The sequence below is a fragment of the Rhinolophus ferrumequinum genome, chromosome 5 (assembly GCF_004115265.2).
Source record: "Rhinolophus ferrumequinum isolate MPI-CBG mRhiFer1 chromosome 5, mRhiFer1_v1.p, whole genome shotgun sequence".
In the NCBI taxonomy this organism is placed as follows: domain Eukaryota; kingdom Metazoa; phylum Chordata; class Mammalia; order Chiroptera; family Rhinolophidae; genus Rhinolophus; species Rhinolophus ferrumequinum.
In genome coordinates, this window is record NC_046288.1 from 23,028,323 (window position 1) to 23,172,501 (window position 144,179).

A 144,179-nucleotide genomic window follows, 5' to 3' on the forward strand; every position below is an offset into this window, starting at 1 on the left:
GTTAGAGCATGACGCTAATAACTCTAAGGTTGCCAGTTTGGCCAGTTCGATCCCCGCATGGGCCCCTGTGAGCTGAGCCCTCCTTAAAAAAAAAAAAAAAAAGGATATTGTCAAGCACATTTTAACAATTCAATCAAATTTACAGTTGTAGCTCAACCTTGAAAGATATCTGCTAAATAATCTGAATTTGTGAGTAACTTGTTAGGTAAACAATGAATACTTTCACCTTAGTGTCATGCTTACCCTTTGCCAGGATATTGTTATTATTATTATTACTTAATGAAGAAAAGCAGCAAACACATTTTGACTAATGCATTCTACATGCCAAGTAAGGATTTATTTCTGAATATGAAGAAAGCTTATAAATCTCTTCAAATTCCGTTATAAATATAGCCAAATTCCATTATAAATATTTATATAAACATTCCATTATAAATATTACCACCAAAATATGGTGGTAATTTATCATTATACCAACCAATTGAAGGTACTGAGAAAACCAGAATGCAGATGATTTAAAGCTCAGGAATATTAGTGAACAATATCTTGCTGTTGCTGACTTCAGGATACAGAATGGGCACACTGTGAACCCCCACTCTTGCATTTTGCCTGTTATAGTTTTAGTCCCACATAAGTATATATCTATCTTAACCCAGTTGAAAAAATATATATAAATATTTGAAAAATTATTTACAAGTAACTTCACAATTAAGTCTGTTTTCATAGATATAAATTATTTTATATGTGGGGTAATAGAACAAAACAAAACAACAAAATGACCAAAATGCTTCCTGTTTATTTATACAAGTTGTTAAAGAACAAAACCAAGTAAATTTGAAGATATAATTGATTTTATAAGTGAGTCAAGATTTGGGCAGCATCCCATCTAGCAACTAGTATATTCTAGGTGTTGCACAAAGTAGAAGATTTTTATAGGAAGAAGGGTGGGGCACGGGAGTTATTAACAACAACAAAAAAAATGATTATATGTAGACCAAAACATGTTTTGGGAGGAGGAAGGGAAAGGCAAGGGTTTTTATCATGTAAATTGCCTCTGTTTTCTATGGGGGATGGAGTGGGACTTCTCCACAGATTACTTTACTGGTGCTTGACTGGAAAATTCCAGACTGCTTGATTAAGATTATATTTCTGGGAGAGGTTGAAACAGCAGTTAGATCAGGTTTGTTATCACAGGCTTTAGCACACGTGGCCATTTTGGACCTGTGGTTTTTCTCTTTAACAAAGTTCAAAGTAACATTTTTATTTTATTATTTCAGTCTTTCAACCAGTTATTCAAAATATTATTTGAGCACTTTAAAATAAGGACACTTTTTTCCCCAACTTGGCTTAGATTTTTATTTTGTCCAAAAATGGATTCGTTCATGTCTTCAATGCAGTGCTTCATAAAATTTTCTATTGCAAAATCCCATTCTTTTGACATGAGTTTAAGCCTCGTCTTGTAAGAATATACAACTGTTTTTATTCGTCCAGGCAGAAATTTCATTTTACTAATTCAGATGCGTAATAAATAGAAATTTACTTTTTCTAAAACTATGTGTATTTATTTTCTATTTGAGTCCTATTCCATCAGAGTGAAAACTTGTTATCTAGTTTACTTCACAGTCTCCCATCTCCTATTTTAAGTACTGTGTCAGTGTTCCACGGGAGGTTAGGCTGAGTATGGAAGTGTGCTCCGTCCACACTGACTACTAATGAGTCGTGCATTGTCTTATGTTTCTTAATGGTCAATCTATACACATTCCTATTAAATTATTCCTGGTTCTCATCTGGTCCATTAAGTTCAACAAATCTCTTTTCTTCTGCGATACCATACTCAAGCAGAGAGAAATCCTGTTTGTTGTTCTCACAACTTTTTGCTTGAGGAACTTTTTGAGCCCAACTAAGCCCCAATCTGCCTAGAAATTGCATGCAACTCTTTTTTATTTTTTGCCCCATTCTGTGTTGCATAAACATTATTCTGTTGTTCTTATGCACCCTGGGACCTAACACACAATTCAGTCATTTTTCTTTGGAGACTCACTACCTTGCTAAGGTGTTACTGGGAGATAAGGTACAATTACACTCTGGTCTCAGTTGCCTTAAATACATCCAGATGAATGGGATGTATTAAAAAAAAAAAAAAAAAAAAAAAAAAAAGTAACACAAAATAAATTGAACTGACCGTTTATCTGCTTCTACATGCATGTTTTCTTCCTTTTCTTCTTTTAATAGGAAGATGTTTTTTCTTCTTTCAGTTGAAGGCTTTTCCTGTTACCTGCGCTTTGTGTTCCATCTCTTACTTTCTGAGGAATTGATTCTACATTTAATTAATTCCTAGTTACAGACTCATTCTGAAGGCAATGATGGTGCTGCTGATGATGACAGCCATGGTGATGACAGCTGTATTCGGGCAAAGTCAGGAAGAGAGAGCCCGTGCCAGGTAGTTTAATAGAGGAAATATAACATAAGAAACTAGTTGTAGAAGTGATAGAAGATATGAAAAAAGCAAATAGGTGACAGTGTGGCTCTCAGAACTTAACAACAGGTGAAAGCTGCTTTCATTCCTATAGCTGGAAGTACAATGGGACAAGATGGTGCTACTGGAGTCCAGGGACTGACTGTCCCCAGGTGGGCTCACACAATGAAAGAGAGGTGGTCCCTGCTGAGAAGGATAAATATCTCAACTTCTTTTCTCTCCTCTGGTATTATACTAGTGGGCATCCAGGATCTTCAAACTAATTAGAAAACAACAGACAAAGGAGCCCAGGGAACAGGAGGCAGACATCTGTGGTGTAGAGCAGAGCAGGGGACATCAGGGAATGAATTTCAAAACAAACCAATTACAGGTCCAACAGCCAAGGAATAATAGCACATGTAATCTTTACCAGCCTTTAATGTCAGCACTAACATTATCTACACTTTACAGGAGAGAAAATTAAAACAACATCATGTTTCAAAAATGGTAATAAGAGTGAAGAACAGTTTGTTTAGGGAGTTGGGAAACCAAGAGAGGGTGGAGAGAATATTAATCCTTTCCTTTAGTCACGTTTAGATGAATTAATTTGTTAAAATCAACATCTATTCTTTCAGTAAATAAAAAGTAATGTGATAATAATCACACACCTCCTATTTTAAAAATTCTTTAATGTCCAATTCTTCTTAGATTGACTTCTCCATCTCTCTCAACCTTTTTATAATCAAACTTCTGGAATTATTTATAAATCAGCTGCCTTTAATTCCTACATTTTCACTCTGTCCCTTTCAACGCCTTCTAATTTTCCCATTCTATTGAAACAATCCTTGACGAGGACCTAAAATGAAAAGGTCTTTTATCATGACATGTAGTAAGTATTTTTCATCTATCTTACCTGACTCATTTCTTTTTTTCCTTGAAAACGTTTCTGGCTGTTAGCATAAAAGTCACCACATTTTTTTTTTTTTCTAGGCAGTAAGTTGGAGGAAGTAGGAAAAAAGTCCACTTCCATACCTTCCAGTGAACTTTGTGAAGATACTATACATTCCTATTTACACCTCCTTGACTAGAACTAAGTCAAACCTAGCTTTATGAAAGGCTCAGAAATAACATCTTTTAGAAGGATGGCAATATGCTTATCTAAAGAATGAAGTTGTTATTTAAAAAAATAATAATAATAAAAGATTGAATGGATATTGTGAGACTCCTAGCATTTTCTGCCAAAGAGGTCATGTTTGATGTCTTCAATTGTCTCAATAAAATATTAAGTAGATTATTAAGACTTAACACAATGGAGTTGAGTATGTGGAGAGAGACATGATAAGTTATCTCTGAACACTGGGAAACAATACACTAAGAAGACTTCATAGGAGTTCTAGGAGTTATTTTGTGCTCATTTGAGGAATTTGATTAACTTTATTGTGAAATATGCCCAGCTGATGTTTTCCTTTCCCTTGTAAATATTCAGGTGTTCAATTACAGGCAGCAAAATGGTGTAGTAGAATACAACAAGAGTTTTCCTGTAGTGAAAAATGGAGGAAAAAGAGGGCAAAATTGTTGAGAGTGTTTGCAAAGGAGTTATTAGAATGTCATATTGTGTAATAAAACTGGACAAAAAGAAAAAAAATACTGAAGAGGGCTAATAAAAAGACAGTTATAGCAAAAGGGCTAGAGAAGGGTTAGGAATTGCAATGTCTGAAGCCTACATTTTAGATCTAGTTGGATTTCTAATGAAATCAAAGCTAAATGCAGGAATGGGTTTTTAATGTAGAGTTGAGATGTGAGTTCCAGGACCAAAGAGATTGCATTGTGGCTAATTCATCTGTGTCAGTGTTGAAGTAGCTGAGAATGATAACAAGATAGGGAGGAATTTTTTGCTCTGAGAGATATCTTCAGTAAATGATAAGAAATAGTCCAGTAGATGGTATCGAGACACAAGAGAGTGTAGGATAGGAGGATGACATCAGCTTTAGATAACATTGATTCCTCCAAAAGAATTTTATGTGTAGGGAGGAAATTAATGACATGAATGTAAGTATTACTCACCTCTTGGTCCAGTGGTTTGTTGACTGAGAAAGAAAAAGCACACACACACACACACACACACACACACACACACACACAACTATCTGTTAAGATCAATGTAGTGAAAGATATCCACAAGGTGAAGCCAGGTTTTGATGAAGGTCAGCCAGTCATGAGAACACGTAGAGAAGAGATGAAAGCTCTAGGGGAGTTTGCTGATCACAAACTAGTAGGTTGAAATGCTTGGAGGAGAACAGAACATGAGAAGGCAGATAAGAGTGTGTAGGCAGCAAAATGGGAACTGGTGATCAATGTCATATACAGGAACATGAGATATGGCCTAAGATCCCACAGTCTGTAACGAGGGTGTGCCAAAACACCTATTTCCTTGAACTTTTGTGCTTTCCCAATGATTTACTGCAAGGCAGCTCCTTGTAGTTTCCATTTTTCTGTTGGTTCAAGAGGGAGCTTCACTGTGATTGCTTGTTTAACTTTATTAGAATTCTTATTAGTTTTTTCCCTGCTAGATTATAAACTCTTTGATCTCAATAACCCACTCAATATTTCTAATAATGCACTATGCACTTGCATAGTGCCTGGCATTGCATACCTGCGGCTTCTGGTGCAAAAGTTTGCAGGGGCCAAGATGATAGATAATGTGAACAATTGAATTGGACTGGGTTTTGTCTTTTTTGTTGGAGACTGTGGAAATAGTTTTATTTCCACAAGTGAAAATAACTTTTTCCTTTTTCTTTTTTTAAATTAATATTTACTGGGGTGACAATAATTAGTAAAATTACATAAGTTTCAAATATACAATTCAGCACTACATCATTTATATATCACAATGTTTTTACCACCCAGAGTCAGTTCTCCTTCCATCACCGTGTATTTGACTCCATTTACCCTTTTCTATCACCTCTGTCACCCTCATGCCTTTTGGTAACCTCTGAACTGTTGTCTGTGTCTATGAGTTTTTGTTTCTTTATTTGTTTGCTTTGTTCCTTTGTTGCTTTCAGTTTTATATCTCAAATATCATTGGAGTCATATGGTTCTCAACTTTTTCTGTCTGACTTATTTCACTCAGCATAATAATCTCAAGATCCATCCATGTTGTCACAAATGGTACTATTTCATCCTTTCTTTCCATTGTATATACATTACCACATCTTTTTTGTCCAATCATCTATCGAAGAACACTTTGGTTGTTTCCATGTCTTGGCCACCATAAATAATGCTGCAATGATCATCAGGAGCACATATATTCTTACGGATATATGTTTTCAGATTTTTTTGGGTAAATACCCAGGAGAGGGATTGCTGGGTCATATGGTAATTCTATTCTTAATTTTTTGAGGAGCCTCCACACTGCCTTCCATAGCAGCTGCACCAACCTGCATTCCCACTAATAGTGTATGAGGGTTCCTTTTTCTCCACAACCTCACCAACACTTATTATTTGTCTTGTTGATAATAGCCATTCTAACTGTGTGAAGTGGTTTCTCATTGTGGTTTTTATTTGCATTTCTCTGATGATTCTTTATGTTGAGCATCTTTCCATGTCTCTTTGCCATTTGTATGTCCTCTTTGGAGAAATGTCTCTTCAGGTCCTCAGCCCAGTTTTTAATTGGATCATTTGTCTTTTTGTTGTTGAGTTGTATGAGTTCCTTAATTATATTTGGATATTAGCCCCTTATTAGAGGCATTGTTTGCAAATTTGGTTGGTTGCCTCTTTGTTTTGTCTATGGTTTCTTTTGCTGTGCAGAAACTTTTTAGTTTGATATAGTCTCATTCATTTATTTTAGCTTTCACTTCCATTGACTTTGAGTTCAAATTCATAAAATCCTCTTTGAACCCAAGGTCCATAAGTTTAGTACCTATGTTTTCTTCTATGCAGTTTATTGTTTCAGGTCTTATGTTTAGGTCCTTGATCCATTTTGAATTAATTTTGGTACATGGTGACAGATAGCAATCTAGTTTTCATTCTTTTGCATGTGGCTTTCTAATTCTCCCAACACCATTTATTGAATAAGGCTTTCTTTTCTCCATTGTATATTTTTGGCTTTGTCAAAAATTATCTGTTCATATTTATGTGGGCTTATTTCTGGGTTTTCAATTCTATTCCATTGGTCTATGTGTCTGTTTTTCTGCCAATACCATGCTGTTTTGATTATTGTTGCCCCATAGTACAAGCTGAAGTCAAGGAGTGTGACACCTCCAGCATTGTTCTTTTTTCTTAGGATTGCTTTGGCTATTCGGGGTCTTTTGTGGTTCCAAACAAATCTGATGATTTTTTGTTCTATTTCTTTAAAAAATGCCATTGGGATTTTGATGGAGATTGCATTAAATATTTATATATATATATATATATACATAATATATATACATTATATATTATATAAATATACATTATATATACATTATATATATATATAAATATAATTTTTTTTTCTTTGAGTAATACGGCCATTTTAACTATGTTGATTCTTCCAATCCATGAACACAGAATGTCTTTCCATTTCTTTGTGTCTTCTTCAATTTCTTTTAAAAATGTCTTATAGTTTTCAGTGTATAGGTCCTTCACATCCTTGGTTAAGTTTACTTATAGGTATTTTATTCTTTTTGTTGCAATTGCAAAAGGGATTGCTGTTTTATTTCTTTTTCTGAGATTGCATTGTTAGTATATAGGAATGCAATGGATTTTTGTAGGAATGCATTGATTTTGTAGCCAGCAACTTTATTCATTTATTGTTTCATACAGCTTTTTGATAGTCTTTAGGGTTTTCTATATATAACATCATGTCATCTGCAAAAAGTGACAATTTAGCTTCTTCATTCCCGATTCGGATGCCTTTTATTTCTTTCTCTTGCCTGATTGCTCTGGCTAGGACTTCCAGTAGTATGTTGAATAGCAGTAGTGATAGGGAACAACCCTGTCTTTTTCCTAAATGTGGAGTGAAGGGCTTCAGTTCTTCACCATTAATTATGATGTCAGCTGAGGGTTTGTCATATATATGGCCTTATTAAGGTATTTTCCTTCTATATCCCTTTTCTTAAAATGTGATACTTTATTAGTCTATTTCATTCTTTTCAATTATTTATATAGGCACAGATATAAATACATATTTCTTTAAGGATAATAATGGTGGTAGGACTCTGATAAAAGACAATTGAGAAAAGCAGGGTTTCATTGGGAAATGGTAAGAATTGTGGTAAAGGTCACATACCACATCTAAAGGAGGCAGCCTCTTCTCTGTTCCTGGTTGTTCAAGAGAAAACAGAAATCTAAATTTGTATATGAAATGTCCTGATTTTTAAATGTTGGCTCAACTTTTTTAAACAGTGCAAGCAAAACATGTTATGTCAGATGGCCATATTTGAGCTCTAATTCTCAGTCTCAGCTTCAATGTATTCAAAAGTATGTGCTTAAGAAGAGTGAATGAATGCATGATTTGAAGAAGATAATTTTCTTTAAGTATATTAAATATTTGGTTTTATTTAAAGGAAAGTCCTTTTTAAATCAAGCAATTTAATACTACAAACTTTTCTAGTATAATTTTCTTATTCATAATTTCTTTTTTTCCCAAGTTCTTAAAGGTAACTTGCTGCTCTAGTCAACAGTTTTGTTTTACCCAGAATAAAGCAAATGACCAGATTGCGTAATCACTTCTTTATTGTGAAATTATTTTTATACATTATGATTTGTTGTGATCTCTACCTAAGTAGAGCAATAATTTATTTATGTAACAAAATTGTTTTTGAAGACCTTGTACAGTTAATAAATGATTTTATATATCAAATTTAATTATTTCTGGTTAAAAAAAGCAATTTCACAGTAAGATTTCTCTTTTTCGTAATCAATGAATGAAGAATACTGATAGTAGGTTATCATAATCTGTTACCTATGGTAGTCTGTAAAGAATTTCCACCTTGATTTTCAAAAATATCCTTAAAATATCTCCAATCAAAGTAACCAAATTAAGATTTCTCCCAAAACAAACAAAAAAGTAAGTCAAAGAAAATATATCTATTTTAAGTAGATATCTATACACAAATGTTTTCAAAAGCATAATTTATTTCCAGTGTAGAAACATATTTATCAAGTTTATAACTATATTATGAAATTTCCATAAGCATATTTCAGCATAAAATCAAGCTTTTAGTATGTCGAGGGGTTCGCTATCTATGTCAGTAAGGGAGTGAGAGACTGAATATGCAGTGCAAAATGGCCAGACCATATATATAAATCAAACTCTAATTTACAAAATTTGCAGCCACTAGCCCAGAAGCCAACCCACAACCTCTTTACTACTTAGCTCCAAATGGTAATGACTGGATCAGTAAATGACAGCTCTGCTAATTTTTCCCCAGCTTCCAACTTAGGACAAGCCAGAGTAAGACAATCGTGTTCCCCTAACCCATCTTAACACAGGAAGCTTTGCTTCTAGTTAGTCCAACTCCGGCTTTCCAATGCCAACAGCTTCCAGTCGGAACCATTCCCTTTTATCACTATAGAGCTCTCTCACTTTCTGTTCTGTCTTTGAGTCTTGGTTAAAGGCAACAGATGGTGTCTGACTCCTTGCTTTATAGCAAGCTCTGAATAGCTTTTGCTTGTTCTCATTTGGCTGGTCTTCATTAATTTCCATAGGAGTTATATGAAATGCTTGTTTGTTTCAAATAAATACAAGTAAGCAAATGGATAGTGACTATTTACTCTGCACCAGAAGATCTATGAGATGAAATATGGTCATATTTTATAAATGGTAATATGTTAATATTCGTTAAGATGCTAAAAGGAGAAGAATCTCTGCCTCTTCCTAGACAGATAGGGAAGAAATACCTTCTAAACGGGTAAGTACTTTGACTGCATACCTTAATATTAATAGTAATTTTAAGGCACAGTGAAAGGCTTAGATTTCAGGGACAAAAAATGATTTCCATTAGCAGTACCAGAGGATAGGAGGAAAATGTTATGGTTTTAAGAGGGAAAATAATTAACATTTGTCTGTTTAAAATTCACACATGACTACAGCACCTTTAATCTTCCATTTGCCAGAGTTTAAGGAGAAATTTACCTCCAGAAACAACATTGACTGTGATAGAGTGTGAATTCCATGAGGGCTTATATTGATGATAATGATGAGGAGGATATTAAAAACGAAACAATAGTAGCTATTATTTACTGATTGCCCACTATGTATTAGCCTGCTTTTAAATACTTCTCATTTAAGTCTCACAAAAGTCCTGTGCAGTACAATTTATCTTTGTTTTAAGGATGAGGAAACTGAAGTTTAGAATATATAATGACTCCCAAATTTACATGACTAATGACAAAACAGAAATTCAAACCCAGCTCTCAACGGCTTATAACATACATCCTTTGCTTAGTTGTATAAGATTTTTCAGTTTCTTTTTGAAAAATCATCACAACAAATACTTTTAAAGAGTTAAGTTTGAAATAGTTTCTCTAACAAGTCTTTACTTTTTTATATTGCTATTTATTTGCTTTTGTTTTTAGTTTTGCTTTAAAGCAGTAAGAGTAAGAATTTTAATATTTTTATCACTTCATTCAATACATATTAAGCATTTTATTTTCAGTGAAGCACTCTCCTAGGTTTAGGAGATAAGAGATGAAAAATCCCTTGCATACTAATTACTTGCAATCCAGTAGAAGATGTATCCACAAAGAAAATAATAGAACTTTACATGCCTGATGAAGTGTGCGTGTGTGTGCATGTGTAGAGAAGATTTCAGAGAAAAGGTAATGATCCTCCCTTTTTTTCTTTCCTTTAAGAGGTGTTTGCTAAACACTATTTACTAAAAAACTATTCTAATTGCTTGAGATATAAGGGTGAATAATGAATAGTTTCTGAGCTTAAATTGCTTATATTCTAAAGGAGGAGATTCATGTGTATACAAGTAATAGCAGTTTTAAAATTTATAATAGAAGTGCTTAAAAGTTCCCAGGGGTTGCAGAGAAAGTGTCCTTTATTCTGCATAGAGTGCCAAGGAAACCTAAGATGTAAAAAGTAATTTTAGTTCATCAGGTGACGGAGTTGGGGAAGGTAAGTTCTGTGAATAGGGGAAACACATTCTGGATATTTTTGATTGTTGTACTTGTTCATTTATTATCAAAATTGGGGAGATAATTATTAAGATAGGTCCTGTTGAGCACTCACTTGGGTGCTCAACATATGTATTTTTGTTTTATATAAATAACACTATATTCCTCTTGATGATCAGTATCAATAACACCTGCCAAATTGGTGATTCCTTTCCTTGACTTCAGGAGCCTAGTCATTGCATAGCATCTATAGTCTGCATTTTACTGAGACTATTGATAGGGGACATCTTGGAAAGATTCCTGCTCTGGGAACTAATTCTAAAATCTAAGGTTGAAGAATTAGAGGCATGAATTCTTTAAGTGGATCACTAGGATAGATGAGGAGCGTGGTCACTCTTAACTTGACCCTTTGCTCCCAGACCAGTGTGGGCATGTGTGCGTGTGTTCTGTTTTAACTTATTATGTTTTTTGTACCATTTAATGGTTATTAATTTACTGTGAAAACCACATCCTAGAGTTTGGTATCCCATCCTTTCAGGGTCACATCTCCAAGTGAGCACTTTAACTGTGTATTCTAAATGCTGTCCCAATGCTCCATTAGACCAGTAGTCACAAGGAGGTACATACAATATGTGATTAGAACAGTAGATTCTGTGTTCATTTGCCCACTGTCACGTGTCCTTTGCTATAGAGTGTCTCCTTTGGTTTGAGATGATGTTATGTATGATGGTGTCCAACTAGATAAAACATTTTGTAATTTTATCAAGACTTTTGGGTAGAAAAGACAAACCTGTACCAAAAAATCTGTGGTGATTTCAGTCATGGCCATTTCCAGGATCAAAGGGGTGCAACGTAGTAGACTAGCCACCAGTTGGCTGTTTGGTTTACTCAAGGGATGTTTTGTCTAGAATTGTCCTGGGTTTATCACTGAATATCTTGTGTCCTGGACAACTCTTCAGTCTTGGGCAAACTGCGATTGTTGATCACCCTAAGTGGCACGTTATAAGGGATTCTGTTTCATTCCCTATTGATGGTAGTTTGGACATCGACAGCAGCAATGGCTACACCACACTTGGTGAATAGTATCCCAGGCTGTTGGACCCATGCATACCCTTTCTTTGTCATCAAGTCTTGTCCATTCATAAGCCTAGTGTGCCATGATTGGGCTTATGTCTGAAGTTGGGTGATGTCAGAAGTTGGATGATGTCAACTGGCTAAGTCATTATTTCTACTTTTTTGTTTTAAGCTGCTTCTGTGATGGATGTTCACTCATGGACCTCAACATGCAATACAATGACTGTACATTATTAGTCTCATAGTCGTGCTTTACTCCCTTAGATCTGCCCATATGCCCACCATAGACTTCCTTATTACTTATCTTTTTCTTAGCCCCGGGTCCCAGTTAATAAGCTCAGGCGTTTGTCAATGCTCATGATTCTATGTATACTCTTTTCAGATACCCATGTCTAAAGTTCTGTTCTCTTTAGCTTTACTTCTTTTACTGTATAAATTATTTATTTCTGCCTACAAAATTTCCCCCCAAATTCTATGCTTAAAACAACAAGAACTTATTTTATTTATTTATTTATTTGCGTGTGTGTGTGTGTGTGTGTGTGTGTGTGTGTGTGGTTGATGGCTGTTCTGATGGTCTACACCAGGCTCAGCCGATCTCATGCAGACTCCTTTATGCATCTGCAGTCAGTTGCTAGTCCACAGGGCTCTGACTTGTCTTGGATGATCTTGGCTGGAATTACTTCATTCTCTTCCACATTCTCCTTCAGCAGGCTAGCCTAGACATGTTACCATAGGAATAGGAAGGCCCCATGAGAAAAAAGTAGAACTATTCAAAACTTCTTCAAGCCTCTGCTTCATCAGAATTGTTTCTGTGCTTTAGTCCTAGCAAGTCCTAAACTAACCAAGTGTCGGTGTGGGAATGTTCTATGAAACAAATACATACAGTAGAACAGGAAAAATTGGAACCACGAATAAAGCTAGTCCCCCTCAGTTACCAGTGTGTTTGTCAAGAGTTCAATTAAGAAAAAAAAAATTACAAAGAGTTATTTTGGAAGTAAGAAATTTAATACAGGGATTAAAGTTGTACAAACATGGGAAGACCTACAGAAACAAAGGTCTGAAAGGACAAAGCTGAAGGGATCAGAGAATAATCACTAACCACATCAGCCTGAATTACTTGTGTGGGTAGACAAATGGACAATCAAAGCATGTAGAAATGGTTGCGAAGTTAAAGCCTTCTGGCCATGAAAATGAGACCATGAAAATGAAACCATGAAAAAGATGGTCATGGTCATGTCTGTGGAAACCATGACTTCTATGGAAGGTACTCCCAAATGTATTGGTGGGTTTGAAATTTTGATTGGTGAAGTTAGCAGCTAGGGAGACTGGTTGAACGCAAAGTAAGAAGGGACAGAAGACAAAATGAGAGTCACCATTTCTCTCACTTCAGTATGCAAAAGAATAGAAAAGAGTCTACCATTCCTTTGTTTTCTACATTGTGTGTTTCTACACAGCAGTTACATTGGAATGAACATTTCTTTCTAGATTTACTATGTTAATTACTTTTTATTTGTTAAATAAATATGACATTGTCTCTTCCATTCTCTGCAATTCACCTCTGTCCATCTTTCCTTTACCTCCTCCTCATAATATTTTTATTCTACTGTCTTAGATGCTGTACCCTGAACATTTGAATAGCTCTGTTTCCCTGAATTTTATCATTATTTTCTTTCAAATAAATCTTTACTTGACCTGTAGCCAATCCTATTAGGCTTCTTTTCTCTATAAATTAGAATGATAATCAATTACTAAATTGATACTGCCCTCAATTGAGTGGATTTATGGAGATGCTATGTCCTACAACATAGAATTGATTCTAGTTGGAAGTATAGACCCTACTGAATTCCAGAGAAGATGTTTTGGTGGAAGACAGACACTTGCATTTGTTAAGTAATGTGATATGTATAACCACTGGCCTCAAAATGTACAAATTTTCTAAGAAAACTACACGTTGTAATTTTTAAAATATTAAATAGCTGCTATGTCAATTTCTGGTCAAGATGGAAGAGTAAGTTTAATGCTGTGTTTGCATCCTCTCACAACTACATGTAAATTACAACTAAACTAGAGAACAGATGTCATGGAGAATCACCTGAAGTTTAGCTGAACAGAAGTCCTATAACTAAGGTTATACAGCAGAAGCCACATCAAAACTGGTAGGATGGGTGGAGACACAGAATGGGTTGGTACCACATCCATGTATGGCAGTTGAAAACCAAAAAGGATATCTTGGCTGCAGAGGTTCCCCCTGAGGATTGAATCCCAGCCCCACACCAGGCTCTTCAGCCCAGGGTTCCAGTGTTTAGAAGAGAAGTCCCCACAACTTCTGGGTGTGAAAAACGGTGGAGATTGTAGCTGAGTGAGACGAAGGGCAGCTAGAGTCCCAGGCATTTCTCTTAAAGGGTCTGTGCATAGACTTATTCACTGACGGACTCACTCTGTCTGAACTCTAGTGCCAGAAGAGCAGTTTGAAATGTGCCAGGGACACATGGGGAGGAACTGAGGTGTCTGGTTTCAAGGTGAAGGCTGGAGGGTCACCTTTCTCCCAGGCAGAAGTTCTGACAGAAGCCATTGTTCCTTTTTGAGCCCTTCCAGTATGAAGACGCAGGCAAGCACCATATGTGAGTGTCTATCCACCTGGCTAACATCATTTACCTAGCCCTGATATTCCTTGAGATCTCACCACACCCAACTTGTGGGCCCACACAAGGTGCTTCCAGTTTTTTGCTTCCAGTTTTTTGTTTTTTTTTCCATACAAATGGCTTGTCTTGCCTGATGCTTCAGAGTTTTCTAAAATTCTCCCAAACTTCAAATAGCGGCATCTGGCCTCAGCATACATCTTGCTTAGCAGCCCCAAACCTGGCCTTGAAGTCAGTAGGCCCTGAGGCTTAGCCTCCCCCAGGCACCTCCAAGCCTAGCACAGGTGGCAGCCATCTGCAGATTGCTTTATGGCTCATTCCAATGGCCCCAGGCAGGACACAGGCTGTGGTTGAACTTGGCATATGACAGGGACCCTCCCAAAAGGCCCATAGGATAAGCATCCCCTGAGCCCAAGTATCACCTAGCTACCTCCATGAATGACACACCAAAAGCGCATACTGGGCATCCACCAGAGCCCTGCTAAAGCAAATCCTACTCTGTTGGATCAGCCCCGACAATTCAGGTCCTCCACTGTAGTCATGGCCAGTCTTCAAAACCGGTCTGAGAGTCAATCCCTCCCACTGACATGTAAACAGCAACCAAGGCTCAACTACAATAGGAGGACACACATAACACACAAAAGGGGTACACCTGTAGCAACCGGCTTAGGTGACCAAGGAAACTGCACCACAGATACCTACTATATAAGACCACTCTATTAAGATAGGGAGACATAGCAGCTCTATCTAATATATAGGAACAAATATGATGATGTAGCCAAAATGGGGAGACAATGAAATCAAAGAACATCTCTCCCAAATGAAAGAACAGAACAAAGCTGCAGGAAAAGAACTAAACAAAATAAGACAAGCAATCTATTAGATGCAGTGCTCAAAACACTGGTTATAAAGATGCACTTCAACAGAGATAGGACACATAAAAACAGAGATAGAAAACATAAGAAAGAACCAGTCAGAAGTGAAAAGTACAATATCTGAAACAAAGAAGACATTATAGAGAATCAACAATAAATTAGATGAAAGAGAGGATCAAATCAGTCAGTTAGAAAATAAAGTAACAGAAAACACCCAATCAGACCAGCAAAAAGAAAAAAGAATTTAAAAAAATGAGGATACTTTAAGGGGCCACTGGGACAACATCAAGCATGCATTATAGGGGTACCAGAAGGAGGAGAGAGAGAGCAAGGAATTGCGAAACTATTTGAAGAAATAATGACAGAAACCTTCCCTAACCTGGTATAGGAAATACACACACAGACCAGGAAGTACAGAGTCCCAAAGAAAATGAACCCACAGAGGACCACAACCAAGATACATCATAATTAAAATGCAAAGGTTAAAGGCAAAGAGAGAATCTTAAAAACAAAAAGAGAAAAGCAGTTACTATATTTTGCCATGCATAATGCACACTTTTTTGCCCAAATCTGTGAGGGAAATATAAGGATGTGCATTATACATGGGTAGTATTAACTCAGTATCTATATAAATGTTTTTGATTCTTTTATTTATGCTAATGAGTTAAAAGTATAACTCTAGATAACAATAACAATATCTGTATGCAAAATAATACCCTGGAATACAATAATTGGTTTTATTGAATTTATGATGAACTTGCAAAGATGAAGAGTTCTTGGCCTTCTACTATGCGTAAACATCGTAAATTTGTTACTGGTACATAAAATTTCTTGTACTTTGTATCTGTTCTTGTGTTTTGTAATTATTTGTTACATAACATTTCTTGTATCATAATAATGTTAAAAAAATAAATGCTAAAATTCCTTTATAATACAAAAAAGCAAGTACCTAAATGTAAACAAATAAAAATTTAAATTAAAAACTTTAAATGAAAGATTTTTTTCCCCCTGAAAGTTTGGGCCAAAAATGCAGGTGCACGTTATACATGGCAAATATGGTAGTTACTTACACGGGAGCTCCCATACAAAAATCAGCTGATTTTATAACAGAAACTTTGCAGGCCAGAAGGGATTGGCATGAAATATTCAAAGTGATGAAAAGCAAGGACCTACAACCAATATTACTCTACCTAACAAAGCTATTATGTAGAATTAAAGGTGGGACAAAGAGCTTCCCAGATAAGTAAGAGCTAAAGAAGTTCATCACCACCAAATCTGAATCAGAAGAAATGTTAAAGGGTCTTCTTTAAGAAAGAAAAGAAAAAATCTATGAATAATAAAATAGCAATAACTATTTATATATATCAACAATTACTTTCAATGTAAATGGATTAAATGCTCCAATCAAAAGACATAGGGTGGCTGAATGGGTAAGGAAAAGAAACCCTTACATATGCTGCCTACTTCAGATTGAAAGATGCACACAAACTAAAAGTAAAAGGATGGAAAAGATATTTGATGGAAATACATAAAAATAAGCTGGACTTTTTTCAGCAATACTTATACCAGACAAAATACATTTTAAAACAAAGGCCATATTAAGAGACAACGAAGTACCCAGTAAACCCACATCTGGGTATTATCCAAAGAAACCCAAAACACCACTTCAAAGGGATATGTGCATCCATATGTTTATTGCAGCATTGTTTTCAATAGCCAAGATACAGAGGCAGCCTAGGTATCCATCAATGGATGAGTGGATAAAAAAGAGATGGTACATATATACAACAGAATATTACTCAATCATAAAAAAGAATAAAATCTTGTCATCTGCAACAACATGAATGAACCTAAAGGGAATTGTACTGAGTAGAGTAAGTCAGTCAGAAAAATACAAATGCCATATGCTTTTACCTATACGTGGAACCTAAAAAACAAAATATGCAAATGAACAAAACAGAAACAAACTCATAGATACTGAGAACACTTTGAGGGTTGATAGCTGGGAAGGGTTAGGGGGTTGGGTGAAAAAGGGGAAGGGAGTAAGAAGTACAAGTTAATTGTTACAAAATAGCCATAGGGTCATAAAATACAAGTATAGCATGAGAAATATAGTCAATAATCATGTAGTAAGTACCTCTGGTTTCAGATGGGTACTAGATTTATTAGGATAAACACCGCATAAGTTGTATAAATATCTATTCATTATGTTGTACATTTAAATCTAATATAACATTGTATGTCAACTGTAATTGAAAAATAAAAAGAAATTTTAAAAAATTAAGTTCTCAAATAAAAAAAAAAAAAAAAGCTTCTATGTTAGGGGCTGACATCCAAGGGATAACTTCTTGGAATGAAATGATGCATGCTTCCAGCTTCGAATTTTGTAAAGTCATGGATGAGGCTGGGTGTTACAGCAAAGGAGGGAAATATAAAATAAGTCTCCTTTTTGATATATCCCTTTAGAATTTTAAAAAATTTATTGTCAGTGATGCAAGACACAAAATGATGCATTTCATTTGTGACATACATTGTTCACGTTGTGACTATATAATGTGAATTTATATAACAAACTTCTCTGTGATGAAGCTTAATGCATTTATTAATGGTTGATATATGCTATTACATTATTATAAAGCACTCACATTTGTTTTGCATTTTGTACTTACCAAAGTAATATTTAAATATATGTAATAATATTATGTGCTTAAGCTACAAAATTTGTTATACATCAGTAAATTGCATTAGGAGTATGCATTTGAAGATATGAATAATAAAGGATCCAGAGGTATCAATGATATCCCAAATAGTGGAGCAGAGCCAAAACAAATACAAATTTCCCCTTGACAAGTATTTTTATCCTTGTGTTTTAAGACTCAATCACTTTGGTGAACTTGAACACATATAGTACTAGGACTCAAAATCATTAGATTTCTTTACTTTTCGCACTTCATACTTGAACATTTGGGTCTTCTGAAAGGACATACATCTCCAAAAAACCTGTAAAGAATATGTTGCTTGTATAGGAATACATTTTAAAATGCTATCGTTTTAGGAGCAACAGAAAATTTTACCAGAAGCCAGAAAGTCAATTATTCTTCAGTCTTTATTTGTTCCAAATGACAAGGAAACCTTAGAATAAATTGTATATTTTCAAGGAACTTTATTCATGCATAAAACTATTGAAAAAATCAGAAGATCTAATAGTAGAACATTAGAACACTGCTTTTGTTAGAGTTCACAGTGCAGGAGGGAGTGGCATAAGAGCAAATTGCTGAATAATTTTTATGTAGAAAGGCAGCTGAAAGGCATAATATAGAAAATGTTCTAAAAAATCTTAACTATACAATATAAATCATGCTGAGTCAGTCACTGATTTTACAAAGGCAGGGCTACTTTTTGAATGAGACTGAAATAAACCAAAAAGTCACAAATCTATTGTACTGAATACTTTTTTTCAGATACTAGCCAACAACTATTATGTAACATCCTTAAAAATGCAAATATTAATTTTGTTCCCAGAAATATTTTTGAAACAACACAGATAAACTTTAAAAATTAAAACAAAAATGTTCTTTTTTGTCTGTGTACATACTTCCCCACATATACATATACACATAAAACTTCAGTATGATTCTAATGATTAATGACATGAATAATGTCCAACAAGAGAAGCAAATTATTAGCATTCACAGATTCATATTATTCACCATAGTTCAGACAAATGAATTTATCATTATTTTTACACGTGAGTGTCTTTCTGTAATCAAATTATTGTATTCAAAGCAATGTCATCTCTTCTTTTCTTGTCCCATTCCTTACTTTTCTTCTCTTTGCTTTCCAACAGGAGAGAGCCACTGTTCTGCTCATTTTGTCATTTGTTTTATAGTAATGGCCTGTCAGCATATCTGGTTCCATCAGCAACACTGAGAAATTATGTGTACTAGCATTGTTTTTGCGACAAATATTTTTATGACAGCACTAGATAGACATCTTCTGACTGACTTTTAAACACAAAATAAATGAGTATTTATTTTTTCTTATTGGGGACTTTCTGTTAATATACATCTTTTAGTTGTCCTAAATACCATTTTCAATCTATCTTTGTCTATATTAGACAATCCACAGATAGTCACTTTCTATTCTTGTTTTGTTAGTTTACAGTTGAAATAAACACGTATAGTGTTAGCTGAGTATATTTATTTTCTTTATATATCCAGTGTAGCTCACAAAATCCAATTAATATTAATGAAGATGAAACATTACCAGGATGACTGTCTATAAGAATCAGTAGTAAAATCTCAAATAGAATTTTTTCTCATGTTGCTTTTAAAGAAAATGCTTAATTTTTCATTTCAGACTTTCCTAAATCTGAATAATTTTATAATAGCTCCCATTCTCCAAGGAAAATAAATTTTAGAATACAAAATTGATTTATTTCATATAAGTGAGTACTAGGTAGTTTACTCACTTAAAGGAAAAGAGGCAAAAGATGGATTTGAAGAGGTAAAAGGTAAATGTAAAATTAGAGAAAAAACAAATATAATGCAGAAAAAAAAAATCGTTGGACAGCAATGCAAGGATGGAAATGACACAACTATAATTCACTTCATGTATTTTGAGCCCTGGCATACTCAAAAGGGTACACTTTTGTACTATGAACCTATAAATGTCCTAGATCCGATCCTGTGTCTAGATTACAATTATGCTTTTAATACCAAAGGCACAGACTGTCACTTCACCATCTGGTAAGGACCAGTGTATTTTGGTTCTGAAAAACAATGACTCTACCGGTTGCTGGTAATTAATTTCACCCTGTTTGCCTTATTTATTTGGTGATTTTTTAAAGAAATAGCTTTGCTTGTAATTAAAGGTCTCTGGTGAGGTGATTTTGCGACTTATCAACTGTCTGATCTTTTTGTATAGGCTAAGAAGGAAAGAAGAAACTATTCTATGATAACCATTCTGAGATATTGTAGGCCAGAGGCTTTAGCCCTAGGCAAGTTACATCAGCATATTTATTGCCAGAAAAGAAGTTTGTGGTTTCTGCATCTCACTAAATTTGGCAACAGATTAACATTTGATGATCTGTGTTAACATTTTATATTCCTGGGTTAAGGTGTACTTACCTATGGTTTATTACTTTGCAAAGGTAATTTACAAAGTGTAATAATTAATTTTTACCTAAAATTAAAGCAAAAAAAAAAAGATAGAATCCTGATTTTCAAACTGATTGATATTAAAATAATACTGTAAAGTTATGAAAATGAACACTTAAATGTAGCTATTATATTTTGACTTTTGGTTCCCTTTTCCTCTGGAGCTCTAGGCCAAAAAAACCCTTTTGGCTTACTGAACAGGGTAGGAAAATCAATCCAAGAAACAAACTGCTACAATATCTACAATATCCAGCCAAAATACACAGAGAGATGACTTCGATTCTTCAATCCAAAATCCCACTGTGTAGACAATGCCAATAGTTTGAACAGGTCATGCAGAGTGGACGTGCAACTATTGGGTTTATTCAAACAGTTTGCAACTAAAACAGTAGGAGCTACCCCAGGCGTGGTCCAGGAACTTGAGTACACACAGCCTTCTTAAACCACTTTATTCAAAACACAAGTTCTTTCCTTACTGATATCAACAGATATCTGAAGATTAGCCAGAGCGCACTTGGTCTGTTGGGAAAGGGTTAGAGGTGCTTCATGAGATGCTGATCTCTTCAGCCCACAGAGAACCTGTGCAAGGCCTGGGGAACCATTGAGTCTGGGCCCATTGCCCAGCCTTGTCTAGTTATCCCAACGTGCCATGCAAAAATTATTTTCAATGTGTGAATGTGTGCCATGACACACACACACACACACACACACACACACACACACACACAAATGTCTCAAAGCCCTTTTCTACTAGACAGGATTTCTTTCAAGGTGGAAGTAGCTAGACACATCTTTCACATGAGTAATAATTACTTAATATGCATGTAATATTTCTCATTATAATATAATTCTCATAAGATGAGGAGGGGTGGGAGGTAAAGGAGGTCTGTTATCAATTCACAAAGGAGCCATGATTGTGCCGTTTCCCTTTATGGAAATCTTAGGTCTTCTTTTTTATACCAGAGTTGTGCTCTTGATTCTCCACACCCTTCTGCATTTTAAGGAATGTAAAATGTGATGCAATGATGTTTCTTTCCCTATGTTTCTTCTTTCTTCACAAAGGTTAAATTGATGCAAATACTCTTTTAAATTTGCTAACCTAAACCGCTTTTATCTACTCACTGAACTTGATGTCTTTCTCTTCTGCAACACAATGAGTTACCTTCTCACCAATACTGCTCATTCAATACTATGCTATTTGTTTTTATCCATAGATCAATGAAAACACATTTTTTTCTTCATATCTCTGGTAAATGCAAGAGGCTTTTAAATAACAGAATGACATTTTGGGTTTTCTATTCTTATATTTCAAGGAAAATGGATGCGGTTAGTTGTTGGGTGCTTGTCATATGGCAGGTATTTTGGGCATCATCTGTATTAGCTGTAAAAATTGGCTACTTTCTGTTGCTTCTAAAAAACACATATCAGCAACAACAAAGTCCAGCTAATAGACAAAAGCACAAGGTTGGCTGATTTTTCAAATTGTGTTTTCTCTACCCAAATAGATCTTAGAGTATATAGCCATAAGTATAGTTTTCATAAACATGAAAAATGGTCCTCTATTGATTGATTGCTTGTAGTCACGTCCCTGCCTGTTTTATGTTAGCTTCCATCCTAAGAGCCTTGAAATTTTTCTTAGCCAGCCATGAAACCCTTTTCCTCTTTGAAGCATGAGAAAGACCCAGGAAAGTTTCTATCAGAATTATCATTAAAACATCATTTTTGGCAGAAAATGTGAACTTTGTTTAACACTAGTTCGAAACATTAGCTGAACATGATAAAGAGAGTGAAAGACTTGTTCAGTGTGATCAAGCAATGCTTCAGGGATTCTGAACTATCCCCAGAAATCCCAAATCTTCAGGGTGGCTACTTTCAGGTGAGAGAAGGAAGAAAATTAATATGTGCTGTATGCATACTTTCTGAAGTATTAATGGTTCACAGTTAAACTGTAATAGAAGCACTGAGGTCAGGAAACACAGCATACCTACAAAGTGTAAGTCTCAATATAAATACCACTATAACATATATTTTTCAAAGCAATGTGATTCCATATTGCTATAAGAAGTGTTATATTTTACCCAAGGGAATGGTCATAAAGAAGCAGGATTGAAGAAAAACATGTATTGCTAGGTACTCTCCATATGTAATTTAAGAGTTTTGAATTCTTCAGGACCTATATCACCTATGAAACTATTAGACCTCCAACTATGCCACCTATGAAACTTAGTCTTTGATCAACACTTTCAGATTATTATAGAAAAGTAAAAGGAAATCACTGGTAAAAATATTCACACAAAGGTGAAAAATATTCACACACACAGCATGAACTATGGATCTTGAAAAAAACACATATAGAGTCTGACGTAAATCATAAACAGTTATGATACGTTGGGTCTTGAGAATTACCAGTACAAATAGAAATTTCTACCAAGGAGACTGTGATTGCACTGCATCATATTTGTTATTATTGATTTATAGTTTGCGCTTTTATGCTCCTGCTTTTAATAAGCATTGCCTGTGAACCTGCTCTGTGCTGTGGACCGAGGTGGGGACCAGGATGATAGGATGATCGTGACCTAGTTCTGCCCTTTACGGCACCTACCTCCAGTGAGGAAGGATTGTAGTACAGGCTTAAACCCCAAAACAGAAAGTCGTGGTTGTTTTTGTTGAAGGTCAAATGGTACCTACAGACTATCAGAGCTTTATGAATTCAGAGATGTCAGAAAAAGTAATTGTAGTTGGGGAAATTTAGGAAATGACAAAACTTGACTGGATCCTTAAAGAATAGAGAAAATATTCCAAAATTGAGAGGAGGTGGAGAGAGCATTGCAGGAGATGGGCAGCCTTCCAGGAACAACAAAGAGCTTGAGATTTGTGGTGAATAATGCAGTTTGGCTTAAACAACTGGTTTCCAATGGCAAACAGCTGGTGAGAAGATGGGAAAGTCAGGCTGGAGCCAAAAGGGAAAGTGCAGCCCTCACCCCCAGGTGGGAGAGGCTCTCTCCCCTGCATTGCAAATCTGAGGGAAAACACGGAATGAGGAAGGGCTGTGTGAAAATTTATTATTGTTAATGTTTTTTTTTTCATTTTTGTATTCATTTGATGGGATTTAAGTTCTATGGAGGACTTATGTGTACTTTTTCTTTTATAAGAACTCCATTAAAACTGTCTGAAACCTTATTTCCATGAGAATCTTCTTGATCTATGTGAAATATGGGTATCTCTTCCTCTAACACAGACCCAGAAAAAACTGAAGCCCCAATCTATTTTTATTGTACTTTTGTGTATAGGAAGGCAGTTCTTAAACCTTCTTCAAAAGAGGAAATAGCTTTCTCAATTCCTGGGAACCTAAAGTGTTTTTATGACAACCAACTTTTCACTATCTAAGAATCCTCTCAATGGTTCTGTAGTCTCAAAGATATCACCAGGTATTGGCATGTATTTTCTAACAACAACAGATCACTTGGTCTGTGGCCAATAGGATTAAATTGTAACAAAGTTTGTTATGTATGCATTGAGATTGACTGAGATTTCCAACTTTAGAACCATTGATTATTTGCCAAACATCATGTAGGCGTGGCTGGATGAAATATAGTCTGGAAACACCCTCACACAGTTATCTGGTTTGCCCTGGAGGCAATGTGAAATCAAATGATATGACACTCCATTATAATCAGGTGCTAATGGTATGTTAGAAGGCTGAAAATCTGTATGCCTTGGTTTAAGGGATCAAGCAAGTTACATTTATCAAACCCTACTGGTGGAGATGGCACAGAAATTAAGTGGAAAGTTAGAATAGCAGAAGAATGAGGAGAAGGTAGTATCATGGAAATGTAGAAAAAAATAGATTTCAAGAAGGAAATGATCAATGCCACAAGTAGAAGATCACACACACACACACACACACACACAGATTTTCGGTTACAGTCAGCAGTAAGGTTATCATCGGTGATGTCTTTGCAGAGAAATTTTAGTGACGCGTTAGAAGAGCAAAGACAATTAACAACTGGTCAATAAATGAATGTGATGTAAGAAAAAGAAGACCTAATAATCTTTCAAGGGCCTTGGTAGTGAGAAAAAAAAAAAGACATTGTAAAGCTATAGGGTAAATAAAGCCAATAGAATATTGTTTTGGTTTGTTTTTCAAGGTGAAACAGTAGTGTTTTTGTTTTAAAAGTGAAAACAAGAGCCAATACAGTAGTCTCTCCTTATCCATAGGGCATGTGTCCCCAAACCCCCAGTTGATGCCTGAAACTGTGAATAGTACCAAACCCTATATACACTGTTTTTTCTTATACATACATACATGTGATAAAATTTAATTTATAAATTAGGCACAATATGAGGTTAGCAACAATAACTAGTAATAAAATGGAACAATTATAACAACATACTGTAATAAAAGTTATGTGAATATAGTCTCTCTCAAAATATCTCATTGTACTGTACTCAGCCTTCTTGTGATAATGTGAGATAGTACAATGCCTACATGTGCTAAAGTGAGATGAATGATGTAAGCATTGGAACGCAGCATTAGGCTACTAAAGGATTACTTGAATACAAGCACTGTGATCCGATGACAATACATCTCGTAAGTCTAGAGGGCTACTAAGTGACTAATGAATAGGTAGCACATATAATGTGGATACTTTGGGAAAAGAGACGATTAGTGTCTCTGCAGGATGGAGTGGGACTATGAGAGATTCCATTCTGTTACTCAGAATGGTACACAATTTAAAACTTATGAGTTGTTTATTTTTGGAGTTTTGCATTTAATATTTTTGGACCACAGTTGACTGTGCTTAACTGAAACTGGAAAGTGAAACCATGATTAAGGGGGAAATACGGTACAGTGAGAGAAACTGAATAAAGTGTAAAATGGGCTAATTCATAGAGTGATGATTTGAAGAAATAGGAAGAAAGGTGGAGGTGTTGTCATTGAGCAGAGATAGGGTATCCAAAAAGGCATGATATCTTTTTCTAAGGGTGGAGATAAGAGGTAAAATAGGTCCAGGAAAAAAAAGGAAGGCAGAAAAAGAGAAAGCAGGTAAGTATGTTGATAGCTGAAAACAGATAAAGGTCGAAATTGTAAAAAAAAAAAAAAAAAAAAAGCAAAAAAAAAAGGTTTATTTTGATGTAAAATATATTTTCACATAATAGTACTTTATTTTAGTCTCAGCAAGATTTCCAGTCCACTGATTCTGCCATATTCTAATCATCCATCAGCATTCTCCTTGCTTCAGTTCTTTCTTATCATGTCATAGCATGGTATTCTAATCACTTACTGAAAACTGTTCTCAACTCTCTAGGCTCCTTATGCTTCACTCACATGTTCCTGGTTGAAAACAAACATAAGTTCAATGCGAGGATCTCCTTTATTTATGATTTTTTCATGCTGCTGAATGCTGTAGGAGAACACCAAAGGGCTAGGTTGCATGATTTCATTTTAAATTTGTGAACATAAATTCAATTGGTAACTTAATACTTACTGGACTACCAATTATTTTATCTAGAAAATTTCTCTGTTCATCTTCTAAGACTGTAATTTTTCTTGCTTCTTAACTTATTCATGTCTCCCTTTCCTTTCTTCCTTCCCAAACAATGACTTCACCTCACACTTCACTAAGAAAATTGAAGCATCAAATATGACTCATTCATCTTTCCATCACCAAATTTATAAATCAACCTGCAGCTGCAGCCATATTTTCATTGTTCATTTTTCTTGAAATGGTGAAAGTGTCTGACTTCCTTAAAGCCCAATTCTTCCATATGTGCAATCAATCCTATTCTTTGTTCTTTTTGTAAAGACATATCTCTTCTATTTTCCATATATCTGTGATATATTTTAACTTTGTTCATTCCCTCTCTGCTTGCAACCTAGCTAATTCTTGCCGGTGTTCATTAGTCTTTTTCAGGATCTTTCTAAAGGTCGCAAGTTGAAGTCACACAGTGAAGCAACACTTACCTTTTCAGAGCAACCTATAGGTTTGGAAAGCATGTGGTTTGCCTTCCACACTACTGCAGCTGAGTGACCAATGTTTTGTCATGACATAATAAGGATTATCAGCTTTTGAAGTTAAATTTTTTATGTCATTGATGTTCACAGCCCACCTGAGAAGCCAATACTTCATTTGAGATTATTTTATGGCAGCAGGACATTGCTAAGTTCCAAATTATATATTAATTATGTATTAAGTAATATATAGCATAATTTACTATAACAATTAACAACCCCCCCCCAATATGGTCAATCAAACAAGAGGGAATTTAATGTATCTTTCATGTAAGAATCCAGAGTAATATGAAGGTTATAGGGTGGTTAGGTGACTGATTCAAAATGTGATCCAGAGATCTCGGCTGGTGGAGTGGCTCTGCTAGCCTTAACAGGGTGTTTCCATCTCTGATATGCTATTGGTTTTCTTCTCTCAGAAACCCAGACAAGAAAGAAATAGAAAGTTGATGATAACATAATCTCTTTTTAAGGATACAGCTAGGAATTTATTCATATCACTTTATTTATTGTTTAATCTGAGTCATACCAGAAACAGGGAAGGCCGAACAATTTGGTGTCTAGTTAGACATCCATTTGCCCTGCTAAAATTCGGTGGGGGTAGGTACAATTCCAAAGTTATGAAGGGAGCACAATTAATACTGGAACACAGTTAATAGCTTCTGCCACTTCTACCTAGAGGATAAGTATATTCTTCTACTGTTTATATTCTCTATGTAGAAAATATGTTGGGTTTGAGGCCCAAAATCTGTTTTTTAAAGACCCCTGAGAGCCAAGTTTTCTAAATCTTGACTCGAAAGGATTGAAAGCTGAGGCAGCCATTTTTTTTCTTTTCTTCTTGCACATGGACGGATAAATGAATTCTATTCTGTAGATCCAATCTACTTTGTAGATGTATCCCATGCTTTGTAAGAAAAGGAAAATATAAGGCCGTGTTTATTGGCCACAAGTCCTGCAGTCTCCACTTCAGATTTGTTATCTTGATCTCAATATCTTTTACTCCTGTGTCTATGATTTGATTCTGAATTTGGCAGGGGAGAAAGGGGTGTAATTTGTTAATTGTCTCAAACTTCAAAATCTATTCATTCTTGTTTTTTTAAAATTTTTCAATTATAATTTATGTGCAATATTATATTAGCTTTAGGTGTAAAACATAGTGCTTAGACATTTGTATAGTTTACAAAATGATCCTTCTAATAAGTCTAGTACTCACCTGACACCATACGCAGTTATTATTATTGATTACATTCCCTATGCTGTACTTTACATTCCATGACTGCTTTTATATCCAGTGATTTGCATATCTGTAATGTACCTTCCTAATCTGGTGGTAGGTCCTCTGCTCTACTGAAATTTTTCATATGTAGTTCACCAGTGGGCTTCATGTTCTCTCAGTTCACGGACATCTATCAGGTCTCATTTTACTCAGCCTCTCAGTGGTTCTTGACAGTTAACTTTTTGTTTTTTATTTAACTACTTGTTTTCACTGGTTAAAATTCATTTTTTTCTCTTTTTGGCTCTTTTGTTTATTCAAACTCACAGTCCCTGAGGACTTGGTTCTGAGAGTTGTTCTGCTGTTCCCTCTATCATAAATTGTATTACTGTTCACAAATATTAATTTTCCCTCTCTCCTTCACTACTATTTCCCAATGAATAATTATATTTTTTCATCCTATTGGCCAAGTGACTTTCATTGGCCAACTTAATGTGAGCAGATCTGCCATACACCAAATCTGAGCAGGAGCTATAAATACAATGACAAGATTTGGCCTAGCTTCTCTTATTTAACCTCTCTGGTATGGGAAAGGTGAGGCCCTAGATCAGAGCTGGCTTTTCATCTTGGCCTATAGAAATAAAGGACAAATATAGAAGACAAAATTCTGCCCCATCACACAGAATCCATGTAAAAGGAGTGAGAAATAAATGTGTGCTGTTGTTGGCCATTGACATCTTGGGGTTGTTTGTTACACAACGTAGACTATCAAAAGCTGACTAATATGAAAATTGACACCTAGAAGTGTTTACTCCTAAAAGAAAACTTTAATATATATGTAGCACTTGGTTTAGGACCAATTGAAGGAAGAAAATAAAACTGAAACCTTGTTATTAGAAGCTGGAAAAATGATTACCCATATTATGCAGTGAGGAAAAAAAAAGTAAAACCATCAACTGTGAAAATTTGAAAGGCAGATAATGTGTCTAATGAAATTGTAGCTTAGACCTATAAGGTTTGGAAGCAAACTGTTATTATAAGGGTTAGCTATTAAGCTGCATTTAATAAAATGCTACAAGCAGGAGATAAACTCAGGGGGAAAACTGCCCGTTTTTAAGAAAGAATGAAAAGAAAATTAGGCAGTAAAAAATGTGAAGGAATTAAGAAGTACAAATTGCTAGTTATAAAAATGGTCATGGGGATGTAAAGTACAGCATAGGGAATATAGTCAATAATATTGTAATAACTATTTATGGTGTCAAATGGGTACTAGAATTATCGGGGTGGGGAGGTCACTTTGGAGGTTATATAAATGTCTAATCACTGTTATACACCTGAAACTAATATAATATTTTGTGTCAACTGCAGTTGAAAACAAATATGAACTGATTACAAAAAAAGCAAAAAAGATAAAAGAAAATTAGGGTTTTGAGTATTTGACAATTGCAGGACTTAGAAATATAATAGCTTCTCTTTTCTAAGCAGTAAACATAACCTTGAGAAATGTTTTGAGACCCAAAGCATCATTAAGATGCATCCTAAGTCAAAGGCCAAATTATGATATAGCCATTAAGACACATGCTCAAGGGAAAGCATAAGTCATAAACATAGTTTAGTTATTTATTAAAACCTCTGAACAGATTATTTCATGTATTTATTTGTTATTTCATGGCCTTTGATAAATCTTTTTAGGTTTGGTAAAATAGCTCAGAAAAAAATAAGCTAAGAGTGTAATCGAATGAAAGCCAGACACAGTGAAAATATACATAATTAAGTTAGAAAAGCATGTCTCAAAAATAATTATTTGTGTGCCTATTAGAATATTTACCTGACTAGCATCAAAGAGGTTAACAAAAGAAACCCAACTGCATTTTTGAAAGATTGTACTTTTACCATCACTTCTAGTCTGTATTAAAAGAGTCTGTGAGTATTCAATAGGTTAAATTAACTTTTGGCCTTCAATTTCTGTTGTGAAGACAAAGACAGAAAACTTTCATCACATGTTGTCAATTGAGACTAATCAAAAGGAAGCTCTTCCTGGAAAGCAAGGTTGAAACCCATGGAGAACAATGAACCAAGGAATTCCTCCCAGTGGGCAGAACCAGAGACTAACTAATGAGCGTGCTCTGTTACTAAGAAAAGGGATCTGCAATGTGTTTCTAGCTGAATTTCAGATGTCTATGGACCAGTGATGATAGCAGTGTGTTCCTCATTATTCTCAAACAGTCATCTTTTTAGTTGATATTTCAAAATTTAATGGTGGCTATATGAGCCAGAGGAGTGCCGTCGCCTAGGTCTAAAGTAGAGATTATCACAAAATAATTGACTTACAGTATGATGTCATGATTGGATAAGATATTTAGGATGTCTTCCTTGAGGTATGTTTTCTGTGCAGAAGGAAGGGAAATAAGTATATGTGACTAGGACAGTATATTGTGTTAATAGATTATTGTTCACAAATTTTTATACCTTATTACCTCTGCCTACCCCCCATGCTATTGGAAATGTCTGTTTCCTTTTTCCATTTTTTTTCCAAACGAGCCATGAGACTTAATTTGGCTAAAAGAATATGAGTAGCCATGATGTTTAGCAAACTAAAGCATTAAATGTAATTTCATGGAATAACATAGCTCTTGATTGTGCTTCTACTACAAGAAAGGCATGACTGGTATAATGGTTGTATCTTCAATCTAAATCACAGAATGAGAAGACATAGAGAAGAGATTCAGAGAACCCATAGTTTACATATATAGCATGAGCAAGAAATGAACTTTTGTTGTAAGCTTTTGAGATCTTGGGGTTGTATGTTTCACAGCATATCATATCAAAGTATCTAGCTGCCGAGCACATTTCTTATGTTTGGGGAATTTCTCATTAGTTGAGTTCCTCAAGTCTAAGGTAGATGCCAGATGTTCACTTTTCTAGGCTCCTTTGCACCAAAGGAATAGACATATAAACTAGTGTCTGTTAAGTTACCTAAGTATGTCTACAATGAACTTCAATTCATAACAGATCAACATGAGGAAACAGGTAACACATGGGACTTGTATTTAGTTGAGGATGATGGTAGAGGCTTCGAGGGACATTAGTGAGAGAGAATCAGGCAGCCAATGCTCACAATCACTGATGCCAAGAAAAGATTCTGATCCCAGAAGCAGTAACAAGGGTTCCTTACTGGAATAGTGTAGTTTGGGAATAGTACCTTTTGTGTGTCCTCCAAGCCTCCCTCTGCTCTTCTAAGAAGTTTGTGACTATCTAATAAGCTATAATAAGATATTTTACTGCTTTAATTTGCTAGAGTGTGTTCTAAGTTGTTTTGTTTATCTATTTCCTTCTCGCTTCCTTCCTACATTGACATGGCATCTTCTTTATATCCATAGTTATCAGACTTTTGTTCAGCTAGTCTTCAGATGGTTCTTCTTGTTGAATATTCCATAATTTAATTGTAATTTTAATGCAGTCATGGGAGGGGGCAAACACAATATTTACCTACTCCATCATCTTGACCATAACCCATCGGCTTCAGAATGAATTTCACTTCCCATTCCAAATCTTCATCACACTTCTCAATCCTCTAACCCATAGGTAACTAGAAAGAAAATTTTGAGAGAATTACAAATTTGGGTGGTGAAAGGGTGATAGAGGTAGTATTCTTATATGTTAATCAGAGTAGAACACCTTATGGAAGACATATTTAAATTAGAACTTAGAAGATGAAAAGACAGTCTAAGAAGAGCTATGAGAAAATGCCCAGGCAAATAGCATAGCATGAGCGAAGGCCTTTGAGTTTGCAAAAATACAGTGCTCTAGAACGTTTCAGAACTTCCGTGTTCCCAGAGAATGAAGAAATGTACCTATGACACAAAATTGTGTGATTCATGTCAAGGTGGGAGGGACACAGATGCAAAATGGGTTGGTCCCACAACTACATGTGGCAGTTGAAAATTCGGATGGATATTTTGGCTGTGGAAGTCCCTGCTCTGGAGCAAGGAGTCCCAGCCCCACACTGGACACCCTATAGCCAGGAGCACCAGTGCCAGGAAGAGCCCCCACAATATTTGGCTGTGAAAATCAGCAGGGACTCTGTTTGTCTGGGTGAGACTGAGAGAATTGGCAGTCCTAACCACAGCAATCAGACAAGAAAAATAAATAAAAGATGCATAAATTGGAAAGGAAGAAGAAAAACTGTCATTATTTACTGATGACATGATATATAGGAAACCCTAAAGATTCCACCATAAACTATTAGAACTGATAAATGAATTCAGTAAAGTAGTAGGGTAGAAAATTAATATTGAGAAGCTGGTTGTATTTTTATACACCAATTATGAACTGTGTGTAAGAGAAATTGAGAAAACAATCCCAATTATAATTGCATCAGTCAATAAATAACTAAAATACCTAGGAGTAAATTTAACCAAGGAGGTAAAAGATCTGTACTCAGAAAATCGTAAGACATTCAAGAAAGAAACTGAAGATGATATAGATAAATGGAAGCATATCCTGTGCTCATGGATAGAAAGAATTCACATCATTAAAATGTTCATACTGGGGCAGCTGATGGTTCAGTTTGTTTGAGCGCAAGCTCTGAACAACAGGGATGCCGGTTCAATTCCCACATGAGCCAGTGAGCTGCGCCCTCCACAACTAGATTGAAGACAGTGAGCTGCTGCTGAACTTCTGGAGGGCAGCTAGATGGCTCAGTTGGTTAGAGCATGAGCTCTCAACAACAAGCTTGTGGTTCAATTCCCACATGGGATGGTGAGCTGCACCCCTTGCAAATAGATTGAAAATGGCAGCTGGACTTGGAGCTGAACTGCGCCCTCCATAACTAGATTGAAGGACGACAACTTGGAGCTGATGGGCCCTGGAGAAACACACTGTTCCCCAATATTACCTAAATAGAAAAAAAAAATGTTCATACTACCCGAGGCAATCCATAGATTCAATGCAATCCTATCAAAATACCAATGGTGTGTTACACAGAATTAGAACAAATAATCCTAAAATTTATATGGAACCATAAGAGACCCCAAATAGCCACAGGGGTTTTGAGAAAGAACAAAATTGGAGATATCATGTTTCCTGATATCAAATTATATTACAAGCATATAATAATGAAAACAGCATGGTACTGGCATAAAAACAGACACATATATCAATGGAACATAATACAGAGCTAAGAAATAAACCCACACCTATATGGTCAACTCATCTATGACAAAGGAGGCAAGAATATACACTAGGGTAAAGACAGTCCATTCAATAAGTGGAGTAGGGAAAACTGAACAGATACATGCAAAAACCTGAAACTGAATCACATTTTTACACCATATACAAGAATAAACTCAAAATAGATTAAAAACTTAAATAATATAAGACTCAAAGCCAGAAAAGTCCTAGAAAGAAAACATAAATAGTAAACTCTCTGACATTGTTCTTAGTAATATCTTTTTTCCTGATATATTTCCTCAGGCAAAGGAAACAAAAGGAAAAATAAACAAATGGCACTACATGAATATAAAGAGTTTTTTCACAGCAAAAGAAACAATTAACAAAAGACAGACTACTGAATGAGAGACGATATTCATCAATGATATATCTGATAAGAGGTTAATATCCAAAATTCATAAAGAACTCATACAACTCAATGTCTAAACAAAAAAAAAACAACAATCTAATTAAAAAAATGGGCAGAGGACCTGAATAGACATTACTCCAAAGAAGACAAACAGATGGCCAATAGATAGACATGTGAAAAGATGTTTAGTGTCACTAATCATCAGAGAAATGTAAATTAAAACCAAAATGAGATATCACATAACACCTGTCAGAATGGCTATTATCAAATTGACAAACAAGTGTTGGCAAAAATGTGGAGAAGAGGGAACCTTCATGCACTGTTGGTGGGATTACAAATTTCCGCAGCCACTATGGAAAACAGTGTGGAAGTTCCTCAGAAAATTAAAAGTAGAACTACCTCATGACCCAGCACTTCCATTTCAGATATTTAACTGAAAAAAATCCAAAACATTAATTTTAAAAGACATATGCACCCTTATGTTCATTGCAGTATTGTTTACATTAATCAAGATATGGATGTAACCTAAGTGCCCATTAAGAGATGACTGGATAAGGAAGAGGTGGTACAGCTATACAATGGAGTATTATTTGCCCATGAGAAAGAATGAAATCTTATATTTGCAGCAGTATGGATGGACATGGAAGGTATTACGCTCAGTGAAATAAGTCAGTGAGAGAAAGACAAATACCATATAATCTCACTTATATATGGAATCTAAAGAACAAAATAAAAGAACAGACAAAACAGAAACAAACTCATAGATACCGAGATGAAACTGATGGTTGCCAGATGGGAGGGGAATTAGGGGGCTTGGTGAAAAAGGTGAAGGTCGTAAGAAGTACATATTGGTAGTTACAAAATAGTCGTGAGAATATAAATCACAACATAGAGATTATAGGTAATAATATTGTAATAACTATGTATAGTGACACGTAGGTACTAGACTAATTGGGGGAATCACTTCATAAATTATATAAATGTCTAGCCACTACACTGTACACCTGAGACTAATATAAAATAATATTGAGCGTCAATTGTAATTGGAGAAAAAAAAGTATCTGGAATGATTATTTGGAGGAAAGGCAGAGAAAAATGGCCAAGGATTTCCAAACAGTGTTAGATTTTAATTCTAGCTGTAGCTGGAGAATATTAATGTGTAAAACATCTGCGTTTTTATGCATTTTTTTCTAGTATCACTTGGCAATAAAGGATAGGAGCAAAAAAAGGCTTGGTCATCATCTAGCATTAGAGTGTTTTTTGTTGTTGTTGTTACTCAGATGAGGTAAATGGAAGGAATACAAGAGAACTGACAGTATTTATGAGCAAGTCGTTTAGGTACTTTGCAATACAATCCAGACTGGGTAGAGAAGTGAATGTTACAAGAGGCTACTGAAACACTGGAGAAAATGGAGAAATCAAAAGACGTAAAATACAAATGTAGCATAATTAAGGATGTCAGTCAGTAGAGGATTACAGTTATAATCAAATTACAGTGTATTATATTTTAAGTTTTCTGAGGCTGAAAAATGACAAATGATAATAATTTCCTGAACGTAACCATGTATATAAGTACTGATAAGTACTGAAATGAATAGATGTGAAATTTACTAGAGACCAAGGAAAGGTGAAGATGGGTTTTAGATTACACTTTCTTTTATTTTTTACTTTTTTTTCAATTAGAAAACATTTTAATTAATATTGTGCATAGAGCAATGTGTGAGGGGGGAATTGGAGATGTTAAAATGTAGACATGGGCAAAATTATAACAAAATACTCTGTATGATAAATGCTAAATCTTGAGACAAAACAAGAAGTTTGAAGAACTCTGAGAAGTACCGTTCCAGTCAAGATGGCGGCGTAGGTAAACACAGTGTTTGCCTCTTCCCAGGATCACCTCAAAATTGCAACTGAACTACAAAAAATCCATCATTGAAAATTGCCTGAAGCCTAGCTCTAGCTGAACAGAAGTCCTATAACTAAGGACATACAGAAGAAGCCACTTTGAGACACGAAGTAGGGGCAGAGACGTAATGTGTTTCCCCAAAAATAAGACCTAGCCAGACAATCAGCTCTAATGAGTCTTTTGGAGCAAAACTTAATATAAGACCCAGTATTATATTATATTATATTATATTATATTATATTATATTATATTATATTATATTGTATTGTATTATATTATACCTAGTCTTATATTATAGTAAAATAAAACCAGGTTTTATATTAATTTTTGCTCCAAAAGACTCATTAGAGCTGATTGCCCGGCTAGGTCTTATTTTTGGGGAAACACGGTAGAACTGGCTGGTCTCACACCCACATGTGGCAGTTAAAAATGGGGAGGGATATCTCAGCTACAGATGTACCTCCTGAGAAGCGAGGGGTCCCAATCCCACCTCAGGCTCCCCACCCAGGATTTCAGTGCCAGGAAGAGAGGTCTCCATAACTTCTAGCTGTGAAAATCAGCAGAGATTGTGGCTGAGTGAGAGGGAGGGGGGCTGGGGTCCCAGGCACTCCTCTTAAAGAGCCAGCACACAGACTTACTCGCTGATGGACTTGCTTGCTATGAGCTCCAGCGCTGTGGCAGCAGGTCAAAAGCTGCCAAAGACATATGGGGAGGAACTAAGTTGTCTGGCTAAAGGTGAGGGCTGAAGGGGCTCTTTCTGTAAGACAGAAGTGCTAGCAGAAGCCATTGTTCCTTTGTTGAGCCCTTCCCTCACCCAGCCTGCATGCACAGGCAGGTACCATATCTTGGATCACTCTTTCTTTTAGACTTTAAACACAATAAAAATAATGTTTACTATTTTATTTTTAAAAACTCAAACTTTTAATTACTGAATAATTTAATTTCATTCAAATCCACAGAAATTGGTTAAACATACAATCACACGGACAGTTATCTCTGTGTGAATTAGGTAAAGGCACCCCTTCCTGTGGGTAGAGAAAATCCTAAACCTGGGTACACAGTTGGGAAATAGAGCTTGGACTATGTTATAGGTCCCACAGCTTCTTTAGGCTTGATGCTTTTGTGCTTGGCATATCTTGCACTGTGTCCTCAAATATACTGTATGAAAGAAATGGTCAGGGGAGAGGAGAGGCAAAGAATGTTACTGCATCTCTAATACAGTGGTACCTCTGTTTTCTAACATAATCCGTTCAGGAAGTCCGTTCGAGTTTTGAAACATTCGAAAACCGTGGTGCGGTTTCCCCATAGAAAGTAATGCAAAATGGATTATTCCATTCCAGACTTTTAAAATCAACCTCTAAAACTGCAAATTTAGCATGAATTTTACTATCCCTAAAATTTATGGTGTTCATAAACAGAAATGTTTGTCAACGGAGATGTTCGAAAACCGAGGTACCACTGTATGTATAAGCCCTTGTGCTAATGGTTTTATCTTTTGCTTTTCTGTGTTTTTGTGCTAAGCATTTTAATAATGTGATCTTTTTAAATTCTTATAACAACCATGGACAGAGTTACATCTCCAAGTAAGGTAATTCAGTTTTAATAAGATCAGTAAACTGTCCAAATTTATTAGATGTCCAAATTTATTAGAGCTTTATTCGATGGTAGCACTACAGTATAAGCCCTTTCAGTTAGTTTTTTTCTGTTCAGCAAATGGACACTAAAGTTCATGGCTTAAAGCAATACATTTTAATTTTTTTCTCATAGTTCTGTGGTTTGCCTGGGCAGTTCTTCCAGTCTGGATAAGTTTGGCTAGAAAGAGATTGAGAGTCTAGGAGGCGTCACTTGCGTATTTGAGACAGGCATAGTTTCTGGGAAGGCTTGGGACTTCTCCTCGTATTGTTTTTCATTATTCAGGATGCTAGCCCCAGCTTGTTCACATGGTGGAGGGTTTTTCACAGCAATATACAGCAACCACCCAGTATACAAACACTTTTTAAAACTCTACATTTTCTAATGTCCCGTTCAGCAGAAAAGTCATATGGCCAAGATGAAATGGAAAACCTTTCTCCACCTCTTAATAGGAGGAGAGGCACATAATTACAGGGAAGGGAGAAATGTGTGGCCATTTTGAAATCTACCATAAGAACTTAATTTCAAACTCATGCTCTTTTTATCGTATCACATTGGTCACTGGCTGTTCTTACTTCTAAAATAAAAACAATATTGTACAGACCCTTGTAGAACTGTGTAAATACAGGAAACTAAATATATATGTATATTTATACATATATACAGAGGGTTCCAAAAATATGTATACACATTTTAAGATAACATCATTAAAATGTGTATACATTTTTTTGGCACCCCCCAATATATTTAGCACTTATTACGTATTTAGCACCATCCTAGGGACTTCTCATTATCTCATAATCATATTAGGGAGCTGTAGTATTGGGAATAATGCCCCTCTTCAGGGGCAGAATAAAGTTTTAGAAATGCAAATAAAGCACTAAAGAGTGCAATTATAAATCACCATAGAGTTATCATAGACCTTAACTTTGATCAAAAATTTCTTTTAGGTCATCTTTTTGGATGATGAGATTTTCCTCCTAAAGATTCTATTACACAATAAAATAGATTTAATTTAAGACTGTAAAATATGGCCACCTTATAACGACAAAATATTGTGAGAAAAAATATACATGAATACATATCTAGTACATAGCATTTAACCAATTACCTATTGGCACATCAAATATGTATGGATGGGTGGACACCATATAATTTCAAAAATTCTGTCAGGATGTCCTTGATAGACTTGGTAAACACAATTGATTTGACATAATCATCATTGTCATTAGTACTTTTTATACCAAGTGCCAATCATTCAGTTAGATGTCTTCCACAGATTTCCTCCTTTAATCCTCACAATGTGAGGCAGGTAGTGTTATCATTCTCACTATATATGTAGAAAATTTCTGAGGAACATGGAGTTTACACAACTTGTTTGCAGTACTCTAGTTAGCTGACTGATGGAGCTAAGATTTTAGTATAATGGTCTTACTCCAGAGTTTGAACATTTAACTAATAAAAGTATCCTGCTTCAGTTTACATCAGATCTTTTTATGATTAGTTACTTCAGAGTCACATTCACTCCATCAACATCCACTAAATCTTTAAAATAGCCCAATTCTTTGCTGATGTACTATGTGGCCAAGAATAAAGATTACTAACTAAGAGATAACTGTTCATCTTTGTACTCCATTTGCAGAAGAAATTTCAGAAATATATTGGGGAGCATTCTTTAGATTGTCTCAAATTTCGTTCTGCTGTCCTTCTTTAGTGGGACAATTAAAAGCCATTCATCTGAATACAAATTCGGTTCCATAATAAGATACACTTACGTGAGTTTTGAAAGGTGACAATAAGGCAGAACCGTCCTCCCCCATCCCCTCATGTTTTTTTTTTAGGTCCTTGGTTATTTGAAAAAAGGTTTGCAAGTGTGCATATGTCTGTTACCAGCATTCTTGTGTCCATTTTCCTGGGTCCAGGTTGAAGCTGTGGCTGTGGTGGATGCTTGATCAGATATATGAAGCCACAAATGACAGATTTGGTTACCGATTCTCCTACCTCCTGTGTTTGAGAAGCAGCTGTGGTGGCAGTAGAGGGTAGCAGCCTCTTTCTTCTTGACTGCTTCCAGCAGTCACCTCACAGGTGACAATTTCCATAATAATAAAGCAACTACATAAATGTACATGAAAAACAAAATTCCAAACTAAATGTGTAATCTCATGTGTGGGGAAAATGTATAATATATGCAAATGTGGGAGAATCCACTCTTCAAAATATAGAAAAGTGCAGTCACTCAGAATGTTGCTTTAAGAATTAATTTTTCTATTTGGACATATAGTATATTATATACCATTTCATTTTTTTCCAGCTGTGTCCAGAATATATTATAGTTTGAAATATCATTACACAATTATTGTGTGATGGTTGTTCTACATTTTAGAGTAGAATCTGTTCTGTGATCTGTAGTTTACATTTTTGTTTTCATAATATTTATATCTGATTAGAATGGGCCAACTAATATGCTCACCAAGAATCTGTTTTCTATGGTTATTTTATCAGATTATATGTTGAAGATTAATGTTGGAAAGACTGTTCAATCCAATTTTACAGGTGATTAAACTGAGGCTTGGAGTTTAAGGGATTTTGTCCAGTAAACACATTTATTTAGTGTTGAACTGGGAGCTAGAAACTCTTACCAAATAGTTGAGTTTAATTTTCCTTATACTACCTAATATTGCTAAAGATAGGGAGAAAAATCACAGAGCGGAAAAAGGAAACAGAAAATGAGATTGGAGAAATAGCTGTTAATTAGGGATGCATTCCAGGATGTCTCAGGTAAATTTCTTTTCCACATTATATATATATTTCTTTTCCACTATATCTATATCTATATCTATATCTATATCTATATCTATATCTATATCTATATATCTATATATCTATATCTCTATCTATCTATCTATCTATCTATCTATCTATCTATCTATCTATCTATCTATCTATCTATTCTGGCATTCTCCAGAATGACTGAATCATAATCTCTGGAAGTTGAGACTCTCTAGGTGATGCAGATGCACACAACTTCATAAGAAAGATACTGTGTAGTGAAGGTTCATATGTAAAACTCACTCCTGAAATGCTCTGATTAAACTCCATTCTCAGAGCTTATCTTTATTACTGAACACAGCATGGGACACCACTGACTGGATTCCTTCTTGAAATTCTTCCCTTTTGGATTCTCAGACCTTCTCCTGTTTCTCCTTCCACCTCTTGACTGCTCTGTGAGTCTCCTGTGTGGACTCTTTCCTCGAACTTCCTTCTACATTGTCAGTGTGTCCCCTTCTACAATTAGAGCTTCCCATCCAGGGCAATTTGGCAATGTCTGGACACATTGTTCATTGTCACACCTGGGAGTGTACTTCTACTGAAGACTGAGGGTGCCGTGATTAAATGTCCTACAATGCACAGGACAGCACCTACAACAAAGGATTCTCTGGCCCAAAACGTCAATAGTGACAAAGATGGGACACTTAGAATTAGAAGACTATAATGTTTGTATGCTCAGTACTGCTTTTGACTAATACAAAACAAGTCACAAAGGTAAGCTCTTGTGTGAAGTGACCTTCAAATAGTTTTTATCTTTTACTAAATAGAGCACTAACTGTAAATGCTTTTGGCACTGGTGGGGCTCACTTGAGGACAGGAACTTCTCATTCATCTTCATAACCACAGAATTTAGGGTAACAAGCAATGGAAAAATTTGTTCAACTTTTAAAATAGCCTGAAGACACAGAATTTGGAGAGAGTTAATTTAACAAAATGACTACGGTTCTATCGGTTCTATGAAATATGTTAACTTAAAAGATAAAGAACGAAAAGGAACTGGTATCAACTTCATGTTTTGTAAACTTCTGATAGAGGATAGTATTACTAAAAGAATCAAGTTAAGTATTTATAAAATAAACTTGTTGCAGAAATCAATAAATCACATCACATCTTCCGGAGATATGACTGATTTTTGATTCCCTTTTCCATGCTCATGGGGAGGAGAAAAAGCAGAGAATGCCCTTAGTAACAAGCTGCTTTCAAGCATACTTCAGCCTTGGGTTTTACCTCATGTAGGAAGAGAAAAGGGTATATTCTTATCAACCTTACGTTAGATGATGAAAGCAGGGTGATTACGTTATGATTGACCTGAATGCAGTAATGCTGTTTATCAAGTCCAACAGTAAGAGAACAGAGCACTTTTAATTGAAATGGATTTTATTTCAATTTCATACTGCCTAACATAGAATGAGAGGGGTGAGAACAGTGAGAAGAAATTCCATTTCTCATTATCTCAGTGATTACCAGCTGCTAATGTTTTATTTTTACTAAATTAGAAACTTTATTAAATAGATAAGAAAAACCAAAGAAAAAGTAACATGGTGAAAATGTAGAATTATATACAATGCCTATTATTTCTGTAAAATGTGTTGATTTGGCTTCAGATTAAAAGCAGGTTTAATGCTTGGACCTTTCTAAAATCTAAAAGACCTTATCTCATGCTTAGCTAATTATTTTGACAGGGGTCTAACTGATGTGTGCTTTTCCATGCAAATGAGTTTGTGGAAAACAAGATGACCACCATCTACATAAACGCTCCATAACTAATTTCTTTCTCCACAGAGAGATTAAGTAGTGAAAGTTAGCCATTGGAATTCAGTAACAATGTTTTAATTCTGCAATTGATTACTGTATAGAATGTCCATCTAGTAGAAAGGCTATAAACAGTTCCACCAATTATTTCCCTTTTGGAAACCCAACTACTCTGTGTTCTATGTGTGTGTAAGTCTGTTTTTTTGTGTGTTTGTTTGTTTGTTTGTTTTTTGTTTGTTTATGTTTGTTTTTTTCTTTTGAACATCTCTTTTTGACACATTCTCCCCTTTAGACCTCCAGGTAAATTTGCCAATTTGATCCTCTCTTCCTTATGATTCTTTTTCCTTTTCTTCCTTTTCTTGTTTTTATGTGTTCTCATACATCCTTAACTGAGAGTGTTGAGAAAGCCTCAGTCCCTGGTTTTCAGTTTCTATTAGACATACCTCTTTCCCCAAGCCATCTTGTCTTACAATCTTGATATATCGTTCAATTTTTTCCTTCTTTTCAAAGTAGTTATTTATTTTTAGTTTTCCTTAGTAATGTTTTCTTCCTTCTGCAGCTACCCTGTTATAGCATTCATAAATGTGGCCAAGAATTCTGAATTTTCGTTTATTTTCCTTTTTATCTTTATGACTTTATTTTGAATCCATTTCATTCATCACCTCAAGCAAATTTTTCAGAAACCCAACTACTTTTATCATTATCTTTTGGCTCAAAATCATCAGTTGCACTCATGTTTCTCTGGATCAAATCCTGACTATTTGTGGAATTTGGTAATATCCATAATCCTCCTAATTTATCACTCTTAGTTGATCCTTGATAATCTCCAAGATACTCTTTAAAATTTACTTACCAACTTTGTGCCTTTTGACTCCATTCAGGCTTTTTCCTAGGTGTGAAAAAACTTCTCTGTCCGTTTAATTTAACTGGTTAAAACCTGCCTTTCAGAGTCAAGGTTGGGTCACACTTTATCACCACATGCAAGTCCTATCTACATCCCCCTTCACACACAAGGGATCAGTTACTTGTGTCCTGCTTTTCTGATACTTTACAGAGTCTAATATAAACTCTTAGGTTTCCGTTTTTTGCTTCACTATATTCATGACTTTTGCACATATATGTATAGTTTCTATTTATGTAAGGATTTAGTCTATTTACTTACAAAATGATTTATGGAGATTAATTTTAAAGCTTATATGAATTACAAAAATGGTATGGGAAAGAATATAAGTATAGCAAAAAACCTAGTGTGTTTTTGTAATGGTTAATTTTATGTATCAATGTAACTGGGCCATGAGGTGCCCAGATATTTGGTCAAACAGTACTGGGTATGTCTGTAAGGGTGTTTTTGAGTGAGATTAACATTTAAATCAGTAGACTGAGTAAAACAGCTTGTCCTCCCTAATGGAAGTGGGCCTCACCCAATCAGTTGAAGTCTTGAGTAGCACAAAAATGCTGACACTTCCCCGAGTAAGAGAGACTTTCTCCTGCCTGACTGCCTTTGGACTAAATCCTTGACGTTTTCCTGCCTTCAGAATCAAATTGAAACATTAGCTCTTCTGGGTCTCAAGTTCGCTATCCTCTGGTTAGGGACTATACAGTTGCCTCTCCATTCTCAGCGCTTTGGACTCAGATTGGAATTAAACTCTTGGCTCCCCTGAGTCTCCAGGTGCTGACTTACCCTGTGGATATTGGAATTTGCCTGCATCCATAATCCCATTAGAGTTAATTCCACCTAATAAATCTCTCTAGATAGATGACAGATAGATAGATGATAGATAGATAGATAGATAGATAGATAGATAGATAGATAGATAGATAGATAGATAAAGCACATTGGTTCTATTTCTCTGGAGAACCTTGACTAATACAGGCTTATCTTGCTTATCTGCCTTTGCATGGTTAGTTACCAATCTACGAATGCCGTAAGAGGAAAATGAAAAAAGTAGGACACTGGACCTACCCACTGGGGCAGAATAGGCTCTAGGAAGACCACAGAAGAAGCCAGTCCTAACCTTGTGTTGTCACTTATTGGCTACGTGACCTTGAGGAAATCATTTAAGATCTCTGAGTTTGAGTTTTTCATTTACAAAATGATATGTTTCCTTCTGATCTCCCAGACTGGTTTTGTGTAAAGAAGGTATTTCATATGCAAACACTTCGATGACTGTTAAATATTAACAAATAGCCAGTATTACTGCTATTACTGTTTTTAATAAATACAATTCTTTCATTGCGCTACGTAAAAAAGACTTCTCAAAACCCCAAATTGTCAAACATGCCAATGGCATGTCAGAATTCTGACAAAAGCACAGAAATACCTCATTCCTATTTTTCTTGTCTACCACAAGGGAAGTTGAAAAGACATTTCACAGCCAAACTTTGTAGCAACTAGATAAATTAACATTGTATCTCAAATAGCATGAGGGGAGTTCTGAACTATTCTAGGATATATTGCCTATGAGGAGACAGATCAGTCAAGCAATGTATTTTAGGTTAAAATTCTCACTGGGACCATAATTGAACCTAAAGCTTGGTACTTAGATAAAAAATGCAAAATGAAAAAAAACACACACACACACACACACACACAAAGCATAGTGCTGTAAGTGTCCTTTTCTTACAACAAAAAGGAAAATTACTAATGCATTTTAGTTTTAGTGTAATAATTACATGCACCAGATATTTTAAAGTATTCACAAAGCAACATATGGCTTAGCTGTTCAGCTGCAGTGAAAAATGTAGATTTTTAAGAATAAAAATTAGTTTGAAAAGCAGCAGGCAACAGTAATCTCAAATCCCCTGTATACCTGTAAAGTGGAGAAACCATCTGCACTGTGTGCAAGCTGATGACCTTGGATTAATTCTAGCAATGTCATTACCCAATTAGTTAAGGAAGGAAAGATACTTGGGAATTACAATTGCAGATCCATTAAAATTGTGTGGTGCTTTTATTCTCAAATATTTAGTAAATCACATCTGACTGATAATCATATGACTGTTTTTTTCACATAGAGAAGAGTCAGATTGAAAGGTAAAACAATGAGAGTAATCTGATTATGCTACTTGAGCATATTTCAAGTATGTCTTTCTGAAAAAATAAAATAATGATATCTCTTTTTTAATCCCATGATTTCTTAGATGGTAACGCCTCCATTTATTAGGATAATTTCCTCAGTTATAATAAACAATTTTTAAACAAAGAAAAATACAAATATGCATGCCAAATGATGTAGTAACTTCATGTTTTCCTGCTCTGCTGGTTTTTATTTTATAGAGACTGTTTTGTGCCTTTAAGGGTCACATTAAAGAAATTAATAATTTTTAGACAGTTAACACAATGTTATTTTTGTTAATTTTCTTTTGTTTTTTAAAGTTTAAGTTGTAGTGATCTTAAGACAGAAATTTTCTATGTGGCTACCTATCCCCACCATTTAATTCGAGGAGGCTTTTGACAAGCATGTGATTTGCACAGAAAATCTTATATGCAAAGGAAAATGTGCATTTGTGACATTTATGGACATAATGTAGATGGATACACTAAAATTAACACTATTACACTATATGCCAAATGCTAAGCAATATTAATTATACTCTGATTAGAAAGATAATACTAACATTTAAACAAATCTGTAAAAATCTTCTGGTTTAACATTCAGAAAATTCTATGACAATTATCATTAGCCTGTATTTATGAGTTTTATAGGAACATTTTCTACTCATGTTGTATTGTTAGAAGAAACAGACGGTTGGCATTCATTTTGTAATGGTTATATCTAGCTCTACTCCGTGATTACCTTTAGGCGAAGAGTGAGAGTGACTTTAAAGCCCTATTCATTTCTTCATTCCTTCAAAAAGTGTTTACTGGTTGCCTGTATCAGTGTAGTCACAGTTCTACGCATTGTAGATACAACTGAGAACAACAAAGAAGAGGAGAAGCCAAGGAGGAGAACCAAGAAAAACTGGAGTTCCAGGAGACAAGGGAAGAAATATTTTAAGAAAGAGAGTGTGATAAACTTATCAAACGGTGTTGATAGGCCTGGTAAAATGAGCACTGAGAATTGGCTGTAGAACTTAAAACAGAGGAAGTTATTGGTGACTTTGACAGCAATGATGTTAGAAGAACACTGGTTGCAAGTGATGACTGGAGAGAGTTCAAGAGAGAATTGAAGCACAGGAAGTAGAAACAATGAATATTGACAATTCTTTTGAAGAACTTATTGAGAGGAGAGTGTCTTGGTCAGTTTTAGCTGCTGTATCAAAGAACCATAGACTAGGTGGCTTGCAAACAATGGAAATTTGTTTCTCATAGTTTTGGAGGCTAGAAATCCAAAATTAGGGTGTCAGCATGGTCAGGTTTTGTTAAGAGCTCTTTTCCTAGTTGCAGACTTCTGAATTTTTGTTTTCTATGATAGAAAGAAGCAAGAGAGGTTTCTTGCCTCTTTTCCTAAGGACACTAATCCTATTATGAGGACCTCATGACTTCATCACCTTCCAACAGTCCCAAGTCCAAATGCCATCACACTGAATATTAAATTTCAACGTGATAACTTTTGGGGGTGCCCAAACATTCCATCCATAACAGTGAGACAGGAAAGAAAGAGCAGTATCTGAAAAAGGATATGAGATGAAGAGAGTGCTGTTTGGTTTTAAGATGAGAGGTGTTCAAGTATGGTTTATGTGTAAGCTATGATTCAGATGTGAATACAAAAACAGTGATAAAGTAGAAAGCTCAAAATTGCAGGAGAAACATCCTTGAGTTTGCTTTTAGGATCCAAGTCATATGTGCAGGCAATTGCTGATTGCATCTGGAGTGCAGCAAAAGTATATGGGTACTGATATAGGTTTATTGACTGATTGGTTATTTTGTGTGAGGAGCAAAATCTCTGGTTCTTTCTTTTCTTTCTTTCTGCCTTTCTTTTTTTCTTTCTGCCTTCCTTTCTGCCTTTCTTCCTTTCTTCCTTCCTTCCTTTCTTTCTTTCTTTCTTTCTTTCCTTTTTCAGTCAGATGAAAATAATGGCATCAACTGAGAGTGAATGAATAACAGGTTGACTAAATAGTAAATTAGGGATGGGTGAAAAATAATGCAATCAATTCAGAAAACACAAATTAAAGTACTATAAGATGAGATATATATAAAGTGCTGATTCATGCAAATCAAGAATATTATATATTGAATTAAAATGTAAGACTTCTATAAACATAATAGAGTTTTTATTTAATGTAGAATTCAAACCAGTTGAAAGTTCAAATGACTAGTTTATAAGTCTATGACAGACAACGATATCACAATATTCACAATGCTGAAGGACCCGGATATATTATGAGATTCTCAGATTCTTTCTGAGTCAATAAAGATAGTTCTGTAAAATTTAACTGCTGTGTATTTTATTACATTTTTAAATTTGTTTAGTCCAGGATTATTAATTCCCTGCTATTCAAGATGGCAGAAAGTTCCCTCTCGGAGAGTTAGTATCCAGAAATAAGGCTTGATCACTCCTGTTAATTTTCAGTTGTCTCTAAGGAGAAGGTGAGCCTCAAATAAGGCAAGGATGACAATTTTAAACCTCCAAATTACTCAAGTGACATTATAATTACAAATTATGTTAAAGAAAATTAGCCTTTGAAAAAATGTTTTGTTGTGTTTTTGTTTTGTTTTTGTTTTTTTGTCAATTTAAAAGAAAATGAAAATACAGAAGAAAGGAAGAAAATAAACACCCTAAGCCCTCACAAAAAGACAATTTTATTAAAATATCTTTGTAATAGTAATGTTGAAGTGTATTGTCTGTATATGGCTTATTTTGCTCCTATGATTGATTAATTTCCGTTCAATTAGCATAGTGTTTCATAGAATTGTTTGTAAATCTTGGAATGTTCCGCATACTAATGATCACTGAGAAATTTACCTCAGCTATCTTAACTTTTCCACTCTTAACAAAGAAAGATTCTCTTGACAATGGCTTTACTGAAGACTCAAACCTTTATAGCAGGATGATTTACAGCACAATGATCATGGATGAAGAAAACAAAAATAGAAAAGCATAACAAAAAACTAATACCGTGGTTATATAAGAAAGATGATAATGCTTATGTTACATAGGATCTTTTAATTCGAATATGGTATAGTGAAATAAATATCAAAGTGCATTTAAATAGTGATTCTGCTACTAATTCCATGATCTTGAATAAATCATTTAATCTCTCTTAAAATAAGTTCCAGAATATTACAAAATCATATCTACCTCATCATATGCATGAGGATAATAAATTCAATCTTGTATCATGTGGGTTACTGTAATCCATACTAGTAGTTTCTTTGATATTTTTTTTCAGTGAGGTGAAAACTCACATGCAGTGAAATGAGTAAGTCTTAAATATACAGTTCACTAAATTTTGATAAATTTATATGAACTGTAGTCACCACCCAGATTAAATATAGAATATTCCCATTACTTCAGAAATTTTCCATGTGAACTTTTTCAATCAATACCCACTTACATGTGTAAAAATTATTTTTATTCAATTTCTATTGCTCTAGCTCATTTACCTATTTTTGCTTCATGGTTGTCAAGGTTCTGTTACTAGATGAGGCTTATTTAGGATAGTTTTGTCCCTTTGATGAATTGATTTTTATTTACATTAATATCCCTCATTATCCCAAATACTATTCCTCATTCTAATTTCTAGTTCATCTCATATTAATATAAGCACTCTAGCTTTCTTTTGATTAATGTTTGTATTGTATATGTCTTTCTATCCTTTACTTTTAACCAACTGTATTTTTCGATTTAAAGCAAATAACTTATAGACAACAAACCTTCCTTTTTCAATTTAGTCTTACAAACTCTGCTTTTTGGTTGATTCATTTAAATTTATTATAATTATTTTTGGGGATCATTTAGCTTTACCATTCTATATTTCTTTTATAATTGTCCCATTTTCTGTTCCTCCTTTGCTGTATTTTATGTAGTAATCAAATATTATTTTCAGCCCATTATAATCCACTATTGTTTTTTTTAATTCAAGTTTTTGTATACTTACTCTTCTACAGATTATAATTCGCATTCAGAATTTATCACAGTCTGCTAAGAGCTAATGTGAAATGCACAGAAAATGAAAGACTCATGCACTATCTCCAACTTTTGTGATACGGTTTATACATACACACACACAAATATGACAAACCCCACATTAGAATTTTATAATTTTAAACTGTAAGTTGCTTTTTTTAAGAAATAAAGGGAATAAAAAATAAGATGGTATTTTATGTATTTAATATACTTATCCATGTATTTTCTATTTCTTTATTTTTTCAATCCTTCTTGTAGAGCTGAGGTTTCGTTTTACATCATTTCCCATCAGTCTCAAGAACTTCATTTAGCATTTTTGTCATTCATGTCTTCTGAGGATAGATTCTCTCATACCTGTTCACTTGAAAATATCTCATTTTTTCTCCATTTTTGAAGAATATTTAAACTAGATAAATAATTCTATTCTGTTGAAAGAATATATATATATATATATATATATATATATATACACATATACATATACTTTATATATATAAAGTATATATATATACTTTAATTTCAACAGATTATAAAGATATCATACCATTGTCTTCTTTCCTTCACATTGTCTGATCAGAATTTAGCCAGCATTATTATCAATGCTCCTCTTTATATAAAATGCATTTTTTTTTCCATTGGCATTTTGCAAGGTTTTCCTCATGTTTGGTTTTCTGCAATTTGACTCTGATGTGACTAGATGTTGGTTTATTCATATTTATAAACTTAGATTTCTCTGAGCAACTTAGATCTATAAGTTATGTATACTTTCTATGTTTCTTCAAGTATTATTATTATTATTATTATTATTATTATTATTATTATTTACTTTCCATTTTCCCTCTACTTTTGGATACACAATTACATATGTTTGCTTGAATTTTTTTCTTTGTTTTGTTCATTAGATAAATCCCCTTTTCCTATCTTTACCTTTCCTCTTTCTCTCTGTCTATCTTCCCTCTGTCTCTCTGTTTGCTTGCTAACTTAATATTGTCTGGAGCCTGTGAATTCTTAAATTCAGATATTGTAATTGCTGTACTAGAATTTCCATATCTTTATTTGTAAAGTTTCCATTTATCTATTGAAATTATCCATTTGATTATTATGACCAGATTTTCCTTTAACTCCTTGAACATTGTATGTTAGCTGCTTTAAAGTCTTTACTTATTAATCTACCCTCTGTGTTATCTAAGTGTATGTTTCTATTGGCTGCTTTTTCTCTTGACTATGTGTTAGATATTCTAGTTTACATTTATTAATTTTTACTGTAATCTGGATGATTTATTTTAAGGACACTGGTTTCTGTTATCCTCTTCTGAAAATTTGTGTTCTAGATATATGATATTTAAGAAATTGAATAACTTGAAATCCTGGAGTCTTGATTTGTATGCTTGCTTAGGGCAGGTCTGTATTGGTTTGCCTTTAGTCCCAGAGTGAATTCCTTAGGCCTGAAAACAAGTATGGCCATTATTAGATTCCAAGGGAAAATCCAATGTGTTTACCAAACATCTAACATGTACCAATTTCTGTCTCTCTTGTGCTGTTAGCAGCATGTTGCTTTCTGCTGGGTTCCTTGAAATCTCCCACATGAATGTATATTTTCTGGGCATATATGATTTGGGGCTTCCTCTCTGTGCACCCTTCCTTTTCAGTTTGATTTTTTTCATTCAAATCACATCCCAGAAATCTGGCAGCCCTAAACTTTGTCTTGTGATACCTCAACATAAGTCTGTGACTTTTTAATGAAATTTTAGCTACTCCATGACCTTTAGATGTGAGAATGCCCTCAGGGGAAAATCTGTATAAACATGGATCTAATCTAATGCAGTTCCTTTCTTTCAAGAGTCAAATTCTCTTCAAATTCTGCCTGATTTTGATCACCCTACAGTGTTTTATATTTTGTCTAGAGGTTATACTTATTATCTGCATAAAGGTAAATCCAGTAAAATCTATTCCACCAATAGCTGTCCTTCCTTTTTTTTAAAGATCATAATTAGTAATATCTATATTGTCATTAGTATTTACTAGCACATGCTAAAGTTTAAAGATTGACTCTATAAATGAGTATATATTATATGGAAAATATATTTTTTTTAATATAAGGTGCTACCTGATGTGGATTGAGATATTTTAGATTATATTAAATATGCTATGTCATTTAAAATAAATACATTTCTATTTAAGTAAAATTTAATTTACTAATACAAAAATGTCCCTCAAGCAAGTACCCCATTAGGAGAAACTAGTGATTTATAATTGGGTTGATTTCTCGTTCAAGTATTCATTTGTAAAAGTTAAAATAATTTCTAACTTTAATTATTTAAATAAAACCCTCATTTACAACATAAAGCAAACTTTGAGAACTCATAAAATGTGATTACATTAGCTAAGCATTATAAAGCTAGACAAGGGAAATGAAATCTCTTGCCAAAAGTACAAAGTAATAAGCAAAAACAATCTTGAAAAAGTTTCAGAAACCTTCAAGAATTTCAAAATTAGAATTGTGATGGTGATGGAAGGAGAACTGACTCTGGGTGGTGAACACACAATGGGATTTATAGATGATGTAATACAGAATTGTACACCTGAAATCTATGTAATTTTACTAACAATTGTCACCCCAATAAATTAAAAAAAAAAAAAAAGAATTGTGAGAAAACTTTGAGGTGGAATGTCTTTGTTAGCATCAAGTATACTTTATAGTCATTAGTTGTGGTAATTCAAATTATGTTTTAGTTTTTTTTTTTTCTTCTTGAATTTAACTCTGAATAATTTAGTCCTAGGGTTTTAGACTAAAGTTATTTTGATCTCCTGAATAGTCTAGATGTTTCGTTTCATCACTTCCTGATCTGTCTTTATTCCTGTGCTTCAAGAACTCCTTCCAAGTCTACCACTGCAAGGTATAGTCTAATCTCAGACTGCATTTCCTCACCATGCAGAGTAGATCATTTTTCCCTGGAAGCTGAACGAATTGATCTCAGTTCTCATCCTCACTGGCAAGTTCAACTATGTAATTGTTTTTCTTATATTATAATGTGAATTTGCAAGGCATAGAACTGTCCCTTCACCGTTTATTGCTAAATGGGAATATTGAATGAGTTGTTCGAAAAGAGCACATCCTGTCTGTAGCACTGCACTATTATACCAATAGTCACCTTCAGCTGAACCTGTAAATGTGAGAACCTCACATCAAGCAATGTTTACCCTGTACTGCTGTGAAGTTCATTCTTTACCCAAAACTTCTATGGCACTCTAAGTTGTAGGTGTAAAATATAGCTCTTCCTTCATTTTCCCCCCTATTTGTGTCTACTTTGCCATTTTGACAGCCTAAAGTCCCAGAAAGATTTAAAGGGCAACATTTCAAAAGATTTCAGAGGAAATGTGTCCCCCTTTCCTTTCTCTAGGCAGCCTTTATTGTACATCTGGGGCCTTAGACATTTTATTCTGTAAACCTCTGGCACACATTTTCTCCTGAGCTGCACACTGCCACATGTTATCATTTGACTCTTCTATAGTAAGCAGGCAGGAAAGAATTCCTGGCCCCTTCTGGAATAGGATTAACCTTTTATTACTTAAATACTCGCATTTCTGAGTATAGTAGCCAAAGTTCATTGCTGTTATATTTCCTGAACACACATATATTTAATTTTTACATCAAATAGTTGGAATAGAAGCAAAAAAAAAGAGATGATACTGGGGATGTTTTCAGGATCAGTATTGCACTGGCAACGGTTTCTTGAAGAAAAAATGATTTTGGATACTGGGTGCATTTTTTTGCACGTTGGAATTTATCAAAGAAAACTAGCATGGAACTACTTCAGATCATTGTTCAACAAACATATATTTCAGGTCTACTATGTGCCACAAACTCTGGTAGATACTGAATAAAAAATACAAAAGAGGATATCTTGAACATCCTTATAGATATTCATTTCTAATACAATTTAGAAGTTTGAGTCATAAGATGAGAAAAAAATCCTTTACTATTATTCTGACAAGACACATCCAGTCCCTTTATTCCTCAAGGATATGTTGCCTGGAGCAGCAAAGCTGAAGGTTCCAATGCACAGAATATTTCCCCTCCACATTTAGCTTTTCAACTTGTCAAGGGATAAACTTAGTGATCTGTAAGAGAGTTTGTTCTTGGATTTCATATACTGGAATATCGTCTTTTTAAATTCATTTTATCCATTTTCCTATGTTAGTTTTTCTAATGTTTTTTGAAAGCTTTCTTTGTCTTGTATGTCTACAACTCACAGAATCATAATGTGAGGATTATAGTGAACAGAATATGCCTAAAATCAGGGAACTTAAATTAATTAACTTCTCCCTGAATCTAGCTCTGTAGTAAGTCATTAGAGAACAGTAAATTCCTTAATAAAATCCTTAAGCTTTGAAGCAGAATACAAAAAAAAAAAAGAAAAAGAAACAAAAAACCAAAACCTTGAGAGTTTATTTATAAAAAGCACTGAGTCCAAAATTCCAAAAACAAAAACTAAATAAAACAAAACAAAAATGCAAACAGGTGAAAGGAAACTATCGCCAAACTACAGAGACAGAAAATAAGTTTCATCCTAAGAAAACATCAGAACATTTTTTCTTAATGTATGTCAAAAGCAATTCCTTTTCTTTCTGAATAAATACATTAGCTATGCAACCCATTACTTTAACAATTTAAAAGCAGCTCACAGTAGATAAAGAGATGGAAATGGGTGGCCAATCTCATCCAGAAGAGAAATACACAGTGTAACTCTTCTAATTTCATATAATACTTCATAGAAAAGACACAACAGAAGAATCATAATCATATCACTGCCATTTTGGCCTATACTTTACATAAACTTTACCCAACTGATTTTCTACCACCAGTGCAGTGCTTCCAACAGATAACTTAATGGTGTAAGTTTTATTAATGTTCTTCTTAAAATAAGAAACAAGAGTTGACGAGAATTCGGATTATAAAGAGCAGTGATTTCAGGAAATAAAAGGTGATTTCTCTGTATCTCTATCAATTTAAAAAAAAAAACAAACAACAAAACAATCCAGAAGAGACAGGAAGTTTTTCACTAGAAAGTGGTACTCAAATCTTTTGCTTTTAGGACCCTTTTGTAGTCCTCAATAATAGTTTTTACCACAAAAAAACTTTTATTCACATGAGTTATATAGAGAGGGTGCCAAAAAAATGTATACACATTTTAAGAAAGGAAAACTGTATTAATATTTTTAAATTTATTGGGGTGACAATTGTTAGTAAAATTACATAGATTTCAGGTGTACAGTTCTGTATTACATCATCTATAAATCCCATTGTGTGTTCACCACCCACAGTCAGTTCTCCTTCCATCACCATATATTTGATCCCCCTTACCCTCATCTCCCACCTCCCTCCCCCCTTACCCTCTGGTAACCACTAAACTATTGTCTGTGTTTATGAGTTTTTGTTTCTCATTTGTTTGTCTTGTTCTCTTGCTGTTTTTGGTTTATATATCACATATCAGTGAAATCTTATGGTTCTCTGCTTTTTCTCTCTTATTTTGTTTAGCATTATACTCTCAAGATCCATCCATGTTGTCACAAATGTTCCTATATCATCTTTTCTTACCGCTGAATAGTATTCCATTGTGTATATATACCACAACTTCTTTATCCATTCATCTAACGAAGAAAATTTTGGTTGTTTCCATGTCTTGGCCACCATAAACAAAGCTGCAATGAACATTGGAGCACACATGTCTTCATGTATAAATGTTTTCAGATTATTTGGGTAGGTAACAAGGAGAGCCCCGTAATGGAGGCACTATTTGCAAAAATCTTCTCCCATTAAATTGGTTGCCCCTTTATTTTGTCGATGGTTTCTTTTGCTGTGCAGAAGCTTTTAAGTTTCATATAGACCCATTCGTTTATTTTAGCTTTTACTTCCCTTGCCTTTGGAGTCAAATTCATAAAATGCTCTTTGAACCCAGGGTCCATAAGTTTAGTACCTATGTTTTCTTCTATGCAGTTTATTGTGTCAGGTCTTGTGCTTAAATCTTTGATCCATTTTGAATTAATTTTGGTACATGGTGACAGACAGCCATCCAGTTTCATTCTTTTGCACATGGCTATCCAATTCTCCCAGCACTATTTATTGAAGAGGCTGTCTTTTCTCCATTGTATGTTTTTTGCTTCTTTGTCAAAAATTATCTGTCCATATTTATGTGGTTTTATTTCTGGGTTCTCAATTCTATTCCATTGGTCTATGTGTCTGTTTTTCTGCCAATCCCATGCTGTTTTGATTATTGTAGCCCTGTAGTACAAGCTAAAGTTAGGGAGTGTGATACCTCCAGTATTATTATTTTTTCTTAAGATTGCTTTGGCTGTTTGGGGTCTTTTGTGGTTCCAAACAAATCTGATGATTTTTTGTTCTATTTCTTTAAAGAATGCCATTGGGATTTTGATGGGGATTGCATTAAATCTGTGTATTGCTTGGGGTAATATGGCCATTTTAACTATGTTGATTCTTCCAATCCATAAGCACAGAATGTCTTTCCACTTCTTTGTGTCTTCTTCAATTTCTTTTAAAAATGTTTTATAGTTTTCAGCATATAGGTCTTTCACATCCTTGGTTACGTTTATTCCTAGGTATTTAATTCTTTTTGCTGCAATTGCAAAAGGAATTGTTTTTTGTATTTCTTCTTCTGAGATTTCACTGTTAGTATATAGGAATGCAATGGACTTTTGTACGTTGATTTTGTAGCGGGCAACTTTACTGTATTCGTTGATTGTTTCAATAGCTTTTTTGTGGAGTTTAGGGTTTTCTATATATAGCATCATGTCATCTGCAAAGAGTGACAATGTAACTTCTTCATTCCAAATTTGGATGCCTTTTATTTCTTTCTCTTGCCTGATTGCTCTGGCAAGGACTTCCAACACTATGTTGAAAAGCAGAGGTGATAGGGGACAGCCCTGTCGTGTCGCTGAACGTAGAGCAAAGGGCTTCAGTTTTTCACCATTAATTATGAGATTAGCTGAGGGTTTGTCATATGTGGCCTTTATTATGTTAAGATAGTTTCCTTCTATAACTATTTTATTAAGTGTTTTAATCATAAATGGATGTTGTATCTTGTCAAATGCTTTTTCTGCATCAATTGATATAACCACATAATTTTTGTCCTTTATTTTGTTTATGTGATGTATCACATTGATGGATTTGCGGATGTTGTGCCCCTGGGATGAACCCCACTTGGTCGTGATGAATAATCTTTTTAATGTATTGTTGCATTCGATTTGCTAGAATTGTGTTTAGGAGTTTTGCATCTGTATTCATCAGAGATATCGGTGTGTAGTTTTCTTTTTTTGTGTTGTCCTTACCAGGTTTTGGTATCAGGGTTATGTTGGCCTCATAAAATGAAGTAGGGAGTACTGTCTCTTCTTCAATTTTTTGGAAGAGTTTGAGCAGGATTGGTATTAGATCCTCTTTGAAGGTTTGGTAGAATTCACTAGTGAAACCATCTGGTCCAGGACTTTTGCTTTTGGGAAGGTTTTGGATGACTGATTCAATTTTGTTACTGGTGATCGGTCTGTTTAGATTTTCCAGTATTCCATGGTTCAGCCTAGGAAGGCTATATGTTTCTAAGAACTTGTCCATTTCTTCTAGGTAATTGAATTTCGGGGCATATAGTCCTTCATAGCATTCTTGGATGATCCTTTGTATTTCTGTGGTGTCCGTGATAACTTCCCCTTATTCATTTCTGATTTTATTAATTAGTGTCTTCTCCCTTTTTATCTTAGTGAGTCTAGCCAAGGGTTTGCCAATTTTGTTAATCTTTTCAAAGAACCAGCTCTTTGTCACATTAATTTTTTCTATTGTCTTTTTGTTCTCTATTTCTTTTAGTTCTGCTCTGATTTTTGTTATTTCCTTTCTTCTGCTGACCTTGGGTTTCATTTGTTCTTCTTTTTCTAGTTCTTTAAGGTGTAACATGAGGTTGTTTATTTGGGATTTTTCTTGTTTCTTGAGATAGGCCTGTAATGATATAAATTTCTCTCTTAAAACTGCTTTTGCTTCATCCCCAAAATTTTGGTAGGATGTATTTTCATTGTCATTTGTTTCTATGTATCTTTTGATCTCTCATCTAATTTCTTCTTTGACCTGGTCGTTCTTTAAAAGTATATTGTTTAATTTCCATGTATTTGTGTTTATTCCTGCCTTCTTTTTGCAGTTGATATCCAATTTCAAAGCCTTGTGATCAGAGAATATACTTGGTATGATTTCAGTCTTCTTAAATTTGCTGAGGCTGATTTTATGTCCCAATATATGGTCTATCCTTGAGAATGTTCCATGTACACTAGAAAAAAATGTATAGTCTGATGTTTTAGGATGAAGTGCTCTATATATGTCAATTATGTCCATTTCATCTAATGTGTCATTTAGGACTGTTATTTCATTATTTATTTTCTGTTTGGATGATCTATCCATAGCTGTCAATGATGTATTTAAGTCCCCTAGTATAATTGTGTTTTGGTCAATTTCTCCCTTTAGTTCTCTTAGTAGTTGATTGGTATATTTCGGTGCTTCCTGATTGGGGGCATAAATATTGATGACTGTTATGTCTTCTTGTTGTATAGTCTACTTTACCATTATGAAATGTCCATCTTTGTCTTTTGTTACCTTTTTCACACTAAAGTCTGTTTCATCTGATGTCAGTATGGCTACACCTGATTTTCTCTGGGTACCATTTGCTTGGAGTGTCAATTTCCAATGTTTCACTTTGAGTCTATGCTTGTCCTTTTAGCTGAGATGTGTCTCTTGGAGACAGCATATGGTTGGGTTTAGTTTTTTGATCCAGTCTTCTACTCTGTGTCTTTTTATTGGTGAGTTCAGTCCATTTACATTTAGGGTGATTAGTGATATGTGAGGATTTCCTGTCATTCTATCTTTAGTTTTCTGGTAAGGCTGTGTCTCCATTGTTTCTTTGCCTTTTTGTTGTTGTCTATTATTTCTGTGTTGTGGTATTCTATAATGTTTCCCTCTATTTCTTCTTTTATTACAGTATATATTTCAGTTCTGGATTTTTTTTTTTTTGAGTGGTTACCCTTAAGTTTATGTAAAAGAAAGTTTGATATTTCGAGTATTCCATTTTCTTCAGCACGCTTACTTTGTCCATTCCCATATTCCGGTTCAGGCCTTTACTCTCCCCCATTTTATGTTTTGGTTGCCACAAATTGTCCCTGTAGATGGTGGTCGAATAGCGTCCTTTAGTATTTCTTGTAGTGCAGGTCGTGTATTAGAAAATTCCCTCAGCTCCTGTATGTCTGGAAAGGTCTTTATTCCTCCTTCACATCTAAAGGATATCTTTACTGGATATATTATTCTTGGCTCATAATTTCACTCTTTCGATAGTTTGTATATTTTGTTCCACTTCCTCCTGGCTTGTAGAGATTCTGCTGAAAAATCTGATGATAATCTAATGGTCTTTCCATTGTAGGTTACTGTCTTCCTTCCCTGGCTGCCTTGAGGATTCTTTCTTTGTCGTTGATTTTAGACAACTTCAGTACAATGTGCCTTGGAGAAGGCCTATTGGGATTGAGGTAATTAGGTGTTCTATTTGCTTCTTGGATTCGAGGATCCAGTTCTGTCCACAAGTTTGGGAAGTTCTCATCGACAATTTGTTTGAATATATTCTCTGTTCCCTTATCTCCTTCTGGTATGCCCATTATTCTTATATTGCTCTTTCTGATGGAGTCAGAAAGTTCTTGTAGAGTTCTTTCATTTCTTTTAAGTCTCAAGTCTCTTTCTTCTTCCATCCATGTCATTTCCAGGTTTCTATCTTTGATGTCATTGATTCTTTCCTCCATCTGGTCAACTCTACTACCTAAACTGGCTATTTCATTCTTAATTTCTTCTATTGAGTTCTTAATCTCCAGAAATTCTATTTGGCTCTTTTTAAAATTTCAATCTCTTTTGTAAAATGCTCATGTTGTTCTTTGATTGTGTTTCTGAGTTCATTAAACTGTCTTTCTGTGTTTTCTTGCATCTCGTTGCGTTTTTTCAGAACTGCAATCTTGAATTCTCCGTCATTTAAGTCAGATATTTCCATATCTTTAAGTTCCTTTTCTGGAGACTTTTCACTTTCTTTCTGAGCTGTCTTGTTGCCTTGGTTATCCATAGAAATTACTGATTTATTATTTCTCTTCCTAGACATCTACAGGAGTGGCTTCTGCAAAAGGTTGATAGGAAGAGGTCTTTCTTTTGTTTTCCACTACTTGTTGGTAGAATGTTTTATTTTCCCTCCGACTGCAGCCTTTTTTTCTCTCTCACACTGTAGTGCTATGTTTTCTCAGCACTATTCCAGCTTCTCACACAATGGGGGGATTCCCTGGGAGATGGGCTTCTCCTCTGTTAATAGTTCGCCTGGGTCACAGGGCACCATTTCTGTGTGGGTATGCAGAGAGCTTTTGAAGTTCCAAAGCTCTTCCTGCACCAGATTCAGAGCCCATTTGTTTCAGCAGTTCTGTTTACTCCTGCAGGGATCCGCCCAGATAGGTGGGGTTAGGGGCAGGGTGGGTTGTGAGAGGTGGCCCAGAGCAATGGGGGTGATCACCACCACAGCCGGTTCTGCTTCCACAGCTCCCTCCCCTTTGCCGGAACTAGTTGGGCTGTGAACCTGTGTCTGCGGTCTACAGTTCTCAGAACAGCAAATATTCTGTTCTTTTGATCTGACACTGCTACTGTTCTGCTTCTAGCACCGGGCAGGTAGGGGAGGGACAAGCTCTGGGAGGGTAGGGAAGGGGCGGCTAGTCTCAGTATCTAGGCTTCTGTTCTCTGCTCGGCAGTGAGGGCTTAAACCACCGTTTTCAGCCTTCTTCCCTCAGTCTTTTCTCTGAGGTCTCTGCCATGAGCGTTGGGTTCAGCCATGTTATATGTTGTCCCCTCAGCCTTGTGGGCCATCAACGGAGCTCTAGCAGTCCGAGTTCTTCCCTCTCTCGAGCTGCGGTAGTTCCGGGATGCAGCGAGCTCGGAGCACTGAGCTAGGTCTGCATCCTGCGCCTGCAAGTCTCCATCTCCGCACTTCTCCCTTCCCTCCTCCCCCGCTCATGCGATTCACCCACCTTTAGGTGAATTCAGTAGTGGCCCTCTTCGTCTTGACTGTCTGCTGTGCAGGGAGTCCTTTGTGAAGTTATAGTTGTTCAATTAGTTGTAAATTCCAGGGAAGATTTCCAGAGGCTCCCCTCACACCGTCATTTTGATGACATCCAAAATTTTGATACTCAAAATCTCAACATGTAATACTTTTTTTACATACTTTCTGGACGTCTTTACAGATATCAATTGCTATATAAAATATTAAACACTATTAATGAACATTTTGTTCATTGTTACCTTAAAGTCCACTATTATGCACTTTTCATCATTTCTCTGTGCATTATTTTATAACATCATACCTTGGTTGTTTGTAAAATATTTGTTCACTGAATTATGGAAATCTTCTAAATGTTGATACAGTTCATTGCATAAACCAAATATCAAAATATCACCTTCCTTAATATTACCTCTGATCTTATCAGAAAATTATTTGCCTATTGGGGACTTTTAAGTTCATGAGAATGGATAAACATTATCCCAAATTCAAATTCAATTTTTTGCTTAAATTCTTGGCACCATACTTGTCATTTGCTTTTCTCTATATGACAGTATCGCTGGGTTCATTTTCAAGAAAAGATCTGCCAAACGTCCAAGTCTGAATAGTCATAGTTTGTGTGTCAGATATACTTTCCAGTAACAATGGTGTCTGTTTTTGGCTTAAATAAACACACTAGCACACAAATGTTCATACAGGTTTTCTGTGAGACTACCATTGTACTTCATGATATAGCAGAAATACTTTATGTGTACTTATATCATTGCACAGAAAATGTGAAAGTTGTGTACTCAAAGGTTGATATTTTTAAAAATCAAAATATTTACTGCTTTCTCAATAATATTTTTAATTGAGCTTTAAATTTTTCTTCATTGTAAGCATATTGTATTGAAGAATGCATGATTACTGTTACAGTTTTGAATCACTGCTTTAATTCGTGCTAATATCCCACCAGTTTTACCCATTTCTTCTTTTTTCACTATCATTATAATTTCAACACATTGAAGTGACAAATGATGTCTTAGATTTATTATGAGATAATTTTGATCTTATCTACCTTCTGAAAGGGTCTCAGGAATTCCTAGGAGTCCTGAACCACATTTTGATGGAGTAGAGTAGGAAAACAGAAAAATAGACAGCTAAATCATCTTTTTATTCTGAAAACCAGTGTTGAAGGCTTTGAAGGTAATTGGGGTATGTAAGGGGAAAAGACATGTGGTTTGGATTTTCTATTCGTCTATGAAATAAGGGAACCAGTTCTATATATTCCTGGAATTTGAAATTTCAACAGGAAATAAACCTGCTTCCTGAGCAGCCTGAATTCTTTCTGAAATATGTTTTTCATGATCTTCCACAGTAAGAATCATTCTAACAGTAAATAAAGGCTCAGCTAACCTGTATCCAAAAAAGGTAAATTGCTGCTTTTCCTCCTGGGAGCTCTCTGGAGTTATTATTTTTGACTGCTATATCTTGTAAATCTAAATGCAAATATCTCAACAAGCATTTATATGAAAGACATTAAGGTGTTAAATGAGCAATGAGTGAAATTACACTGTTTATGTGCTTCAATGTTGTTTTACTGTAAGAACAGTATTCATACATGCCAGTATGCTTAGGAAGTCTGGTTTATGACAGATTATTGCATAACTATTAAGATCATCCCCTTGCATTCTCAAAGGTGTCCCAAAGTGCATGGTCACTTTACCTATAAGAGACCCTGTCTGAATATTTCACATATGCCCATGGATTTTGCCATCATGTGGGAAGTTAATTTCCATAGAATTTATGATAGACCAATATAATAATTACAAATAATATCAGAAATATAGTTTCTGAGATAAATGGCACATAAACCAGATGCATTTCTTTTAATATTGAGTAGTTGTCTAAATAAATTAAACCTGGCATCATTGTCGATAGTAAGAACCTGCACAATCAATCTGGAAAATTTTAGAGACAAGAGAGTGATGCAGTGGGCATATATATTGAATTAGCGGAACAGAGCAGAACATATATTGTTCAGATATTGCTATAATAATGCTGTGAAACAAACCATCCCAGTATTTAGTGGTTCACAATAAGTACTTATTTCTCTTGCACAGACTGTGAGTCAGCATGTTACTTCTGCTCTAATCTGAAGATTAACTGAGCTTGTTTACAGTGTAAAGATTGGATCAGACAGATCCACGTGTTTCTCATTTTTCTTTAACCCGTGGTGACTTGGGGCATATTCTTCTCAAGACTTATGGAAGGAGTCCAAGAACCAAGTCAAATCAAACAAATGCAGTTTAGTCTTACAGTGTAATACACCCACTAACCTTCACTGGCCAAGCAAGTCACATGAGCAAGCCGTACCTTCTTGGGCAGGGAAATATATGTTGTCCATAGTTGGAGAGGGGGTGGCACTGCAAAATTACATGACAAAGTCTATGTATACATACTCAGTGCAGGAGAGTGAGGAATCTGGAATTCTCCCATTTACCCCAAAATAAATGAGGAGAATTAGGGAGTACAGTTATTTGTTTTGTCCCATAAGAATTGAGGTTTGCAAGTTCCAAAAGGACATTGCACCAAGGGCTGAGGAAAAGCATCCATAGCCCTCTGTTATGGATTGAATTATGTCCCCCAAAAGATATGTTGAAGTCCTAATCCCTGGTACCTGAAAATGTGATTTTATTTGGAAATAGCATCTTTACAAATGTAATCAAGTTAAGATGAAGTCATTAGGGTGAGCCCTAATCCAATGTGGTAAACATACTTATATAAAGTAGAAAATGCCATGTGGAGACAGAGATACACAAGGGGGAATGCCATGTGATGACAGAGGCAGAGATTGAAATGCTGCAGAGGCAAGCCAAGGAATGCTGAGGATTGTTGCCAATTAGCAGAAGCTAGGAAGAAGTAAGGAAGGACTTTCCCTGCAGGTTTCAGAGGGAGCATGACCTTGTCAATATCTTGATTTTGGACATCAAACCTCCAGAAATGTGAGACAATAAATTTCCGTTGTTTTAAGCCATTATCTTTGTACAGGTTTGTTACAGTATTCCTAGGAAAATAATATGCCCTGTAAAAACCAGCTACCCTGAAATAGTCTGATGAGGCGATAAACATATTGTGCAGGCCTGGAGATAATGGACCTGTGGTGCTGCTCAGGTAAAATAAAGAAACAATTCTGGACCTTGAAGAACTTCCAGTAAGTCCCAGATAAGCAGCAATGGATTAAGAAGCCTGGCATGGAAAAAGGCTCCTTGAACTGAAAAGGTCTCCTCAGCCCTGACTGTAACATGGTGTTACTGGTACCTGAAGTGACTAAAATTTGTGGCAGATTAGCAAAAGTGAGGAGTAGACTTCATCTCTGTGACATAGCAACCTTACACTAAATTCCACTGCATCTGGTGACAATAATTATTAAAAGTGCTACAAGATACATTAATGAAAATTTCCCAAGTCCTGTCTTCCCTTCTTCCTCTCAGTAATTGCAAGTTTGAGAAAGGGATTATGGACAACTGGCATTTCTTCACGGACATATTTTTACAGAGATTGTTTTTTTGACAGATTTTATCTTTTCTGTACTCCTTTGTTTGTATTTATCTGATAATGGGTATAGGGATGACTTTTACATTTATATTGTTTCTACTGATTTGCATGGAGACTGATTAGTAATCTAATCTTTAACTCTTAGGTTTAGAGTTTTTTCTATACATTCATGCTACTTTTCTGAATGGCAGGTGAATGATAGTACCACTTACAAAATTTTTTCCTCAGATAATGTTATTCAGAAAATTATTTCCTCAAGAGACCTTTCAGAAATGATATTCTAAATATAGCAGGAAATATTGAGAAAAATATATCGATAAGGATAACACAATGCTCTGTCATGTTGGTTCAGGACTGAAAGACTTATCTGTAATAAATAGGCAGTGGCTTTTCAGATTTAATGTTCACATTTAAATTAATATACTACTAAATAATAGTAACTTAGATTATATTACTTTTCAAAGTTTTTTCTTATTCCTATTGTCAGTATAGTTTAATAGTGTTCATAACTGAAATGTTTAAAGTTTAAGGAAAAGGAGAATGCAAACAACATCTGTTTTTCTTTTTTTTTCTTTCTTTTTTTTTTTTTTTTTTAAAGAACCAGAAAACCAGATGTCAGTCACAAATGACTTACAGGCAGTTTCTTTTGCAGAGACGTTATCCCCTTAAATTCAACCCACTTCATCTTTTAATTTTGGGGAAAAATTGACCAATGATTGACAAAAGACTTCCCCTGCATTATCTTATTTGATACTTACAAAAATCCTGAGGAAAGTGAAAATAATAATATCCCTAATTTTAGAGTCTAAATTAAGGTGCAAAATGTCTAGGACACTGCCAAGATCACATAGGCAGCTGGTGACAGGTGTAAGATTAGAATTCCTGTTTTATTCATTCACTTTTTAGCCATTTCTTCAATGGAAGTATTTAATAAGGAGGACTACTATGTTCCTATCCTGTTTGTAATGACTTCTATTTTGATTGATATGGATATTTTGTTTAGGAGTGTGGATTGTTATAAATGAAACTTTTCAAATGCAAAGAGTGATTTTCATTGAAAATATGTCAAATTAGAAAACAAGAGTGAGAAAGCAAGAGAATTTAAGTATAAGAGAGAGGAGAAGGGGGCGTGGGAGAGAGGGAGGGAGGGTGGAGTAGAGAAAGAGAGAGGGTGGGGGAGAGAGAGAGAGAGGGGAAAAGAGGGAGAGAGGGAGAGAGAGAGAGAGAGAGAGAGAGAGAGAGAGAGAGAGAGAGAGAGAGAGAGAGAGAGAGAGAGAGAGAGAGAGAGAAACAGCCCAAAGAAGATACATGAGCTTTGCGCAGTGGCAGTATCGTAGCCAATGAGGTTTATCCGAGGCGCGATTATTACTAATTGAAGATACACGAGATGATTTCTTAAGTCCTATTGGGAAAAAGTGAAACTCTCCTGCAGCAAGAACCAATAGTCATTACCATTTCATTACTGCCCAATTGAAAGGATATAAATCCTGAGCAATCCTCTTCCAAATGGAACAGCAGCACACATCCCTTCATCTCAGAACCCTGTATAGAGTATCTTTTGTTGTCAACTCCTTTACCTTTGAATTACTAAAACTACTATGCCAAGAATCATTATATACTGGGGGTGACAAAAAAAAAATGTATACACATTTTAAGAGATGTTATCTTAAAATGTGTATACATTTTTTTTGGCACCCTCTGTGAGTGTGTGTATATTATATATGTATATGTTATATATATATACACATTATATATATATATATCTTTATATATATATGTATCTTTATATATATATATATATCTTTATATATACGATGCCTTGTTCTTTATTCTTTAATTTCTGCCTCTCCTCTCTGTCTTTGTCTGTATGTCTGTCTGTCTCTCGTAGTTTGTGTAGATGTTTGCTTAACAGTTACTTAGAAAGAAGAAAAAACACCTTGTAAGAAGCCTGTTCCATACATCTCTTACCTTCTCTTTTTTCTGCACCCTTATTTGTGGATATTTTATATTGACCTATCTTCCAGTTCAGTTCCTCTTTTTTGGATATGTCTAATCAAATGTGAAAATAATCCATTGAGCTATTAATTTGGCTAAAATGTATTTTATTTTTCAGTTGTTTATGGTTTACAATTTCAAATTCTCTGTTGAAATTCTCAATGTATTTTAACTCTATGAACATGCTCAGTATAGGTATTTTTACAACTTCTTTTAAATAAATGTATTATCTCAGTCATGTGTGGGACTGTTCTTAATGTCTTTTTTTAAAAATAATTTTCTTGTCCAATTACTTTTAATTAAAACCCAATCATTATATATAAAAGTCAGAGCTTTCTACTGAAGAATTACATTTGCTTCTTAGAAGTAACCAGGGGAAACAGACACACTACTTTCTAATTTCAATGATTGAGATCATTTGAAGCTTGTCTCTTGTCTCTATTAATAGATTAGTCTCTAGAAGGGACTACGTCTATTTTTCCCCATTCTTTTGGATCCAAACCCAGTGAGGATGTGTGGGTGGTAAGTTATCAGAAGTCCTTATGTATTGACAAACTCTGGACACAAATTTACTGCCCACCTTATTACACTGTATAAATAGATGCTCTTTTTTCCTTTTTCTAATCAAGATTTTAATAATATAATTTAAAAGATGCATCACAAATAATGAAACGAGGGAAATTAAAGTATCGTTCCTCTAAATTTGGTTAAGATAACTGGTTAGATTATTTTAATATATTTTTCACTTATAGTCAATACATACAATATTACATTAGTTTCAGGTGTATAACTTAATAATTAGACATTTATATATTTTAGGAGTGAGGTACTCATAAGTCTAGTACCCATCTGGAACCATACATAGATTTTACAGTATCATTGACTATATTCCCTATGCTGTACTTTACATCCCTGTGACTATTTTTTTTTAATTAAAATTGGTTGAGGTGACAATAGTTAATAAAATTGCATAAGTTTCAAGTATACAATTCTGTAATACATCATCTATATATCACGTTGTGTGTTTACTACCCAGAGTCAGTTCTCCTTCCATCACCATATATTTGACCCCATTTACTCTCATCTATCACCCTTCTCCCCCCTTACCCTCTGGTAACCACTAAATTATTGTCTGTGTCTATGAGTTTTTGTTTCTTTATTTGTTTGCTGATACTCTTGAAGTTACGCTTTCTACAATTCACATATCCCCTAGTGGATAAATAGTAAAAAATGCTAAGTTCTCCTCTCTGCATTTGTTTATTCTTCTGAATCATGATCCCATATTTTTTAATTTTTTTATAAAAGCTCCCTGAAGCTTTCAAGAAGATAAATTTTCTTTTGTTCATATTTTCTAGTTGTCTCAGTAGGAGGGTTGGTACAAATTACCCTGTCTGCCTTAGTAAGGCAAAACTCTTTCTTATTGTTTCAAATCTCCCTTTATCAATGATTCATTGAAAACTCAAATACAAGGTTTTGTGAGTGCAACTTATACTAAATAAGAGTACTGTATTAATATTAGTATTCTTCTGAAGTACTTAGTTTTAGAAAGTAATTCATTGATGCTTTGAATATAGAAAGAGTGCAATTTGGTGACAGCTCTGTGTATTTGTGTAGAGTTTTGGGTAGAGGTAATGAATATGTGTTCTGTGACAGTAGACAATTAATATGTACCATCAGTTGACTGCATTGTTTTTTATTTGAAGAATAACCCCCACTCATTGTGCTTTATGAACTTAAAAATTTTATCTCACTTAACACTTATATGGAAGAATACTCAAACATATTATGTAAAAATAGTTACTTTATTGTTATTCCACAGTATAGTACTTTGTTTTTAACTGTTTATTTTCAAATTTATTTTTAAGCATTTGTCTCATTCTGTTTTAATTAAATAAAAATTTGTCTTAAGATAATGAAATATGTCTTATCCATCTTTATGTCCACATTGCTTAGCAGAACCTTATTTGAAGTTTGTTTAATTAATAAATGAGTAATGAGTGGATACATAAGAAGACTGAGATGGTGTGTTAATTGCTCTAATCTCATGAGTAGACTTCCAAAATCAAAATAATACATACATTTCTCCTCTGAATGTCTGTTTTATTATTTATCAAAACTTACTTTCATCTATTTCTGGTTATACATACAAATGATAAACATTTCTGTTCAACAGTTTTTTGAGAAAGGCTTTGTTCCCAAACATATATCATGGAAATATTAGTAGCATTTTTTTCCTGTTCTCTGTTAGAATAATGCTCTTGTTTTGATAAGAAATCTTAATATAAAGAAAAATCTCACACAGGAAAAATAGAAGTCTAGGAATAACATACACATACTTTATCCAGTATATATTTTTGTGTATTTGTTAAAAGCATAGGTTTTGAAATCAGACAAATATGGGTTCATATTTTAGTGTTGTAAATTCCTTTGCCGCAGTTGTCTAAGTAGATCTACCTTTTCTTATCTGCCAAAAGGGATTAGTAATAGTGCCTAACACATATGGTTGTTGTCAGGATAAAAGTCAATATACAGGTAACATTCTTAGTAGAGCTCCTGGCATAATGTAAGCAATATATGTGTGTGTGTATATATAAATATGTGTGTATATATATGTATATATATATATAATTAAGCAAGCTAAATTTTAATATATATTAAATACATTATATATAATATTATATATATAAAGCAAGCTAATTTTTTAATATATATGTTAAATATATTATATATAATATATAATATATAATGTAAGCAATATATATATTATTACACAATCATATATATATGTATATATATATATATATATATGTGTGTATATAATTTAGCTTGCTTAATTTTCAAGTCTATTTCTTAATATGTTCCCATTCTGGGTTTGAAAATCTACTGAAATACTCATATGTGAGAGGTACAGTTGATTTAAGGCAACACTACTGTTCTGTCTTTGTTCTTGTGCTCTCAATTTACACTAATACTAGCCAAGATCATAAACGTTATTGTGATATTCATCAATCTGCTATCAATATTTTATTGTGGTTAGAAAGTATTTGTATATTAAATTATATCAGCGGCTCATTGACCCTAAATTATCAAAGTTCTTCACTCTGGAGTTTAAAAAGTACTATGAGATCACAATGAGTGGAAATCTGTCTTGTAAAGTGTCATATTTCCATCCAAGTGTAATTAAATTAAATAATAATTCAGTCCTTCTCTTATGTATTTTTTAGCAATTTTTTTAGAGATTATTATTCAAGTTTTATGAGAAGCATCAATTTGGCAAATATGAAGACACCACCCTTGTAGTTAAGGAACCACATTTTCATTTAACATAGTATAAACACATTAATACATTTTTAGAGAAAACCTTTATCCAGTTTCTATTGCTATAGTAAATATAAAAATATCTTTCTGTATTACAAAAGGTGGTTTCTCTATTCTAAACCAGTGGGTATTTGAAAATCATTTGATATTCTTTAAATAGTGCCAGTAGTGCAGTTTGATATCAAAGATGGAAAGAAGAAAGCTATTGCATTTGGAAGGTGTATGCAATCTTAAATGGAGAGTTATGAGACCTGACAATTAAGTTCGTGAACCCATCCTAGAAAAAAGTGTTACATATCTAATTGCTGAATATCACTACGGTCACCTTTGAAGTACTCCCCTTGGGAAGCTATGTGCCTAGTCCACCCTTCAAAGCAATTTTGGAGCTCTTTTTCTGGAATGGCCATCAGAGCTGTTGTATTACCCTTGATATCCTGAATGTCATCACAATATCTTCCTTTCAGTATTTCCTTTATTGTTGGATAAAGAAAGAAGGCATTGGGGGCCAGATCAGGTGAGTAGGGAGGCTGTTCCAATACAGTTATTTGTTTGCTGGCTAAAAACTCACTCATAGACACTGCCATGTGAGCTGGTGCATTGTCGTGATGCAAGAGACATGAATTTTTGGAGAAAAGTTCAGGTCATCTAACTTTTTCACACAGACTTTTGAGAACTTCCAAATAGTAAACCTGGTTAACTGTTTGTCCAGTTGATACAAATTCTTAATGAATGATCCCTCTGATGTCAAAAAAGGTTAGCAACAGTGTAGTAACAAGTTCAGGAGCCTAATTGTTAGAACTTAGTATAATAGAACCCACCTACTGGGTCAATTTACTAAGTTAACTATTGATACATTTTGCAGCTGATGACTCATTCGGTCAGGGCCATCTAAGAAGCACAACTTTTCAAAATTACACATTTGATACGTAGAAAAAGTTAAGGTAGAGAACTGACAACATCTGTTCTAAAAATTCCTGGCTAAAATCTTATCCTTCATGCTTTGTAGCGTGTGACTCCAGAAATTCATTTATGCATGTGAGCACTTGAATATACTTAAAAATTTTCCAACTTTAGGAAAAAAAAAAATTGTCCCTGCCAGACGGTATTCTTCTAGACAAAGGGTGGTTTCTCTTTGGGGAAAGAATATGTTATGTTTTTCAAGTTTCATAACAAATGTTTGTCTTAACTTGGTATGGAATTAATTATATTGCTCTTTTTTTTTCAATTGGGTGCACGTAATATGCACATTCTAGAAGCTTACCAGATAGTATAATCCAAAATGTTATTGATCTTCTCTCAAAACCTGACTAACGTTATAACTGAGGTTCATAGAGAGATAGGCATGATATCAAAGTATGGTTGTTAGATAGTGTTTGTAAAATATCAAGATTAAAATTTTATGATCAGAAATATGGGATTCAAACAAATGAAATTATGTATAGAAAGAAAGAGGAAAGCCATAAAGACATATTTAATGTGTCTAAATGTAGACATTTAAATGCTTAATACTCTTATTAAATATTTTTATGTCACTAGACAGCAAAAATGAGTTGCAAATAAACAAAATGCAAACTTATGACAAGGAGAGTTAATATTGATAACAGAACAAGAATTCCTTCCAATTGATAAGAAATAAACTAAGAGGAAAGCACATAACTGAAAAAGGTATATTTCAAAATAAGTGAAATTATTTTAGCATTAAAATATACAAAAATTTATTCAATCTTACTACACATCAAGAAAATGGAAATTAAAACATAATGTAACGTAGTTTGAACCAATAGTGTTAGAGGGAAATGATACAGTAACATCCATCACTGATGATGCCGTGGGCAGAGGTATGTACTTTCAGGTATTTCCAATTGGAATGTAAATTACTATAACCTTTCTCGAAAGCAGTTTGCCAAGGTTAAGGTTCTAACTCCAGTAACAAGATTTTGTCACTCTCTCCCCTCCAATGGCAAAAGTAGGTGGGTTAAAAATCTTTATACAGATATGTATTTGTGTCATAAACTCCAGAATTTTTAGTAGTATTTCCCAACTTCAATTGTCTCCACTATCAGTAATTTTGAAAACCTTTATATATGCACACATTTTCACCCAGAAATTCTACTTGGTGGATGTTAATTTCTAAAAACAAACAAAGAAACAAACAAAACCTTGTCTTTTTTTTTTGTATTTATGTATATGTATGTATGTTTATAAATTCACATTCTTGCACACATATGTACAAGTATGTTTACTGCAAATTGTTTATGGAAGCAAAAATCAAAATGTCTATGTTATATCTATCTACTGAGAAATTATACATATACATGTATATACATGTTTGTGTGTGTATTCATAAATAGTATAACACTTGTAGAGATGTCAAGGACAAATTTAAAAATATTAAATCTCTCTATAACTAATTTACTTAAAAATATCTTGATTATGCTCACATCTATATACATTTATATGTATATGATAGAGATCACATAATGAAATTAACCTATTATGTGTATATTACTGGATATCCTTTTTAGTTGACAGATGGATACACCTCTTTGTTTATTACATGTTATTTTTTAATTACATGTATGCATAATTTTTAAGTATATATTTATGTTATAAGAAAAAATATAGTATAATTTGAAAGATGTCAACAATTTAAAAACAATTAAATCTCTACTCATTAATCTATATGTTACCCTCATATATAAACAAGTATACACATATAGATAAAATACATAGATGCATGTGTATCTATAAAAGATCATGATAATTCTGATTACTAAAGAGTACTTTATGTATTTTTTCATATTAATTTAATCAATGGATCTGCCTCTATTCTAATCAAATAAATTAAAAAGATGATGCACATATATATTTTTACATATACACATCAGCAATGTGGATGGTATGTGAGTTGCGTGCATTAGATGCACGCACACATATGCATATATATGTATATATATATATATATACAATAAATAAAAATATATAAGCAAACTACTTATATATTGGTAGACCTTGGTGATAGTGACTTCTGGGAAGGGATTGAAAGTGTTTCAGGGAAAAAATTATTATTTTTTTCTGTATGTCATAATTAGTACTTGTAACAATAAGTATGTATTGTATCATTTGAAAATTGATTAACACAAAAAGAGAAAAATGGAAATTAAATAATTTAAATTTTTAACAGGTGTTTCATTAAGAGAGTTTAAGGATAGATTTATCTCAGGCCCTAAGTTCAAGTCCCCAGAGCTCAAAGAAAGGCCCTGTAGTCATCCCAGGACTTTCTAGTTATGTATGGAGACATATGAAAGATGCTGAACATGAACTCATTTATATAATTGCTTTGACCAGGACACATTTCTTCAGCTTGAAATGAATCAAGCATGAACAAAATTACAATCTCAAAGCTGATGCAACTTAAGTAGAGGAGGACGCCAGATCAGAAAAGTCCAGCCAGAAACTCTGGTGAACTGTATTCCATGTTAACAAAACACAGCTAAATCAGGAACTCAAGGCAGCAATTCATCATAAGACAAATCAGTTAATAATAACAATAGTTACCAATATTTACTCAGTACTTACTAGGGCTGGGGACTGCATTAAAAACTTTTCAGTAATTAAACCATTTATTTAATGCTTAGATAATCTTCTGATGTAAGTACTTATTATAATCTAATTTTGAATATGAGTATATTGAGGGAGAGAATTTAGACGATTGCTCTAAGTTTATACAGCAAGTATGTATGGCTGAAATTCAAAGTCAGTGTGATGACTGGTCTTATTTCACACAACAGCCATGTTTTAAAGTTCAATTCAGAGTATTTAGATATAGATTTCATTTTATTCATATTTTCCACATTGTGAATTATGTACTTTGAGTTTTTCTTTGAAATTATACTTCATTTTTTTCCCTCTGCTGTATTTTAATAACACCTTAAATGTGTATTATATTTTGGCTTAATTTTGACATATTTTTGGTTATACTTCGGGATTGAATTTTTATACTATATTTTTCTAAAAGATACTGTGGTAATAAATATGTTGGTTAAGTAACTTAAGACCTAGTAAATAGTAAATATTATTAAATTTTGAAAGAACAATTTGAAACAATTATTAATAAGAACTTTTGATCTTTCTGTAGTTATTATTGAAGAGTAGTCTTCACTGATTAAAGAGTAAGTCATTTAATTTTGTGGGGTTCATAGAAGAAGCCACTGACTTTAAATGAACTATTCTCCAATTGTAAACATAATGTAATCTTAGAAAAACAAAGAATAAAATGTAAATATTATTTTACTTATGATATATTCTTACTAAGTGAGCTTTTCATTTAGTAAATTAATTGACTTGTTTTAGGTAAATTTAAAATATGTATACTTGTTATCTTTTAATGTTATCTTTTTTATGTAACAATTTATTCTTCAAATTATTTTAGGGATTGAGTAGGTCTTGTATGCTATGGGCATATGGGGTGCTAATATATATAAACATTTGTAACTATGTATGGTATCATGTGGCTCGTAGATTCATCAGGGGGATCATTTCATAAGTTATGTAAATGTCTAACCACTATGTTGTGTACCTGAAACAAATTATAATATTGAATATCAACTCTAATTGGAAAAAAAATAAAGAGAACATGTAAGTAAAAAAAAAAAAGAGGCATTAATAGAGTTAGTATTATGTTTTTTTCTTTTTCGAGTGCTAGGTTACATGATTCAATTTGTTTTTACAGAGATTAAACAAAGGCAGTTATGTGGAAGTTAGGGCACAATGAAGGGAACTTGAGAACTAGAAGGACAATGAGGAGGCTAAAATGAGCCAATGCAGTTGTTTTAATAAGAAGAAATCAATTTGACCTGACCCATTATTTCGCCTTCTAGGTCACTTCACCAAAACTTGGCCCTTGTTATCACCTCTCCCTTGAGGTCACCGCCCAAGACCCATGCTAGCTACTTCCCAATCCCCCAAGGCCATGGAGGTGTGGGACGTGCCCCAAATAAAGAAGGAGGTCGAAAGCCTTAAGTACCATCTGGCCTTCACAAGGGAGATGTCATTCAAGACCATCCTTGAGACCCTCATGTGGATCGAGGATGCAATTCCCAAGGACCTCTTCCTGAACCCTGACCTGATGAAGAACAACCCATGGGTGGAGAAGGGAAGTGTGACATCCTGTGAGGCCCACATTCCCAGGCTCATTCCTCTTTGTGAAGAGGACAACTGTATAGGTGTGACTTTTATAAAAACTTTCCAGGGTGAAGATGGAGAAGGAGGAAGGCGGGGGGAGAAACAGAAGAGGGAGAGGGAGGGGGAGGAGGAGGTGGAGGAGGAGGAGAAGGAGAAGGAGAAGGAGATAGAGAAGAAGAAAGAGAGGAAGAAGGAGAAGAAGCAGAAGAAATCAATTGGAATGTATTTTTGAGCTCTAGTACTTTTTTTTCCCTGATAACTGAGATTAAAGAAGATGAAAAAGATAGAAGAGAAGTCAGGATTCTAATATGAGAACTATACAGATAGTGATATTAATGACTAAGGTTCAAAATATAATGAGAATCAAGAGTAAAAATTGTTAGGTTTGTAAAATACTGATGGAAATGCATATTACTGGATTTGTGGCAATAGGATAGAAACTTTAGAACTTCTAATTGTGTTTTCCTACTGCTGTTTAATCATTATCTGTGTGAATCTCCTGAATATGTTTTCTGTTTTTTTGGAGTACTTTTTGGCCAAGTTTAAGAGCACCCCATTTTCTTTAAGAGCACCTCCATATCTGTTTGAGAAATTTCCTCTTCCCAATTGGATCTATTTGATGGGCAGTAAATGGCTGCTGTCATTTGATCATGTCTAGATCAAAGCAATGCTTTAGTACTGAAATCTGACACTTGAACAAATGGGGCAAAATTTTAATTTTATTTGGCATTCTGTCTTATGGATTTTTTAGCTGCATCCTTAGGATTTACTTCACAGTCATTTGTCAAATGTATGAGTTACTAACATTCTTCCAAACATTGTGTTTAAGTTGTAAAAGCTTGTTTCTTGTATTGCAACCAAAAAGACTCCAATTGATAAAGCTTCTTTTCAAGCACCAGTGGCATTGATCAGATACTTACGTGGATATCAGGTTTAACTTAACAAAGGAATTTTAGCACTGTATTGTTAGACTATGGAGCTCCTGAAAGATATGTTACTGCTGCCTGATTTAGCGAAACATAGAATTTAAAATTGCCTTAAAACAATTGTGTATGTTAAACATTATTTTAAGCTATGGGATATTTTAAGCATTCAGGAAAGTACAGAGAATAATATGATAATAATATTTTCACTCTCTGTAGAACGATTACCTAATTATTCCAATTTAACTTTGGGAAGATAATCCTGCCATGGATCTCTTGTTTCTGCACATCTTTGAGCAGTGACATAATTATAATATATTTCTTCTGTTGGACTATCTTTTTAAGCATGTTTTCATAGCAAAATATCTTGAAAGACATCATTCTTCATCTCTGTTCAGTGCATTTGCCTTGCTAGTGTTTCCATTTGATGCTTTCTTACAGTGTCCATTTCTCCCTTGAAATCACCTATCTAATGTTTTATGTTGTTTATGTTTTCCTTTAGAACCTTTAACTGTAGTTATTTAAAATTCCCTCTGAAAGAGTTCCAGCATTTGAGACATATATGGATCTGGTTCCATGACTGATTTGTCTCTTAGGAGTATGTTTTTTGCTTGCTCTTTCTAGGTCTCATATATTTCTGTTGAAAGTTAGACATCATTTGCAGGACAGTGAGAAGTGAAATACAGAGATCCTATGTCTGGAAATGTTTTCCTTCTGTTGTGTCTCTAATGTAGGGTGTGAGATAATCTAATTTGGAGTCCAGTTCAATTTGAGGTTTATGGTTTCTCTAGTTGTCCTCAGTGCACCACCTGCTTCAAATTCTTCTAGTGATACCTTGTGTTTAGTGTTTGAGATGGTTTGCTAGAAGGTTTTTGTTTTCTGATCTTGCTCTCCTTTTGGCTTTTTTTCATTGTACTATCTATGCCTCAGAGAGGATCTGTCTTTCACGTTACTTTAACTCAACACAAATTACTTTAAAAGAGAGAGAACTTCTTAGGCATTCTCTGTTGTTCTAATCAAGACTGTGTCAGATAGTCTGTGTATCTTAGGGTCTTGAGGGTGTGGCCTAGTGATTTTGATTCTTTCATGGCATAGTTCTGAACCTAGCATGTATTTCTTTTCTCTCCTCTAGTTTTTCTTTGTTTGTTTGTTTGTTTTTTTCCTTCTTCCCTTCTACAGGTGCAATGGGATTTCACTCATACACTATGGGCAACAGTCCTGTCACTCCTTCTGCATATTAAAGCCTCTGTTTGATAGAGGAGACGGGAGAGAAGAGTCCAGATGAATTTCTTGTTTTTTTTGTCAGTGAATTTTTATATTACAAATGTCAAAATCTTTTCTTTAATGCTCCTCCCCCTTTTTTTGACATTTTTACCTAATAATTACTGAACAAGAAGAAAATGATTTGGTAATATTTATGATGAAAGGAATAGACATATTAATAATTGGCGTGGTCTCTGCTACCAATGAAGTAATTCACATTCCGTCATTTCTACAAATCCACCTTATAATTTCTAAGTTATTATGGGACATTATTTTTAATAAGAATGCCACAGCATGAAGTGATGTATGACTGTTTCTTGAAATTATATATTGACTGTAATTACCATTATCATTTGTCATTATAACCTCATTATACAGCTATAATACCTAAATAGATCTTGATTTCGATGTGATTTAATGATATTTATACTGTTTTTTAATATGATATGTTACAAGTCACCTCACATCTTCAACACTGAGTAAATGTTAGGCAGCGGTTTTCAGACTTAAAGTATTCATCATGTTTCTTTGAACTTAACTTTTGCCTTAAGGGAAAGAGACATTAAATCTCCCTAAGAGTCCTTTCTTTGGTATGTCTTAAATGTGATAATGGATTTAAGTTAATTCACACCCATGTTATAAGAATCCATATTCAACATCATTCAAGGCACTGGTAAATTATTGTATTATTTCTATAAAGTTTTGAAGAACACAAACAAAAAGTTATTTGCAATACTGCCAAGATTTGAAGTTCAGAAATATTTGGCAGCAGCTTAGGATATAAACTAAGGGAACAGGTGATGAGAACCACTTTCAAAGTTGAGAAGGTGCAATAACCACATCAGAATTGTATGCAAATAGTGAGCCGAATGGTATTGTTTCCTCTAGGACTTATTATCAATATTCTTTGTCTTTACTTCCCATTGTTGCTTTTCATCCATAGGTATTCCTTTAAGGTCTGTTGAATCCTTGATTTTACTCTTCCTTTTATGCCATGTTTGTTATTTACACCTTTAAGTTTTTTTTTCTCTCCATACTCTGTCCTCTCCTCTGTCATCACTTAATATGTCATCTTTTCTCACTATAATTCTAAAACAATAGTAAATATGGTAGTATTGTAAATGGAAGTTAGAATCACTTCATTCAATATTTTATTAATAAATTAGAGAATTCTAATGGTAGATTCTTTCAAATATGATTCCTTTCCTCACTCGTTAAGAATGGTGGCTTCTTATTTGTGTGACTGTCATAGCTAGTGAAGATACTGCTATTATAATGAGAAAAGTACCCTTCTTTTCACAGTTTGTTTTTGATGGAGAAAGTGCAAAATGGCTCCTAGAATGACACCTTTCAGAACTTTACTGATCAATTCTGCAACACCACACTGAAAGGTAAGGCCTATTCTGCTTAAAGTAGTTCCACAAGGCTGTATTACGTTGATTTGGACCTTGCGGCTTTTTGTCTTTGGGAAAAGTCTAAATTGGGAGTGACCTATTTTACAACATATCTGGTATTGTAAAAATAAGAGTCAATAAAAATATATTTGGATATAGATTTCCCTTTGACTGCCTCAATATGCCTCAATAGTTAGAATCTATACACACACACACACACACACACGTATATATATATATATATATATATATACGTGTGTGTGTGTGTGTGTGTGTGTGTGTGTATATATATATATATATATATATATATATATATATATATATATATATATGGTTTCTTATAGGAAAATTTGTTAAGATCAATAATGCCCTAATCCATCTTCTCAGTAATCTGTATGCTTCCACTTGCATCACTTTCTCTATCAGTATAGGCTATTTCAGTGCTTTTCAAATACTTTACACATCAAGACTCCTCTTTAGTACCAGAAAATAATTTTTAGTGAGATCATATAAAATAATAATTATTCTTTTATATCCACTGAATGAGACAGTACATAATACAAAATATTATGACTACAGTAATACTGTATAACTGGCATATGGTTTCTTAATCACTATGGCACTTAAACATATTTTAAAGCAACATTATGCACATATGTGAGAAATGCTTCCATTCTACAGACAATACTTGGAATACTGTAATGACTTGTAAAACTCTCTTAAGTGATGCCTCAGCCTTTCAGAAGTCTGAAGTATGGAGACTGCTGATAGTACTACGAGTTTTTATTAAGTAGCTAATAATTCTACTTCATGTTTTCTCCTGTGCACAATGGAGAAACTTGTATCTACCCTAAAATTTTCACAAAATATTTTCAGGATCACATAAAAAAATACATATACAATTACAGCGAACTTTGAAAAATTCCAGAAAAATGTAGTCAAAACTCTTTATACATTGAATTAATTTGATAAAATATTTGTACAGAGTTGCTTGCACTGCTTGATGTTGATAATGAAAAAGCATTGTGGGGTAGCCACAGTTTGACATTAGAACATTGTTATTTTAGCGATATTCAGAAGCAGTAAGGGTCTGCTCAATATCTTGTTTTCTACTATTGAAGCCGAGCCAAATGCAAAGATCCTTCTGGAAGTCAATGGGAGTTCTGAACAAAAGCCAAAGCAAGATGAGAAATATGAAACAAAATGAGAAATTGGACTGAAGTCAACTGTTTAAAAGATGAAAGTAAAATTTTCTGATATGTTCCCCCTAATGGTAGATAATTATATATTATATTTTAGATGATTTTCAGAGTGCCTTATTCATTCATCAGTCAGTGCACTTTATAACCTTTGAATGAGATTACTGTATTGAAGCACTTGTCTTTTGAGTTCAATTAACTTTAGTGTGGATAACACAGGTACCATTGAGAGAATTAACCCACTGCCTTTCATGGAATTTATATGGGAGGGAAGAGGAGCATTTAAAAAAGTGCATGAACCACAATTCAATTTCCTTTTACTATTCTAAACTGTTTTCTCTGATAGATATTAGGGGAAAATGTATCTTTCTTTTTGTCAAACATTCCTTTCCCATCCTCATTTTTGCTTTAAAAGCCTTGAACTTCTTATGTAAAGTTATGAGAAAAGGACCTAAAATCTAAAGCACCACACCTTTTTTTCAATGACATTTTTGGTATTTGACGTTGTTTTTTTAAAATATTTTTTGACAGTTTTCAATTATAGTTGACATACAAATTTATATTAGTTTCAGGCATGCAACATAGGAATTAGACATTTATATAACTTATGAAGTGATCACCCCCATGAATCTATTACCTGATACCATACATAGTTATTATAATATTATTGACTATATTCCTTATGTTATACTTTACATCCCATGACTCTTTTGAAACTATCAATTTGTCCTTCTAAATCCCTTCACATTTTTCACTCATCCTCCCAAACTCCCTCATATCTGCAACCATCAAAATGTTTTCTGTAACTATGAGATTCTGTTTTGTTTGTTCTTTTATTTTGTTCTTTAGATTCCCCATATAAGTAAAATTACATAGCATTTTTCTTTCTCTGTCTCACTTACTCTACTCAGCACAATACCCTCTAGATCTATTCATGTTGTTACAGATGGCAAGATTTAATTCTAAGTAATATGGCTGAGTAATATTCCATTGTATATATGTACCATTTTGAATATTGTGTGCCAATCTCTTCTGATCTGCAAAGTTTTTGTGGAGAAATCAGCGGATTTTCTTTTGAGAGCTCCCTTGTAGATAATTAACTGCCTTTCTCTTGCTGCTTTTAAGATTCTGTGTTTGTCTTTAAATTTTGGCATTTTAATTATAATGTGTCTTGGTGTGGTCCTGTTTGCATTCATCTTGTTTGGGACTCTCTGAACTTATTGAGCTGTGCGTTCCTTTCCTTCACCAGGCTAGGGAAGGTTTCTGTCATTATTTTTTTAAATAGGTTTTCAATTCCTTGCTCTCGCTCTTCTCCTTCTGGTAACCCTATAATGCAAATATTTGTATGCTTGATGTTTAGCCACAGGACCCTTAAACTCTCCTCATTCCATTTTTTTTTTTTTTTTTTTTGCCATTCTGATTGCATTTTCTGCTGCTTCCTCTTCTGACTCACTGATTTAATCATCTCCTTCATTTGATCTACTGTTGATTTCCTCTAATGTATTCTTTATTTTAGTTATTTTATTCTTTATTTCAGACAGGTTCTTTTTTATGTTTTCTATCTCCATTTTTGTGTGTCCTATCTCTTTATTGAAGTTTTCTCTGAGATCGTTGAACATCCTAATAACAAGTGTTTTGAATTCTGCATCTGGTAGATTGCTTGTCTCCATTTTGTTTAGTTCTTGTTCTGGAGCTTTGTTCTGTGGTTTTACTTGGGACATGTTTCTTTGTCTCCCCATTTGGCTGCCTCTGTCTGTTTGTTTCTATGTATTTGATAGAGCTGCTATGTCTCCCTGCCTTAGTAGAGTGGCCTTCTGTAATACATATCCTGTGGGGGTTCAGTGGTTCAGTCTCCCTGGTCACCTATGCTGGGTGTTGCAGCTATGTCCCTTGTGTGAGTTTTGTGTGCCCTCCTGTTGTATTTGAGCCTTGGTTTCTGTTTGCACATCAGTGAGAGGGATTGACCCTCAGACTTATTAATTGTAAGAACTGGCAGTGACTATAGTGGAGGTACTGTTGTGCAGTGGCTGATCCTACCAAGCAGAATTTGCTTTATCAGGACTCCGGTTCCTGCCTAGTCTGTTTTTTGGGTGTGTCATCTGTGGAGGTGGCCGGGATATGCTCTGGCTTGTTCTGAAGCTGGCCACTGGGTGTGCCAACTCCTGGTGTTTTCTGGGTGGGACCCTGCCACAGGCCAAGTTCAGCCACAGCCTATCCCATGCCTGGGGCCGCCTGGAATGGGGTATAAAGAAATCCACAGATAAGTGCAATCTGTACTGGGTCTGGGTATGGTTGGGAGAGGCTAAGCCTTGCCTGAGGCTTACTGCTACAAAAGCTGCGCTTGGAGCTGTTCAGCAAGAGGTATGGGGCACAGATGCTGCTTTTGTAGAGTTTGTGAACCTTACAGAGATTTTAGAAAAGTCTGCAGCATGAGCCAAGACAGGCCATTTGTATGGAAAAGCCACTGGAAGCAGCTTAGGTGAGTCTGCAAGTTGGGTGGGTATGTCTCAGAGAATCACCAGGTTGGGGCAAATGAATAGTGTTAGCCAGGGTGATGGAGACTCAGATATGGCAGCCTCCTGCATCTGCACCCTGGGAAAGGGTAGGACTCAACAAAGGAACAATGGCTTCTGCCAGCACTTCCATCTGGGAGTTTCCTGCCCTTCCAGACCTTTCCTGAAAGCTAGACTACTCAGTTCTTCTCCATATATCCCTGGCACCTTTTGAGCTGCTATACCAGCACTGGAGCTCAGAGCAAGTGAGTTCATCAATGAATAAGTTCATGTGCCGGCCCTTTAAGAGGAGCACTTGGGACTTCAGCCAGCTTTTGTCTCAGTCAGCCACAATCTTCACTGGTTTCCATAGTCAGAATGTGGGGACTTGTCTTCCTGACACTGGAACCCTGGGTTGAAGAACCTGGTGTGCTGCTGGGACCCCTTGCTTATAGTGTGGACCTCTGCAGCTGAGATATCCTTCCTGATATTTAACTGCCAAACGTGGGTGTGGAATCAACTTGTTCCTCATCTCTGCCCCTTCTATCAGTCTTGATGTGGCTTGTTCTGTATATTATCTCTTATAAGACTTTTGTTTAGCTGGTCTTCAGGTGATTTTCAATGATGGTTTTTCTGTAGTTTGGTGGTAATTTTGATGTAAACATAGGAGGATGCAAGCAGAGTATTTACCTACTCTACCATCTTGGCCAGAAGTTTTCATGTTTAATTATAAGGTGGTAATAATATGGGGAAGCACCCTGATTTTAATTTTCAACTTTCTTAGTGTCATAGAACTATTTAAAATGATTTCACACCTGTTATACATATTTTTCAGGAAGACATTGTATAAAAAATTAAGTTCTCATTTTACATTTTCTTGTTGTTCTTCAGTAAGAGAGTTATTACACATGAGTTGCTGGAATAAAGACCCTTTGGATTTGCCTTGTCTGTGGATCCCAGGAACATATAAAACATCAGCTACTCTTGGCTAGCATTTAGGCATGGTACAAAGAACTGAAGAAGCATGGCATACTTTGGGAGAAAAATCAAAATGAAAAAATGTGAATTACTTAGGAAATTAAATAAGGGATAGTGTACATTTTTAATACGTCATGGGGAAGGAAGAAGAAAAAACACACTTGAAAACTATTTTTTAAAAACATTTTTTCTATGTAGGATAGAAAGTATTTCTCTTAATTTTATAATGAATGGGAGATGAAGACAATGTAATGCAGACAATATATCTGAAAGAAAGATCCAGGCTAGGATTGTGAACACTTCAGTGTAAACAATCCAATCTTGAGTTATCAGTAATGTAGGTATAAAGTTTAAATTCTACATTTATTTTAGTAAATCAAATAAGTGAAAAGAAACATAATTCTCATTTTATTTGATTTTTTCTTATAACAATAACATATACTCACTATTGAAAATTTGAAAAAAATATGGATAAGATTAAAGTAAAAAGTAATATTTTCTCATGGTTAGATTACCTAAAGATAACCATAGTTAACTTTTTAATGTGTTTTCTTTTGGTATTTCTAAACAGTTTTTTTTTCATAGTTGAATACATATCGTGTGTGGATAGTTCTGTCTTGCTCTTTGCGCTTACTATATTTTGATGGGTTTTAATAAAAGTGTCCCACTATCTTAAAAATCTTTGATACATTTTTGTTGATACTACATGTGTATAACTCATAAGCATTTGTACTTATAGGATACTTTTAATTTGTAATAGTTTATTTAGACTTTGATTTCATTTTATATTAACAACTCATTGAATTAGATAAGGTAGGGAGTATCATCTCCATGTTTTTTTAGAACTGAGACCTAGGAATCTAACTATCTTGATAGTTTGATCTAGGTCTCCCAAATTTTTGCTGTATGCTTTTCTTTCAACATTGTGAGATACTTTGATATTACTTTAATTATTAAAGCTCTCTGGATGGGATCCATATGAAATATAACTTATGCTGAAAAGTATGTCAGAGGTTCAAACATGGATTTGTACTTTTGAATGAAAACAATATAGTGAAAAAGGAAAGGATTTTGGCTTAACATATAATAATTTGTTTCCAAAATCTATAAATCCTGAGTGTATTTTGGTCTGTTTTAAAAAACACCGATCAAATACTAATAAAATGTTTTGAACAACAGCAGCCAAAAAGTTATTGACAGTTTTTCATGTTGACATCTTTCCAAGCAATTTACTCTCCTTGGCAGAACACAGGAGGCAGTTCTACTCTTTGGTGACTAGCTAATGTTTTAAACATACATCTCAATCTTTTTCTTGCTTCAAATGAAAATGGAAATAACTGCAAGTTTGAAAAAGGGACAGAGTGTTGAAGAGTTAATTAAACTTTGGACAGAAAGCTCATAAAACTGTTGTTTCAAAGATATTTAAGCAGGTTGTCCACATTTAGCCCATATTTTCATATTGAAACAAAACTAAGGGACCATACCATCTGTCATGAATGCCACAGATGCAGCTGATATAAACTTCAGGTGATGAACATAGTTGGGACTTATGCAATACATTTTTGTATTTTTTTTAAATGATTAGTTCATAACATAATTACAATGTTCTAAAATTATCTATAATCTTTATTTTTTTAAAATATTAGTGATTTGATTAAGACAATTAAAAAGTTAAATTTATTACTTTATTGTTTCTATCAATGATAGAATGTCCTGTGTGTTATACATCATAGAAACATAATAGTTTTAGCAGAGTTGAGTTAAGAAATAAGAACAATTATTGGATAACAAAGGGAACAACCAGTGTCATGCTAGTGGGGAAAACATACATCATTCAAAGTTCAGTAAGTTACGCAGGATCATGTCTGTTTCATATAGGTATTCTGATATCTAGGACATGTCTGACTCTCAATAAATACTTGTTGATTAAATGAATGAATGCATGTATTAATCCATCAAGTCTACATTCCAAGAATTTCTGGGATTCTGAATTGATAGTGTTTGCTACTCCTTTCGATCTTCATTCAGTATTTATTTATTTATTTATTTATTTGTTTGTTTATTTATTTATTTATTTATTTATTTCCTTCCTTCCTTCCTTCCTTCCTTCCTTCCTTCCTTCCTTCCTTCCTTCCTTCCTTCCTTCTCTTTCTCTCTCTCTCCCTCATTGAGAGAAGAGGCACACTTTATTTAGGATAACCAAAATAAATTGGAGAAGTTATTTTGATTAAGGAAATGGAAGAAGAAGTTGAAGTAAGAAAGGGTGTAAAGTAATAAATGTGGTGCAGTAAGGAAATGACTGCTGTGAAAGCATATAGAAACAAATTACTAAACTAATCCACTGCCCACGTTTATATTATTCTATTTTTCAAAATTTGCGTGGTTTACCAAAATGTATCTATGTACTAAGCCCCTGGCACAACTCAAATATCATTTTTTCTTAAAAAGTCTAAAAGCTATGTTATAATTTTTGCAATAGGAGTCTGCATATCTTAATAAAATTTATGAAGTATTGAATGCCAAAGATTTCTTTCAAGATTCTTCAGAAAATATGAGTTCAATGAGTAGTGTTGACAGAAAAAAACATATTGTTTATTCCTTGCCTCTAATTGACTTTGTGGTTTTTGGTGGTGACACTATTACGGTTTTGAACAAGCAAACAGAAAATATTGAAAATAAAATATCAAATGAGAATTCAACCCTCCTGTCCATAATGTCCTTTAGTACAGTATTCCTTGAAGAAATCTTTGATAAATAAATGTCATCTAATATCTTCTTTTAATCTGGTCAACGTCATTAGTTCTCCCAGTAATAATGTTTCCGAGAATGGTTCTATGTGGAACAGTGTATGGAATTGTACAAAGCCGAAGGAGCTTATCACACTGGGCACTGGAAAAAGCAGACTACAATATGTGATTCTATATATTTAGTGAAAATATGCTGTGTTGCAGCATGGAGCATATTTCTCTATCTGATATGGATGTAGACATCCTTCATACTCTTTAAGTGTTTCGTATTTATTGTATAATATCTATTGTGATTACTTTTGTAAAATTTTAAGTATTAGCCATGATTTTGGAATAAACCAAGAGAAGTCAGTTGCCACATATTACACTGTACAGATCTAAAAATTAATTTAATTTTTGACTGTTTAAAAATAAAATGTGAGATCTGGGGTTAAGCAAAGGAATAAAAAGCTGTGTAGAAGACAATGGAGTAATATTTTCTAATGAAACAAGGTAAGGCTTACAGGTAAACATATTATTAATGAATATTATGAAATGTCCTTCACTTTATCTTTTGATAATCTAAGAAGAATATTTATTATTTTTTAATAAAAGTTTTCATATTTTACTGGAAACATTTGAGGTGCCTTAGCCAAAAGTGTGCTCATTTCTCTAGTTATCGAAATGAATGACTGGTCAAATGTTAATTTGACAAACAGTGTCTTCTATGTGTAAAACACTATGTTAAGCACAATCCTTTCTTTCAGAACTTCAGAGTCTGTTGAGAAAAATAGATAAAACTATGACATTTGCTTTGTTATTAAGCAAAGCAATTTCAATACTCTAATGGAGATTAATGTGCTATAGTAGTAAGTAGTAAAAAGTGATTTTTTTTAGTGATAGATTGGATTAGGTTTCTTAAGTGTGATTTTTAATTGACTTCAAGGAAGAATAGGAGTTTAACTTTTCAGTAGATCAGGAAGGAGACGGGGGGACTGTTGTAAACAGAACAGCAGAAATAAATGGTCAGACAAGTGAGTAGAGTGATTAAAAATTATAGAATACCACTTTGTACCCACTGGGATGACTAAAATAAAAAAGGATAAACCATAATAAGAACGGGTGAGTTTGTGGATAAATTGGAACCCTTATGTATTGCTAGTAGAATTGTAAAATGATGCAATCACTTTGGAAACAATTTGGAAATTCTTCAAATGTTAAGCATGGAGTCACTATACCTTATAATTCTAGTCCTAGATATATACCCCAACGAGTATGAAAATAAATGGCATCTAGTATTCACACATGCTACAAGATGGATGAATCTTGAAAACATTACACTAAGTGAAAGAACCCAGACGCAGAAGACTGGACCTTATATGATTCCATTTATATAAAAATATCTGGAAAAACAAATCCAGAGAGACCGAAAGTAATATTAGTAGTTAGTAAGGGTTCTGAGGAGCTAGTGAATGGGGAATGACTGCCAAAGAGTATGAGATTTCTTTGCAGGATGATGACATGTTCTAAAATTAGATCATTGTGATAGGTACACAGATTTGTGAATATGCTAAAAGTCACTGCATTGTACACTTTAAATGGGTTATTTTTATGGTATGTGAATTCTAAGAAAATAACTGTAAAAATGGAATATAGACTGGTTTTGTTATAAGAAGGGTGTAGTCTATACTTTGAGATACATTTTTAAAGTAGATTAAAACCAATTTGTGGAGATTCCATGCAGGAATCCCTAATTTACTGCTGTATCCAGTAGGAAAAAAAAATGCAGATTTTAAGAGCATGGTGCTTATACTAATAGCTAACATTTTTTGAATGCTTAAAAATTTCCAGGATCTGATCTAAGTGTTTTGCATAAACTATTAATCCGTCTAATAGCCTATGTATTAGGCTGTATTATTATCATTCCCAATACACAGAAGGGGAATTTGAGTCATAGATGGTTTAAACACATTGATAATATGCCAAGATTTGAACTAACAATCTTATTATCTATACTACAGTGACTTTTGACATTGTCAGAGTTGTATTTCATGACAAACCCTCTTGCTGGAGTGTTGAGGGTGAATTTAAAGAAGCTGAGATTGGAGACCAAGATGGCTATTTCAATAGTCCAAATGAAAAGATATGAGTGACTTATGACAATAGTGGTAGAAATTTTCTGTCAGAACAGTAGAATTTGGATCCAATCTTTAGGTGAAGCAACAGCATTTGTCCAAAACAAAAACTATTGTTGGTAAAGCAGATATGGTTTGAAATTCAAAAGTCCAGAGTGACCACATTTACTTAAATTTACTTATCTCTTAAACAAAGAAAGTTTCCAGAGTCACCATTTCTAGGGCATGGTAAACTTAGAAAACTATTAGTGGCTAACTGTTCAAGAAAACTGTTTTACGATTAAATATTCATAGGCAAAGGAGGGATCCTATTTTGTATACTGAACCCTTATAATGCTTCTAGTAATTACAGATCCACCTATTTTTGTGCTACCCTATTCTCTGCGGGTAGTTTTAAAGCTTTTCTTAGTAGGGTGGAAAGCTCATAAGCTTTAAACTCTGGCTTTGTAATGACACAAATGTTTCCTCTGTCTTTAAAATGCTTTGGGGAACTCTTAAAATTGAATCCCTGCCTGACTGAAAAACCAACCTGGTGCTAATTGTTAATGTGCTATTTCATGCTTCCAATTTGTGTGTTATTGCCCTTAAATAAACACCCTCACAGAAAGACCAAATCAAGTTGGACTATGGAAAGACTAACTCTTTTCTAAAGGAGAGATACATAATATACTAGGAAGTTTCCCAGTATTTTAGGTATGTGTCCTACTATTCAAGATGAGAAGCTGGTGTCCATATCAAAGAACCCTCTGAGTTTATCAGCAGCTAATAACTGTAGATAAAAACAGCAACAACAACAAAAAAGGCAATGAGTGCTTGAGTATTTAATAGTGGAAGAAAAAATGGAAGGATCAACCAAGAAATAAGCAACAGTTTTCTTGTTGATAAAATTATTAACAGGGTCTTGCTAATAGGTGAAAACAAAATTACACCAGAATATTGAGCAGATTTTCAGTCTTACTTGACAGCTTTACTTATGACCAAATAACAAGCCAGAAATGCATGAAATGTTTTTTTCCTCTATGATTCTATAGGACTTTGGGTTCAACAGTATCACCACACATAGGACATTGATGAAATTGAACAGTTCTGTTGTCTGAAGCCCTTAACATACCTGAATAAATTCAGTTTTATAAGACAATTGAGATGCTTTTTCCTACTACCAACAGTATTCTGGCAGTTTACATTATAACAGTGTAGCTATTAAAAAATACTAAGTATGTATTTTGTGATAGGCATTGTGATAAACTGTGGTGATGCAGAGTTTAAATGTGCAGCGTCTGTCCTCTTCTTGCACAACACAAAAGGAGCGATGCTCTAATAAGTTTTTACAATCTTGCATCATAGGAACAATAATAAAACTACATACGTATTGTGTGAACACAGTAAAAGCACACTTTATCTGAGGAATGACTTGAGCTTAAAAGAACAAAGGCTGTCAGGATATGATGACGGTGAAGTGATGTTCAAAATTATTCTGCAGGTAAAAAGGTTGGGTGAGAGGGAATAGGATATGAGGACGTATCCATTTGTAGGAAGCTTGGCTTATTTATGCACAAATAAAAAGAATATGGTAGTTTAAAAATCATGAATAATTTGTATAATATGGTAGCATATATTCATAAATCACTTATGTATTAATTTCAAATCAGGTACACAAAATATAGAATAATGTGACAGTTTTAAAAAATAAAAATCATTTGTATTTCTTTACCAAATGGTTGTCATATTTTATTCAAATCAATTTATTGTCAAATCAATTCATACAGTCATGGGAGTTGACTATGCAAAGTTTAACTAACAGTTTTAATTTTAGAAGAGAATATATATTAATTCTCATATTCAATAAGTGAAGAAATTTTCTGGATATAAAATTTATACATAATTTGGTTTCAGTCTTGGTTTCATTTCTCTTCTGATCCTTTGACTCTGATCTGTTTCAGCATGAGTATTGGGACTTTCACGTCCTTGGTTATTTCTCCTGTTAGTGTCCTATTAGTATCATCCCGAAGGACTCAGGCATCTGTGCTTCAGAAATGGATGACTCTGTTTCAACTTGCACTTCAAGTGGAAAATGACTTTTTCCTCTACAAGGGCTTGAGAAACCCTCCCTTCATCAAAGCAATCGAAAATGCTGATAGAGCAGACAGAATCCAGAGAATGCCTTGATATAAAATACTTGGATTAGAAAGAGATTCCTGCCTCATTATGCACTCAACTCCATTATGCACTCAACTCTGGGATTAACAAAATAGTACTTTGAGCAAATCATGAGCGAAGATTGAAACTTATTCATAGGATTTCAGAAACAAGTAACATCTTAGTAGGGTCCAGGTCACATAAAACTTCTAGCAGAGGATTCAAACTGAATGAAAGCTAATCTCTTCACCATAAACAACTAGTACTAGTTTTTATAAGCATAATATACTGATTGCAATGTTTACTTTCTTCATTTTTTCAATTAAATTTTATTGGAGGTGACAGTTGTTAGTAAAGCTATATAGATTTGAGGTGTACAATTCTATAATACATCATCTATCATATATCACATGGTGTGTTCACCACCCAGAGTCAATTCTCCTTCCATCACCATATATTTGATCCCTTTTACCCTCATCAACCACCCCCTGCCCCCTTACACTCTGGTAACCACTAAATTATTGTCTGTGTCTATGAGTTTTTGTTTCTCATTTTTTTGTCTTATTCTTTTGTTGTTTTCCCTTTTATATACCACATATCAGTTAAATCATATGGTTCTTGACTTTTTCTGTCTGACATATTTCGCTTAGCATAATAATTTCAAGATCCATCCATGTTGTTGCAAATGGTACTATGTCATCTTTTCTTATGGCAGAATAGTATTCCACTGTGTATATATACCACATCTTCTTTATCCAATCATCTATTGAAGGGAAAACCTTAACATAATAAAGGACCTATATGACAAACCCTTCACACTTGTCATCCATCCATCAACCCCCTCCCATCTAGCAACCATCAGTTTGTTCTCTGAATCTATGAGTGTATTTCTGTTTTGTTTGTTTATTCTCTTCTTTAGATTCCACATATAAGTGAGATCATATGATATTTGTCTTTCTCAGTCTGATTTATTTCACTTAGCATAATATCCTCTAGGTCCCTCCGTATTGCTGCAAATGGTAATATTTCATTCTTTTTTATGGCAGAGTAATACTCCATTGTATAAATGTACCACATTTCTTTATCCAGTCATCTATTGATGAGTATTTTGATTGTTTCTGTAGCTTGGCTATTGTGAATAGCACTGCAGTAAACATAGATGTGCATATTTTTTTTTGAATTAGTGTTTTGGATTTCTTTGAATAAATACCCAGGATTGGAATTGCTGGGTCATAAGGTAGTTCTATTTTTAATTTTTTTAGGAACCTCCATACTGTTTTCCATAGTGGCTGCACCAATTTACAATTCCACCAACAGTGCACGAGGGTTCCCTTTTTTCCACATCCTCACCAGCACTTGTTGTTTGTTGATTTATTGATGGCAGCCATTTTGATCGGGGTGAGGTGGTATCTCATCATGGTTTTTATTTGCATTTCTCTAATGATTAGTGATGCTGAGCCTCTTTTCATATGTCTATTAGCCATATGTATGTCCTGTTTGGAGAAATGTCTATTCATGTCTTCTGTCCATTTTTCAACTGGATCGTTTGGTTTTTATGGTATAAAGTTGTAATATATATATACACATTTTGTCTATTAACCCCTTATCAGATGTATCTTTGGGAAATATTTTCTTTCATTCAGTAGGATGTCTTTTTGTTTTGTTGATGGTTTCCTTTGCTGTGCAAAATATTTTGAGTTTGATGTAGTCCCATTTGTTTATTTTGTTTGTTTGTTTCCATTGCCTGAGGAGATATATTAGTAAAAATATTACTAAGGGTAATGTCTGAGAGTTTCCTTCCTGTATTTTCTTCTAGGAGTTTTATGATTTCAGGTCTTAATTTAAGTCTTTAATCCATTTTGTGTTTATTCTTGTACGTGGCATAAGAAGGTGGTCCATTTTCATTTATTTGCATGTATCTGTCCAGTTTTCGCAGCACCACTTATCAAATAGACTATCTTTACCCCAATGTAAAGTCTTGCTTCCTTTGTCATAGATTAAATGACCAATTAGGCATAGACTTATTTCAGGGCTCTTTATTCTGTTACAATGATGTATGTGTCTGTTTTTATTCCAATACCATGCTGTTTTGATTACTATGGCCTTGTAATATAATTTGATATCAGGTAGCTAAGATGATACCTCCATCTTAGTTCTTCTTTCTCAGGATTGCTGTGCCTATTCAAGGTCTTTTATGGTTCCACATAAATTTTATGATTATTTGTTTTGGTTCTGTGAAAAATACCATTGGTATTTTGATAGAGGTTGCATTGAATCTATAGATTGCTTTGGGTAGAACAGACATTATAATTATATTAATTCTTCCTATCCATGAGCATGGTATCAATTTATTTGTGTCTTTAATTATTCTCTTCAATATTGTATAATTTTCTGAGTACAGGTCTTTTACTTCCTTGGTTAAATTTCTTCCTAAGTATTTAATATTTTTGATGCAATTATAAACGGGAATCTTTTCTTAATTTCTTTTTCTGATAGTTTGTTATTGGTGAAATATTTATTAAATGAGGTTTATTTGTCTCTAGATATGTTACTTATTATGATATCCCTGAAGTATAAACTTACCAAAAGACATTTTCATTGTCTTAGATTTCTTGGGGTAGAAAAATCTAAAACAAACAAACAAACAAATAGAAAGGAGGGTTGTAAGCAGACCGTTTTAAAGTTTAAATGTTAAGGAGATGTTTTGTACATAAAATTTCTTGTGTTTTCATTCTATATTTATCTCTGATAGTGATTTGATCATTGGGTCAATTCTATTTTGCTAATGAGAAAATAAAGAAGAAACTAAGAATCACTTATTTAATATCTATGAAGTCATCTGGCTGCATAGTTATATACTTAAGTTAAAAAAAATGTAATTATACACAAATACTAAATTCATGCCCAAATTGATAAAAATGAAATGAGCTATTTATATTTTAAAATATTTTAAAATATGGGTAATAAACAAATTATTTTCTTTGGCCATTCAGATTTCATGGTGAGAGGATTAGTACTATTATTCCCCTTTTTTCTCAGGATATTCACCAAGATACTAGTCTCTTGTTCTTTTTTTCATTATAGAATTACTCATTTAAAGAAGATCTGCAGGGATATATCATAAACATGAATCACATTAAGGGATTTGCACTTTGCATTATGGATTAAAAATAAACAGAGCATGAGATAGATTTGTGAAGGAAACAGTGCTTATTTCCTCTTTGCCTTTGGTTTTCCTCCCTGGGCATACTTGCAGGAGTCTAGGATGGGAATAATGGTCAAGTCTAATGCTCAAAAATGGAGGAAACTGGAAATTCAGAGAAAGGAGCTGGACCTAGATTTTACCAATTATTTGATTATTATCACCTGAAACCTGTAACTAAAAAAGCAAGCAATTAGAGACAGTGGAAATGTAATGGCTGTGTGGAATATCAGAGGGGTAGTGGATGGTGGAGGAGGGTTGTCACTGTGTGAGGGATATAAATGATAAATGTCTAACTATTACATTGTTTTGTGTACCTGAAACTAATAATAATTTTAAAAAATATTAAAAAAATGAAAAAAACAAGCATTAAGTGGTTGAAAAATGGATACACATGGCCTTGCATAGGCTGATCAGGCTTTTTTTACCTGTTGGCAAATGGAAACTTTACATTAAATGAGTATGATTATTTGAGCTTTAACTTCTCTTTGAAATCTAAAGACATGACTTGTATTAATTTAAAAATCTTTCAGATTTTTAGGTTTTTTATTTTATTAAGAGAAAGAAATTAGTATTAATTTCTAGTTTATATAGTATTTTCACATACTGTATGATGTCAAATATCTGTGTCTTATAGAGTTTTTAAATGTGACAAAATAACAATATTAACAAAAGTCATTATAGTATTATTTTCTAGTACAAATCTAACTGAATTATTTGATTAATTTCCGATATGAGGAAGATATTTGATAGGAAAATAAAGACATCTTTACCTCAATACTTTATGGTTCTTATCTTTATGTTTCTTACTACTACACTTGGGTTAGGATGAGTAATTGTCTCACCAAAACATTTAAATTGCTCTTTTATTTTACTTTCTAATATTTTAGATAATAGAAATTATTATCTCTGTTCCCAATCGAGAACAGAGACTATCAAGCCAAGAAACAAAAAGTTAAGTACAAAATTTCTTAATTTGACAAACATAGCAGGGCACTTGACATTCTCTTTGTGAGACATTAGAATAAAAAGTAAAATATTAGAAAGTAAAATAAAAGTGTAATTTAAATGTTTTGGTTGGACAATTACTCATCCAAACCTAAGTGTAGTAGTAATACCCTCATCCCAATATGTACTAAGGTGGCTGTCCGGTCTGGACTGTGTCTGAATGACCCAACAATAAGTTGATCAGGAGGTCAAGACTCTGACAGTGATAACCTAGCTCTCCAGGAAGGACACAAGAAAGAGGAATGCATAAGAAGCAGGACTAATAATAGAAGTTGTCAGATGCTCAAATTATGTTCATCTCCATGTACTTTTCCAGTCACTAACTCCTCAAACACATTGCTGCTATAGGTAGTTCTGTATTCATCTTTAGGTGTAACAAATTGTCTTATATAGTAAAGGAGTAATGATTTCTGTTGTAAAATTCCACCACCATATTTACTCTCCTCCAGTAAGTGCTCTCAATATTCTTCTGTCCAAATTACTCTGAGGATCAAAATCAAATTATGTTGTGGAAAGTTAGGAATGGATAGAATCCAAATCGGAAAGAAGTGCACAGTATACTGCAGAATTGTTGATTTTCTAAACATCAGGATAATATGTTAATTACATTATGAGTTTTTATGAATAAATTATTGGTTACTACTTTTAATTCTTATTTTTACTTGTAGAAATTTTAAAAATATACTTGACTAAGAATGTTATGAATTGCTGATAATTACTTTTTGAAACAAGAAAGTTGGTGAGACAAGTCAGAAATAAGAAACTCATTTCAAAGTAGCACTAAGAAAATATCTATGTCATATTTAAAAGTGTAGTTAAAGTAATTTGAAATTCTCAATATTTTTCTCTTCATTGGATGAAGAACTTTAGAAAATAAAATCAGTTTATTGTGTTGGCATATTAAAAAACATTTTTGTTTCATGAAATTTATATTTTATGTAGCTATGCTCAAGTTTGATTTTAGGTCAGACTACTCTAATTATGTGAGCATTAATCACATGGTTCAATAATTAATTACTCTGCATTTCAAATGTCTTTAGTGTCCCAATAGCCATTTTCTAAATTTCCAACCAGACACTTAACCTCTTTAAGCGTGATTTTTTTTTATCTGAAATGGAATTGAAACCTTACAAATCTATGGCAGAGAAAATTAATGTATATCACCTAGCCTAGTACTTGACATATAGTAACTTATACAATAAATATGTAAATGAAATAGTTATTTAAATAAATTTGTTTTTATTATTATTCTTTAGGAAAGCAAAATATTTTTTAACATCTCTAAAGAGGAGTTGGGGAATAAGATATTTTGTTCACCTATCATAACAAGTTTTGTTTTTCTAGACAAAAATGTTAAAAACAACATAGTGGTAAGCATAATAATAATAATAATAATAATAATAATAATAATAATAATAATAAAATCTTTGCATAAAGGATGAATTGATTGTGGTTTAGCTCACTCTTTAAATTACTTATTTTGTTTATTTTTTTTTCTTGACTAAGAAAAAATGACTTCTCTGTCTGCCTTTACTTACCCAGTGACTTCCTTGATCAACAAAACATATTTTTGAGATAACAGATAAAAGTGAGGTCTTTGTAAGTTAGGCATTGAAAACAGAAAAGCTAAAATATAAATATAAGTATGAAGAGGGCCTCCCATTAATAGAATGAAGTAAACAGTAGCAGCTCAATAACATGGAACATGGTTGGTTTATTAGTAGCCCTGTGATTTAAAAAGTCTATTTTATGACAAAGCGTTGTTACCTTTCTGTGTTTCACAATTCTCCTTTCTTTAGCATGGCACATTAAAATACACTAAGAAGGAAAAACACTGCAGCTCATGGCAATGTTTATTATTTTATTAGTGATGCCTTCATGTAGCACAATTAAATATGGTACACCTGAGGGGCCTGACTGATAAATCCAGAATAAGTACAGTTTCTGAAATACAGGGACCTCCAGGAGACGTAGCCAAAAGTAATAGCAGTTATTTCCCACTTTACATGAGCACAACATCCATCACAAGGAGAGGGAACAGCCGCTAAGGCCTTTTTAATGAACTGTGTCAGGGAAAAACATTTGATCCATAGTTACATAGTAAAAAAGCAACAACAAAACATTCTGGGTTTCTTCCGTGCTCACATCACAAGATAATGTCAGAAGGACATGGCTTTGAGATGCTAGCTGGTATTATTGTCTCTTAAATAAACAAACAAAACACAACCGAATTTGAGACTAAGAAGGCACGTATCGAAGCAATGAGATGTTTTTACAATCGAGTTTTAAAGTTGTTTCATGGTAGCCCTAATAGCATGCATTTTTTTTTTATTTCAGTTTAAAAAAGCAAAATCAAATAAAGGAAAAATGAGAGTATATAACAAAGATCCAAATGCCCAGAGAAAACAAAAGAAGAAAAATATAATGAAATTCTATTTAGTAATCTTACCAGTGCATAGGTTTCCATATAGTTTTATGTACAATGATATTAACAGATAATTGACAGATCAATGACGCATTCAGTGGCTTCCAAGGAGCATCATGAGATCTATAAAGATATAGCAGTAATTTCCTTGCATCTGCTTTGTTTTCAAAGTACCATTCCAAATCATATGCTCTGTCCTTTGCGAGTGCTCTCTTGTTAGGTTGGAGTTCATGTTTCCCAAGGGTTTTGATGAATCTGCTTGCTATCTGTGCTAAAATATTCATATTGCGGTGTTTATGCTTCTTGATATTTACTTACATAAAGAGGAACCTCGTTTTTGCATTTCAAGTACATATTTTCTATCACTTTCAGTGCCTTACTACTTTTAAAGGAAGTGAATTTTTTTTTGTCTTTAGCAACTGGCTAAATCATGTAAATCTGCTGAAAATGAGTCTCCACTAAATGGCCTCCATGCAATATGTATCCTGTATTTCTAGGAACCCAAATGATTTCGCATATACAGAAAATATATGATCAATAGGGAATTAAAAAAAAAACAAAATTATGCTGAGTTGTAAGCCTTACACTGCATATTGACATTTTAAACCTTTGGTTTATACTGGTTTTATTAAAATTAAAATATATTTCCTTAGAAATATTTTTATATCTATATATGCAATGCATAACATATTATGAGAGATTAATGGGACATTTGAATTTTCAATTAAAATCTAGTTAAGCTCATTAGTTACTGTATAATATTAACACAGTATTATTATAATGTTAACTCAATATTAACTACTGGAGTATCAACTTTTAAGCTAATAACAAAACATTAAGTTTATAATTATATTCCTTTTAGATTTTCTCTCTTAATTATCATCCATTTACTGTTTTCTTTTTTGTAGATTGGGGAATTGTACTAAGAAGTTAACAAATTCAAATACTTATTTTTGATAAGCTCTTTCCAATTTCCGTGATACTTTCATCCTTAAATTATTTCTTTCTCACAATAAGTCAGGTTTATTTCAATCTCCTATCTTATATTATAAATATCTTCTTGTATCTTAATGTCTTCTTAATTCCTGTCCCTTTACTCTTGTTATATATCATATTCCTCAAGTTGCACCCTAGTTTTTGTTACTCCTGATACCTTTCTCTCCTCTCCCAGAATAAAGATATGGTTTCTGTTTATTCTTATTGCTGTTAGGCTTCATTTGTTGAGGCTCAGCAGACTGTATTGCAAATATTTTACCTCAGTCTTTTGAAATGAATTCTCCAGTCCCGAAAAAGTAATCCACTTATCCAAGGTGCCTTTTGAAAGCAGGGAGTATTGGGATGGAATCTACAACGTGGATGTGAAAAATAACACAAATTCTGCCTTTAGCTCAGTAGCTCCTAACTCTTCATTGTTCAATAGAATAAACAATAGCTGCATGTGGCTACTTAGAGCTTGAAATGAAAAATGAGATGAAATGAAAAAATAAAATCTAAATCCACTTGAACTACAGCCAATAAAAATTAGTTTATGATTTGAGAAGTGCTGGAAGTATGAAATTCACACCAGATTTTGCAGACAGTATAAACATAGAATGTGAAATATCTCATTAATAATTTTTTTACTGAGTATATGTTTAAATGGCAATATTTTATACACTGGATAAAGTAACAAAATTATTAAAATGTTTCACCTTTTTCATTTTGTCTTTTTAAATGTGGTGAGTGGGGAATTTAAAATTACTTATGTGGCTCACATTGGATTTCTATCAGAAAGTGCTGTCCTGGCTAAATGTAGTTCAGGCCTTATTTTTAAATAAAAGAACTCATTAGAATGTTTATTTAATGCTAATGCTTTTCATAAACGAAATATCTAAAACAATGAAAGTAAAAACAATCAAAATATTTTCAGTGTCACATATTCTGCATATTCTTATAGTTAAATCTAAATCTGACAAGCCATTTTGCTAATACAGAACCTTTCTCTAATATGAAAAATTTTCAGAGTGGAGGCATAACCTTAGGTAAAAAATATTTATATAGAAATACTATGTATAAAAATACACAGACTACATGATACTGAAAATATTCTGTGACTGTTATTAATTTTTTTATTAGTTTCAGGTGTACAAAACAACATAGTAATTAGACATTTACACATCCCACAAAGTGATAACCCCAAGTCTACTATCCATATGATACTGGTACTTAGCTATTATTATTATAGTATCATTGACCATATTCCCTATGCTGTACTTTACATATATATGTATATGTATATATGTATTTTAAATTATAGTTGACATTCAATATTGTTTTATATTAGTTTCAGCTGTACAGCGCAGTGTTTAGGCATTTATATAATCAATGAAGTGATCTCCACTATGAGTCTAGTAAATATCTGAAACCACACATAATTTTTACTTGTAATTAATTGTCTTTCATTGTTCCAATTCCAAATATTTAGTTCATAAAAAATTGGTAATGGGAACTTAGAATATACCCCCACTTTGAATTGAGTGCCTGTGCCCTTACTATTTCTTTTTTTAAATTAAAGTTTATTGGTATGACACTTGTTAGTAAAATTACACAGATTTCAGGTGTACAATTCTGTATTACATCATCTATAAGTCACATTGTGTGTTCACCACCCAGAGTCATTTCTCTTTCCATCACCATATATTTTATCCCTTCTACCCTCATCTACCACTCTCTACTCCCTTACCCTCTGGTAACCACTAAACCAGGGGTGTACAAACTGCGGCCCGCGGGCCAACTGTGGCCATTTTTTATTTGACCCGCAGCAAATTCCAAAAATATATTTAGCTTACTTAAATAAACCAGGTGTGGCAATACGTATTTCACCTTGAGTGAGTGGCCTGGCTGTTTGTGTATTTTACTGAATATGGCCCTTGGTGAAAAACGTTGAAAAAAGTTTGGACACCCCTGTGACTAAACTATTGTCTGTGTCTATGAGTTTTTATTTCTTCAGTTGTTTGTCTTGTTCTTTTTTTGTTTTCAGTTTTATATACCAAATATCAGTGTAATCATATGATTCTCTACTTTTTCTGTCTGACTTATTTCGCTTAGCATTATAATCTCAATATCCATCTATGTTGTCGCAAATGGTACTATTTCATCTTTTCTTATGTCAGAACAGTATTCCATTGTGTATATATACCACAACTTCTTTATACATTCATCTAACGAAGGACACTTTGGTTGTTTCCATTTCTTGGCCACTGTAAATAAAGCTGCAAGAGCTTTGGAGCAAATATGTATTTATGGATAAATGTTTTCAAATTTTTTTGGTAGATACCCAGAAGAGGTATTGCTGGATCATACGGTACTTGTCTTGTTAATTTTTTGAGGAACCTCCACACTGCCTTCCATAGCGGCTGCACCAATCTGCATTCCCACCAAAGGACTCAGTGTTTGAGTCCTTTTTCTCCACAGCCTCTCCAACACTTGTTACTGTTTGTCTTGTTGATGATAGCCATTCTGACTGGGGTGAGGTGATATCTCATTGTGGTTTTTATTTGCGTTTCTCTGATGATCAGTGATGTTGAACACTTTTTTCACATGTCTATTCGCCATCTGTGTGTCCTTTTGGAGAAATGTCTGCTCAGGTCCTCTGCCCATTTTTTAAATTGGATTTTTTTGTTGTTGTTGTTGAGCTGTATGACTTCCTTATATATGTTGGATATTAGCCCCTTATTGGAGGCATTGTTTGCAAAAATCTCCCATTAGATTGGTTGCCTCTTTATTTTGTTGATGGTTTCTTTTTCTGTGCAGAAGCTGCTTAGTTTGATATAGTCCCATTCATTTATTTTAGCTTTTACTTCATTTGCCTTTGAGGTCAAATTCATAAAATCCTCTTTGAACCCAAGGTCAGTAAGTTTAGTACCTATGTTTTCTTGTATGCTGCTTATTGTTTCAGGTCTTATGTTTACGTCTTTGATCCATTTTTTAAATGATGGCATTTTTTAAAGAAATCAACAAAAAATCATCATTATTTGTATGGAACCACTAAAGACCCTGAATAGCCAAAGCAATCCTAAGAAAAAAGAACAATGCTGGAGGTATTAACACTGACTTCAGCTTGTACTACAGAGCAAAAATAATCAAAACAGTATGGTATTGGCAAAACAGACACACGGACCAATGAAATAGAATTGGGAACGCAGAAATAAACCCACATAAATATGGACAGAAATTTTTGACAAAGAAGCCAAAAACATACGATGGAGAAAAGATAACCTCTATGATAAATGGTGCTTGGAGAATTGGGAAGCCACGTGCAAAAGAATGAAACTACACTGCTGTCTGTCACCATGTACCAAAATTAACTCAAAATGTATCAAAGCCCTTACTATTAAAAAATGCATATCTCTTTAGAGCTTTGAATGACAAATATTTGGGATGTTTGACCAACATCAAATGAAATAATGTATTTTTTATACCTTCAAACCATCCCTATTCTTCTAGAATGTCTTATATATATGAAGAATATGAACAAGTATGTCATTCTAGATAGGAGGAGCTAATATGTAAGCTGGATTTTAAGGCAACAGATATAACTTTCATTTTGGTGCTTGAATCTTAGGTTAGTAAGAAAACTTTTATCCAAACAGAGAATAGGGGGAAAAAAAATTATCCAAAGCAACAGAAAACTAAATAATGCCATGACAATAACTCCTAGAATACCATGGGTTTTAGTTTGAGTTCACAAAGTGTTATTCTCTCTTCCATTGGGCTGTTAAGAATTAAGATCATGCTGTTAATATCATCTTCTTAGAGTGAAACTGAGTGAGACACACATGTCTATCAGGCAGCAGATTAAGATCTAAGAAATAAACACCATCTTAGTCTGCTTGGGCTTCCATAACAAAATACTGTGCATTGAATGGCTTAAACAACAGAAATTTATTTTCTTACATTTCTGAAGGCTAGAAGTACCGTGCCAAGATGACAAAACTGATCCAATTTCTGGTCAGATCTCTCTTCCTGGCTTGCAGATGGCTGCCTTTTCTCTGTGTCCTCACATGGGTACACAGATACAGAGAGAGCCATTTCTCTCGCTTTCTCTTATTATGACGTCATCAGCCCTATTGGATTAGGGTCCCACCCTTATGCCATCATTTAACCTCAATCACCTCCTAAAGATCGTATCTCCAAACACATTCCAATTGGGGTTTGAGCTTTAACACATGACTTATTGAGGGGACACAATTCAGTCCATAGAATGTATTCTGACCACATATTCAATCACACAATTAAGTAGTAATTCATTTCTTGATTATTTCATTCAGCAAATGCTATCAGAGTAGCTTTTCAACATGTTAAGTTTCTGGAAGGCATCAACACTGAAAACCTTAACACCTGCCTCACATTAATTTGAAAGTTCAGTAACGCTGAAAAGAGTTCATACAGCTTTAAATGTTAAAAGTATCTGACCCTATTCTTAAAGGAGAAAACTTTATGCTAGAGTAGAAGGACCAGGGATTCTTTCTGAAATTGTTTTGCCTATGGATTAAATCTTTTCATCCTAGATAGTTTACCAAACCAGAAGTTTTCCTTAAAGCCATCCGCTCTTTAATGTTTATGCTATAGTAGCTTTTCTTCCTCCTGTGTTCCATTCTCCAACGTAAAAGATATTGATAATGCTGGCAATAGTTGTTGCTGGCCATCTCAAATGCATGCCCATGTTTCTTATGATATATCCAAATAAGCATTGACATTCAATGAATTTTTTTTTTTTCGGTTGACCAGGCACACCAACTTGAGTACAGTATACTTAGCCTTGCAGAAAAGATCAAAAGCCTGGGAATAATATTAACTTGTACTATTTATTTTTTAGATACTTCCTGTTTTAGAAAACAAATGTGTAAGTTTGGATAAAATATAGTGAAATTAGCATTTTTAGGAAGACTTCCTCTGATTAAATAGGAGAATGCGTCTTTTCACCACAAGTACAGAAGCAGGACTTTATATGAAGGTGGAAACTACCCAGGAATTTACTAAAAATCATATGTCCGACTTTGGACTACCACAGAGAGGGGTAATGACTGGGAAGTGGTTTGTGGAATAAGTCAGTTTTACCTGGATTTTTGAGGGGTTGGGAAATCCTCAGCTGATAATTGGAATGCATTCATTTCATATAACTAAGCACCTACTGTTTTCTGCTAGTTGTATGATAGAACTATCCAATACTTTGTAATATTTCAGTGGAAAATATATTAAAACCAAAGACAAACCATGCTTGTAATATTCATTTCAGTTGCGGTTACAGGTACAAAAACTTTCCCTAGGTTAAATGGCAAGCAGCTTCCCTTGCCCAGAATGCTGTGATCTAAGTAAGTGATGTGACTGAATTCATCTTATATGTATTCATAGTTTATAAACTACCTCCAGTATTTTTTAAAACAACCTTTCCATATGCACTTAATAACAACTAACACTGACTATATAATACTGGTCTTCAAATCTATTTCTCTCCCCAGCCAAACATGAGTGAGATATATTTATAAAAGTGATTCCTTAGTTTTGATTCTAAGGTTTGGAACCTCATCCCAGAGGCAGAAAGGGGAGAGTTGAGGGTGTACACCTGTATTTCTGGGGCTTGTGGAAAGGATTTTGTTTATTAAAAAAAAAAAAAGAATCCTTCCATTTCCAAAGCTTGCTGTTCTTCCATCTAAGTATTAATTATTATTTATCCAATTGAAAATATGGCTTTGGCACTACAGATCATCAAAACTCTCTCAAGATTAAAAGACAAGCAGATTCCCCTGTTTACATGTCTAACAGGTCAGAGATTTCTACTCAGTGTTCAAGACACAATGCTATGTCAGTTGCGATAATGAAATTTTAGCTAACTTCTCTGTAGAGAGTAGTCAACTGCTCCTCTCCCTTATGCCCTCATTGTTAAGTCAGAAACTGAATAGTATTAGATTTCACCCAACTTCAAGCTGACAAATTAGCCTCTCACAATTTCATACATTATGACAGAAAACACAAGGTCCAATACACAAGAAAATGTATAATTTACTGCTATCCCAATAGCTGGAGTTCTATATTGCATCAATTCTCTGAGCCCCAATACCCACAAAAGAATGAAAACAAGATGTTGCCTGTATATGCTGTGTGGTATGTAGTAGGTGAGGAACCCCTAGAGTAGGAAAACTCAATCTTATAAAAGGGCTGCTGGAAAACTGCTTGTCCTTCTCTATGAAGAGAGACATTGTGTTTCTGATACGAGAATGCAAGAAGTACACTAAGGAGCAGAGGGAGGCATCTCTATCTTCACTATCCTGGATTGTCACAAACCTGAGGTGGGGGATTTAGCGGGGATAGCTCTATCGTTCTTAGAGGAAATACTACCATTAATCTAAGGATCTTTGCTTAAAACAACATGCTTGAAAAGATCAAACTTAACAGTCAAATAAATTGTTAATAATTTGCAGAAATATGAAATATCTCCCAACACCCATATCTATTGTATAGATATACAATATATGTATACACAATACATGCATCTATATGTTTATATGTATATATAATCTTTATAAATTTAGAGTTCTACAGTCCAAAATGGGTCTACCTTATTAGGCTAAAGTAAAGGTGTTAGCGGGGTTATTTTTATTCTGCAGGCTCTCGGTGAAAATCTGTTACCTAGCTTCTTTTCAGTTTCAGAGGCCAAGTGAATTTCCTTGGCACAAGGACCCATTGTATTATCTTCAAAGTAAGCAACATTGGGCTGAGTCCTTTTCATATTATCATCTCTAGGATTTTGTCTCTTCTTTCTTTCTCTTCAATCTTATTAGGGTCCTGGTGATTACATGGGGCCTACCTGGATAACCTAGAGTTATCTCCCTATTTTAATATCCTCAGTTGAATCACATCTGCAAAATGACTTTTAGCATGTAAAGTAACATATTCATAAGTTCTGGGCATTAGGACAGGGACATATTTGGGAGAGGGGTTTATTCTGCCTATTATGGCATAGTGTACACGCTCTGATTTTTTGGAAGTATATTATTTTTTGCTACTTCTTTGATATTTTCCTGGTTTATGATTCTGAAGAATAGTATAGTCTGTAATTCTGCTGAGCAGAGTGTACACATTGAGGACTCACCTTGTATGCTTATAATCTTATTTAGAAGACTTTCTTGGTAGAGGTTGAGTTTTAAGGAACATGATTTGATCCAAAGTATTTTCAATACATATAATAATGAACTCAGCTATAATGGGATGCTAATATATTTATGAAGTGCGTAATTGTGTTTCAAAGCCATTTCAAGGAAGCACTGTAGCATAGTAGAAATAACCTGGCACCAGAGTTCAAATACGCTGACTATTAGTTACTTGTACTGTTAATGAGTCTAGAATTTCTAATGCTGAATTTCTGCTTAAAAATATCTCATCCTTATTTAATGTCAACATTTTCTCCTCACTTTCATTTTGTCTAACTCTCTAGGAGCCAGGGACCTAGCTTATGTTATTTTAAATATTGCCAACTTCTATTTCCTGCGCTGATATCCATAGAGTTCCATTTGTGTGGTTGAATTCAGAGAAGAAATACATCTCTGTGATTCATGAACAATTGTGTCCATATGAAAAACTAAAACAAAAACAAACAACAACAACAAAACAGGAGTCCTAGAAGGTATTCTCTGGTTATATGACCACTGTGATTATTATCTAATTTTTTTAAGTTATCTGTCTATTTAATTTTGTCTTTTTATAGGAATCATATTGTGACAGAGTAGGAATTGCATTGGAATTATGACTTTTAGCCCTGTCAAGTGATTATTTTGGCTCTTTGACTGCACTTGCAGGACTGCTAACTATATTACAAGTTGATAAAATCAAAGTCCTAACACTATCACATACTAGTCTTTGGAGAACAATGACAATTTATTTTAGGGTGGCATCCAAAGAAAAAGAAGGATACATATTCTCACTAATAACATTTCCCGTTATTTTAGCCTAAACGTTCATATTTAAAAGCGTGTTCTAATGGACCTTGAAAATGAGCCATCTGAAGCAGAAGAGAAAAAAGAATAAAACTAGGTCTTATGCTGGCAGGTCACTCTAAATGTGAAGTTATTTTTGTCCAAATGAGAAATATTTAACTTGGATATGTTGAAATTTCTTTTTTCCCATGAGTTCTTGAAGGATGAGTTCGGTTTAAAATACATAATAACGTACATGAACATTACGTCTGTGCAGCTGATTTTGCTTAGCATATCTTTGGGATGCTTTGAGATAATTTCAACTGCAGTCTGCATTACCTGACATATCTTTTTGGAAACTTTTCTGAAAGAGCCTTATGCCTAACACAGAAAGACTGCTTTTTAAAATTATCATGGCTTATTTTTCAGAATCTATTATTTGAGATCAAAATCTTGAGTAACTTAAAGCTTAAGTTTAAACTATTCCCTCTGAGGTATTTGGGTCATGAAGGCTAAAGTAAGAGCATTGTGTTCAGCTATATTTTATATTTAAAAAGCTTATTCTTGGAATTCACAGAACCCTCAGAGGATTTCTTATATTTGATTTCAAATAACAGATTTTTAAAAATTGCATTAGTTATATCTAATTAAATATTTATAGTTACTGGTTATCGGTTTAAGCATAGGGATATAAATTATGTCTATTTCCACAAAATGTCTTATGATAGGCTACCCAGGATGTCTTATATTCATTGTAATTTCATTCATGATTTTGATTACTTAATTTGATTACTTAAGTAGTCGGAATGTGACAGTCTGATAATTCTTGTTTTTACAAATTAGAACATTAAATTTTCTCATCATGGTATCATTTAAAAATTTTATCTATAGAAGTAACAAATACATTCTAAATTGCTTTACTGTGCCATAGGGAACCCTTTTAATGAAATGCAAACTTTTCTATCTCCTGTGTGAAGCTTATTGCCACCTAAGACTAATGTTAATGCCTTTTTCTATTCCAAAAGGAAATTAACCAAAGTATGTGGGTTATGTTACAAAGTAGTTTATTATTTAGTAATTACTTTGATAGCACAAAGTTGAAAATAAAATTTGAAATATAAATAATAAAAAGTAGATTTTTTTTTTTAAAATTCATGGTAGCTATGTTCTTTAAAGTCTCTGCAAATGCTGAATTAAAAAACACTGAATCATTGCTCCTAGGGTAAGCACATATGTATGTATGTATTGTCTATCATCTATTTATATATCTATTTATCTATCTATCTACAAACATATATCTCACATAAATTTTAATCTTAAATCATAAATGAAAACACATCCTGATGGATTTTATTTTCTTTTGTTTTATAAAAGGAATACAAAGATTCAGAAGTAAGTGACTTGCCTAAGGCCCCCACTCACAGGTACCAGAGTTGGGATTCAAGCCCCATCAACTGGGCCCAGAACAGCAGCTTCTTGCATTACAACTCATTGCACACTATCATCTCCATTCGCTGGTGACTTGTGTTTGAGAACAAAACAAGAAAGTAGATCTGTTTTACACTCATCCACGTGGTGATGGAAGGAGAATTGACTCTGGGTGGTAAACACACAGTGTGATATGTAGACGATGTATTGCAGAATTTTACACCTGAAAGTCATTACCTTTACTAACAATTGTCACCCCAATAAACTTTAATTAAAAAAAAAAAAAAGGTAGAGTGTTGCTTAGTCTGACCTTAAGTGAAAATGTGCCAGTTGAGCAACTCAAATTCTCCCTGCACCCCTCTCCTCCCGCCGCGCATGTCTGTGAATCACCCCAGAACTCTGCAAATGTTGATTTAGGGGTTACAAATAAATTTTAGTCACTAGGAAAATTGGCATGTATAGGATCTCCAAATAGTAAAGGTTGACTCTGCTTTTAGTATTCCTCCTTAGGTTATATAAATAAAGGTACTTGTGTCTAGAAAATATTAAAGCCAGACTCAATAAAGGGAAGTAATGAAAGTAATTAGAATAACAATACACACACACACACACACACACACACACACACACACACGAAAATCAAAGTATTTACCATAATCACAGTAATGACTTTGGAATGGCCCACAGAATTTCTCTGAAAATTGTTTAGATAAAATGTCAGAACCTCATTAAGCTCTGCTTTTATTATTGAAATTTTAGCTATAGCAGATATAAATTATCAAACATCTGCATTGTGCCAGGTATGATATCCTTTATGTTCACTGTTTCATTTAATATTTGAGGCTCAACTATGAATGAAGCAAGCATAGCTATTGTTCTGTTAGTGAAACAGTTTTATACAGGTTAAATAACTTTTCCAGGGTAATGAAACTAGCCTGTGTCTGAGTGAGAATACTGAAAGCAATTATCTGAAACTCCAAAGCTCATGGTCTCTCCAGTACATCACACAGCTCCCTAGAGAAAATATTTTATAGGACACATCACTCTTAATTAGCTTTGTGTGTTTAACTGTATATCTATTTTGCTTGGATGAAAGTTCTGTGAAAGCACAAACAAGGCTGTCTGGCCCAATATTTTATCTCTGCTTCCTCGTATAGTGCCTGGCACATCATTAACACGATATAAATATTTGTTGATGTTATAAACGAAAATAAATGGATTAATCATATCCTCGTTGCAAAGATTAGCTTCCAAAAGCTTTTAGATAACTACATAAGGCAGCTCAGATATTTTTTTTTATTATGTAAACCCTGTCAAAATTGAAAACCAAATTTTATAATTAATAATTTTTCAAGTTGCTCTTAGTTTTTTAGGGTATTTCTGTATGCAGTACAGGGCTTTCTTTGAACCATTTCCTGCCATTACTATGCTCATTGATGACTTTCTTTGTTCTACCTTCTAAGTCTGCATTGTTGGCAAACCTCAGGCTGAACACTGTGCCCATTCTTAAACAGCCATCTGCATGTGCCCAGGAAAAATAGCAAAGGACAGAAAAAACCCTGTCAAACTCTTATCCTTTGCCAATTTCTTCTTTCAACTTTACTGTGTACAATGAGTGCTAATATAAAGTGAGTATTCTGATGGTTTCACTTCTTCTCAATGGTTTGTATAATAAGAAACAGAAAGAACAGAGGCAAAGAAAGAAGACAGCGTCTACTGCTGTCATTACAAAATATAATGTTGATATTATATGATTATGAGGGCAAAAGACCACTAGACAGAAAATATTTTAATACATGTATCTATAAACATAGATAGTCATACTCAGGCTTAAATTTATTTATGAATATTTAGAATATGTACAAATATAGTAGAGAATGATTACAATAGTTTATATTAGAGAACGTGGTACATAAAAACTTTAAAAAAACTCTAAAATTTTGCTTGACAGCTTTTTATATAAGTGCATTTTATTAAAACACTTTACCCTTAAGCAAATTGGTAGAAGTTCAGAGCGAAAAACAATATTTTTCATTTATTTACAGAGCATTATCCTTGTAATTAAAAACTTTCTGATTATAATTCATGTAAGTACTTGTTTACTAAGGCATTTTTAGAAACATAGATTTTTTTTTTACTCTATTTTTCATTACATTTTAAAGAAAACAGGTTTTGAAATAAGTGATTTTGCAAGCAGTGTTTTTTCATTTAGGTTTTCTGGCTACATGTTTTAAAGTTAGAGTGTCTTAAGATTAACACTTTAATAATTAAAAAAAAAGAAATCCTTGTTGCTCATGAGTCCAGTAGTCTTAAAATATGTCCCTTGGAGATGAAAGCTCTTCAGAAGTAACCCATGGGAAGCCTGGGTTGATAAGGGAGAGATCAAGCAGCGGATCTTTTATTCACATTTTGGGGTCTTAAATAAGAGTTTATTTGCTGATAAAAGATTTGAGAATCATTTATTTATCTGTCTAGTTTCCTCAGCACTAAATCAAACACTTGCAGAATTCTCAAGCACATATTGTGGTAGATTACAAAAAATTTGTATTGGACTCTGTGTTTGGGGGAAGTAGTATTAGGTTGGTGCAAACGTAAGGTTGGTGTAGTTTTTGCATTGTTGAAATTTACCGTTTGATATTGGAATACATTCTTAAATAAATGTGGTTAGGTTATACATCATTTTAATGCACATTTCTCGCTTTATGTCTTTTTGCTAGTGACTTATTACTTGCTGTTTATTTTATATTTATTTTAGACTATGGAAATGATGTTAGAAAAAAAAGCAAATTTGAGCGATTTTCTTATTCCAGTTTAAAATGGGCCATAAAGCAGTGGAGACAATTCTCAACATCAACAATGCATTTGACCCAGAAACTGCTAACAAACGTACAATGCAGTGGTGGTTCAAGAAGTTTTGCAAAGGAGACGAGAGGCTTGAAGATGAGGAGCATAATGGCTGGACATTGGAAGTGGACAACGACCAATTGAGAGCAGTCATCGAAGCTGATCCTCTTACAACTACATAGGAAGTTGCCGAAGAACTCAACATCAACCATTCTACAGTCATTTAACATTTGAAACAAATTGGAAAGGTGAAAAAGCTCAATAAGTGGGTGCCTCCAGAGCTGACCGAAAATAAAAATAAAAAAATCATTGTTTTGAAGTGTCATCTTCTCTTATTCTACACAACAACAACGAAGCATTTCTCAATTGGATTGTGATGTGCAACAAAAAGTGGATTGTATACGACAACTGGTGATGACCAGCTCAGTGGTTGGACCAAGAAGAAGCTCCAAAGCACTTCCCAAAGCCAAACTTGCAGCAACAAAAGTCATGGTCACTGTTTGGTGGTCTGCTGCTGGTCTGATCCACTACAGCTTTCTGAATCCTGGCGAAACCATTACATCTGAGAAGTATTCTCAGCAAATTGATGAGATGCACCGAAAACTACAATGCCTGCAGGCGGCACTGGTCAACAGAAAGGGGCCAATTCTTCTCCACGACAATGCCCACCTGACCCCACATCGCACAACCAATGCTTCAAAAGTTGAACGAACTGGGCTACAAAGTTTTGCCTCATCCGCCATATTCACCTGACCTCTTGCCAACCGACTACCACTTCTTCAAGCGTCTCAAAAACTTTGCAGGGAAAACACTTCTACAACCAGCAGGATGCAGAAAATGTTTTCCAAGAGTTCATCGAATCCTGAAGAACAGATTTTTTTGCTACAGGAGTAAACAAACTTACTTCTCATTGGTAAAGATGTGTTGATTGTAATGGTTCCTATTTTGATTGATAAAGATGTATTTGAGCATAGTTAGAAAGATTTAAAATTCACAGTCCAAAACCGCAATTACTTTTGCACCAACCTAATATTTCCTACACATTGTGGAGTACACAATCTTCTGCACAGATTCTAAATAGGGTCCTGACTAATTTGCTTAATGAGACCAAAAATCTGTACATCACTGAATCTGACTATTAATCTCGGCTTTTTTTTTTTTTTTTTCATCTTGTGCCAGCACACTGCCTGGTACATATTATCTCAATCAATATTTGTTGAAAGAGTGAATATTTGCAGAAAGTGTTTCTGCCCGACCATTGTCCCGATCCATATGAAATCTCTGGTTAGAGAACGCTTATTCCCTCACCAGGTTTTTGTTTTTGATTTTTGTTTTCCAAAAAAAAAAGAATAAGAAGGAGGAGAAGGAGAAGGAGACGGAGAAGAAAGTTTAGCTCCTTTTCTAAGAGCAGAGTAACATGGTGTACAGTTGATAGGATATCTTTCTACCACTTCACTCATTCCTCCTTTCAGAATGCTGAGTGACTTTCTGATTTCTGAGTTTCATATCCATTGGTTCCTCTTTTCAAAGTAGCAGTTGCCATCAATGCATTCTCTTTCCCTTGCCCTTCCACCTTTGAAGTGTACCCTCCTCCTCTGATTCTTATCCTCTGGCTAATACCTCTAAGTTGGGTGGAGAGGTGGACCCTGAGGAAGTGTGTTATGCCATTCTCTGGCCTCTTTACCTGAGTATGTCAGGGTGGTGTGGGTCTGGATGTTACAGCCCGAGTGGGATTGAAGACTTCATCATATTCTCTAATCTAGCTTTACAGTAAGAATTGAAACTGTATGTTAATTCTCATTTGAATTTTTGTGTCCGTTATTATTTGATCAGAACTTGAAAGGTAGAGGGGGTGATTAATTAGTATGTTTAAACTACAAAGATTATTTAATAATATCCCGCACTTATTTAATTATATGATATATGTTAGATTCTTCTAAGCACTTTACATGACTTAATACTTTTAGTTCCAACAGTGGCCATATGAGCATGTAGGATTGAGGTGAAAAAGCAGAGGTACCCAAAGGTTAGGTAACTTTCCTAAGGTCATAGTGCTAGTAAATGGAAAAGCAAAGATCATACTTAGATATTCCAGATTAGAATGCCTTAAATATCATGTTAGATTGCCTCTCTAACATTGTCTGATATCATTTATGCACCTGCAATTAACTAGAAGTATACTGAATTAGAAGTCTAAAGATTCAGATTTTCCTGGATCTACTATGACCTTAAAGTTGTATTGTCTTTTGTTAATACTATTCTGCAGGCTGAAAGAAAGTGCTGGTTTAATGGGCAGGGAATGATGAATTTGGCTTGGGATATAGTTAATATAATGAGATAATGGAACAATTCAGTTGAACTGCAAACTTTTACTTTGGAAATGTGGACTAGAATTCTTTTTTTGCAATAGATCTTTTAGAGACATCTTGCTAAAAATGACAACAGAAAACTACTTTTAAAAAGAATTTTGCAGATTGTAAGACTCTTATTTTCATATTCACTAACACATTTATTTCATATCGTTTCTATTTAGAAATGAAGCTCAAAAAGGCTAAATAATATGTATAAGTCCAAAAGGTTGTGCTAATTTATTCTAATTAGGAACAGATAAAATGGCTTCAAAAGCTTGGGTGCTATTATATGTGAATATATGTATTATTTTATTATTCTTATAATAGAAAAGATTTTGATATAAAAATGGAGTGGGAGTTACGTGTGATACAAAATTTTATAACCATATAAAATATAATAAATATGAGAGCATTGCAAATGTTACTTCTTAAGCCATTAGCTCACATGGGCATGCATTTCCTTTCTTTGAATCATGAATTTAGCTTTTTAATTTGTTTTTTTTTTCATTTATATAGAGAAAACTACATTTAAGTGCTTTCTGTATAACAAAGCTGTCAGATTCCAACGAACTCTTTATTTCAACAATATTATATTAGTAGTGATAGCTAAAATTTATCACAGTTTATCTATGAGGCAAGCTCTGTGCTTATTGTTTACATGCATCATTGTACTTTATCTTTAGGCAAACTTTACTAAGTAATCTCCATGCTGGCCTAGTGGAGTCAGAATTGCCGAGTAACTAAGAGCTTGAACTCTGGAGCCAAACTACATGGCTCTGTTCCATCAGTAAATTTCATTTCCTCATCTCTGAAAGGAGAATAATAATTGAACTTAACTCATAGGTTGATTCTTTTGATTATTTGAACAATTCCTGGCAAAGAGTATCCTTCAGTGAACGTTAGCTACAGATGTTATTTTTAGATATAAAGAAACTGAAGTTTAGGAAAGCTGAGTTGCCCAAAGAGATGTAGCTAACTGTTGTAATTAATCCACATTTGAGACATTTCTTGCAATACATGCTCTCTTCAACCTTCTAGGCTTTGATTTTTGTCTCACATGGATGCTGACCTTGCCATTCTCTCTAATAAGGTTTGGTGTCCCTGTATGTTTTTTATCAGTTTGTTTTCTGTCTATGGTGAGACTATTAGCTTTTCTCCAGGACTTGGAACTCCTTGCCCTCCTTGTGAATAGCCACACCAGTAACCATTGTGATGTTAATTGTGTGATTTCTGTGGGCAAGGTAATGTTTTGAGTGCCTTGCATATTTTTATTTCATTTAATCTTAAATATAGCCCTACAGAAAGGTATTGATATTATATCCATTTTAACAATGTAGACTCTGAGGTGCAAATTATTAGTAACTTGCCATCGGTCGTACAGCTGCTAGCTAGGTTCCAACTGGAATTCAAACTCAGATCTCCTGAATCCTGAGACAACCATCTGAGCCTCTGTATTATAGAACCGATATGGGACACTAAATTGGCAGCGACACTCTATGAGAACTTGGAAGTCCATAATACTTAGTCAAGTTTTGATTGCGTGTTTGGTTTCATACAGCTTCTGTAACATGGTCATCACTGTCAAAACAGAGAGCGTGCTATTAGGAAGCAAGGAACATCAGCATTCCTTAGAAGTTCTGAAAAGCACAGCACAAACAGATATGCTAAATCTGCACAACACTAAAGTAATAACTCAGCTAATGGGAGACATGAAGCCAAGAGCTAATATCGAATAACAGGTTTGGAGAAAAGTTAGAAAAATGCATTCTTAGGAATTTTTGTGAATTTTGGTTAGATCTGAAGGGTTGATACTGTATTCAGCAGAATACTTCTTTGCTGTTTAACACATAGCAGTTTGCAAATTATTAGTTTTCTTTGCTGATGCTTCTAATTTAGTTACTGTTCTTGGCTTGTTACATTATAGCATCTTTCTGGAGAATAACTCTTTGTGAGAACACTAACCTCATTAAAATAACTGGGTTCTACTCCTGGCTCTGATGTTTTCCAGGGTTTGACCTTGGACCAAATATACATTCTCTGAGCCTTTCGTATAATTATCTCTAAAATAATGGAATTGGAAGTCATTATCAGGGCATCTGAATTTTTCAACCTATACCTGGCATTCTGTTACTATAGAATTTTTTAATAGAGGCTTTTGTAAAGGGTACATGTCGTAGGGACCTTTGTTTGCTGTCCCGTGTTTATCCACCCTTCTTTTGATAATATAGTGATTTCTTCCTGATAGGCCATATCTGCTTCCACCCAATACTCAGCTCACTTACTTATAGTAGATCGAGAGTTATGCTATGACTCAAACTAGGCCCATTTTAGCATTACGTTACTTCAGTGACTCATTGTGTTTTACTTTTGTGTATGATAATGGTGATAATGGAAAGGTAGCAGCAATGGAAAAGATTAGGAGACACTTCTGGCCATGGGGAATTGAAAGTGAAACTCATCATGTGATTGACTTGGTACTTTTTCTAGAGTTTAGTTAGCTATATTGACCATGACCAGTATTTTCTTAGATTTCCATTCTTTCCAGAAGAAGGAAAATGTAACTATGCTCTAACAGAGCCAATTCTGGAAGTGAGAAAACTAAAGTTAAGCAAATAATAACCACAAGAGCTAATATTTAAGGAGCACTTATGATATACCATGCAAAGTTCTGAACACATTGCGTGTACTAAATTATTGTATTTAAAAGTGATAAAATAATATGATTCTTCCATTCCCACCAAGTGGACATAATTATTCCACTTATTAACATTGGCTTTTTGAGCTACAAGAAAAAAATGAAATATACTGAGTAATATATTTGCCAAGAAGGCACATGACTTAATGAGGAAAGAGAGAGCTATGTTTTGTCTTAAGAATGAATGTTGCTTGTGTTACATTAAAAGGAAATAAAGGATGAAAAAGTAAGTTTGTTCAAAATGTGAAGATCTATTTGTCAAATTAAGGAGTTTCGGTTTCATTCTGTAAGAAGAAGAAAACCAATATTAGTGTGTAAGAAGTATTTTAACATTAAACGATTTAAGGAGGAGGGGATTTATTGTGAAAAGAGAGTAGAAGTGGACTGAATTGGTTACTTCAGATTTGTCTCTTGTATAATGGAGTTAATAGCTTTTTCATCTTACTGTTTGCTTTATAAATTAGGGAAAGGAAACATGTTTTAAAACCATGTAGTGCTGTAAATTATATACTATTGATTATTATTAAAATAAAGAATTCAGGAAGCCTGGAGACCCTGTATCAGCCTTGTAGATGGTAATTAAAATTTGCTCAAGATTGAAAAGCATTCTAATAAAGGTAAAGCTTTCTTTACTTTATTCAGTTAACCATAATGAGGGAAACTGGGCAGGGATTGAAAAAGAAAAAGTTGCAAGAGCTCATAGACGACAATTTTTACATTGCGTTAAGGGAAACAAAAGTAGCAGGATAATTGGTGTTATAAATGTATTTAGAAGAGGTGAGGAGGTAAAAGACACATACTTGTTGATAAGATAAATAACTGGGACAATGATCAACTTCCTGCCTCGCAGCTGTGCAATTTCTCCTTTGCCAGCTGAACTATTGTTAAGCTTTGCCAGTAGAGCACTTTGCCAATAGAGATGCTGCAGGAGGAAGGGGTTTTCTCTCCTGGATTTTGGTGTGCTCCTTACCCTGTAGCTTCTGGCTCTCTAGTCCAGAACAGCCAGCAGCACTCAGCAACACGCAGCTTCCCCTGGCATCCCTTTGGTTGGTTCCCAGCCAATTCTGAGGAGTGGCAACTTTCTGTTTGTGGCTTCTTCAGGTACCCTAGGGAACAGGTTCCTGGCAAGTTCTAGAAGTAGGATTTCTAGCAAGTTCTTTCCACACAGCACCACAGCAATGAGTCACAGCCATGCCTTCTCCAAGGAGGACTGGATCTCAGCCCTGGACTGATTGTGGGGGCAAATACGGAAGGAATCCTACCTCGGGTGTTCTCTCTCAGTCATTGGGGTAGTGACTGCCTTCGTTCAGGCTACTTTCACAGACTATCATAGACTAGGTGGCTTAAACAGCAGAAGTTTATTTCTTGCAGTTCTGGAAGCTGTCAGTCAGAGTGCCAGCGTGGTCAATTTCTGATAAGGACCCTCTTTCAGGTTACAGACTGCCAACTTTTCCTTGTGTCCTCACATGGCAGGGAGCAGAGAGGGGACACAGCTCTCTCATGACTCTCATAAGGGCACAAATTCCCTTTGTGAGGGTTTTACCTTCGTGACATAGTTTAATGCTAATTACCGCCCAAAGGCCCCACTTCCTAATGCCATCATATTGGGGAGAGTAGGATTTCAAAATATGAATTTTGAGGAGCACACAAACATTCGGTCCATAAGAATAGCTATTATATATTATATGATATTACTTTTGCTGTTATAATATTCCTTATATCTTATTCTTATGTCAGTCAAATTCTCTTTATTGTCTTACTAGCTAATCCCTCATTACTCTAAGCTCCTGCTACAATTAATAACTCTTTACATTAAATTTTTCCTGTTCAAATTATTGTGTTTTTATCTCCCGACTGGACTCTGACTGATAAAGTAACTAAATGAAAGAAAATGGTTATTTGCACTAAAGAGATAAATAATATATAGCTTTTTGCAGTCTCTGACTACTATAAAAGTTCCAGGTAAGTGTTTTTTTCCCTAATGATTTATCTGTAAATACTGATTTAAAAAAAAATAGATAAAACTTAGATTTAAAGTACGTTGTTTTGTACTTTGTTCAATTTATTTTAATTTGTATTACAGATTTTGTATCTATGTTACAGAGTGGCTAGCTTACCATATATAACTAGCTTACATGGAATATGAACTAAGAACTAACCAATCATACCCATGCTTTACAAATTTGATCTTATTAAGTAAACAAGTAACACTGCTCCAAATTTTTCTGATCAACTTTTAAATGAGCTGGTAAAGATAAGTTACCCTAATGCGATTTCAACATACACTCAGTACAAATTTATCTAAATAACAGCTCCATATATGCCATTCTAAATAGTGACTGGTTGGATCTCTCATTACCCTGTTTGGTACCATAGTCCTTTTCACTTAGTGTTTTGATTTATTTTAAGTGCTTATTTTTGTTCTGGTATGTTTTGGTATGGTAAATGGGGAAGAAATAAAGCCTAGAGAAGATTTTCTTTAATTAGAAGAGACCACTAATTGGGCCATCTTAAAAACTTTTGGGATGCGGGAAGGAAGATGAGATGCAATGATTCCAGATTGGACAGTTTCATGAGCAAATCTATCACAGGTGAACAACTTTAAAAAAAAAAATTGTCATTTCTTTACAGACACTGAAATTACATGGAAAAATAAACATTCAATAGCAGTAATAATTTGATATAGCTTACATTTAAGTATAAGATGTCAGGGATAGTGCAGAAAATTCCCATGCAAAGACAAAGAAACTAGATTTGATTACTTTGGGTTCTTTCCAATATTAAGCACTTTAACTCAATCTCTAATACCTTTTGTTCTTATTATTTATAATATTATTCTTTTTTATTTATTAGCGAGAGTTTGCAAATACTATCCAGTTGCATGTGAAATTATGTGTAATTATAAATTGCAGTAATTCTAATATATAATTTAAAAGTAAATGCCTTTGCATATCTTCAGACTCTAAGTATGGTCTATTTTAAACATGCTTGCTAATTTTTAAATATAAATGTTATACTTACATTTTAGAATGATTTTTGTTTTAAAAATGTGACTTTAAAAAGTATAATCTATCCTGATACCTTTAAGTGAAATCAAACTACTTTAATATATGTGGACATGTTAATATATAATTGCTGAAAATTGTAGTAGAATAAATGAGTTTGAATTCATTGTTGTCTGCCAACCAAATTATACATATCTAACCTAATATAAAGAGAGGACAAAATACAATATTCTTTATTCTCTCCATATTTCAGCTTTAGCAACCCACATGAAGAGAAATATCTGAGTAGTTTTTCTGTTTACTCTGTTTTTTTTTTTGTGTGTGTTTTTTTTTAAAGCAATAACTGTACCTGCAGTTAGTGTTTGGCTCCAATTGAAATACTATAAAATGTTTTCATAAGCTCCCATTTAAAAGTATTTTCTTATTGAGTAATTGCAATATAATGACCTACAATTTCATTAAGACTGTGGAATGAATAGGAAAGAATCGAGTGAAAGCAAAATGAATCCATTAAGTCTGTTGAATAGAGACAGGTCAATAGAGAGAAGCTCTAACTAAAAATATTTATTTATATAACTGTACAAAATGTTCATTCCTGAAATTTCTAGGTGAAGCGAAAAATGAGGTTAACTCTATGTAACCTAAAAGATTATCCCCAAATTTCCTGGGGAGTCAAATATTTGTGTCATTGGAGTCCCCTAGAGGGATGTTGTAATATCCCCACCCAGTGTGGCTCTGCTGGTATAATAAGCTAAAGGGAGATAATAATAAAGTCACGCGATCCATACGTGTGAATCTAGAAATTGACCCTACCATCAGAGATCAAATCCAAACAACCTTTGACCATATATCAATTAGTTCTAGTATCTCATTCAGATAAGGTAGGGGGAGTGAAGGAGAACAGGCAAAATTTTACTTATGAGTTAAAAGAAGGAAAAGGCAGAAAATTTTTTAAAATACATGGTTTTTGATTTTTGAAATGGTGAAAACAGTACTTTGTAATGTTGTAATATTACAAAATATGTTTGACACCTTATCCCAATGCCGACAAACTTTCTTCAATTAATTTTAATTTTTGTTGAATATTTTAGTCTCATTCTGGGTTTCAGGAGGTTCTAATGCCACAATTTCTCTGGAGTTTTCTATGAATATTTTTGTGTTTAAGCAACTCTGAATAGTTGCCCTGAAACAAACTTATTTGCCACCCCACATGGAAATTCTTAGCAACCATTTTCAGTATATTTCCCACCCCCAAATTATTTGGTAACCTTGGTAATGGTAATTAGTTACATTAGTATTTGGTGACCAATATATTTAAGTAAATTACTATACTGACCACATCCGAGTTGTTTACTCTGTGAAAAAATGATACAGTACTTCTTGCCGCTTATCTTTCCTGGAATCAGAGAGATATTACAAAACCTAGCAAGCATGTATTCATTACTTTTCTTTCTTGGTCTTTGTCTGCAAAATTGAAATATAATATTTATCATTAGCCAGTATTTTCATTTTCAGTCATTTTCACAGAAAATATAAGATTGAATTCTTATAGATTTTTAGAAGTTTTTCATATTACAATGTGTGTTTTTTGGTGGTTACATTGCTTCAGACCTCATCCAAAGCTAATCATTTTATATTTTTAAATGTGACTAGATAACTTTTAATTCAAGGAACATTGGTGGCTACTATGCAGTATGTCCCACAGGGAGGGATATAAAGTTGAATAAGATATAATTTTCATCATTATAAACACTGAACATGAAAGTAAATGTATTTTAAAGTTTTTCGTTTACCCAGACATTATTCAAATATCAGTTATTTAAATAATGCTTTTGTAAATTTATGAAACTTAGTAAAACATTTCAAAGTCTTTTTAAGTTGAGGGCATTTAAAAAATAGACTCTCTCCACTTTAACATAGTCATGGAATTTTCTTTCATCTAGATGGTAATATTAAAGTTATTTTTAGTGTAAATTACCATACTTTTATATTTCATGTGCTCCTTGCTTAGTTGGATTTCAAATCTACCAAAATATTCAATAGAATACACAGGGATTAGGTCTTTCTTAGCTCTCCCAAATTCTTTAGTTATTACATGCATAGTAATAACCACCTTGAAGCGGCTCATTCACGGGAACCAGCTGCTGGAGTCATGTCCTAAATACAGCTTAAACAGCAGGCTCCAATCTCATCAAATCTGACCGGAAATCGTGGAGCAAACAGAAGCTCAGCAGTTGTTCATATTTAAGATTCAGCAGGCACACAAAGCTGAAAGCACCTCTTCTGCTTTGACATTATCTATAGGTCCAATCCTCAGTATGCTGATTCTATCATAATGCAGGAAATTGGTTAATTCCCTCTGGGAATTAGCAACAACAACAAAAAAGTGTCTCCTTGAAGCGTTCTTGCTTCTTCTTTTGATTGGCTGATGTTATCTTTCCTTTACCTGAAGATAAAAGAAACATTTTTTTAGAAAGCATGTCCCTTTATAAAACATCTGCACATTTCCTGTATGTGTTCAATGCACAATGTGAGAATTGACATTTGCAAATAAAGTGAGATAGGTATTCCTCAAATCTAATTAGAATATTCTAAAAAAATTCAGGATTTCATGAAAATTTTTGATTCTTATAGGATTGCTTTTTTTTTTTTTTAATGATTTGCGGTATTTGGCATTTTGACTTGGAGACATTTCAGTGTAGGCAGAGTTCTAAATGCTCTGTATAATTATCTCCTGTTCCTCAGACACATTGATGCATTACAGGCTATTGCATCACAGGCGCTCTCTCTCTCTCTCTCTCTCTCTCTCTCTCTCTCTCTCTCTCTCTCTCTCTCTCACACACACACACACATACACACACACATACAGATTGTATTACACATGAAAACTCATTATGTAAAAACACATATAGAGAGCTCTTTCTATCATGATAGTTCTGAAGGTGACAATTTTGAGATTTATGGGTTGCTGAGTGTATCCTACACCAAGTATTTCCTTTGGCTTTTGAAAATGTGCTCAGATGATATCTGTTAAATGTGCCACAATATATGTAATTACTGTGCCGTTTAAAATTGGGATTAGATCAGTCTTCTGATAATGTAAGTGCACTGATGAATTTCTGTTTAAAGGAACAATGAAAGGGATATTTTTCACATAGAATCATTTAGAAATATGAGGAATCCTTTATTTTTTCTGTTTTAAATATAATACATATATATTTCTTATTAATATATTTGATTAGTGCTATTTTATTTATCTTCTATTCCTGATACGCAGGTCCCCCCGCCTCTCCTTCTTCCAGGGTAAGGATCAGTACATTTTAAGCTGCCTTGTGTACGATGCCAAACACTACGCTGCCAGATAATTTAGATGTGGGTTTAATGAACGCTTTTGATTAAGATAATGAAACTTATCTAGTTACTCTTTACAGACCATTTAGCAACAATGGTCACTTTTTAATTCTCTAGCATACCTTGTGGAAGGTATGCAAATTTAAAACAGATAAGTACAATTTTTAAAAAACTTGTTTTGAGCTTAACCTTTATGATTTTGCTGCTTCCTTCACTGATCCCACAGCCATTTCCCAGTCTTGAATGTCACTTAATTTATATTATGTAAGTTTACACAGTTTTGAACTCAATTTCCTTGTTGCTGAGCAAATTCCTTTTCCTTTATTCTCACTGGTTTTCAGTTGGAAACTCATGACCATATGGTAGAGACAATAGAATTGTTTTTCAGTGGTTTGAACATAAATTTTATCTATTGTTAGTGCTTCAAGTAGTCATGCTTAGTCCATTAGACAGCATTCACAGAGGTTAGTTATTTTGTTTTTTTAATTAAATAATGCGTTTCAGTGAACATGTTTTAGTCGTTCAGTAGCACTTTAACTATCTCTGCCACTAATCAAATTTCTACATCACACTCTTCTCTTATGACAAGGGTGATGCAAATCAGAATCCAGAATGTGCTATTGTTATCCAGTAGGCCATCATTCAGTTATGACAGAGATAAATCTTCCAAGTAATAAAATATTACTATGACTACCGCAATAGTAAACCTTAGCTAATAAATATTTATTCTGAACTTTACCCACATTATTACAGGTAAGCCAATGTTTTTATTTATTTATGTCTGAGGTAGATATTTTTTTGGTCCTAATTTTGTAGTTGAGAGAATTGAGGTTTACAAGTTTGAGTAATTTGGTAAATTAAAGCTATTAATGACAGAGCTGAAATTCAAGTCCAGGTCTGTAGAAATCAACATGTAATTCTCTTAGCCCCTATATTTTACCCTGTATTTGAACATGGGGCAAAAGTTTGAACAGCAAAATGTTTCACATGTCTGGTAGCTAAGCTTTAAAAAGCAGTTTCAGGGAGCCCTAATTATTTGATGCTTTTCTTTCAGACTGGCTATTCCTTGAGGGTGACTAAAGGCAACTGTGAGATTTCGGACAAAAAATTCTGTCCATACATTCCCTACACTGAACCCAGTGAGGACTTGTTTTCAGAAACAGTGACGTCTGACTGTATAACCTGAATTATTCAAATAACTGACGCAGATTGGAGATTGTAGAGACGGTAGTTTGAGGAAGAACATGGAAAGCTTCCAGTCTGTTAGACATGAAGCTTACAGTCTGTTAGACATTAAGCCATGTATCCTGCACTCTAAAAATAATTGAAACTTAATATAGATTTCTAATTTAATTTGAAAAAATAAAATTGTTTAGTAGCCTATCATGGAATTATAATTTTTTTCAATATTTCAATAATTTCGTATGAACATATCTAGATTTTAGTCAATACTTTTTCATAAAAGTCCCCATTTACATGTCCTGAATGTTGTGAGAACCAGCTTCTGATATTGCTAAAAACTATTATTAATAAGCAAGGTATGTGATGATTTAAAATTTGTAGTTTCCATACTAAATAATTACCTCTCACAGGTAATTTCCCAAATGTTCCCACAGGTATGTGGTAACTTTTTGAAAAAAATGATGCAATCATATCTTATGTTCATTTCACTCATAATGTTCCATAACTTCCTACTTCTACTCCACACTTACCTGCTATAGCCTTACCCACCCTTACTCTCTCTACATCCGTACTGTTACATTCTTCCTTTCCTTTCCTTTCATCCAGTATGAACATTTTCTTCTCGTTACCCAGATCTAAACTTTGTCAAAAATAGATCTTGAGATTATCATACTAAGCAAAATAAATCAGATAGAAAAAGTTGAGAACCGTACGATTTCACGCAGATGTGGGATATACAAATGAAAACAACAAAGGAATAAGACAAACAAAAAACAAACGAAAACTCATAGACAGACAACAATTTCATGGTTACCAGACGGTAAGGCAGGAGGGGAGATGGTAAAAGAGGGAAAAAATAAATTTAAAGGAGACTTACATAAAAAGTAAGAGAAAAGAAGAGATGGTAAAAATAACACACATTGATCATTTAAAAAAATTAAACTTCCTGAATAAGGTCAGTGTATAAAATGTCTAAAATATAAAAAGTGAGATTGTTAGTTTAAAATCCATCCAAAAATCTCCCCCCAAAATATATATAGAATTGCCATTATTAGCTGTAATGTGTTGAAACTGGATTAAGATCTAGCATAGCCTCATGACAGCTACCTGGCTACCAGTGCTTGTTTTCTGTATGATATCAACTGTTTAATCACTCTAAGGTTCATTTTCCCTTTCTACGTCCTTGATTGATAATTTCAGATTGATTTTCCTTGTACTCCTATGCAAATACCTTGCTCAAAAGAATGCAGGTGCACATTTAATTATGTCTATAATTTAATTTGCAATGTTTTCATTGCTTTAAGGATTAAAGAAAAGTCCCCACCCCAATGATTACATATATGAACTCATCACATTTTTTCTATTTTGATATTTTTCTTACACCTTTTATTCTGTTATTCAATGTGTAATGGTGGGTAGTATACATTTTTTTGAAATCCAGTTTTGCATCTTGTTCAAATAGAAATTGATTCAATGTCATCTGTGATATCCTCTTTATAATAATTTAAGTTTTTGTAGTATGAGTTTCTGTTACTGAAAAGTTTATAATATTTAATTCATCTGTCTTAATCCTGTGTATTTTGCTTATTATAGCTTGCTGATTTGTTTAAATATCTAATAAGAAAATAATGCTCTCTTTGGTCTACCTTTAAATTTTTCCTAGCGATGTCTTTTTTTTTTTTTTTTTTTTTTTGGAAAAAATGTACAATTCTCCATCAAAGAGAAATAGTCTATCTCTGTCAGTTCAGGTTCTCTGAGAAAAAAGTACCGAGATAAAATCAAGGATGCAAAAGATTTATTTGGAAAAATGCCTATGAGTGATGCAGAAGAAGCAAGAGTAGGTATAGAAAGTCTTCAGGTGGCAATTCAGGTCTAAGACTTGTGAAAGGAGAGAGGAATGGAGGAAGCATTGGGTGGGAAAAAAATCTCAGACTACAGTGTAACTAACAGAAAGTCTTGGCCAAACTAATAGGGATATTTATAACAAAGATTTCCCATTAGAAGAGGCCTACATTGGTCTGGAATGGCCTGGCTCTCGTACCTTAGCTGGGCTCAGCCATTAACTGAATGCAGTCCAGGCAGGGAGTGACTTAAGAATGAAAACAAAAAAGGAACAAGACCAACAAATGAAGAAACAGAAACTCATAGCACAGACAACAGTTTAGTGGTTACCAGAGGGTAAGGGTGGAGAAGGGTTAGAAAAGAGGGTAAACAGGGACAAATATATGGTGATGGGTGGAGAACTGACTCTGGTGGTGAACACACAATGTGATATATGGATGATGTATTACAGAATTGTACATCTGAAACCTATGTAACTTTACCAACAATTGTCACTCCAATAAACTTTAATTAAAAAAAAAAGAGTAAACACTTGTGGATTATGACAGAGAAATGGCTAGAGACTCAGCTAACTATAATCCTTACATGAGTTTCTCTCTTGAAAAAAGAACTGAATGATACATTCCAAGGGCTGCATCACCATCCTTTTGAAATTCCTTCAACTTTCTAAAATTACCCATGAAATATTGGCTGTACTTGCAAACATATTTTCCACTTTCTTTCTCCTAATACTGAAGGGGATATTGTTCTTACTGTATAATGCCAATCCTTCCACTATCTTCTATAGAAGTCTTGGGTAGATCACCATGGATGTAACTCTTTAAGATTTTAGTTCTTTTGTTACTTCCAGATCTTCAAATTTTCTCCCTCTACCCACTCCTTCACATAAGTGCATAAGTGCTCCAAGGCTCAAAAATGAAAACAAAATAAAAATGAAACACCATCTCCTTTCTAAACCCCACTTTAGCTGAATATTATTGATTTTCACATTCTACCTTCATTTCATGCCTTTTACTTATAGCCAAACTTTTTGCAACAGTAAATTACATTCTTACTTTCTCCTTCCTCTAGTTCACTATTCTTTGCCCCACTGTATTCTTTCTGCCCCTGCTATTCCCTTAAAACTGTTCTTCCAAAATCACCTATGATATTGAATTACATTACTGCCTTTCAAATTCAGTCCATTGTACTTTTTATACATCAATTCACTATATTGTATATACTTATATACATATTCTAATGCATGTTTATATGTGGGCTTGTGTGTGCACACACATATACACACTTTCTTCCATTCCCACTCTTATCATCTTTTCCAAACTATTTCACCTCCTACATGGATAACTACAAAAGCCACTAACAGGAGAATCATGGACCAGTGTTAAAGTTATTAAAAGATGTAGTTGAGGTAATGTTCGAACAAACAAAAGTAGAGGGATTAATGCAAAGTAAATTGTCCTCAAAGTTGGTGAAATTATGGACTTGAGAGACGGGATGGCTTCAGAAAAAAAGGAAATAAAGATCTATTCTAACACAGGAGAATTAGGCAGATTTTGGTATCAGGAAGATTGAAATGTTCAGATTTAATGGCTCTTATTTTACTTGGAGTCCATGTTTTAGGACTGTTGAATAGGTTTCAATTTACACCTGCTATGTGAGGTGTAAGAGTGAGAGAGAGTGCATGTGGGATTGATGACCTAGAGTGTGTTTGCTTGCTCTCTGTTAGTTGTGTGTCTTTTTCTAAGCAAATTGGGCTTCTTGGTGCAGACCAGAAGAAATCAAATGGTTGACTTTATTATTTTTTTTTAACATTATAGAAAGAAACACAAAATGAAAAGCATTCCATTGTCTTCAGTTTATAAATTAGGCAAATGACATTCAGAGAAATTGTAAACTCCCCTTTGTCACACAGCTAACTAGTCACAGAGCAAGGACATAACCAAAACTACTGTTTGAATAATACTGACTTGTGTCCTATGCCTCCGATTTTTGCATATGAAAATAACATTGACTCTATAACTAGATGGCAATGCAGAAAGGGGTAAGATTTCTATTAGAGCCACTAAATGGTCGCCAGTTGTTAGCCCGATATATCCAAGAGAGGCACAACATTGAAATGTGGTTTACAAACATTGAAATTGTTTGCCCAGTGACTTGCAGCATTATAAAGTGGCAATTCAATGTAAGTCTTATTTGGTTGATCATCACATTTTCTATAGTAAAAAAAAGATAGTTTACTTATCTATAGTAAAAAAGGTAGTTTATTTCAATCAATAATTTTGTTTAATATAAAAAACTTTTTTATTTTGTGATTTTTAATGTTTACTCCATATACCATCTAAAACAAGTTTATTTATACACACACACACATACACACACACACACAGCATCATCATCATCATCATCATCATCATCATCATCCTCATCCCTGATTCCTTCCCAGAATACAGAAGAGCTTTTTTTTTTGCATTTATTTCTGGAGAAATGGGTCTTTATAGTTCTTAAATATGCAAAGTATAAAGAATGGATTTTTTCTACTGTAATGTTGCTCCTGTGACATGCATATTATTCTATAACCTTTGTGTTATGTTCATATTTAGCATTATACACAGTCATTAAAATTGCTTGTTAACTAAAAATTGCAGCTAAATTGTAAGTCAATTTAAAGGAGTGCTTTTTATACACAGTAATGACGGGATTGTGAGCACAATAAAGAGACGTGCAGTCTGTATAAACACTTAGTGTTGGTACAAACTTTCACCACAATACAATGACGAAGTGTAAAATCTACAGAAAAATCTGCTAAAGTGTAAAAATCTACAATTAAGATGACATTATTTGTTAATGAGGGCAAATAGTTATAGCCTTAACACTAATTTATGCCATTTATATGTCTGTAATTTCTGTCATTTAAAATTTTCTTTTGATTTGGATCTGTATCTCTAATTACAAAAATAATCAGTTCACCAAAATACTCTAATTTCTAAAATTTAAATTTCTTGATATCCATGTACATCTTTCTTATCATTAATATCTTCACCTTTGGAAAACTTGTATTACTCCTCTTTTCCTCAAACTCTCATGCACACACAGCAGATCAAAAATATCCTAGATAAAATCATAACATAGATGAAGTTTGTCATTAAAACAAAAGGAGCAAAAAGTATATATATTTTTATAAGGATAGTGGCAATACTTGTGTAGTCCAAGGCTGAAATAACATTGAGCCTTAGCAAAGCACTGGAATTCTATGCTAGAAAGCCAGCGGATCTCTTTCCCTGAATTCTAATATTTTTATTTTCTGCACATTTGCTCCATTTTTCCTTTCTTTGTAGACTGGCATTTTCTGCTTCTTAGCCTACAGGAGTAGAAACTTGTCCATTAGTGGCTTCCAGGTTTATATCATCTTTATTTAATAGGCCAGCTCATGGTTTGCTATTTTTCAACTTCAATTCCAAGTTTCCAAGCATGCAAAAAAAATGTTTGAGTTTAGGTGTTCTTTCTACCTATCATCAGTTACCTGAAGCTTGGGTAGTAGAATCATAGAAAAGAAACATTGATACAAGGAAACAAACCTGTGGAAGAGGCAGGTAGTTCCTGAAGAGAAGGCTGGACTGACACTCAGATTGGTGCCCAATGTCCTTTCCTACTATTTGCTGTTACATCATTTGCTAGCAAGCTTTGATTTACTGAGATAACCTGATTACCATCTTCTCATGCTGTACGTGTAATTTTGGGACTATAGAAGCGATGTCACAGGGAATATTCAAAGCTATGGGATAAACTTGATACATAATAAGTGAATGTCAAATTTCCTTCATGGCAATTAATTTAAAACAGTTATATTTCAATTAAAATTACAGTGTCAACTAAAGGTACCAACCTATTTTAATAAATATTTTATTTTGGTACACCATACATACAAAAATGCAAACAAATCCTAAGTACCAGGCTTAATGAATTATCAAAAAGTGAACCATCTGTTTAACTTATATGAAACAGAACCTTATTCTTCTCTACAGTCCCCCTGTAGTCTGTCCAAAGATAAGCACTACCTTACTCCTCAACCCGTAGATTATTTTCCCTTTTTGCATTTTATTTAAATGGAATAAAAGAGTGTGTATTCTTTTCCGACTGGCCTCTTTCACTTAACATCGTGTTGTGTGGTTCATACAAGTCACTGAATATAAATATAGTTTATTCTCTGATATTGTGTAGGAATAGGCTGCTGTGTGTGAACATACCGACTTTTGCTTATTTATCCATTTTGTTGTAAACGGATATTTGAATAGTTTTAAGGTTTTTGGTTGTTATTAATAATTATGTTATGTGCATTCTGTATACATCTTTTGGAATGACTTTCTCTTGTATTATACTAGCAGTGCAGTTGCTGGCTTATAGGGCATGCCTATTTTTAGCTTTAGTAGAAACCGTCTGCCTCCCAAAGCATTGGTACCATCTCATTCTCGCGTTAGAAATGAATGAGAGTTCTGGTTACTTTACCTTCTTGCTAACACTTGACTTGCTATGTCTACACTGGTGAGTGTAAAATGGAATCAAACGTGTGGTATTACTGCACATGTCTCTCAGGAGTTGTAATGTACTTTAATTTGTTTTTCATTTGAATATCTTTTGATTTGAAATGTCTATTCATATATTTTTCACAGTTTTCAATAGATGTTTCTTTCTATTATTTATACGTCTATATATTTTTAGTATTCAAATACTTCGTTGTATATATGAATTGCAAATTTTTTTCTACTCTGTGGCTAAACATTTTTACTTTTTAATAGTATATTTTGATAAGCAATATTTCATAACTTTTAGTGTAGTCCACATTATCATATTATTTTCTTTACAGTTAGAAAAAGTGTGATCTTTATTTTTACTTTTACTTATTTATTTTCATTAAAATTTACTGAGGTGACAATGGTTAGTAAAATTACGTGGGTTTCAAGTGTAATTGAAACAATTCTGAAATACAATATTTATATATCACATTGTGTGTTCACCCAGAGTAAGTTCTCCTTCCATCACAATATATTTGACCCCGTTTACCCTTATCTACCAGTCCCCTCTCCTCTTACCCTCTGGTAACCACTAAACTATTATCTGTGTCTATGAATTTTTGTTTCTTTATTTGTTTGTCTTGGATTTTGAGATTATTATACGAAGAGACATAGGTCACACAGAAAAAGATGAGAACCATATGATTTCATTGATATGTGGGATATAAAATTGAAAGCAACGAAGGAACAAGACAAAAAAATGTTGTGATGTTTAAAAAGTAAACTTCATATTTGTCAAAACTCATAAAACTGTATATCTAAAAAATGAATTTTACTTTATGTGACTTATACCACAATGTGACTGATATCCCCATGTCTCTAATATGCATTTCTTATGTACTCCAATTTATTATTCTTTTTCTTTGTTATTGATATTTTCTAGAAGCATAAAGCTCTACCTCTCATTTTATATACAATTCACATGTAATTTATTTTGTGTGTGTATGTGTATGGCGTGAGGTAGGGATCGATGGATATATATTCCATTGATCCAAATCGATTTGTTGTGAAAATTTCTCGCACTGCTCTGCAATGCTACATTTGACATAAATTGAATGTAATATTTCATTAATGTATGTGGGTTCTCCTTGCAACGATAGCACACATTCTTAATTACTAAAGCTTTAAAAAAATAAGTCTTGATGTTCACTGAGTTAAGTTCTCTACCAGTGTTTTGCTTCATGAGTGTTGTCTTGGCTATTCTTTTTCCACTTCACTTCATATAAATTTAAGAATAAACTAAGCAAACTCCAGTACACATACATACACATGCATATACGCACAACGACCCCCTACATTTTTCATGTTTTCATTGAATCAAATCTATATATCAGTTCTGTATAGTAGTGAATCACTTTATTCATAGACATGAAATGTTTTTAAATTTTTAAAGGAAATTTGTCCCAACAATATTTATGGGTTTTTGAGTAGTGTTTTTTGAAAAGAAATTCTTACAACTAGATTTATTTAGAGGAATCTTCTCATTTTAATTAATTGCAAATGTTATTATATTTGAATATTTATTTTCTTATTGTTTCTTTAAGTGAAGTTGATTTTTGTATATTAAAATTTTATGAATGACCTGATTATATTGCCTTTTAATTCTATTGACATATTTTGGATTATGGATTTTTAGTGTAATTGATCTTGTCCTCTGCAAATGATGAAAGTTTTATTTCTTTCTTTCAAACATGTATCTTTATTTTTTTTGCATTAAATGAAATATAGAATGTAATATTGATTATAAATGCTGAGACATTCTTTTTATGCTATCAGCTCAAATACAAATATCTATAATATTTCATCAACTATTCTGTTGATATCAATTCAACTGTGCTGTTATTTGTATCTATCTGTGATATTAGTAATTATGCTAATGAGTTACCTCAATTACATTAACAGCTTATTATAAATTGAATTTTGAATTTTATTAAATGTTTCTTTCTGAGTGTTATGATGAATATATGGATGGTTCAATTTAATTTTGTTGATCTGGGTATTATATTGTTGGATTTTCAAGTGTAAAGTGAAATGTCTTAGATAATGTACTAAAATGGTGGTGACTGAAGCAAGACTTAAAATACTAACACTTTATTAAGGAGGTATAGGACCAAGCAGTAAAGGTGATGAAAAAAAGGGAAAGCAAGACAATGCAAAGCTCAAAACAATGTGATGCAATATAATATCTAATTGGCTTCCTTTCACAGTCAGCCAGGAAGAGACCCAGAAAGTCATTTACAGATCTATTTGCTTGGCACTCATGCTGTCATCACTAGATAAAAGAGGTGTTTGTAAGTGTAAAGTTACTTTTCACCTTGTGGTGAAGTACATGAATCTACAAAAATATCCTGATCCTTTTCAAACTTTTAAGTTATGCATTAAAAATTTTTTTATCAGTATAAATTGTTATTTTCCAATTTTATTCAATGTACTATGAACTACTGCTTGAAAAAACTACTTTGAAAATAAATTTGTCCCAGATTTGATCATATGATCACCTGTCATTTTGAATGTTTTTCATTATTCTTAAGGCACTTCCTAAATTTTGGACACAAGATGTTCCAGGTTTATCTTGTTCATTCCCTGTCCCCACCCTGAAGTTAGTTAATTCTCCAAGGAATTCTAGTCCCTTTCACTGGAGAATGGTATTTAAATACCAAGATCTGTGCCAGGTGTACTCTTGATGTTGGTCACAACTTAAAGAGAGGGAGAGAGATTATTGCTTGTTAGTCTTTCTCTGTATTTGATAATGACAGGAATTCTTTTAAAAGAACAAAAGCATTCAAGTCTTCTGTTAAAATTAATAAAAGAGACCTGAGTTCAAATGTTTGTTTTGCTGATTATCAACTATGTCTCCTTGGGCACCTATCTACTTTTCTTATGAGAATGGTAATAATATCAACTTCCCAGAGACTGGCATGTTATATATTAAATTAATACATCCTTATTTGCAAGTTGACTTAACTTCATACAAAGTCACTAATGCTAAGGAGGACAGAAATAATATAAGCGTGTTTTTAATTGTGGATGGAGTTTAAGTTGTGAAATAGTTGCATGAGGAAGAATAATCTGAACATTAGTGCTTCTTTTTTCCATTTTTTTGCCAAGGGTCAGCCTGAGATTCTTTATGCATTATATGGATATTAATAGGTACTTTGAATAAACAGAAAAAGTTTCAAGTCTGCAAAGAATAAAGTAATAAGGGTAAAATGACAGATCACACATGTGTAATTGTTTAAAATGTATTTACATTTTTGATTAAATTTATTGTGGTGATATTGGTTAATAGAATTTTCTAGGTCTCAAATATACAATTCTATATAATACATCATCTGTATATTTCATTGTGTGTTCACCAACCGGAGTCAGTTCTCTTTCCATCACCATATATTTGACCCCCTTCATCCTCTTCTACTCCCTTCCCTCCCCCCTTTCCCTCTGGTAACAGCTAAACTCCTGTCTGTGTCTATGAGGTTTTTTTTTATGAGTTTTTGTTTATCGTGTTCATCTGTTGCTTTCAATTTTACATCCCACATATGAGTGAAATCATACGGTTCTCGACTTTATCTGTTTGACTTATTTTTCTTAGTATGATAACTTCAAGATTCATCCATGTTGTCGCAAATGGCAATATTTCCTCTTTTCTTATGGCTGAGTAATATTCCATTGTATATATGTGCCACATCTTCTTTATCCAATCATCCTTCAAAGGACATTTTGGTTGTTTCCATGTCTTGGCCACCATAAATAATGCTGCAATGAACATAGGAGTACATATATCGTTACAGATAAATGTTTTCAGATGTTTAGGTAGATACCCAGAAGAGGGATTGCTGAGTCATATGGAAATTCTATTCTTAATTTTTTGAGGAAACTTCATACTGTTTTTCACAGTGACTGTACCATAACACCAGCAGTATTAGGAGGGTTATTTTTTCCCCCACAAACTTACATCTGTAATTTTGACTAAAGGGTTGGGTTAAAACAGAGTACAAGGTAACCAACACTTCATTCACTTTTAGGCTTACTCTACAGAAAGCAATGTCTCAGCATTTTTTAAAAATTAATTTTGTTAAATTATTGGGTTGACATTAGTTAATAAGATTAACTAGATTTCAGGTGTATAATTCTATAATACATTATCTGTATATTGCATTGTATATTCACTACCCCAAGACAAGTCTCCTGTCACCATGTATTTGACCCCTTCTACACTCTTTCATCTCCCGCCAACCCCCTTTCCATTTGATAATCACCATATTGTTGTCTATGTCTATGAGTTTTTGTTTGTTTGTCTTATTTGTTCATTTGCTGCTTTGCCTTGATTTTAAGCTTTTGTCTTAGAAATACACTTTGATCGTTACAAACAATGCACAAAACTACTAACCATTTCATAAAGAATATAAGCTATTCAAGATAACCCTGACAAAATTTGAAATTGCAATGATAAACTTCTTCCTAAAATAAAACCTGATAGAAGAATCCCATCTAATTAGTGATATTGAAAACTACAAAACAGCTATCTGATAAAATACAATACAAAATAAAATAGGTGACTCTTAAAGGAATAAAAATTGTTATTGATTACTATATATGGAAGAAAACATCTTCATAACATTTCACTGTGTTGTGTCTAGCATAGAAAGCCGACCTCAAAGAAGTGATGATCATGGCAGTTGTAAAAATTGTTAAAATTTTTACATGGATAGATTGATTAATCAAGTCTTCATTTAAAATGTTGCACAGAAAGTAATTAATACCTAGTTAAAATAATTCCAATTCACAAAGAATGAGTATAGAAAATACTGGAAATGTTTAACTATTACATATTTATTCTCTTATGAATTTAATTGATTGGGCATCTTTCTGAATATTATTTATTTATTTCTGTCTGTATTTACTTTTATTGAGGTATAATTGGCATACAACATTATATTAGTTTCAGGTATACAACGTAATGATTTATTATTTGTACATATTGTGAAATGAGCAGCATAATAAGTCTAGTTAACACCATCATCATACATAGTTACAGATTTTTTTTTCTTCTGATGAAAACTTTTAAGATTTACTCTCTTATCACCTTTTAAATATGCAATACAGTATCCTTAACTATAGTTGCTATACTATATATATCCCCATGACTTATTTATTTTATAACTGGAAGTTTGTTTCATTTATTCCCTTCACCCATTTCATCTATCCTCCACCCTTTGACTCTGGAAACCACAGATCTGTTCTTTGTATCTATGAGCTTGTTTTTGTTTGTTTATCTGTGTTTTTTTGGTTTTTTTTTTTTTTTTAGATTTCACATAAGTCAGATCATATGGCATTTGTCTTTCTCTATCTGACTTGTTTCATTTAGCATAATGCCCTCAAGGTCCATCCATGTTGCTGCAAATTGCAAGAATTCATTTTTATTATGGAGGAGTAATAATATTCCAGTATGTGTTTGTGTGTCTCTGTGTGTGTGTGTATTCCCTTAATTCCTTTCATCAATGTCTTATAGTTTTCAGTGTACAGGTCTTTTTCCTTGTTTAAATTTATTCCTAGTTATTTTATTCTTTTTGATATAACTGTAAATGCCATTGTTTTCTTCATTTCTCTTTATGATAGTTTGTTATTAATGTATAGAAACACAACATATTTTTGAGTGTTGTATTCTACAACTTACCTAAATACATTTATTACTCCTAACACTTTCTTAGTGGAGTCCATAGTGTTTTCTATATATAACACCATTTCATTACAAATGTGATAGTTTTATTTCTATTCCCCTTTGAATGTTATGTATCTCTTTTTCTTGTCTAATTGTTCTGGCTAAGACTTCCAATAATATGTTGAATAAAAGAAGAGTGGGCATCTTTTTCATGTTCTTGATTTACAGTAAATGCTTTTCACCATGCAGTATGGTGTTAGCTGTGGGCTTGTAATATATGGCTTTTATTATGTTGTCATATGTTCTCTCTATATGCACTTTATTGAGAGTTTTTATCATAAATGGATGTTGAATTTTGTCAACTGCTTTTTCTGCATTTATTTTGATGATCATATAATTTTTAGCTTTCATTTTATTAGCGTGGTATATCACATTGGTTGATTTGCAGACGTTGAACTATCCTTGCATCCCTGGAATAAATCTTACCTGAACATGTGTATGATACTTTTAATGTATTATTGAATTCTGTTTGCTAATATTTTGTTGAGAATTTTTGCCTGTATTTTCATCAGGGATATTGGCCTTTAATTTTCTTCTCCTTCTTTTCATCCTTCTCTTTGTTCCTTTTTGTGCTGTTCTTCTTTGGTTTTGCTATCAGGGACTGTTAAAACTGGACTGTTAAAATTAGTTAGGAAGTGTTCTCTCCTGTTCTATTTTTTGAAGCGTTTGAGAAAGATTGGTATTAATTCTTTAATTGTTTGGTAAAATTCACCAGTGAAGTACTCCGGTCTTGGACTTTTGACTGCTGGGAGGTTTTTAAATTACTGATTCAATCTCCTTATTAACAATTGGTCTTTTCATATTTTCTATTTCTTCATGATTCAGTCTTGGAAGGTTTATGTTTCTAGGAATTTATTTACTTCTTCTTGGTTGTCCAATTTGATGTATAATTATTTATAGTAGTCTGTCATGATCCTTTGTACTTCTGTGGTATCAGTTGTACCATCTCCTCTTTCATTTCTGATTTTACTTGTGTACTCTCTTTTTATTTTCTTGGTGAGTCAGTCTAAACGTTTGTCAATTTTGTGTATCTTTTCAAAGAATTAGCTCTTGGTTTTATTTATTTTTTTCTATTTCCTTTTGGTCTCGATTTCACTTATTTCTGCTCTGACTTTTGTTATTTCCTTACTTCTACTAACTTTGGGCTTCAATTATTCTTGTTTTTCTAATTCTTTGAGGTATTTTAAGTTATTTTTTTGAGATTTTTATTCTGAATGTTTTTAACTCTACAATTTTATATATAGTGACCTGAAATCTGGTTAGATCTAAGTTCCAAGGCAGCAAATGATAATAGAAGCTAAATTTAGAGTGAGCTACTCTTTTAAAATACATTTGGTTCTGCTTGCAAATATGTAAAATCCATTTAGAATGATAATGTTCTACTGTCTGGAAATATGAATAAGATGGGATCCCTGGATTTTTATTACCTTTCATATTTTAGTGGTTGACCAAGAAAGATGTAATGATTTTAATTACAAAAACAACAAAAATGATTAGATATAGAAATACGTGAAACATAGGTCAACCTAAACTAAATTTTATTAAAAATTTTTAAATAAAATAATATAATTTTAATGAAATCAGTGACTTCTTGTCTTACCAGCAACAAGTATCATTGATGATTATATTTCTTAACTCAATGAGCTATGACTGGGAATGGCTAATATCAAATTAAAACCTTTCTTCTATCTTTTATAATTAACCTAACATGCTAAAATGTCATCAGTAACTAAGTTATTGAAGCTTACAAATATTAACCTGTAAAAGAAAGACATTAATGAACTCCTTTTAGTCTGTTCCTATTTGGAAATACATAACGATAAGACACATTCTTCTGGGCAATAGCAGCAGCAAAAAGAAAGAAAAGGCAATTAATCAAAATGTGAATTTATTGAAAGACAGAACCGGAAGCAGCACAACTCTATTGGTAGCCTAATTACTAATTATTTCCATTATCTAACTAATGAGTAAAAAAAGTTCCAATTTACAAGTATCATTAGATTATACTATGTGTGAAGCTACTTGTACATTTGAAAATTTTACTCATAAAACAAACAGGCAGCACTTCAAAGTGCTTAAAGGCATCTGTACTATAGAAGACTTTAATGTCTCTTTCAAATGTCTTTAAAACCTATTATAAGTACATTAATAATGAATTTTTATGTTAGTCCTCTAATTGGGGATGTAACTGAAAATGAGATTGCACTCTGAAAGTGATTAACCCATTTAGTAACTTCTTTTCTTTGCATTGTGCTCCAAATTAAAGTTTTAGCAAATTCGTATTAGTCTATACCCCCTTTTCTGCCTATTCAGTCCTTTTACTTAATATTTGATCTAAATTTTATTGGTTTCATAGCTTGGCACGCACTGTGTGAATAACAGATGAGATTATTTCTATTCTGAGTTTAAAATATAAAGTGACAAATGGCTATATTTACCAACATTGATACCACGAAGAATTTGTAAATCTAAACAATCTAATACTAAACCCTGCAAGTGCTTTATTCTTTGGCAAACTTTCCTTCCTGTATGTACAAGAAGTAGAAGATGAATGGTATTATTTCTTTGGTGCCCTTAGGAGGAAATTAAATATTTATTCAAAGTATGTTTTTTACCTTGATAACAAATCCAATATACAAGTGCTTTGATTAATGAATATTAGCATTTCTTCTTGTAAGATGTGTGGATTATTTACAGCTTGAAGGCAATTTTAGGCATAGCTTTGTGGAGGAAGAAATGGCATTTTGTTCTAGCATTGAAGATTGCAAGACAGGGTTTCTAGGACAGTAGGGCAAAAGTTGGTTTCTTGATCCAGCACTGACATCTTATGGCTAAGCGACCTTGGATAAGTCACTCAACGTCCTTATACTCAGTTTCTTCATTTCAAAATTGGGATTAAAATAATACTTAAAATATTAATACATAATACATCTTTGCTTTGTATAATATAAGGGAAAACATACACTACATATAACATGTCATTATTATGCTTTAGATACAAAATAAACAATGTTGGCTAAACAGTTTTGCTTGTAAACTCTTCTGTGACTTTAGTAATATGTATTTTTCTCTCACTTTTTTGACTTTATACGCTACTTATAGATGTATAACTTAATATATTTTGTGAAAATCTTTGGATTGTTTTTAAATGTTCAGATGGAAAACTATATATCCATTAATATTGTAAGAGCTTTGGAGAGGAGAAAGACCTTTATTTCATCATCATCATTATCATCATCATAATTATTTACTTATAATTTTGTAAAATTTTTTTTTGTAAAAAAAAATTATCAAGACTTCTAAAGGAAATGAAATTAAAATCTTGCCTCTACCACTTGCTGACTATATGACTTTGAGCAAGTTACTTATCAATTCTTTGCTTTAGTTATTATTTTATAAAACAGGGGTGATGCCAAACTTTTGGAGGGGATATGAGGAAAGATGAGAAAATCTGCCTTGTATAATTCCCTCGAAAGTACCCTGAGTCTACCTTCCATTGTACATATTTCATAAGTTTCTTTCAAATCTAGATCATAAATGAGAAGTTACGAGAAAGGATGTTTCCTTCAAGAAATCAGCTAGATGACCAAAAACTTTCTAATTTATTGTCCTGCTTATTTAAAAAAATAATGAATGTAAGCTGAAAGAGATTGATGTCATAGTAGATTAACTACATTTTTCTATACCTGGGAAGAAGTATCTTTTAAAAAAATAGATGTTTCTTTTTCTGGAAGAATTCCTGAAGACTAATTGAGAGTCTTTTTGTTAATTCATTTTAAAATTTGGAGTTCAGACTCATGTCAATAAAATATTAGGAGGATTCAATCTCAGAGTAGATTCATGAAAGAAATATCTTTATACATGCTGTTTTCACTGTGAGTTCCTTAGAGATACTGTAACTCTGTTTTCCATGGTTCAAAGCTTTATTATATGTTATAATTTGGATTTCAAAAAATGGACTCTCTTTGGCTAAAATACCCTAAGTAAAACAAATTCTGTAATGGATGCATAAAACTGGAGGCAGCTCAACTCTGTCTGGGATCCTTGGCAGCCAGTGGAATTTTTAATAGACTCTCTACATTTATATTTGCACATCATTTAGCTAAATCCCAAATGCCAAATGCAGTTTTATTTTCTACAATTTATTAATATTAATTTTGCTTTGGTAAACTAATTATACACATTCTGCTAGCGGGGTTATTCAGGTGAGGCGTTAATTCTTAAAGAATATAATATAAAGTGTAAAAGCCACCATAATATATAAAGTATAATTGTGTTTTGTTTTAGCTTAGACTGCCATAACAAAATACCACAGATTGGCCAAAACAACAGAACTTTATTTTCTCACTGTTCTGAAGGTTGGGAAATCCAAGATTAAGCTGCAAATTTGGTTCCTGGTGAGAATTCTCTTCCTGGCTTGCAGAGGGCTGCTTTCTCATTGTGTCCTCACATGGCAGAGAGAGAGCTCTGATATCTTTTCCTCTTATAAATCAGAAACCCTGTTGGATTAGAGCCCTAACCTTATGATCTCATCTAAGTTTTATCACCTTCTCTCCAAATACAGTCCAATCATATCAGGGGTTAGTGCCTCAACATACGAATTTAGGGTGAGGGGACACAGATATTTAGTGCATCACAGATACCAAGAATTCTTTGTGATTCTATACACTAGTTAAGTGTGTGCACAGATATCTGTGTACTTTAATTTGAACACTTTTTGTTTTTTTTTCCATTAATTATTTATTTAGTGCTGATTATCCAGGCTCTATCCTAGATGTGAGAGGGTAGAGAGATGGAAATCATCGCCATGTCAAAGGCCTCCTGGTGAACATTGTTCTGCCAGGTAAAAATGTGAATGGTTCTGCTAAACAGATTGATGTATGCACTATATTAGAGCAGAGGGGGCTTAAACAACTGAAGCGGAGTGGAGAGGGAGTGACAAGAGGCAAAAATAGCATTCTCAGCGATACAGATAGGGATGGCATAATGGGGAGAATGTAACTAATTTGTTATGATTGTGAAAGAAAGATGAAAAATGGTATTGATGAAATCATGCAAGACCGTTTGATCAGAAGAGATATTGGCCAAGTTTTTGCATTTTTTGATTTTGACAGCAACTGTGGAAAACCATTTATCTTGGAATCTAGCAATAAATACACCCAAACAAAAGAATTGTGCTAATGTTATTTTCAATGATTTTTATTTAAAAAGTGACCATCATAATAATTGAAAATGATGAGGTATAATGTGTCTGATGTATCAGCCAAGAGTAAAATTGTTCATAAACTAACCATCATAATATTCTGGTGTTGAGGACTTAGTAAGATGGAGATAAAAATAGGTAGGTAAAGGGCAATTTTATTACTTCTGAGAAAATCTGAAATTCATTGAGCTGGGTTTTCATGTGAATGATACTGTGTTCAATGAATTACATATATCATCTCATTCCAGGTTTACCATACTCTGTAAGAGAGATATTGTTACCTCTGTTTTACAAAAGTGAGATTCAAGAATTTAACCCAGGTCCCTCAGCTAATAAGTGTGATTCCAGTCATATCTATCTGAATTTAAAGTTCACTCACTTTCTATTACTCTACCTTTTTCTTAAGAAAGGAACTTAGGTTATATTAACTTGCATCATGTAATTGATTGAAGATTTTAGCTCAGTCGCCCTCATTGGAGAGACTTAAGTAGTTCCAGTCTGGAACATTAGAAGAGTGTCATTGGAAAGAGACAGCAAAAGGGATATGATCTCAACTGCAATGTTTCTTTTATTCTTGTAGGAAAATAAATGACAATGAGTCACAAATGATTCTTTCTTGCTTTTATCCTGTGATTTCTATATAGGTAAACTAAAAAGAATTAAATTTCTCTCTAACTATGTAACTTTTCTTCATTGTAGATGTAAAATATTTTACTCCAAAGCATTATATTATTATCATTGTGAATATTATCTTGCATTTAAAAAGGTACATTAAATTTAGTTTCCTTAAATATTATTAACATTCACATTGTATACTGTTTGTGAAAACTGTATAACAAAACTTTACTGAAAATATGTCAACATTTTTCAGCATCCTTGTATGTTTTAGAATATCTGTAACATTTTGAGCTAGTGTTTGGGGACTGCGATAGACACACACACTAAGGTGACTCCCAATATGTTACACCTTTTCATAATCCCTTCATTTTGAGAGTGAGAGAAACATGTGATTTGCTTTCTAACCAATCAAAGTTTCTACCCACTAAGTGTTTTATCACATCACTAGTATTAATCTTTTCTCAGGATTTAATCTCATCTGCTTTTGTTTGTTTGTTTGCTTGCCCACCTACAAGTAATTTTCATGGGGGAAGAGGTTGTTGTTATACTCACTTCTGTATATCCTGCATCTACACCAGTGACCAGAATGTTATTGGTGCTCAGTAAATCTTTGTTGGATGAATTATTTATTTGCATAGTATTTACTTGTTTTGATTTTCTGTGTAAACTTACCAGAATTCTTAATAGAATGCTCCATGAGAGCAGGATAATTATCATCTGTCTATGACACTTTACATATATCTGTATTGAAACATACAAATTTGCCAATATATTTTAAAGGGCTATTTCATATAATCTGATTATAGGAAGTTCATTTCTATTTATTTCTTACAGTAACCCAATAAGGTAAGTATTATTACTATTAAGAGAAAACTATAGACTATAAGAGCTTGGCCAATGAAAGACTAGAATTGAGAACAATTATTCTTGGGAAATAAAGACTTATTACATGGAGAAAGACACAGTTACTTCCTTCTTCTTTGTAGTGTTGAGAATAACCTGGACTCATCTTCCATCATCATAGCCCTGAAATAACAATTACGTCTTTTTTGTTTTTATTAAATTTATTGAGTTGACATTTGTTAGTAAAATTATATAGGTTTCAAATATACAATTTTATATCATCTATCTATTGCATTGTGTGTCCACCACCCAAAGTCCATCCATCACCATCTATTTGACCCCTTTACCCTCTTCTATCACCTTCCTCCCCTCTTACCCTCTGGTAACCACTAAATTATTGTCTGTGACTATGAGTTTTTGTTTTTGTTTGTCTTGTTCATTTGTTGCTTTCAGTTGCATTGGAATTATCATGCTAAGCAAAATAAGTCAAACAGAAAAAGTTGAGAACCATATGATTTCACTCATATGTGGAATATAAAACTTACATCTTTTCATGAAGTCACATTACATATCAAATATAGCCTTAACTATATAAGCCCCAAATTACTTCTACTCTTCAGTTAATGACACACCATATTCATTTACTTTCTTAGTTTAAAACCCTGGAATCCATTTTTTTTCCCCTCACCCCTCTATTCCATTTTATCAGTAAATATCTGCAACTCTACCTTTATGTTCACCATCTCCTCTATTACCACTTAGGGAAAATCATCACTAACTCACATGGACACCTCTGATATATCTCTAACTAGGTTCCCTATTCCATGCATTCTAATTCACAATTCATTCAACTGCTAAAGTTTTGTTTCAAATATGTAATTAAAATCAAATCATTCCATTTTTCAGCATCAACCAATACAGTGCCATTCTTAAAACAAAATTGTAGTCTTTAACATATCCTATGCTATGACACTCTACATGAGCTGTTAAACTAGCTTTTAAACCTCCAATTGTACTACTTGTTTTCTCATACAATTTGCTGTATCCACATTGACTTTCTTTTCATTCCTCTAAAATGCCTACTTCCTTCTTCCTCCAACTCTTTAAACTTGTTCTTTCTCTTACTCCAGCCCTTCAAGTGATGACTTCCTTCCCTTCATTCTGGTCTCAAATCTGATGTTACTCCTCAGCAAGATTTTCATTCACCATGCTGTTTAGTGTTGCCCCTGTTGTTCACACTCATCAATCACACTGTCACTTAATTCTCTGTATTTCCTTCATGATATTATCACTATCTAAAATTTCATTACTTATGTGTTTACTTGTTTATTGTCAAATCATTCTGCTAGATCATTAGCTCCATGAAAAAGGTTGCTTTTTGTTCTGTTCACTTTGCTATCCTGAGCATCTTGAGCAGTATCTGGCATATATAACAACAAATGTTTCTTAAGTGAATGAATATACAAACTTAAACTAATGAATCCAAAATACCTTCTCTAAAATGCAATCTGTGAAAGTCCCTACCTGTTTAAAATTTTACAGTAGCTCACCATTACTAGAAAAAAAAAATAAAACAATTTTAGTTTGATATATATTCTCTCTCATAATTTGTTCTGTGCCTTCCATCCATTATAACTCTAGCCTTATTATCCTATGTGTAATTTTCTCAGTATAAATCCTACTGTATATCATTGAATGCTGTTCCCTTGAAGTGACACTAAAATTTTACCAGGTCCACAGTATGTAGAAGTACAAAACTTAAGGAATTTATACAATATTCAGGTGTGGCTGACATTTCTGACTTGTTCCTATTAAAAAAAAAAAAAGTTTGATTGCATTGCCCCCCACACATTTTCTGTTTGTTTGTTTCTACTTTACAAAATTTTCTTTTATAGTCCAATTAACTATATTAGAACATTTGCTTCTCTTTATCAGGAATATTTGGTTATTGCAAATTAATTTGAATAAAAACTATTACAAATATTGTCCAAATTAAATTAAACCTGGTATTCAAAGGGAAACACAATCCAATAACCAAAATTAATCAAAGGCAATTCAATCTATATCTTGCTTTATAAAGAGATAGCAAAGAGAGATGTATGTTCTTAAGGCAAGAAAATAGTAACCTCCTCCTCTTAATTAATACCTCCTTTAATAATATCCTTCACACTGGTGGCAGCTACTCTCTAAAAATTGACTGATTACCTCTAAATTAATTCTCATAAAATAATAGCAATCATATGTAAAATACTATGTGTTGTGCATTGTTGTATTATAATCATTTTATGTATGTGAGTCATTTCCTTGGAATTCTATGAAATCATTATTTTTATAATTTGTAAAGATAAAAAAGTGAATATATCTATCTATATACACGTATATGTATATATATATATGGCTGTTTGGGATAAAAACAAAATGGAAGAAACAGCTCATGACTTCAAAGAACTTAAAACTTGAGGCACATATATATGTGCATTTATCTTCTCACCGTCCTAATTTATAACCAAATATTGAATTCTGTGGTATACACTCAAAAGAATATGTTTGCTTGGAATAATATGCCCAGGTGAATATCTCTGTAATTGGACCAGTGCCAGCCATGAAGTCTATCAAGGCAACAGGTAATAAACCCAAAACAGGCATGGGAGAAAAAACATGAGGCCCGCAAACAAGTTACTGTTCAATTTCTGTCATAAAGTTCTCAACTTAATTTTGTAAAGACCCTGGATGTACATTTCTATTCTTTAACTCTTAGAAATTCCTCAGATACAAAACCAACTTTTACATCAGTGGACTAAGATCCAACTATTCAGGTCAACAACATATGGTAGCTAGGACATCTCTGGTCTTTATAAGATGATTAGAAACATCGTATGTGGAGAAGCAGGGTACCTAGAGCAACAAAACTAGTGTAGACATTATAAATAAACACATTTGAAATATCAGTGCCATATTAAATTTTCTCAAAGATATCTTTGTTGGAAAAAATGGAAGTCTGTTTGGCTGGCTATACTATCTACATCATTCATTTAAGTGTACATAGGAAAATGCACTGTTTTGAAATATGCTACTGTAAGAAGTTGCATATTTAAAGATGAAGGTAAAATTTTAAAATATTAAACTTTAACACATTAATAATAATCTCCTAGTTCTTTTCTAAATGCCTTAAATTCCATGTTAGTAAAAATTATAAATTGCTATAAAAATTCTTCAGCAAAGTCAAGTGTAGATATACTCACATTGGAGTGGGTGCCTTATGCTTTCCTCAAATAATCAATATTAAAGCCTTTGAAATCTGATTATATGTATAAGAAAAGTCATGCAGTTATAATTATGTGTTGGCAACAATCCATATTGATAAAAATATGCTAGACTTTAATATTTGTGTCTGCAATCATAAGTACTCATAAACAAAATATCAAAGGATAAATATTATAATCTTAACTTGGTCTTAAAACTAATTTACAAAAGCTAAATTAATACAAATAACAATCTTACCTCTTTCCTAAGGAATTATTATCTGTGAAGTTAAATTATTAGTGTATGAGTTAAAATAAGCTATTAATAGTTTTACAATACTCCTGTGTAGAAGTCTATACATTCAGACACAGTGAATATAAAAGATATTGTTATGAAGAAATCTGAGAAGTCCTATATTGTCATAAAAGTTTAAAGAAAGTCCAGATTCTATAAAGATCCATGTGGAATGAAGACAGACTAGAATTTTAACAATGATCTTAAACACATGCTGATTTAGAAATAATAATAATAAACATGTGACAAATACATTGAATAGCTCATATTGTTTATATGTGAACTCTATGTGTATAGGCCCCATAATATCTAAAACAGTAACAATTACTATAGGAGAAGAAAAAAGCACTAATATGATGTAATTAATTACTGCTTTCAATTAGGCACATTCCAAACAATGCATTTACTTGAATCAAAATAACCCCATATAACGGATGTTTTTTGAACACATGGATTGCTGTCTTCATGGTTTTAAATGTAGAGTGTAATGGTTCTAATTTAAACATAATGAAATCAAGTTGAAGGAAACTTTGAATTATGAATCAGTAATATATATATTATGACAGGGTTATAGTCTACACTGTTTATGAATGTGTTTTATATTTGGAAAATACTCAAACAATGCTTAAATTTCATTGCTTAATCAATACATTTTACCATAAAGATTATTGCATGGTTTTATTATTACTACAGTGAAATTTTGTTTATAAGA

The 144,179-nt window shown here is 33.6% G+C and overlaps 1 pseudogene; it reads left to right on the forward strand.

Annotated features, from left to right (window-relative positions):
• Positions 1-64,263: 64,263 nt before the first annotated feature.
• LOC117022680 (uncharacterized) lies at positions 64,264-64,389 on the forward strand (annotated as a pseudogene).
• The last annotated feature ends 79,790 nt before the right edge of the window (positions 64,390-144,179 follow it).